We start from the raw sequence: 144179 nt of genomic DNA, 5'->3' as shown, positions 1-144179 counted from the left end.
TGAGCAACCATCCCATCTGTTTGTTTAGGTTCTGGATTACTGGGAGAAGCATGACCTGTTGGTGGTTGACCTTGAAGCCATCTTCCTCCACCAGCTCACACAGCTGGCTCCCGCACTCAGTCTCCTGCTGTTCAGGTACGTCTTGTCACATAAAGTGAGAGCTGGCCTCTCATAATATCCAAGTCAGCTGCAGCTAAGGATTTTCACCATTACATCTGAATGTGATACTGTTCACTGAACATATCTGTCCTATTTCACCAGAGATACTAGCATGTAGTGGTGGTCCGATTAATTGAAATAATCGAAGATTGGTCGCAGTGGCTAAATGAGCATACAATCGATCATGTTTTCTCATAATCGAAAACAAACAGTTTTGGAACACTTGTTTGCATTAACAATATTTTTCACAAGGTTGGTTTTGTCTGTGTCATTAAATTTATGTTTCATAAGCACTACGAGCTTGTCCCAAGTCACGATTGAATTATCTTGAAGACTCCAGGAAATTAATGTTCCTAACGTACTAGTAATCCTTTAAAGATGTGAAATTTGCAAATGTATTTTGCAAAAAAACAAACAACTTTTGTCTGTTAACAAACATAACAGGATATTTTGATAAATGATGCTAACCAATTATTTTCGATGATTGGTCAGTTGTACTAAACCAATCATCAATTATTTTGATTTTAACCACTTGCCAACACTACTAGCATGAATTAAGAGTCACCCTGTCTTAAGAAACAGGGTAATCCTCTGATCAGAGGATGGCTCGTCACGCCAAAGACCCGGGTTCGAATCCCCACATGGGCACAATGTGTGAAGCCCCGCTGTGATGTTGCTGGAATATTGCTAAAAGCGGCGTAAAACCAAACTCAGTCAGTCAGTCTAATCAGAGGTACCAGCCTGTAGAATGACCTAACTTCTGGTAAGAATTCATGTCTGATAACATGCAGTCTATAATACTGACTGACTGACTGAGTTTGGTTTTACGCCGATTTTAGCAATATTCCAGCAACATCACGCCGGGGGACACCAGAAATGGGCTTCACACATTGTACCCATGTGGGGATTCGAACCTGGGTCTTCGGCGTGACGAGCCAATGCTTTAACCACTAGGCTACCCCACCGCCCCGCAGTCTATAATAAGCAACTGTATCTTATGAGAGTCAGTCTTCTAATAACGCAAGTCTCTAATAAAATTAAACCAGGAATAAGAGCCAGTCTCTAATAAGAGTCAGCCCCTCATAAAAGCCTATATTTAATAAAATTAAGTATCTTATAAACACCAGCCAACAATCAGAGCCAATGTCTAGCATGAACTAGTTCCTAAAGAGAGAGGGTATTGAATAAGAGTCGTTTTGGAATAGTCCCAGTTTCAAATAAGAGCAAGCAAGCCTGTAATGGCCAACCTCTAATAGGATCCAGGCTCTATAGTGCGTTTGGCTCAAAAGTGGACTGATGAATTGCAATCTAACTAAAAAAACTAATAAACATATAATACTCAATGAAACGCTGATCATAATCAAAATATCAGACCAACTCTGTGATTTGTTTGCAGAAGTTATGTCCTAAAATTAAAAAAGTTGTTTAACAAACTATCAGTAAAATATTGACACAGTTCACTATTTGTTACGAGGGAGGAGTGCAGAGAAAGGGACAGCCAGCTGTTAGAGAAGCACATGCACAAGTGCCGACAAAGTTATTGATTCATTAACCTGTGCTGTGCCGTCTCCATCCTTTCTCGCACACCGTCTGTCCCTTTCTCTGCACTCCTCCCTCGTAACAAATAGTGAACTGTGTCGATATTTTAATAATAGTTATTATTTTATTATATAAGTTTTCGAGTTAGATTGCAATTCATCGGTCCGCTTTTGAGCCAAACGGACTATAGTAAGAGCTGACCCCTCAAGAAAGCATGTCTCAAGTATACGAAAGGACAAGTTCCTATAAGTGTTACTGGTAGTCTCTAAGGACTGATATTTTGAAATGGAAAGGGCCTGCCCCATCATTGAAGAAATAGAGTGGTAAGACAGACGGATGGACTGTTCACAGCATCATGAAACCCTACACAATGACAGTCATCTCATTTCTGCATATAGGTGCCTGGATAAGAGTGAAGAACCTCCTACCACACTGCTAGGACCTTCGTGCAAGTTCCTGGAGAAGTTCTCCACAGACTTCTGCCTGAAACTGCTGCACTCCGTGTTGACCAGCTCGTCCAGGAACCCCAACACGCTGCCCAAACAGTGGATGTCTCTGCTCCAGCAACACACTTCAGATGATGCTGGGACAGGAGACTCCAGCACGGACACAGTCAACGTCAAGCCTGAGCTGACAGAGAGGAAGGTTGAGATCCAGCCTTGTGATAAACTGATACCGTACGATCGTCTGTGGCAGGACATTGTACAGAACCTACAGAAACATGCAGACTCCCGTAGTTACATATCCCTCACCAGGAATGAGATGGACCATCTCGAGGTGCAGCTGGAGGACCAGACGAACAGACAGAACGATGGGAAGGACACACAGACAGGTGAGTCACTGGGTTACTGGGATACATATAGCTCTAATTATCCAATCAGCACAGGAATAAAATTCGAGACATATTTGTTGCGTCTACAAGATTGAATGTACAAGATTTTACAGCCTGAACATTTGTGTACATCCATCAACTTTCAGTCTGTAGGATTAGGTCAATTCCAGTTTAATCCAGCCGAAAACCCGGGTTTTGAATCCCCACATAGGTACAATGTGTGAAGCCCATTTCTGGTGTCCCCCACCGTGATGTTGCTGGAATATTGCTAAAAGCGGCGTAAAACCAAACTCAGTCAGTCAGTCAGTTTAATCCATAAAAGCTGTCTTTGAAACCTCCACTGTTCTCGACTTCCAGACACCACCCAGCCCATCGACCCTGACTGTGCCATATTGTTCACATGTGGCCATCACTTCACCAGGAAAACATTCACAGAAGAGGTGCTTGTCAGCTTCGACCGTGAGCTGACCGAGGGACCTAACAAACTCCCATACAGTGCGTCAGTGCTGAAACAGTATTACAGCAGGCAGGGGTTACTTCCCCTTGCTTGTCCCAAATGTGTGCTGAATGCCTTGATGACAATTTGATGAGACAATCAAATTTGAAACGTGATGTGTCAGCAGTTGTGTGTTCAAACATTTTGAGAGTGAGTCTGGAATGACTGAGTTTTGCAGGGTAATTTATATTTCATCTTTATCAAACCCAAATATTGTAATCAGCATGAGAACTGACCCAGAGATGATGATGTACAAGAAAAAACAGCGCCGAAATACAAATATTCCCCAGATCCATTCACTGCCATAGACCACCAGACTGATGTCCTGCAGGTGTGGCTAATGTGTCTCCCAGTACAAGACTGTTTTCATCACATCAGTTAGTGTACTTTTAGACCAGACCAATTGCATTTCTTGCTTTTCGGATCCACCGGCCGTATTTTTTCAAGAATAAGAAAAAAAATAACAATTAATTATCCCTGCTCAAAAACTAAAATCCTCATGTTTTTATTGGCCAAAAATGTAAACTTAAAAATAAAAATTGGGGTTTTTTTTGCCCCCATACAAACTTCATAAATTGGCCAAAATAAAATACTTTTAGTATTCAAAAGGAAAACTATTTTGACTAGTGATTATTATTTTTTTTTTAATTTTCTCTTCTGTCTTTAGGTTTTCTGAGGACAAAAATCCGTAAAACAAGAAATAAAATGGTTCTGGCCTTATCTAAGAGATTCCATTCAGCTCCACACTATAAATCTATCACATTCTCCATGATATGGGTCTCACTCGCTTAAAATTGACAAACGAAAACAAGTTAAATTTGTTTTCCAGATCATGTACTATTGAACATTCCTATTTCAAGGTTGATGAAACTATACCTTTTGTCATTTTTAAAATAATTGCTTCTGGGCAACAGTATACTGTACCTATGCACTGTTTTCTGTGAAACATATCTGTAAGAAGCACAAAAGCAACTGTCTTGGTAATTTACAAGCTACAAAAGGGGGCACTTTTAAACATTACCAACAGGGTAATCCTTTGGGTTGTCAGAAGGTGTTATTTCAACAAGGTACTTTATGTCTCAGATACAATATATTAATGCAGTTATACTTATAAAGTGTATGTCCACACCCATAGAGGCAGCCATAGAACAAAGGGGGAGTCACCAGGACTTAGTTACGTATTTCGTTGTGTATATCTACTTTTCTGCTCTCGGTTTAAGGTTGTGTTTAATTTATATTTTGCATGGTCTCTTAATGATTTGTCAACTCTTATTTTTTATTTAAAACAAAAGTGAAGAAAATCAGGCCGTTTTTTAAAGTGTGCATGGATTATTCTGAAACAGGAACCACTTTGACAGAGTTAGATTTGGTTCACAACTGATGCCAGATTGTATTGACTGATAGTCTTGTGTGAAACTAGTCATGAATTCCTGGCAGTGCCTATTGATGCCCAATTGCATGCATTAACTGGTTGAAAGCGTTCTCACTGATCTCCAACTGGATGAAGATCCATGGTCCTCATGGAAGAGAGTGTTGTCACTTATTTCAAACTGGATGGAGATGGTCCTACTGGATGGAGACCCATGATCTTGATGGTGAGATGTCCTACTGGATGAGACCCATGGTCCTGATGGTGAGATGTCCTACTGGATGGAGATCCATGAGATGTCCTACTTTTTGAGATCTATGAGATGTCCTACTGGATGGAGACCCATGGTCTTGATGGTGAGATGTCCTACTGCATGGAGATCCATGGCCCTGATTGGAGATGTCCAACTGGATGGAGATCCTTGCTCCTGGTGGTATAAACTGGGCAATAGGTGTTTGCATATATGCATTTTATTTAAGCTTTGTGTGTCATATTTGAGAATATGTGGTATTTATTTATACCTAAGTGAAAGGTGTCAAAATTTGTTACAATTGTTGAATAAAAAATTTGAAATGATTGAATATATTTTGGTAGTTTCTTGGTCTAAAATATTGCAAGAATTTGTTATCATCACTATAGGGAGTTTGTCATGATGTCACCAGACAATCTGATGTCTCGTTTCAATGCTAGATTTGTAACCATATTCTGTAAGTCAACAAAACACTCAATACCTCTGTTAGCAATGAAGATCTGGCTAAAATAGAACTGGTCTTCACTAACCCAAGCTTGCATTCGCTCATCTCACCGATGGCCAGGGTTCAGTTTCCCCCCAATTACCATTTGTTGAAGCCCATTTCTGATTTCACCCACCATGATATTGCTGGAATGTAAAAATTTACTCAATAACCAGTGTACGAAATAGTTTCCAAACTTTGCTTGCCTGAAAGTTACTAGCCGACAGAATCATTCACTTGCCCGAAATTTGAATGTAGACATGGGTTTCATCATTAAGCTGCTAATATGATGAACATTTTTATCAGGCCATAACCTTGCATGATTTGAAAGTGTATCATAACTTAACAAGTCGGAGAGAGTGATATATTAACAAAATGACCCCATGGGTATTCACTAGCCAGTTGGGCCAGTGACTGTAGAGAATTACTGGCCTGACTTGGTTTTTTACTAGCCACAGGCTAGCTATTTCGCACACTGTCACTAACTCAATCATGAAAGCTTATAGGGAAACAACACTACATGTCGCGCAGCCAGAGCAATTTTAATTATCATGCATAATCACAAGATGCATATTTGTGTCAACAGATGATGCTTACCAAACATTTTCACCTTGGTTTATGAGAATATACACAGACAAATCTTTATTTATAACAATGCCTTGCAGAACAAAAAATTAATTTATAGTTAAATCATCATGTCTAGTAATAATTTATATCAAATGTCACATTTTTATTGACTAAGTTTGTTATCTGAAGGGATAGGTTTTTACTGTGCATTTTGCGATGTTCACTGATAGTTTCATCCTTTTAAATCTTATGAGCATTACGAGGGCTGTTCAACAAGTCATGGCAGCACCATTATCATATCTATATATCAAATATAACCCCTGCACATTTAGCATCTATGGAAAGCCCAGAAGAGTTCTAATCAACTGACTAAATTTTGTGACGTCAAATCCAATATCAACAACAAACACATTACGTTTGGGTACATCTAGCTCGTTATTGTATATCTTTTGTTTTATATGCACCTAATTTTTCGATCCTATGACAGGTCTCGCAAACACAGTGAAAATAGCTCCAAACACAAGTCAAACCAGTCAAAATTGAAGTCCACAATAAGCATATTTTTCTGCTAGGAAATAGCCAGTCAATGTTTCATATTTTAAAACTTGGAGTGTTGTTTCCCTTTAACTATATTCACATGAAAAATCAAGTGTTCATACCTTCTTTTGAATTCTAATATGGGTTAGAATGTGCTTTCAGTAACCCATGCTTGTCGTAAGAGGCGACAAACAGGATTGGGTGGACAGGCTCGCTGACGTGGTTGCTATATAAGTCATCATAACCCAATTGCGTAGAATGATTCTCATGCTGTTGATCACCGGATTGTATGGTCCAGACTCGTTTATTTACAGACTACCACCATATAACTGGAATATTGCTGAGTGCGGCGTTAAACAAAAAACCCAACCAACCGAAACTGGCAGAAATGGCGCCCTCGGGTCAAACACAACAAAATACGAGGTAAACAGTTTATGTACATTTTATTGACAAGGATATTTACAGAATGTACAGTGAAGCATAGACGGAAGCCAACTTCCCCCTGAAGCCTACTGGGAAATGCTACTGCTACCACACAACTAGTTCCAGCGTTCAGCAGTCCAGCACGAAGACATATATACAGAAAACAGTGGTGCTGGGAGAGTTTCAAGAGGAGGAAGTGGAATACAAAGAATGAAACACTTTTTTCGTGACAATCTGAATATCTGAAATTAGTTTATGTGAATTTTGTAATCATGAAACGTCAATAGATACCAAATATGAAACCTCATTAAAAACAGTTCATTGTTAATATAAATGTATTCTTAAAAAATATACAATTTTTTACATAAACATAATTTCTTTATCTGAAATATACATATCATTACTGGGGCTCAAAAACGAAAGTTTGATTTAATTCAAGCGCTAGTTTTTACGACATATTTTAAAAGATAATTTATCATAAGAGTAAGTAATATTAAATGTTATATTTTGTAGTTTTTCATAAAACAAATATATTCTTTTGTGTGGTTATTTGTTCTAGAAGTTTTCTTATTGCAAAATTATTTACATGTAATTAGTTGTATTAAATTGTATATTTTTACACAACTGCCAAACAGCCATATAATGCATTATCGAAAACATATTTTGAAATGAGTTCATTGTAGTGAAAAAACAACTGACAGTTTCTAATGTTTTATCACATTGCATTAAGAATTCTTGTTTCACAGAATGGAAAGGGTTTATACAATTTCCCGGAAAACAAATCACAGAAACGCTAATGAACCGTTTTCTCTAACCTGTAGAAACCACCTACACAACAAGGTGCAAACTTAACCCACTCCATAACTCTAGCTCTGAACATATAACTAAACTGCTAGCACATATATACAGCGTTTTCATTGGCTAAAACACAGTATAGCATAAAACAATCTTGTCTATGCTGATTGGTCAAAATATGTCTGCTATTTCTTGAAGCACAAGGTCAAGTGAACTCACTTTTCCTCTAAACAGAATATTTCCCTCATAGATTTTATTACGCAATGTTTTGTTTATTTTTTTGTTAACTTGTTTCTTTATTTCATGGAAACAGTAACACAATAACAAAATATATATATGAAGATAAATACCAGCTCTAACCCTGCTCTCCAATATGGAGATATTACCAACTGTATTTTCAGTGTACATTTCATGGCATAAATTCCAAATTTGAAACTTGTTTGACATATTTCAAATTTAAGTTACCATTATGAAATGTGCAGACAATATTTTATCATGATAAATATTCAATTATAAAGATCTGCTTCTGCCTTGAACTTCAGAAATATAGCCACATTTGCTCAACCAGTAACTTAAACATTCACTGGACATGTATGAACTATACAACAGGTAGTTTACAGCACAAGGTAAAACATGACTTAGACAACAATCTAAGGCAGAGTTAAGTCAAGATCGGATGCCGATGTTACGCTAAATCAGTAAAATATCCTGAGATTGTCTCCCAGGCCCTCAGGAATGTTTGGCTGTCCTGGATTTATCTGGCTCAAGTCGGTGGTGTAATACTCATTTACATCTGTTCCATCATACCGATTAAGTGACAATATATTTCATTTCATACGTTTAAGGGGACAGTGGTGTAGCCCAGTGGCTGCTGTGTTTGTTTGTTATGCTAAAGATCTGGGTTTGGTTCCCTAATTGTTCATGTGAAGCCCTAGTTAAAATATGTAAATAATAATAAGTCTTAAAGATAGTAGCTTTTGAAATGTCCATGCACAAAGCTGCTAGATCTTTCCAATTATTTCAACGTACATGAAATAAATATACTGTCACTTGAATGATATAATCAAAAGTTGTTTACAACAAAAAATCTCAAAACAATACGACACACACACTTCGTATTTTCCACTTTCATAAATCATTTTGCAAGAAATATGTCAACCATTTATAACACATACATGCCATTCTTATCAAAATTATGTAGTCAAACAGATATGTGAATATTCCAAGCTACAGGTACTATAAGACTGCTGCAGGGACAACTGTCTACATAGAAAAACAAAATACATTGTCAATGAATGGTGAGACCAGGTGAAATCAACTGTTCAAATCAAAATGTTACGCTTTAACCATCTTCCTATTATCTTACCATGGAAACGTTAAATCTTATTGTGCGTTAATTTTCATGAATTAAAATAATGACGATTAAATGTGTTGCATAGCAAGTAGTATCTAAAGGGAAAATTAGAACAATGATGATGATAATATGTTGCATAGCAAGTTGTATTTAAGGGGAGAATTGTAAGAAAGCCGATTATATTGTGTTGCATAGCAAGTAGTATTAAAAGAGAGACTTAGAATAATGACGATTATAATGTGTTGCGTAGCAAGCAGTATCTAAAGGGAGAATTAGAAGAAAGAGGATTATAATGTGTCATATAGCAAATAGTATTTTAAGGGAGAATTAGAATAATGACAATTATAATGGGTTGCATAGGTAATATTTAAAAGGTCAGAATTAGAATAAAGATGATTATAATGTGTTGCATAACAAGTAGTATTTAAAAGGAGAATTAGACTAAAGATGATTATAATTTGTTGCATAACAAGCAGCATTTAAAGGGAGGTAATACTGCATGGATACCCTGGTCACGGTGTGATGAGGATCATGAATGAGGCAAACAAAGACAAGGTTTCTGTGTACTCAGATCAAACATCATCAAACATCAAACAAATAGTTTGACTGCCTTCAATAAAACTTTCTTTGACTGCCACCTATCTCATGCCATGTCACTGCAGCACAACATGAGAATTAGTCAGTATTATATCCATAGGTTTATCACAGATAAAATCTAAACAGCCAAATCTGAACTTTTCATGTTGTGTCTCAGTTTAATCAAGAGACAATCTAAATCATCAATCCATTGAAAGTATTTTTCATTGTACTAAGCGCTGTTTGATGCCCATTGAATTTTATCTCAAAGTTAAACAATTACAATAGTTCCATTACAAACTTAGATGGATGACAAAAAACAGCATTTTAAATCGTTATTTCATATTCTAGTCCAGTAACATTTCAAATTTGCAAATGTATTTGTGAAACAAATATTTTTCTGGTTTCATTAAAAATAATACATAGAGAATATTCTTTCCTGTAGTTCTCATGGAGCTAGTCAGAGGTATCATTACCAGGTAAAGTGCATGCGGAGACCACCATTACTATGATAGAGGATGCCAACCCCATCCTCTGAATCCCGAAAACCATTTAATTTTTAAAACTGAACATCATTGCTCACTCTTAAAACACAGAATACTTATATTTGTAACACAAATTTCTATGTAAAATATGAAATTATAAATAAATATGTAAATAAAGTATGTACAAAATGACACTAAAGTCAAATTACTGAAAACATATTTAGAAATTTACTATATAATGGACATTTATGTATACCATGTTTTTTTAAATGTTGAAGCTGCATACAAAACATAATAGTACGACACTGTCGTGGCCAGAATTCCTCGCCATAGACACTCAAATCTTGCATGCCAAAAGGGGCTGGCATCCTCTTCATAACGCTTGACAATTTTTCATTATTTCCACGAGTTATTACTGTACAATTGCATAATAACACAAGTTTAACATTGCTCTTGAAACATGTTGCATAGATATATCACAGATGTTAAATATATATCATGTATATGTTAGTTGTATACAGCACCATTGTGAATATTCCAGAATATTCCGGAAACGCTATTTCCAAAGGCACTACAGATATAGTGTATAACAAAATATATGAACATCCAATGGACATTATACATTGAAATACATAGTAATTAAGCCTTGAGATGTGTGTTTTTTCAGCAATATCACAGATATATGCCAGGATATATTACATGAACTGGCCAGGATATATATTACGTATTTCAACCAGGATATATGATATATACTGGTTGCAGAATAAACCGGTCAAAGAGACATTTAGTTCTTTTAAGGATGTCCGCTGGTCTCTTATAAGATTATTTCATTTATTCTAGATATATTTAATAGTAGCTCTAAAATATGTTTAATAAGAAAGTGTATAGATTTTATAAAATACAATGTGTACAAAAGAAAATGAACAGGGCTGTAGTGTCCTCACCTGTTGACAACTGACACATTAACACTTTCTTATAAAGGCTGATAGGGAAATTATTGTGTTGACAGTTTTCCTAATGTACAAACATTAATTTTCAACTTTTTCAAACAATTTAACCATATATGGATATAAACAGAAATTAAAAAAATAGAAATCTTTATGTTACCAGTAGTTATCACATTATTTGTAAATCGATAAAATATTGCATATTTACGTATGTGCCTTCATTTCTGACACACTGCAACAATCTACATTGGCGATCGACTGATTTAGAATAATGAGTAGAGCACTCATGATTCATGATAGAGAGTACAGTAATCACGAAAATCTTACCAGCGGACATCCTTAAAGGATTAATGGTGTATCATTAGGGTTTCCTAGCAAGGATTAGGGTGATGTAAATCTCGATCATTCCAGTACTTGTGATCGGCTTAGTCTAGTATGTAACTATGGCTAATATTAACATACTTCAATATATGATAAAGCCATATGAATAGTACATAGATGGAGCAAATATATGTTCAGGGATGACAACTACTGAACAATCTATCAGCTTAACCCTAAGAACCAGGGTGGATCTTAACACGAAAATACCTTCTTCTGACTCTGGATTTCAAGTTTCTCTGGTGAGTCATGTAAGATTGTCATCCCTGAGCCTGTAGGGATGGAGAGAAATTTTGGAAGGCTGCAATTCTTCCACTGTAATTTTCTGCAGAGAGAAGTCTGCACCTTCTTCTTTGTTTCTCCAGAGAACATACACAGATATATGGACTCTTATTCAAGTTGATGCTCTTTCAGCTCGTCAGCACTTCTTTGAGGAGGCATCACAAGATCACCATTCATGGTATCAACTGAGATCAATAAAAGGATCTACGATCACTGGCTGTTCTTATCTCGGACAAGAATGTAGCAAGGGATTAGAGTTTGACTGGAAGGAGGGAATGTGTTTGTAGAACAACTCCAGACTCTCGGCGCATTCATAGCTGTACACTATGATCCATCTTTTATTACGCATGTGGACGCTTTGCTTTTGTGGCAGCTTGTTGTGGCTGAGGCTGATGCTTGGCTTGGCCTTGAGGCTTGGCTTGACCTTGAGGCTTTGATTGACCTTGAGGCTTTGCTTGACCTTGGGGTTTGGCTTGAGTCTGAGGTTTGGCTTGACCTTGGGGTTTGGCCTGACCTTGAGGCTTGGTCTGACCTTGAGGTTTTGCTTGGCCTTGAGGTGGTTTTCCTTGTGGGACAGCTTGCTTAGGCTGTTGTTTTGGTGGTTGCGTAGGTTGTTGTTTTGGCTGTTGCTTTGGTTGTTGTGCTGGCTGTTGTTTTGGTTGTTGCTTTGGCTGTTGTTTGGGTGGTTGTTTTGCCTGTTGTTTGGGTGGTTGTGTTGGCTGTTGTTTTGAGTTTGCTTTGGCTGTTGTTTTGGTTGTTTGTCCTGAGTTTTAACATCTGGTTTCTTTTGCCCTTGTTGAGCTTGAACTGGTTTGACTGGTGCTTGTGTCTGCTGCTTCTTTTCAGGTTTAACTTCACCAGTTCCAAGACCTGACTTCTTGCCTTTACCTTGAACTTGCTGTTTGCCTTTGCCTTGCTCTTGAGCCTTGGCAGCTTTCATTTTCCTAATGGATGCCTCTCTCACTGCTTGCTGCTTGAGCCTCTCCACCTGCTGAGCTTGCTGCTTAGCACGGACAACCTGAGGAAGCTTCTTGTCTGCAGCCAGTTGCTTCATTCTGGCATTCTGAAGCACTTGCATCTGGGCCTTCTTTTTCGCCAGTTTTGCTTTAACATCTTCATCTACCTCAACATCCTTTCCAGGTTTCTTATCTTTGTCATTATTGTTATCGTCATCATTATATTTCGATTCTACTCCAAAGAATCTTTCAGACAGTAGTTCAACAATGTCATACTTCTCTTCATGGGCCTTCTGCTTGATTGGAGCATATTTCACTGCAGGTTCTTCTTTGGTTCCATCCTTGTCATCCTCTACATCAAACATGCCCATCAAGGAACTTGCCATCTGGGAGAAGAGGCTGCTCTCAGAATGACTTCCTCCTTTCTTCTTCCTCTTCAACCTTTTCTTGGGGTCAAGTTTACATCCATCCTTATCACATTGTCCCTTCTCCTCACTATCAGGGATGCCATCCCCATCATCATCATCGTCAAGTCTGTCAGGAATTCCGTCATTGTCATCATCGTCATCCAGGTAGTCGGGAATACCATCTCCATCAGTGTCAACCTCTCTGTCTGGTATGCCATCACCATCAGCATCCTCATCCAGGTAGTCAGGAATCCCATCACCATCAGCATCTTCCTTGTCATCTGGGATGCCATCATTGTCATCATCATCATCAAGATGGTCAGGGATGCCATCACCATCCTGATCCGGGAGCTTGTCAGGGATGCCATCACCATCAGCATCCAGATCCATGTAGTCAGGTATCCCATCCCCATCAAAGTCTTCTTTGTCATCAGGTATGCCGTCACCATCATCATCATTATCCAAAACATCTGGGATGCCATCATTGTCATCATCATCATCAATATAATCTGGAATACCATCTCCATCACTGTCTTTCTCCATAAAGTCAGGGATTCCATTGCCATTGGCATCAGTATCACTAACATCTGGAATTCCATCATTATCATCGTCATCATCGAAAAAATCTACAATTCCATCTCCATCTGTGTCTTGTTCAAGTTCATCAGGAATTCCATCCCCATCTTGATCCTCATCTTCATCATCAGGAATTCCATCATTATCATCATCATCGTCTAGGTAGTCTGGTATACCATCCCCATCCGTGTCCCTCTCCTGGTCATCAGGGATACCGTCGCCATCATCATCCTTGTCCAAGTGGTCTGGGATTCCATCACCATCATCATCATCATCCAAATGATCAGGAATTCCATCTCCATCTGTATCAATTTGATCTTCATCCTTGATGCCATCACCATCGTCATCGTCATCAAGATGATCAGGGATACCGTCATTATCATCGTCATCATCCAGATAGTCAGGGATGCCATCCCCATCAGTATCAATTTCCTGGTAGTCAGGAATTCCATCACCATCTGAATCTTCATCAAGAGCATCAGGGATGCCATCATTGTCATCATCGTCATCCAGATAGTCGGGGATACCATCACCATCTGTATCAAGTTCTTGAGAATCAGGGATGCCATCACCGTCATCGTCATCGTCAAGATGATCAGGAATACCGTCATTGTCATCGTCATCATCAAGATAGTCTGGGATACCATCACCATCTGTATCTAACTCTTGGTCATCAGGAATACCATTGCCATTGTCATCATTGTCAAGGTGGTCTGGGATGCCATCATTATCATCATCATCATCCAGATGATCAGGAATGCCATCTCCATCTGTGTCAACAGCTAAATGATCAGGAATTCCATCACCGTCATCATCATCATCTTCATCATCTGGAATGCCATCATTATCATCATCATCATCAAGATAATCTGGAATACCATCACCATCTGTGTCAACCTCTTGATAATCTGGAATACCATCCCCATCATCATCTTCATCCAAATGATCAGGAATTCCATCATTGTCATCGTCATCGTCCAAATAGTCAGGAATTCCATCATTGTCGGAATCTACTTCCTGATAGTCTGGAATACCATTTCCATCATCATCGTCATCGAGATAATCTGGGACACCATCTCCATCTGTGTCCTTTTCTTGCCAGTCGGGGATTCCATCACCATCATCGTCATCATCAAGATAGTCTGGAATTCCATCACCATCTGTGTCACCCTCCTCACTGTCTGGGATGCCATCATTGTCATCATCATCATCCAAGTAGTCTGGAATACCATCTCCATCTGAATCACCTTCTTGGTTATCAGGGATACCATCACCATCATCATCATCATCCTCACTATCCGGAATGCCATCACCATCGTCATCATCATCTAGGTAGTCCGGAACGCCATCACCATCGGTATCAACTTCTTGCCAGTCGGGAATTCCATCACCATCATCATCATCATCAAGTTCATCTGGTATACCATCATTGTCATCATCATCATCCAAATGATCTGGGATTCCATCACCATCAGAATCAATTTCCTGGTCATCTGGGATACCATCACCATCATCATCATTGTCCAAATGATCTGGGATGCCATCATTGTCATCATCGTCATCCAGATAGTCTGGGATGCCATCTCCATCAGTGTCTTGATCCTTGTCATCAGGAATGCCATCACCATCATCATCTTTATCCAGATGGTCTGGAATCCCATCACCATCGTCATCCAGGTCCAAGTGATCTGGAATTCCATCACCGTCCGTGTCAGTTTCTTGGTCATCAGGAATGCCATCACCATCATCGTCATTATCAAGATGGTCAGGGATGCCATCATTGTCATCGTCATCATCAAGGTAATCTGGGATACCATCACCATCTGTGTCAAGTTCTTGAGAATCAGGTATTCCGTCACCATCATCGTCATCATCCAAATAGTCTGGAATTCCATCATTGTCATCGTCATCATCAATGTCATCTGGGATGCCATCCCCATCAGTATCTAACTCTTCGCTGTCAGGAATTCCATCGCCATCATCATCATCATCAAGGTAATCAGGGATACCATCATTATCATCATCATCATCAAGATAATCTGGAATGCCGTCACCATCCGTATCCCTCTCGAAACTATCAGGAATGCCATCACCATCATCGTCATCATCCAAATGATCTGGGATACCATCATTGTCGTCGTCATCATCAAGATAGTCAGGAATTCCATCCCCATCTGTGTCAAGTTCTTGACTATCAGGAATCCCATCTCCATCATCATCGTCATCAAGATGATCCGGAATTCCATCATTGTCATCATCATCATCAAGGTAATCAGGAATTCCATCACCATCTGTGTCCACCTCCTGGCTGTCTGGTATACCATCACCATCATCGTCATCATCAAGGTAGTCAGGGATACCATCATTGTCGTCATCATCATCAAGATAGTCTGGAATACCATCACCATCTGTGTCAAGTTCTTGAGAATCAGGAATACCATCACCATCATCGTCATCGTCCAAATAATCTGGAATTCCATCATTGTCATCATCGTCATCAAGGTAGTCGGGAATTCCATCACCATCTGTGTCAACCTCCTGGCTGTCTGGGATACCATCCCCATCATCGTCATCATCTAAATGATCTGGGATGCCATCATTGTCATCATCATCGTCTAGATAATCTGGGATGCCATCACCATCTGTGTCTAGTTCTTTGTGATCTGGGATACCATCGCCATCATCATCATTGTCTAAGTGATCAGGTATCCCGTCACCATCATCATCGTCATCCAAATGATCTGGGATGCCATCACCATCAGTATCAATTTCCTCATCATCAGGGATGCCATCACCATCAGCGTCATTATCAAGATGGTCAGGGATGCCATCATTGTCATCATCATCATCTAGATAATCTGGGATGCCATCTCCATCTGTGTCCTTCTCCTGGTTGTCAGGGATACCATCACCATCATCATCATCATCCAGATGGTCAGGAATTCCATCATTATCGTCATCGTCATCCAAATAATCTGGGATGCCATCACCATCTGTGTCAATTTCTTGGTCATCAGGGATTCCATCACCGTCATCATCATTATCGAGATGGTCAGGGATGCCATCATTATCATCGTCATCATCAAGATAGTCTGGGATGCCGTCTCCATCGCTATCCTTCTCCTTGTCATCAGGTATACCATCACCATTATCATCATTGTCAAGATGGTCAGGAATTCCATCATTATCGTCATCATCATCGAGATAATCAGGGATACCGTCACCATCAGTGTCCACGTTTTTCTGGTCATCGAGGTGATCAGGGATGCCATCGTTGTCATCATCCTCATCAAGGTAGTCAGGGATACCGTCACCATCTGAATCAACCTGCTTGTCGTCAGGGATACCATTTCCATCATCATCTCCATCGAGGTGATCAGGGATGCCATCATTATCGTCATCTTTGTCAAGGTGATCAGGGATGCCATCACCATCAGAGTCCTTCATGGCATCTTCCTTCTTGAAGAGGAACATCAGCTTTCTGCTGCAGAAGGTGCATGTTTCCTGAAACACATATTTGATAGGGCTATAATGACATCAGAAAGGCATTATTTAAGAATTAGGTTGTGACAAGGATCCTTAACTTTCATGCTTAAGTTTGAACTTGTTGGGTATGGCGGTTGGTACAGTTTAGCATCAAGAGGTGATCAAAAGATGATTTTTGACTATAGGTGTGCATGTTCATGGACATATTCTAAGGAGTCCAGTTTGTGTAAAGACTTGCTCTTGTTGAAGTATTAGAAAAATGTTTAGTGACAATCTCTCAAATCTGTCTCAACTCATTTCAGTATCATCTACACGTTTACAGTTGTTATAACTCAAAAACATGCAAGTGTTGAAAAGAATCTCATTCTCTTTCATGACTGACTGACTGAGTTTGGTTTTACGCCACTCTTAGCAATATTCCAGCAACATCATGGCGGGGGACACCAGAAATGGGCTTCACACTTTGTACCCATGTGGGGATTCGAACCCGGGTCTTCGGCGTGATGAGCCAACACTTTAACCACTAGGCTACCCCACCGCCCTCTCTTTCATGAGAACACATTTGATTTCAGACTGTGACATGTCAAAGTAGGTCCTTAGCATACCCCATCCAAGGAACTGTGTCATTTTCGATCAAATGCAAGATTACTAATCCCTAATCTCCTGATTAATTTCAGGCATCAATCATTACAAAAAATATGTAAAAAATATTGTGCACTTTCAGCTTAAGGAAAATGAACTGATATTACCTGCGTTGGGATGAAGAAAAATAACAATTAAAGGGTTACCGATCATAACTTCAGTATAGTACAATGCTCATGCCAGTAAAATACACTCACATGCTGTTTTAGTCCACACACAGGGGCAACCAGTTGACAATATCCTGGAACGCACCTTGCCATATTGTCCCTATGAGAGAGCCTGTTCCATGTTACTCTCTGGTTACGAAGAGGGACATATACTGGGTGAAAACATTGGATCATGAACATTTTAGGGTTATTTCTGATTTTTTGTTGTAAGTTTTCACTACAAAAAATATCTCCCCAAATATTAATGATTTTGTTTTTTTCTTAAGCATGACAGTTCTTACTGTAGGTTTAATCTTGAAAAGTGCATACAATTTCTTCATTTAATCCGACTGGTGTGTTAAAGTGTTCCAGTCATATGACTGCATGTCAGGGCAATGTTTCAAGAAGATCTTAGATCCAGATCTTTACCAGTTGAGACCCACAAGGTCAGGTATGGTGCACACAGGGGCAACCAGATGACAAACATCTTGTAATGCACCTTGCCATATTGTCCCTATGACACCCTGTGCCATGTTACTCTCTGGTCATGAGGAGGGATGCATGCTGGTCCAAAACATTGGATCACAAAAGTTTGGGGGATATTTCTGAATGTTTGCAGTAAGTCTTCACTACCAAAAGTATCCCCCAAATATTCATGGTCCAAAATATCTTTTCCTTCAGCATAGTAATTATGACATTGGAATCTGCAGTTCTTCATGTAGGGTTCACCTTCAAAAGCACAGACAATTTCTTTAGTTAATCTGACATAAAGAAACTGTGCATTGTCAAAATATTATCCCAGTTGATAAGTACGATAACAATGTCAAAGGTACATATAAACTTTAATGGAGGGATCATGAGACCATAACAAGTCGGGAGAATTTCAATTGAAAAGTCAATCACAATGACGTCCATGAGTCCACAAGCGGGACAGGGGTCAAGCGACCATGTCACAAGCTCAATAACGGGTATGTCTACCATCGGCATTGAGAACAGCAGTGCATCGACGATGATAGAGCCTATAGTTCAAGTTCAAGTTCTCAAGTTCTGTTGCAAGGTCAAGGACGTTATCTGGCGGATGAGGAAGACGGCGTAGACGCCGATCCATTTCGTCCCAAACATGCTCTATCGGGAGAGATCCGGTGAATTTGCAGGCCAAGGCAGTAAGTCAACGTTGTGGTGTTGCAAGAAATCCATAGCAACCCTTGCTGTATGAGGGCGGGCATTGTCCTGTTGGAATGTTAACCCAGGGCCATGGCGCTGCAGAAAAGGAATTGCCACAGGTCGAAGAATCTGATCCCTGTAGCCCACACCAGTTAAGTTGCCCTGGACAATCACCAAAGGAGTTCTTTGGCGTGCTGTTATTCCACCCCAAATCATCACGGAACCACCACCAAAGCTATTCCTCTCCAAGACACAGGCCTGTGCATAACGCTTCTCCCACGCCTATAGGCACGCTTGATGTCCATCACTATGGGAAATGTTAAACCTGGACTCATCTGTAAAACAACATTTCTCCACCAAAACAAGGGTCTGCGGACATGATTTCGCACCACCTTCTGCGAGCTTGTCTATGACGCTTGTGTCAGGATAGGCCGTATGGCGGGGCCGTCGGGTCTGATCCCGTGATGACGTAAACGTTGTCGAACTGTGTTGGGGTGGATACGGCGAAGTCCTGGGATGGTTCGGGCAGTCATCACTGCAGTCTGAAACCTGTGGCAAAGATGGGTCACCCTTATCCATTTGTCCTGTCTTGGCGTTGTTACACGCGGGCCGTCCAGAGCGTGGCGATCGATGACGCCATTTGTGTTCTGGTAGCATCTCACCAGTGCAGAAATGGTGTTCGGTGGCAGTGGAAATGTGTAGCCACTTGTCGTTGAGACATTCCCCACGGACCATCCCATGTGCAGGCGTGAGCCTTGGCATGCTATGCGCTTCAATAGCCGCTTAATTTTTTGAACGATCGCAAGGGAGGGGTTGAGCTTTCCAAAGTGACAGTATTGTGTGGCATTCATTTGCTCTGTTTCTCTTTCCCGGAATGCACGTGCAACAACGTATTGCACGCCTCAAGGATCTAACCCACCCGACGCCACGGAACATGGCAATGCATGCAGATGGATACATGTCACTAATCTCTGAGTTTAAATCCTTATGTGTCTACACTGGTTTGATAAATTTAGATTTTAAATTTTTGTATGCACAGTTTCTTTATGTGCCTAGTATAGCATGCCAAAGGGAGGCAACTCTGCAGACCAGATTGCTGTATAGTACCTGATCACCTATTTCCGAACATGCAGATCACGTCTTCTCTCACTGCTCTTGTTCAACAACTTGAAACCAAGGATAGTCCTTGTCGTCCATTGGTGTTATAGTCTTGGTGACACAATATTGACAGCCATTAAGGGTGAGAGAGTAACGATTTAGACTGCTGTAAGAACTGGCCCCCGAGCTTAGTATGTTTACAATAGGTGGCTTATCAAAGCAACACAAAGAGATACATGTGTCTTCCTAGTTTGTGCAGTTTGTATGTGTGCGTGTGTATAATAAAATCATCTTAATTGATACAAGGCTGTAAGAAAAATGAGATATTTTCCTCCTGTACAATACAGTACCTCTCTGCTTCTGAGAACACCTCACTCATAAGATGGCAGAGTCTTATAAATCAGGCAATCAGTGTCAAGACTGTTTGTGGCAAACTATTTAGTCCAGCATGTTTGATTTTTCCTTCTTGAAAACGTTAAGTGTTAAGCGGTTAAAATAATATTTTACTCTGAATGCAAACAGTATAGATTGGGCACTTTTGTATGTATGCATAAATGTTGACATCTCTGAGCACCATGGTTTATTTGTTTATTGTTTGTTTAATGCCACATTCAGCAATATTGCAGCTATATGAATGACAGCAGTCTGTAAATGATTGAATCTGGACCAGACAATCCAGTGATCAAAATCATGAGCATCAATTTATGCAATTGTGATAGACCAACTCTGATGATTTGTCTCATAATTTGGGACACCTGAATAAAAATGTTGTTTAATAAACGATCATTATTTTGTTGGCACTTTTCGCTATTTCTTATGAGGGGGACCACTTGCCGGTAGAACAGCCAGGAAATTAACAAGCGTGTGCAGTGAAATTTCAATTTTACACGTTCATCTCGCACACTTGGATGTTCTACCAGCAAGTGGTCCTCCTCGCCAGAAATAGTGTTGGGAATTGGTTAAAATCTCATAATTGATGATTGGTTCATTACAACCGATCAATCATCGTAAATAATTGGTTAGCGCCATTTATGAAATGTGTTAATGCACAAAAATAAGGAAAAAAGCATGTAGTTCTTTGGATTTTTGGGCAAAATTTCCACATCTTTAAAGGATGACTAGTATGGAGGAACATAAATTTCTTAGAGTCTTTAAGATAAATTCAATCATGACTTTGAACGAGCTTGTAGTGCTTATGAAATGTAACACACAAAACCAACCTAGTGAAAATACTGTTAATGAAAACAAGTGTTCTAGAATTGTTTGTGTTCGATTATGAGACAACATGATCAATTGCTTGGTCGCTTAGTCACTGCAACCAATCTTCGATTATTTCAATTAATTGGACCAACACTAGTCAGAAATAGCTAAAGGTGACAACTAAATAATGATCGCTTTGGTTTTGGTTTTGTTGCATGTATTAGATTTTGTGTTGGTGAGTAATTCATCGGTCTCAAATGAAGTCAACCGGACTATTGCTGCCTCTTACGACAAGCATGGGTTGCTGAACACCAATTCTTACCCGGATCTCTATTTTTCTGAGCACCATGGTATCTACACCCAAAAGCAAGGTTTTCTAGTTTTCTTGGAGTAACGTTTCTAGACTGGAGGGTCAAAGTTCACCAGATTCAACCTTCTATGGAAGTATCCTCAGATTTCTATGCAGAGATGTATTGTATTTAAGATCTGATTTTGACTTGGTTGTGCCATGTACCATGTGATCAGTTTGTAATTGTAGCCTGTTACACTGCTTTTTCTCAATATAAGTAGTATACACAATGGGGTACTAGATAATTTCCAACAAAAGCCTCTGTAAAGCGAAATAAAGCTTTTGTCCGGCCCTTATCTCTCCCGCCATTGTATATACCAGTTTTGAACCCCAGTTAACTTCCTCGTCACTATTACCGCTTGAACCGACACTTTCCTGATCACGCGGCACTATTGTGATCGCCCTATGTCGTGGTTGACCTCGATGAAACAGTTTAATGTGAATCGCCTATGATCTCTTTGGTGTTCGTAATGAAGGCTTGCTGGGCTTTTCGTGACTCCCCAGTTCTATGTACTTGTTTTTCTTGTCTTCGCTGATAGCAGACTTCACGAGACTTGGACCGGATTTCTTGTTTCATCTTACGGTACTTGTCGAAGTTCAGAGAGGATTGAACGAAATTCCTCCTCTGAGATCTTACTGTCAGTGAGTGCCGTGGAAATACGCCACTTACCGTGTTCAGCTTTGCTTCAGCCAGAACCCTGATCTCGCCATGTTTCAATGCCTTACAGTGTAGTCTGCGCGATGCAAACTTAAACACCAACCCTACCACCCCTACAACCCCAGCTGTTATTTCAATGCCTAGCACTATAGGTGCGGCGCCACGATGGTGGCCAACAACCCAACACCTGTCACTCTCTAGTCCCATGCTGGTTGTCGTAAGGACAGTATCAGTCCCGTCCACGATATTGAAAGCTCTATGGTACTTCTTACATAGTGCTTTCCGGTGTGTCGCTGTCTTGTTCTAGTTGGCATTTTACATAACATAACTGTCTCAAAGCGGAACCCGCCTCACGGTTTCCAGTGTCTTCGCTGACTTCCTCTACGACTGGGTACAGCCCCATCCTGTGAGTATAATATATACTACAAGATATTTTTAATTGGGCTCTATTTAATAGTCGATCAATGTACTTGAGGCTTATAAGGCCCTACGCTCGTGTAGGTGAATAGTGGAAAGGTCAATAGGTAACTCTTGTTCTATACTAACTATATGGTTGCTTATTAAGGGGGCAGCAACCCCAGTGAGGGGTCCGAGCTCCGCTGTATGACGATACGATAATGGTTGTCCGTAGAATGAAGATGAATGTGGCCATCTTATTTCCACCCCAGGTAAAGGTGCCAGGGGACCCCACCCCTAGCCCCATCAATGTCTTCTTCATAATGTAGTAGGACAGGCGTATAATGTAAATGTTAAAGGTGCATCCTTGGTTGTATTTAACATGTAGCCCGGCTATTTGGTGTTTGGGAAACTCTTATACTCTGAAAGCCCATGGAGATGAAACCCCGAGCAAGATACCGTTGTTCTTAATTTCGAGACACCCTACCTTTGTGGAAAAGATATAAGGTGTGGTGAGGGTCATGTTGATCAACCATTTGGGCTCTCTAAAGTCGTCTGCCAGAGGCACCCGCATCGCATACATGCCGCCTATTAAGCGCAGGGCGTATGAGGTGCCGCTCACGCCGGCTGATCGAATCCCTCTATGCCTCCTAGGTCCCCTCGAGTGTGATGTTGGGTCGATGATCGGCCATTGCGCCCCGCCTATACACGCTTGTCTTTCAAGTGTAGGACGTATAAGGCGCCTTCCTCGCCCGGGCAGATCGAATCCCTCCGTGTCTCCTAGATCGATTAAAGCGTGGCGCTGGGTTCGATGACTAGTCATTGTTATATTACGATCATAAGATAGTTTCCAACTGTTTTCTTTTAATTTCTCAGGGTACACTTCACCCCATGAGGTGTGTATGTTGTTGGGTAAGAAGATCTTGGTGAGGGATATCGTGTCTTCCACGGTCACGGTGACCCCTTTGCAGACTGGTGTGGGAGTCGACACCCACCCTTGCGTAAAACAGTGCAAAACGTCATACTGGTGATGTTTCCCCACGAGGAGTTTGATCCCCTTCACGACTTCGACTTCAAGGCTGTGGTTCACCAAGGTAGACTTGGATGACCAGCGTGGAGTTCGCCGGTAGACTCTCCAGGATGTTGACCACACCTTCAATTCAGACACCACCTGCAATGCCATGTTTTGCATCCCGGGCCTGCTCGACAGCATGTGGGCTGCCATACTGGAGAGTGGGCTGATGATTACACTAAATCGCCAAGCTGCGCCGGATGTAAGCCACGAGCAGGGTTCCGTTGTTCACGACTTTGTTTAGGTAGTTGTCTTTGTTCTCCGTGAACCGTACGAGGGGAAGCCGAGACTAATGTTGAGAAACCAATCCACTTTCGAGAGGGCAACAACACTCCACTTGTCGTCGTCCAGTGAAGACGAAGCGTATATGGCTTGTTTCGGGCGACGGTCGTGCTCTCAACATCTTCTAAGTCAACAGTTTGCCTCGAGCGATGGGTATACCACCCATCTATTATCACCGATCGGACTAGGTCTAACCGAGTGTTGATGGCGCTCCTGAGGTATCTACTATATCACCTAGAGTTCTACCGATGGAGGGACTTCAACGTGTTTGTAAATGTTGTTTTTCAGTTGCAAAGCATAATTTACCATCTACTCCTGGGTCGTCGAATCCGCGTGTGTCCCCGAGGCGAGGAGATCCCCACATTGACGCATTTTTCCAACTTCATTTGGGGCCTTGTCGCTAGTCATTTTATGTGCAACGTTATGCTGAGGTATCCTATATTCACAGGATTATGCTTTATATCTAACACTGATATTACCAACTCAGGGATGGTGCCCCGAGTTAACCTCTTGTACTGCCGCGATGAAAACGACTCGGTTCTACTGTCGTTGTACTTCTCCGCTTTCACCGGTACGCTCTCAGTATCGTGGAAGGGTGACCACCTTGAATGTTGTCCGTCGTGCTCAGCTGACCGAGATGAATGCACAGCTCTCGGTATGGTACTAGGTCGGGTAACTTCGCCTGTGGCGGTAGTTGTGGGTTTTATCTCGTCCGGCGACATACCGAAAGTGTCCTCGCCAATGGTCGACCGAGCCTCAAGGGGTTTATTCCGTTGTTGGTTAACACCACTGTGCTGTTTGAGTCGTTTATCTTCAGTTCGGCTCCCAAGGGGTTTGAAGACCTCGCCGCTTAAGCGCGAGCACACGCTGTAGTAGCCGTCAGTTATCTGGTTGCAGGTTTCACTGATGAACAGCTTGTTGTTGCTGGCGTTGATGTTAGTCCATCGAGGTAGGTAGGTGATATCGCAGAGTGCGACTTCGAGTTGGTTCGACGTGTTATCGATCGCGTGCATCAGCTGAATGGACTCGCTGCTCGTTATTCCTGGAAGTGTTACATACATGTTAGAGTATATATACCCATTATATAATACTTTAAAATGTACAAATCGGGAGTGTTTACCCTAAACTGGACATAGATTTCCGCGACATGAAGAAGATCGTGGTCGACGCAGCTGGGCTGTATTTGAGCCCAGTTCATAGATGTGTTCGACCGGTATAAGCTTTTCGTGAATAACGTCCAAGGCAGTCCACGCCTGGTTCAACACCCTATGCAGTTCTGGCAGAATCAACTCAACTTCACGCGTGTGGTGCGCCACAGCGGGTGCGGCTTGACGTTGAGCGACACTCGGCGAGGTCCGCTGGGTAGGTCTGTGTTCACGTTTCCGCGTACTACCAGGTCAGGCGTATCCTCAAAGAGATCAGCTCCGCTCCCACAGGACAAAGCATGGGATGCAGTAAATAACCCGTACGATTAATGGGCCTCTGAACGCATTTGCAATGAATTCAAGCTAGACCCGAAGACGGATTGGCGTTTGCTGGGCCGAACCACCGGGTTGGGTATCCCCATCGTTCACAATATGCCCCTCTTGGAAGCCAGCGAAAAGATGAAAGAATGGGGTACAAGTCGTATCATCACATCACAACAAACGAAAGTGGGATGACCGTTACATGGCTTTTCGATGACAGCAAGGATTACAGGAGTCTGGAGGTTCGAGCAGGGGCCCGCGGATGACTGGAAAAAGTTCATGCTGGACACGTCGAGGAGGGTTCACTCATGCCGGCACCCGAGCGGCAGAACGACTTCGATTGAGCGTGCGTGTAGGGTGCGTGCTGGGCTCAGAATCAAAACGCATTCGGTATCATTGGTACGGGTACTGCTTTAGGCGTGCAGAAACAGTTCGTGTCCAACGTTGAGGATGCCGTAGCCTCCCGGTCGATCTACCGGTGCCATCCGACGATACCAAGGCGTGTTGGAATATGCCCGGTCGAAAAGTCGACTCACGTGTTCGACATGGGACTGTACATGGCTCCGGCGACATCGCGACTGAGAATCAACAAAGTGGTGGGCTACAACAACAAAATCGCTGCGTTGCCATGGCAGGCCAAAGTTGAAGCGCCAACCCGATGTCAACACCCCCATGTGCCACCATCCACGACTGGTGAGACGGGTATAGTGGCGCCACCCCAGAGCCTAGGGTTCAACCCACATCCCCACAGCCCCAACCCCCACGTGCAGGCGTCCAATCAGCAGCACATCAACTGTAAAACAGCTGGCTGGTGGTCGGGGAATCAGCGGTCGGTCTCATTTGGTTAAAAAATTCCTTAGCCGCTACATACACCAGACCCGCCACTGCGACAATGGCTGCCCACAGGTTTTGACCGAGCCACGCGTGACAGTTTTAGCCAGCGTGCTGAGCAGCCACGCGAGACGATGCTACCCAGGATGCGGGCAGGGCTTCGCGGCCTTACCAGCGAAGTTTAGCCAGGGCCTCCCGAGGGATTTCAGATGTTTTTATCCAGTCTCTAACATCACCGCCACTTGGTGGTGTGGGTGGTGGGGATTGGGGGCACCACCCCACTCAGCGATACAACCAGCGTTGATATGATGAAGCCCAATGCAGTTAAAATGCTGGCGATAGTAATCCCTTGCTCCCAGAAGAGGATTCGGATCCTGTTGGCCAACGTGGTGTCTTCATTCAGGACTCGATTGATAGTTTCCCGCGACGCTGCTGATCTGGGATCGAAGCTGTTCCCGGTTCGAGGAAGTGGATTCCAACTGAGTCCGTCTCTCATCTTGCAAGTTGTTACAATCCTTTTTCGATGATGGTTTTCAGAGACTCGTCAGCCTGACTGAGTTGTTTTTTTTTCGGCGATGTGCTCATCAATTTACGCTTCAGTTTCCCCATCTTGTTCACGAGTTCTCCGAAAATACATTTCAAGGCTTCGTCTAGGGCCGCGTACAGTTCCCTCAGGGGAAATCGAGACCCAGGAAAGGCTTGTTCCAGCGTGGGCCAATATTTTTCGAGACTGTCTGATGTTTCTTTAGCACGCTGGGGCATATCACCTTCACCGCTGAGTTTCGACCCTGGCTGCTTGCAGATCTTCGACGACCTTCGGAGGAAGCTTAGGCCGTCGCCACCGTAATCTGTGAAGCCTAGTTCATCACGGATCAGTTGACTCCCACCAGGGCTGACTGGTGAGTGTTGACAAAGCATACGGGCCTTTCAGCGTCTTTTTCATGATATCGACCCCGGGTGAGCCCCTCAATCGCGAGGCGTGCCCTTCTTATCGACGGTTAACTTCGTAAGTCTGCTATCAGTGAAGACGAGAAAAAAGTACATAGAACAGAGTGCGAAAAGCCCAGCAAGCCTTCATTCACGAACACCAAAGAGATCATGAAGGCTGATTCACATTAAACTGTTTCATCGAGGTCAACACAACATAGGGGCGATCACAATAGTGCCACGCGTGATCAGGAAAGTGTCGGTTCAAGGTCATAGTGAACAGGAAGTTAACTGGGGTTCAAAACTGGTATATACAATACGAGGGAGAGATAAGGGCCTGACAAAAGCTTTATTTTGTGAATGAAGCTTTACAGAGGCTTTGTTGGAAATTATCTAGTACCCCATTGTGTATACTACTATATAGAACAAACTTTATGGATAACAACTTCTTTTTATTCGTGAGTGCGACGTTTCGATACAGATTCTTGTACCGTTGTCAAGCATAATGGAACATGAAGAAGGGGGAAGTACATATATACTGGATGTAACAATGTAACAAAGAAAACAACATAATTAACATAATTGGCTAAGCAGAAAGCTGTTGAAAGCTGGATGTTATCCATAAAGTTTGTTCTATATTGTACTTCCCAACTTCTAAAATGCCACTCAAAGAAATGCTTTTTCTCAGTTGCTCTATTCTTGAATTCATACCATCTAAGATACACCTCAGAATCCATAGAAACATGACATCCTCCACTAATAATATCCAAGGAAACATTGCCAGCCTAAAGACTTCTAATTTGTTGTAAGACTCTCCATACTACATTTCCCCTCCCCAAAATGTCCCAATGATTTTTCTGACATGAAACATGATAAAGGTTTTGATCTCATTCCCCATGCATAAATATATCACTCACCAGTGATGTGAAATATTTTGATTTCTTTCAGACATATTTGGCATTTTTGCTTCTGATATTTCAATATTTATCAATAATCAATCGATATCTAATGATTATTGATGTCTATGATCTGTACTGATCGCCAGCTTGAGTCTGGGTAATATTATGACACAAAACAGCCGAACACGGAAGAGGACCCCTACTTACTGATTTCAAGAGAGTGTACTTGAAATATGAGTGAGTGAGTTGGGGTTTTTTTTAACGCCACACTCAGCAATATTCCAGCTATATGGCGGTGGTCTGTAAATAATCGAGTCTGGACCAGACAATCCAGTGATCAACAGCATGAGCATCGATCTGCGCAATTGGGAACCGATCCCGTTAGTCACCTCTTACGACAAGCATGGGTTACTGAAGGTTCATTCGAACCCGGACCTTCACGGGTACTTGAAATATGAGGGTCCTATAAAGTGATGAAATGATGTAGTCTGTACTGGAAGGTTTAATGACTACCAGTACAGTCTTGCCCCCGTTTATCCTAACCTCATATCTGGAAAACTTGCCTTCCGAACGAAAAAATTCATTAAAAGCGAATTCACAACGTTGTAAAACTACTCACTTAACCGAAATCCGGTTTCCGTAACCTGACGGTCATTTTCACATACCAAATGCTAAATCATATGCATTTTTCTCTCAGATATCCGGTTGGCTGAGCACCTGTCAGTATGTTTACACACGCATTTTACTGAGTGGCCTTGGCGCGCCCTAACATGAAACGAGGGTTACAAGCCGGCATTCTTTGAAGGGTGAGAGGATTAACTGCCCTTAATTAGCAAGGTGACACTGAGTTAATCTTGAAGCGTGTCAATTGGTGGGTCACTATAATTACGCTGATGAATTCTTGTCTGATCAGAAACGTTGTCTGTCAACATGGCAAGCCAACCAACAAAGCGTAAACGCCATGCCATTACACCGAGAAAAAAAGACAATCAGTGACATTTTAAAAGACAAATCAAGATGGCTAGAAATTCCCTAAAGCTCATCGGAGTTATCACCTGCTTTCGAAATGCTAAACATCAAAATATGGAAGACGCCCAGTTTATTTTTGGATTTGTGATGTGACCAGCATATTGACTTGACTACTGTATTTGACAAGATCTGATTTTATGTATGTATTTGTTATTTGTTGATCAATCAATCAATAAAGAATACGCCTGAGGCTTATTATGTTCGTTTGTTTGTCTTTTTCCATATGGGCCTCGGTTCAGATATCTTGAAAAATTCGCTTATCCTAACAATTTCAAGAAAAACATAAGTGTTCGGATAAACGGGCACGACTGTACTTTCATTACAAGAACTTTATATTTCTTGTCACAAATTTTTAACAATGAATATCATTGTGCGTCCCAGGGAACACAGTATATGTAATTTTCTGTGTTCATTCTACACATATTTGCGCATTAGACACACATTTCTGAGTGGCGTAAAACTCTGATTAACATATGCAAGCATTTAATAAGTGCCTCCCTTTGTCTTCAATCTAACTGCTTTGGGCACTTAGTACAGTGTATACAGCATAAGGCCTTTAAAGCATAGGGTCTTAAGTGAAATGATTGTGTGGTGGGGTTGCTAAAAACAATCATTTCAGGAAGTGGTCTGGCATTCAGTAGATCAACAAGCAAGCACATTCATCCGAAATCAAACCAATTTTGCAACCACCTCCATCTTTTGACGAAGGATTAAAGAAAATCAACATATGTTTAATAAAGAAATTTTATTATCTTACAACAAAATACATTAAGATGGTCTTTAAATGAGCTTTTTGTACAAGGCATAACAAGCAGTCTGCCATAATTCCCGATCGACAACGCAACAACTACAATGAATGAGTATGGCATAAATCTTAAATATATTCTTTTTCTCCCCACAAACACACGTCATATACAGGATTTGTTGTCAGTCATACGCAAACACGAAACACCAAATTTTGTAACCACGATCAGCATCCCAAGTATGTGTTGTTGGTAAGACAAGGGAAGCGAGTTCTCCAAAGGAATTCGATTTAGTCCACACTGATACACCCAAGATAAAGGCCGTCTGTCCCCGGCAGCCATGTTGACACAGATGAGAAAATGAAGATGGATGATAAATGATTGTGTAAAAGTCTATGAACTCCACTGATCAAAGCTCATCGTGTGAATCTTCAGTCTGTGGGACAAAAAATATGGGAGTTAGAAATCGGTTTCCATCTTATCTCGCCCCGGTCCTTGTTTCTGTGCCGAATGTGCCAACACGTCCATGAGTTGTCGGTATAAGTTGGAAAAAGCTATCATGACGTTAAGAATACATCCAATCATTTTAGTAATTTCGGAAGGAAATTCTTCGAAAGTTAGTTTTAACATTTACCATGCGATCATGCAAATTATCAAAATTCGATGCAGCTAAAAAAAACAAACCAAACGTTTCGTCACATCTAGAAGTGCTGGTAAATTTCAATCTCAAATTTGTATTTGGACAAGGAACCGACAACACACACGAACTGCCATTAAGTCTGATAACGTCATCATGACCAAACTAGGATATAGACCTATCATCATGGCAGTGCAATTGATGGGTGGACACACAGGCAGAAGCAAGGACGCTGGGATAAAATACTCACAGCACAAAAATTGGTTAGTTACCATTCATGCAAACAGTTTCTGGTACTTTAAGAAAATATACCCAAAATTCTCAAGAAAAAGTACCCTACATATACAAGTTTTTGTTTTCCAATTATAACAAAGCCCTTAATGGTAACTCAAATATCATATTACGTTTTACAGTTCTGTCATTTGCTTTTCAAATGATACAATATATTGCAAGCTTATGAAATTGATACTTCAGTATTTTCTTGGGGATAAACGTTGAATCTTGAACTGTTTGAAAACATTTTTCTGTGTTTAGTTTGACAAATCTAGAAGATTCATATAAGTACATGTGACATTTCTATCCATTCCTTTTGTACAAACGAGTCAAAATGCTGTGTATCCATGGTAACCATGACTGATGTGAGGTAACAGGTTGTCATGCCAGGCTGAACCTACCTTTTCTTCTGTTTTTTCTTCTGGTTTGTCATCAGCGTCAGCGTTTATTTCCTCCTCCTCTTCAGCAACCTCGGCTTCTTCCTCTGGCTCCTCATCAATCTGGAGAAGATCAAAGTTATGGTCATAGGAAATCATGGAAGATTTGGTTAAGAAAAAAAAACTAACAAAGATCTGGTCATCATTTTTCTTAAAACATTTACTTTTTTAGAACTTTTGATACAGAAATCCTTTGATAATCATATCACGATGTTTTGGGTTCAAAACCACTTTTAACAGAATTCCAGGTAGACATGGAATGACAGCGTTATGCGTGAGGAAAGCTCAAAGCAATGCAGGTCTCAGACATTTACCACTTTGGTATGTCTGTTAGAGTGAATCGGTGTGTCTGACTGAGGGAGTTTGAATGTGTCTGTATGCTTGACCGAGAGAGCTGGGGGTCTGATAAATTGTTTTCTTTTTCTTTTCTTCTCCACTATGTATAGTAATGTTTTACATGTGGTGTCTTTTAGGCCTTATGAGGTGAGGTGAAATTGTGTTTAACGTCGTGCTGGAGAATACTTCGCTTATATGACGACATGCATGCATGCGTATGTGTATGTGCGGCTGCTTGTACTAGCCCAGACTGAAGCTGGGTTTATAGTGCTAGCCCACTGAGATACCAAGCCGCAGTGAAGCATGAATACCCCACTCAGACACATTATACTGACTCCGAGCCGACCAGTCCTTGTTGTACCCATTAATGCCGAGCGCCAGGCAGGGACCAACAAGTACCATATTTTAACGTCTTTTGGTATGACGCTGTCGGGGATCGAACCCGCGACCTTCCACTCTCCGGACGGACACTCTAACCACTACACCACAGAGGCGGTCCTTAGGCCTTGTGAGGCCCGGTTGTTACATACATATATGTTACTGTTGTATATATTCTGAAACAACATGACTCAGTAATAAACTGTTCTATTATTATTATTATTTGAAGCTCATGTGCATGGTGCTGACAAACCCAGCACCACATGATTTTGGAATACTCAAGGGGTGCAACTCTGCAGAACAGACTGTTGCACATTAGACAAGTGAGTGAGTGAGTTTGGTTTTACACCACTTTAAGCAACATTCCAGCAATATCACGGCAGGGGGACAATAGAAATGGGCTTCACACATCATGTGGGGAATCGAACCCGGGTCTTGTGTGGACGCTTTAATCATTAGGCTACCACACTGCCCCCTACATTAGACAACTCGACCACCCGTCCCCTAAGATGTCAAGTCACCAGGCATCATCCGACTCAGTAAAATACTTGCACACTATTTACTCACATTAATTTGATTTGTTCCATTATTTACAAATTTTGTGGATTTAATTTTATTGAACATTGTCTTATGTGTGAACTTAAAAGGTCAGCAATATTGCTTTGATATCATGGCAGCCTCGTATGCATGCGTGAGAGTGATTGAGAAATGGGTTTCACACATTGTACCCATGTTGGGAATCGAACCCTGGTCTTCAGCGTGACGAGCGAACGCTTTAACCATTAGGCTACCCCACTGACCCTTATGCATGGGTGAGAACAACAGAACGAGCACCAAAGCAGGGGTAGAAACAATTTGTTTGAATCAATTCCAGATTAGCTGTTTATGTAAAAACATTCCTCTGAATACGACCTGTGGTCGTATCTAACCCTGAATAGTTCTTCAATGTCCATAACATTCAGATTGTTTCAGATTGGACAGTGTTACTGACCTGCCAATGATGAAGAAATCCAAACACCAAATGATTAACTGGGGATTAATTACATTGAAATTGCCTGATTGCATACTCAGTAACATGCAAATCTGAAACCAGATCAGGGGTGGAAATAACCCATTGCCCGACGTCCGAGTCGAGTGTTTTTGTCTGTCGGGCAAGCATATTTGTATTTCACACTGTACCGGTGTCCAGTTGACTTTCCAATGTTAATTATGTTGTTTATTTAAAAAATCAGCAAGAAAACGGCCGGTATAGTGGAAAAATTATCAGGGCAAGTGACTTTATATGTGCCACTGTACCGGAGTACACTATCAATTTGAAAGTTATTTCCACCCCTGCAGATTTATCTGAGCTGAAACTGAGATGAAGACCAACAGCATCATCAACTCACCGCAGCATCGAGAGGAATGTCCAGACTGAGTCGCAGCATGCGCTCCACACGCTCAGCAAACCCGGCAGAATCCAGAACAGTATATCCAGATCGGACGGTTGCTGTCTCGAACATCACAACAGCCAGGTCCTTTGCCGTCTGATCATCCTTGTTGCTCTGTGGAGACAAAAATATCAAGATGAAATCGTAACAGACCTAATCATGAAAAGAGGAAAGAGTATTAAAACAGAAGTATTCATCAGCAATGTTCCAGCTAAATCAAGTAAGTAAGGGAAGCAGTCATGGTATCCAAAACATGAATTCTCTTCTGTGAATGGAGAGTCAAACACCTGAATTTTTAATTTCTCTTCAACAAAAGACGGACAGATTTCCCCCCAGGTTATTTTGGAATAATTTGTTTTCTTAAAAAATACTGCCCTACATATTCAGAATAATAGATCTGCTACAGTGCAAGTGTAAGAATGACTCACTTCGACTCGGCGTCTGAGCTCCTTGATCAAGGGATGGCGGGGGTTGACTTCCAGAGTCTTCTTCTGCTTGGCATAGAAGCTGTAACAACAAGAAACGTTACAGTTACATCACACAGAAACGAGGCCTTGAAGAAAATATAACATATCAAATTTTATGAAATTCTCGAGTGAGTGAGTTTAGTTTTACGCCGCACTCAGCAATATTCCAGCTATATGGCGGAGGTCTGTAAATAATCGTGTCTGGACCAGACAATCCAGGGATCAACAGCATGAACATCGACCTACGCAAATCGGGATATGGTGACATGTGTCAACCAAGTCAGCGAGCCTGACCACCCAATCCCGTTAGTCACCTCCTATGACAAGCATGGGTTACTGAAGATCAATATTCTAACCCGGACCTTCATGGGTCTATAAAATTCTTGAAACCAAGACGGTTATATTGTCTTAGATGTTAATCACTTTGGTGCAACACCTGAGCATGGGTATGGTACAGGCAAACCAATGACCGTAGAGGATCTGGGATTTGAACCCATAAGCAGAGGATCCTTTGACCACAGAGAAAGTTCCTCTTCTGTCGTCATTGTCATTGAACAAATGAATCCCAAGTTATCGTGACCTTCACAATCATTGTTTGGTCTTTTACACCACACTCAGAAATATTCCAGCAACGAGACAACAGTTTGAAAATAATCAGCTTGAACCTGAAAATCCAGTGACTGACATGACAGGAGTGGAAATAACCCATTGCCCGACGTCCGAGTCGAGTGTTTTTTTTTCTGTTGGGCAAGCAAATTTGTATATCACACTGTACCGGTGTCCAGTTGACTTTCCAACGTTAATTATTTTGTTTATTTAATAAATCAACAAGAAAACGGACGGTATAGTGGAAAATTTATCAGGGCAAGTGATTTTACATGTGCCACTGTACTGGAGTACACTAGCAATTTTAAAGTTATTTCCATCCCTGAATGAGCATCCATACTTGCATCAAAGTCATGAAGTAAGACCCATAGGTTCTTCTTATGACAAGCATATGGGTTGCCAAAGACCACTTCGATTCTTCACTGGTTTTACAAGCATTGACTTCCAAGGTCTAGTTGTGTACTTACTCCTGAGTTGGGTCCTTGGCTTTGGCGTAGGCTTGGGCTCTCATGATTCTCTCCATGTTGCCAGACCAGCCGAACTGACTGGCGATCAGGGCACAGGGGGATGTGGTCAGACGCTCGGACACGGTGGCCTTCTCAATCTGAAAACAGGCAGTCAGACATGATATATTCGAACACAGACAAGCAATGCTTACACCTTTAGCTGCTTCATATAAGTGAAACAAAACAGCACCTCAGACAACTGGGCCACCCAGAGAGTTTGGTTTTACAAAGCTTTTTGCAATATTCAAGTAATATCACAGCGGGACACCAGAAATGGGATCATACATTGTACCCATGTAGGGAATTGAACCAGGGCCTTCATGTGACAAGTGAACACATTAACCTCAAGGCTACCTCATCATCCCCCCATTGGACATGAATTGGACATGACATACAATATGCCCACTTGTGTATCAATTGAAGTTTGCTTCTGTATAGTGAGTGAGGGAGTGAGTGAGCAATATTCCAGCTATATGACAGCGGTCTGTAAATAATCAAGTCTAGACCAAACAATTCAGTGATCAACAGCATGAGCATCGATCTGCGCAACTGGGCTTCTGTATAGCTCACCTTATCCTTGAGAGCATCGTCCTTCATCCAGGTGAGAAGAGGTTCGAATTCCTTCTCCAATTCTTCCTTCCTCTCCTTCGACTTCTCCGAGTCATCTAGCTTCAGGCCGTCTTTAGCCACATTCTGGAACTTCTTGCCCTCGAATTCAGGCAGAGACTGGATGCAGTACTCATCTACAGGCTCTGTCAGGTACAGAACCTCGAAACCACGCTTCAGCAGACGCTCCACAAAGGGGGACTTGGTTACCTGAAGTCATGTCAAAATTGTTTCATTATTGATAATTCAAATCATATATCATTTCATACCCATTGTTTATATGATTACAGCTTAAACTGATCAACATTCAGACAAGAGAATTAACATCATACAGATTGACAATAGACATTGTGACCATTGTGATCTTCAAGGGTGACCTGTGTTTGATTTCCACATGAACTGACCTCATCCCTGCTGGTTCCAGCGATGAAGTAGATGGCGTCCTGCTTCTCCTTCATCCGTTCTATGTACGTTGCCAGTGATGTCATCTCGGTGTCAGAGTTGGAGGAGGCGAATCTCAGCAGCTTGGCAAGACGGGTACGGTTGGAGGTGTCTTCGATCACACCCAGTTTGATGCTGAAAATGCAAAGAGGAGCTTTAGGAATACACCAAATTAAAGCAACTTCAGGCTAAAAAAAGGCACATTTGGATAATCTTTTACGAGTGTTACACTAATTTCACATTTTTTTTGTCAGGATTTGGTTCACAAAGTTACAAATACGTTGGGTTCTGTCCAATCACTTTGAAGATGAAACTCTCCATTGAAGCACATAATGTATCAGGGTTGAAAATGTTACCAAGATATTATCTACACAAAATCAGGCAAAGATACACAAAATTCATGCACTAAGTAGGGCACCATTGTTTCAAGGCCTCACTATCACACCACAAATCCTCTTTAGCTCTTGGGCGATGGAATAACAGTCTATACACACCAATGAAGTATTGACAATGAACACAAAATGGAGTCCTTGAGATCGACATTTCATGGTTTCCCCTACCAAGTCTCAGAATCACTAGTACTGGTTACTTTTGTTTGGATCGTGGTCGTGTCTGAACCCCGTGTAAGTAGGGAGACTCACTTGGTGCTGTACTCCTTCCAGAAGGCATCGTAGTCATCCTTGGTCATCTTCTTGAGCATGTCCAGGGTCTTCCTCACCAGCTTCTTCTTGATGACCTTCAGGAGCTTGTGTTGCTGCAGAGTCTCTCGGGACACGTTCAGGGGCAAGTCATCAGAGTCGACCTGGAAACAGACAGGAAACCATGGTAACAGACTATGTCTGGTTCAAGGTACATTCTCGGAGTTCAGACTTGAGGTTCAGACTCGAGGTTCAGACCTGAGGTTCAGACCTGAGGTTCAGACTCGAGATTCAGACCTGAGGTTCAGACTCGAGGTTCAGACTCGAGGTTCAGAGACTAGGTTCAGACTCGAGGTTCAGAGACTAGGTTCAGACTCGAGGTTCAGAGACTAGGTTCAGACTCGAGGTTCAGAGACTAGGTTCAGACTCGAGGTTCAGAGACTAGGTTCAGACTCGAGGTTCAGAGACTAGGTTCAGACTCTAGGAGCAGACTCAAAGTTAGACTTAAGTCAAGCATGTTTTGGTTTCCTACATGGAGAGAGAAGCTGTCCCTCGTACTGATTAGTTACCAGCCAATACCAGTTTAGTCTTGATTATCAAACTAAGAATTTACACATTAAGTATTTGTATAGACCAGCTAAAGAGACTGATATTTCGAGTTTTACACCAAATAACAGCAAAATACCTGTTAACATTGCTGACTTGCATAATGTCTTATTGACTGTTATATAAACTAATCACTAATCACTAAAATATGCACAATGTGATAATCTGATTTATGTGTATTGAAGTGTCAACAACACTCACCACTCCACGGACGAATGAGAGGTACTTGGGCATCATGTCTTCGAAGTCATCGGTGATAAACACACGTCTTACGTACATCTGAAACCAGGATTGTTTTATGGTTAAAGCATGAGCATAAGGAGACAAGCCTCTCATAAAGCAGGTAGTCTTTCATGATGCTTTTCAGGATATGTGCTTTCATGTAAACTAAGATTCACCAACATATACTGGATTCACATTTTGCTAATACTGAATATTTGCTGAATCATTTCCAAATTGGTGTGCAAATAAAAAACATTCACTTAAATCACTCCACACGCCTTCTGTCAGTGAGGTGAGGTGAAATTGGGTTTAACGTCGCGCTTGAGAATATTTCGCTCATATGACGACATGCAAGCGTGTGTATGTGTATGTGTGGCTGCTTGTATTAACCCAGACTGAAGCTGAGATACCATGCCGCAGTGAAGCATGAATACCCCACTCAGACACATTATACTGACTCCGAGCCGACCAGTCCTTGTTGTACCCATTAATGCCAAGTGCCAGGCAGGGACCAACAAGTACCATATTTTAACGTCTTTTGGTATGACGCAGTCGGGGATTGAACCCGCGACCTTCCACTCTCCGGGCGGACGCTCTAACAACTACACCACGGAGGCGGTCGCCTCCTGTCAGTAGTGATTGGAGATGAAATTACGGGATTTACAGTAAGTCCACTGAGATGCTGTTTTAACCAATATGCCACAGACACTCACTCAGACACAGCAGATTGACTCCAAGACCACCAGTGAAGGATATATCCCTTTGTTGCCTAGCCCCAGGCTGGGTAAACACAAGTAACACAATCTGGTGGTTTGTGGACAGGAATTGTGAGTGAGTATGGTTTTACACTGCTTTTAGCAATATTCCAGCAATATCCCGGCGGGGGACACCAGATATGGACTTCACACATTGTACCCATGTGGGGAATCAAACCCGGGTCTTTGGCGTGATGAGCCAACACTTTAACCATTAGGCTACCACACCACCTTTGTAGACAGGAATCAAACCACTACCTCCAGTAAACATGTCAAGTTTCAGCTGCAAGTGCTCACCTTAATGGCTTCCAGCCTCTTGCCGTAGTTCTGGAACATGTCTGATGGCGAGGCCTTGGGGACATACAAGATGGATTTGAAGGTCACCTCTCCTTCTGCTGTGAAGTGGGTCCTAGCCATGGGGTCATCGGAGTCCTTGCTGATGGACTTGTAGAACTCGTTGTATTCACTGTCCTCGATGTCACCAGTTCTGCAGGAGAGACAAACCATCGTCATGTATATACCTTCTTGTGATAGGTGGGTAATATTTGAATGTATCTGCTCTCAAATGTTGAAATAGGAATTCATATCAAAAACTGAATATTTTTTTTGCATTCTTAGTCCATCATCACATTTTCATCCTTACAATAAAATACTTTAATCACCAGGCCACCCCATCCCAGTCTATAAGAATAAAGTAGTTGATCCCTACCGACTAAACATCACTTTACATAATACAAACAATACGATATCCCCATCTCATCAGCAATACGAAGCCTTGTCAACCACGAGGAAGAGAGTGAGTGAGTATGGTTTTAAGCTCCTTTTAGCAATATTACAGCAATATCATGGCAGACGACACCAGAAATGGGCCTCACACAATGTATACATGTTGGGAATCAAACCTGGGTCTTCTGCTTAGAAGAAACGCCTTAACAACTAGTCAACCCCACCACCACGTCAATTAGTGAACCACTCACTTCCTGGTCCAGATGGGCTTAACACTGTTCATGAGTTCCCAGTCCCAGACAGTCTTGCTGACTTTCTTGGTCTTAGGCTTATCTTCATCCTTATCCTCCTCCACCTTGCCATCCTCATCCTCATCTTCCTTCTTCTCTGCATCAGCATCTTCCTTCTTCTCTTCCTCCTCCTCTACAGGCTCATCAACCTCCTCAGTCTGAAACACATATACATTCTTGTACACACTAACCCCTTGGACAGAGCAACATCCTACAGGATTATCTTAAAAATATTTGAAGTATTTGACAGACACTGGACAATTGATCAAGTGGCTTCTAGATGGACCCACCTTGCTGGTCCAGAGATGGATGTTGAAGGTGATAAACTGGCTGTACTTCCTGACAATCTCCTTCAGAGTGTACTCTTCCAGGAAGTCGTGGGCCTCTTCCTTCAGGTGAAGACTGCAACACAAACAGTGGAGAATACAGGCTGGGACCATACACAGTTCAACTTATGGTGCTATACACCAGTGCTATACAAGGGAGATGATACGACAGTGCTATACTGAGGGAATCATACGACAGTGCTATACAGGGGAGATGATACGACAGTGCTATACAGAGGTGGTGATACGAAAGTGCTATACAGGGGAGATGATAGGACAGTGCTATACTGAGGGAAGGATACGACAGTGCTATACTGAGGTGATGATACGACAGTGCTATACTGAGGTGATGATACGACAGTGTTATATTGAGGTGATGATACGACAGTTTTATACAGAGCTGATACAACAGTGCTATACTGAGGTGATGATATGACAGTGCTATACAGAGGTGATGATACGACAGTGTTATACTGAGGTGATGATATGACAGTGCTATACTGAGGGAATGATACTACAAATGGTGCCATAGTGAGGACACAATGCCAAATACACTACCACAAGTTCACATGTCAATTGGATCAAAATGAACAAAACAATCATGTTAAACTCTTTGCAAATCACATCAGAGAACAGTTCTTCCCACGCTGACATTTCATATACAGGTGAGCTATGAGCTGAATCAGATGAGATCAAAGAACAGTTTCCCCCGGTAGGGACGGAAATGTCAGGTACAGCAAGCCTCCCTATATACACCCCAGCAGCCTCTACTCACTGCTAAACACAGGTGTCTGATGAGCAGCCCTGTACAGGCAGCAATCTCACACAGGTGAACACAACTTGGTGGTGAGGTGAAACAAGGTTTAATGTCTCGTTCAATATTATTCACTTATATAGTGTTGTACATATGGCTTCTTGTGCTAATCTGGACTAAAGTCTGTTTCATATTTAGTGAGTGAGTGAGTGAGGTTTTACGCTGCTTTAAGCAATATTCCAGAAATTTCACGGCGGGGTACACCAGAAATGGGCTTCACAGATTGTACCCATGTGGGGAATCAAACCCGGTTCTTCAGCATGATGAGTGGACACTCTAACCATTAGGCTATGACACCACCCCGTTTCATAGTGCTAGCCGAATGAGATACCATGGTGCAGTTTAACATGGATACCACACTCAGACACAGTATACTGATGACAAGCACATTTACTGACTGAGCTGACCGGTCCAGGATTTATCTCCTTAATGACAACTGCCAGGCAGGGTAACAAAAAGTTTTACACAGCTTCTAGCAATATTCCAGCAATATCACGGCGGGGGTACACCAGAAATGGGCTTCACACATTGTACCCATGTGGGGAATTGAGCCTGGGTCCTCAGTGTGACAAGCGAAACGCTTAACAACTAGAATATCCTCCCTGTTGAATACCGATATGATGACAAATAGAAAGAAGGTGAGGTAAGGTGAAATTGGGTTTCTCGTGGTGCTTGAGAATATTTCGCTCATATGACGACGTGCATGTGTGTGTATGTGTATGTGCGGCTGCTTGTACTAGCCTAGACTTAAGCTGGTTTTATAGTGCTAGCCGACTGAGATACCATGCTGCAGTGAAGCATGAATACCCCAATCAGACACATTATACTGACTCCGAGCCGACCAGTCCTTGTTGTACCCATTATTGCCGACCGCCAGGCAGGGGCCAACAAGTACCATATATTAACGTCTTTTGGTATGACGCGGTCGGGGATCGAACTCGCGACCTTCCGCTCACCGGGCGGACGCTCTAACCACTACACCATGGAGGCGGTCAAGAGAAAGAAGGGGTGGAAGGGAGGGTCGAGTTTGTCTGGAAGATGTTTTATAAAGTAGTTTGGTTATTACAGACTGTCAGCTTAATGTGACAGAGGTCATAGGTATTTTACCACATATACTACCCATCCAAAGTTTAGACACACCTAAAGCACTCACTATATCTTATGTATATATATATGGTTACATCGAACATGAATTTCTCCACTAACTCCACAAACTCAAATTGTACGAGGATCATGCATCAAATTGCTGAATAGCATGTGCAAATATCGTTCATGTGATAAGCTGCATTTTGGTGTAAAGTTTTGTTAAGAATTCGCCAATTTTCACTGATTTCTATCATTTATTGAACTCATGACAATAATCTTGTCAACGTTACGAATGTTTTTACAATACATTAGTTCATGTGTAAACAGTACCTTTAAACTGAATGGAATATTTTGCAAAATCAAGTTTAAGACAGCTGACTGAAGTAAGAGGCTACATTGACACTAGTGAGTCTAAACTTTTGATGAACCCAGGAGCTAACAAGAGAATAATTCAGTGACATGTGGTGAGCAAACTCAAGGCAAACACGTGGTTGACAGCATGAGCAATCGCCCATGCTTTTGAGGCATAGACTCAGTGAGCTTGGTCAAGCATGTGAGACTGGAGACTGATAGGGCTGCAGAATCCTGATGGAATGGGGGGAAAATCGTTGAAAAAGAAACAAATGATGAAAATAAACAAATCAAATAAATAATTAAAAAAATTGAAGATATAAACAACATTAAATTTAATATGACGTTGGTAACCATAGCATGTGGACAGGTATCCAAGACTTGTTTCACAAACATTTTCCTTATGTGACAGATTGTCTTACCTAACTGTGGTTCCTCTGCCGAGGGTATTTCCACGAGGATCCTTGGCAATGCTGAATTGCTGGGCATCAGACTCCCAGATGTACTGCTCATCATCGTTGTTCTTGGACGTCACCACCACGCGGTCCGCAACTGGGGAACAAAGGTCAAGGTCAATAATAAACGGGGAACAAAGGGGAAGGTCAGCAACGTTATGTATGCCAGGTGAAAGACCCAAGCACATGTGCTTACGTCTCTGTTATACAATTTACACTACGGCTTACTGTGATATGACAATATAAACATTGTGTAAATGCTTGTAGCATATCAATGGAACAGGTAGCGATATGGAGGTTGGTCTCCCATAATGCAATGCTGCAGCCAGGATTTCTTTGGAAGTTGCGCCTACCTTTCCAAAACTTGGGCCAATAACCAAAAGTGACAAAACTGAGTATAATGGTTATCATCAAATGCTTCTAGTAGTGAGTGAGTGAGTGAGTTTAGTTTTACGCCGCACTCAGCAATATTCCAGCTATATGGCGGCGGTCTGTAAATAATAGAGTCTAGACCAGAAAATCCAGTGATCAACAGCATGAGCATCGATCTGCGCCAATTGGGACCCGATCCTGTTAGTCGCCTCTCACGACAAGCATAGTCGCCTTTTGTGCCAAGCATCGGTTGCTGAAGACCTATTCTACCCCGGATCTTCATGGGTCTGCTTCTAGTATAAATACTATAAACACAATTGTTCTACTCACATTGTTTACTAAGTTCTGTGATTCAACGACAGACAATTCAAATATGAGCTCCTTACAGCAATTCACATTACAGTTTCGTATGCAAATAGACATAGTAGCAATGTGCAGAGCTTAGAAAGCCTTGTTTTGAATTCCAGAAGTTCTAATATTTTAATTTTGATTTCCTAACGTTTGACATTGCTTCAATGAATAGTCGTATTTTAAAATTAATTACGCGTCTGATATATAAAAACGCATCATAAATTACAAATTTGTGCCATTGTTGGCACATACATTTATAATAAAGCGCGCCAAGATAGGTACAATTAGCGGGAATCCCGCAATTACGCAGTCTGGCTGCAGCACTTATAATGGATGTAGATGGTGAATGAAAGGATAGATCTGTGTTCCTATGGTTATGGTTTTGCGGAAGTACTGGAGTAAGGGATACATTTTTCAAAATTCATGAATCTGCAAGTCCTTGTGACTGCAATTCCAGGCATTACTTTAGACACACACAAAAAAAGTATTATATAACATATCTGCCTACCCAGGAAGGATGAGTAGAATCCGACACCAAACTGTCCAATCAGATCACTGCTCTCAGTTGCCGACGCATCTCCCAGTTTGGCCAAGAAGTCACTCGTTCCCGATTTGGCAATAGTTCCAGATTCTTGACCAGATCATCCTTGGTCATTCCAATACCAGTGTCTGTTATGTGGAGAACATGGTTGTCCTTGTCGGCCTACAAAGAAAAAATATCTGCCATTAGTCTGAGAATCAAGATCTCGAATTCTGATACATTTAAAGATAATTTGTTTCTTTGCTATTTGAAGCAGCACTCATCAATCCAAGCTTTAAACCCAGCACTCGGTATTACCAGCTGTAGTATGGCCATCTAAGTTTGGACAAGACTATCCAGTGTTTGAAATCATGAGGATCGATCTACACAATTTGGATATGACGACACGCATCAACCAGCCGTGAGTCTGACTACCCAATCCTGCTATGCCTCTGCAAAATTCTAACACATATTACAGATTTGAAAGACGATACTAAAAAGTGAGAGAGAAAGGTTTCAGCAATATTCCAACATCACGTATGGGGACACCAGAAATAGGCTTCCCACACTGAACCCATGGTGGGGAATCAAACCTGGGCCTTTAAACACATTAAACACTTTAACCTGTGGGCTAACTGCCTTGGTATCAAAATAGGAGAGTTTCATCACGTTTACAAACATGTTTTCTTTGAACACAAAGCTTGACTTAAAAATATATTGTAAATGATTTTGAATATCATACAGTGTTTTCATGTTACTTATCATGCTTATGTCTAGTCTTTTTATCACTTCCCTGTACAAAAGTCATTGATGAGGTGAGGCGAGGTGAAATTGGGTTTAACGTCGGGCTTGAGAATATTTCGCTCATATGACGACGTGCATGTGTGTATATGTGTATGTGCGGCTGCTTGTACTAGCCCAGACTGAAGCTGGTTTTATAGTGCTAGCCCACGGAGATACCATGCCGCAGTGAAGCATGAATACCCCACTCAGACACATTATACTGACTCCGAGCCGACCAGTCCTTGTTGTACCCATTAACGCCGAGCGCCAGGCAGCGACCAACAAGTACCATATTTTAACGTCTTTTGGTATGACGCGGTCGGGATCGAACCCGCGACCTTCCACTCTCTGGTCGGACGCTCTAACCACTACACCACGGAGGCGGTCTCACTGGGCTTGGTATAAAAAAAGGAGAGTTTTATCATGTTTACATACATGTTTTCTTTGAACACAATGCTTGGCTTAAAAATATATTGTAAATGATTTTGAATATCATACAGTGTTTTCATGTTACTTATCATGCTTATGTCTAATCTTTCTATCACTTCCATGTACAAAAGTCATTGATGAGTTTACCATGCTGCGTACACTTTTCAATTATGTAGTACCATCCTTTACCATAGAAGCACTACTTGAAATAAGCAAATGGCATTTACAACTCCACCTCAATCCCTTCCTGGGACCTCATGTAAGCATGTGTGACCACCCAATACCCAATTAAGCTTTCTAAGCCAAACAAAGGGTCATTTCAACTCCACTGCAAATCCCATCCAAGTGCCATATTTACAGAGTTCACTGACAGCAAGAGCAATATGGATGCCAGTCAGAAACCAGGAAGCATGTGTGAACTAATCGCAGCATGTGTAACTAATTACAGCTGGAGTGTGCCCCTGATTTCACGATTCACTGCAGCTGGTGCATCTTGGGATGTTCGGCTCCAGTCAGATCCACCTGGTCATATACATTGTGTATTACACAGATCATTCACGACCTTCACGTTGATTAGTAAGAAGCTATTATGGAATGTTTAAGAGGACAGGTTAATTCCAAAAGTATTACTGGTAAGGATGAGATCATCCAGGTAATTCTTCTTTCCGACACGGAAGCAACTTTAGGAGTCGCGTCCAGTGGAGTTGGTAACAGGTTTATCATTAACAGATTAATATTGGGATTAGAGTGATTCAGGTTGTTGCCACTTTGGAAAAACTCACGAGGATGGTAATGGTGCTGACAAAAAGTTCATAAGGGTAAATCTTGGATCTTGACCAAAGATTAGCAGATCCTTGTACACTAAGGGAGGCAATTCTTTACAGCGAATTACAATGTTTTAGACCACAGCCTACTACATTAGTGAAATTGACTTCTTTGACTTGACTGACTGAGTTTGGTTTTACGCCGCTTTTAGCAATATTCCAGCAACATCACGGCAGGGGGCCACCAGAAATGGGCTTCACACATTGTACCCAGGTCTTCGGCGTAACGAGCCAACGCTTTAACAACTAGGCTACCCCACAGCCCCGACTTCTTGGTGAAGGCAGGAGACTTATCAGTTGTGCATGAAGAAACAGTAAACAAATATATATCTGACATATATCATGTGCCATATATTTAACGAGAATAAATGTTGATTCAGAAATAGTGGTAGTGTTCATACTCAGCAGTCAACTGGCCACCTGATCCCCATATCTGTCTCCAGTTATAAAAAGCATGAGATACCAAGAAGGTGAGTGAGTATGTTTTTAGGCCGCTTTTAGCAATATTCTAGCAATATTACAGTGGGGGACACTGGCAATGGGCTACAGTGGGGACACTGGCAATGGGCTTCACACTTTGCACCCATGTGGGGAATCAAACCTGGGTTTTGAGCATGACGAGTGAATGCTTCAACCACTAAGCTACCCCACCTCCCTACACGAAGAGAAAACTTATCACCTCAGGTACATCATGGATGTAATAAAAGACTGAATGTTGACTAGGAAAGCAATTGGCAGACAAACCAGTGGTTAATAGCATGAGCAACAATCAGCCCGGTCACATGACTACATATTCAACCAATCCTCTTTAGTAAGGGATACTGGGACCTTCTCCAGACATACACAAAAACATGGCCATTTTAATAAATTGGTTTATGAATGAAAAGGACAGGAAACGATCAACTTAAAAAGAGGCAACTTCAAGAACACAAAAATAAATTTGTTATCTATAAACAGAACTCCCTCAGCGTGATAAAGCCTCATTTTCAACTCTAGTACAGAATCAATCTATGTCATGGCCACAGTAAGGAAATAATTAATTTCCATGTCGCCATCCTACATGGACCATATGGTGTGGTTCAATCAACAGATTATTGAAACAGTTCCAAAACAGAAGCATCATTCCACAGACAGACTTGCTTTTCTTTTTTTCTGGGCATAATATCAAACAACATACCCTTTTATCTCGAGTAATATACGTACCCACCCACAATCTAGGCAGGAAATATTTACACAGAACGCTTTATTACAAGAATCGGCAATAAACACGATAAACAATCTGCCATAAAAGACATCTGGATGATCATTATGGACAATGTGGTGTCAGTTTAGCAGAAAATTTCTTCAGCTATATAATGTATATTCCAACACTGTTTAAGTATTTTCTGGTCGTTCCATGCATAGCCAGCAGAGTGTGCCATATGTACAAAGTTAATTATAGCTAGCTGTGAGGGAGATAGCATTTTTCAAACTGGGTTCCTGTCTGCTGCATAGGGATACATTACAAGGTGAGGAGGGAGCAGTTGATGCTATCTTCAGTTAGTTTATTACCTGGCCAGACGGTTGCTACTGAAACCTATAACATGGTCACTTCTGTTATCAAAATACTGTTTTCCTAACCTTAAATATTCAGTCAAAAATATTTACAATAAAAGCATTTCGAAATGAAATATTTTGTAAACAAGTGATTTTATTAAATTCATTTTCTAAATGACAGAGCCAGTTTTTAAGGATTTGTAATTCCATATTTAAGACATACAAACTTGGTGTTTTCCAATAGTCTTGGCATATAATGGAGGGAATCCAGAAAGTAGTTGCTATGTTGAATTCTCAGATTCAGTGCTTATCATATCATATTGCTCACATCACTATTCATAACTTTTCGAACATGAACATTTTCATTTTTTTCCGTATGTGAGGTGAGGTGAAATTGGGTTTAACGTCTGGGCTTGAGAATACTTCGCTTATATGACGACGTGCATGCGGTGTATGTGTATGTGCGGCTGCTTGTACTAGCCCAGACTGAAGCTGGTTTTACAGTGCTAGCCCACTGAGATACCATGCCGCAGTGAAGCAAGAATACCCCACTCAGACACATTATACTGACTCCGAGCCGACCAGTCCTTGTTGTACCCATTATTGCCGAGCACCAGACAGGGACCAACAAGTACCAAATTTTAACGTCTTTTGGTATGATGCGGTCGGGGATCGAACCCGCGACCTTCCACTCTCCGGGCGGACGCTCTAACTACTATACCACGGAGGCGGTCTTTTCCGTATGTACATGTAGGGTGCCCATAATACCGAATGTCACAAATGAAAGCACAATTAAAATTCAAGTTGTCTGAAAGAAGGTGGTCGGAAAGAAGGGGTCGTTGACCAGTATGTATACAATTTGTTTCAGTCACAATGCTGCATTGCTGAAAAAGGTATTTTGAATTCTGTGGCCAACATGAGTAATCCAGCTTAGGTCTCTAATATCAACAACCACTGATTTAACCACTTAGATATGCCACAAATCCCTTTCCTCATGAGAACTGGCAGGATTTAATTCCAATAGTGTTTATCAACATGCCGACATTTCGGTGTAGCTTTTATTTTGAAGAAACATTTATCCACATCTAAACCTTAAAATAAAAAATTATACAGATGTACTCCAACCTGACACAGCTGCAACAACAAACTGGAATATATCTGAACTAGAATAATGACAAATTGAGCCCCGATGGAACAAGTGGCTCCCCCTCGTGACAGAATGACCGTGAAAAGGTCAGACAACTCTGTGCAACACCTGGAAAGCAGCCTATATCCATAGCACAGCATCTTTCAGCACAGGTAAGAGTACACCCAAGACCTTAGAACAAACCCTCAGCAAATGGCACAGGTGCTTTCCCTCAAAGGCAGAATGTATTAAGTGCTCCGGTAACAAGACCAAAATGTTGCTCCATCTAAACATTTGGGCTGGTTATGGAAAGAAAGATGAGGTTAACTAATAAGAAATCTAAATGTGGATTCTAATTATGCCAATAAGGCTTGAGTCATGCTTTGGCCATTTCTGTGACAAGAGCAACCTTGTCTACCATAAATCATGACATGATAACAGGCGCCAATAACATTTCATTAACCATATCATGAGCCAGTTCTGGCATCAATCAACAGACTTGGTGGTAAGTCAAGGTGACATTTATCTCCAATGCTGATAAGTCTGCACTGAAACAAATCATTCCAGATTTTACATCTATTAAGAAAATAGGCCCTTTGCACAGTAGTCTACAAAATTCCTGCATCATACCCAAATTTCACTCACTGCACATAGTGTTTACAAGAAAAACATTTACCTTCCCAATGAAGCAGCGATGATACGTATCCCAATAACATGGGTGCGATATACCTATACTGTATGCATATTTCATAAGTTATTATCTCCTTTCTGTAGTATATCAGAACCCGGAATCATTGTTTTCTTAATCTCAGACAGTGAAGATGGGATACTGTAGAGAGAAACACCAGCTCGGTGGAACTGTGAAGATTCTGCTATTTATAGCCAAACTGGAAATACTAGAGAATCTGCATAAACACCATTGTATCATGGTACGGCTCCCAGAATATATCAATTTACAATTCCTGAATGGTAACACAACAAAGCATATAGTTGTCAGGTATACTGTATAGTGGCATCAGGTAAACTGTATAGTGGCATCAGGTAAACTGTATACTGGCATCAGGTATACTGATGTAAATACATGTGAATAACAGAAATGTAATTCTTCAAAAGGCATTTAGAAGTTAGTGCAGTAATACAAGACAAATCTTATGGGTAACAACTTCTTGATTTATTTTACACAACGTGAAGAAGGGGCAAGAACTAGCCCAGAAACGTAAAAAAAATAAATCAAGAAGTTGTTATCCATAAGATTTGTCTTGTAATAACAGAAATGTTCAAGAAACAGTTTACGCAGATTCTCTAGTATTTTCTGACTTGACATAAATAGCAGAATCTGCACTGAACCCCTTAGCCGACATGCTTCTGATATTTAAGAACAAATGATTCAGCGTTGTGATTCACCTGCGAAAGGGAGATAATATAAACTCATGAAATAAAAGTACTGTTCCTAATTATAGGGATCTGCTATGTTATCATATATCTATTTCAAACGCATTGCAATGTAAGCTTTGCTAATATACTTTGTCTCCATTTCAAAAAGAATCCTAAATAAGCAACACGATCCCTGCACACACAATTAGCTGAACTAGCGTACAGTGCATACACCTACAGCAAGTACAGGCGTGGGTATTCTGGGTTGGAACACAGTGAATCAGGTCGTGGATGGTAAGGAGTCAGTGCTGCCATGATGAATACAGAACACAGTGCAACCTTTGGCTGGAGTCCTGCATGGCCGACTCAGCTGGCAATAATGGCCAAGGCCAGCTTAAGACACATTGTGATAAATGAATGAGTGAGAGTGAGTGAGTGAGTTTAGTTTTACGTTGCACTCAGCAATATTCCAGCTATATGGCGGCGGTCTGTAAATAATCGAGTCTGGACCAGACAATCCAGTGATCAACATGAGCATTGATCTGCGCAATTGGGAACCAATGACATGTGTCAACCAAGTCAGCGAGCCTGACCACCCGATCCCGTTAGTCGCCTCTTACAACAAGCATGGGTTACTGAAAGCACATTCTAACCCGGACCTTCACGGGTCAGTGATTGAGACTCTGACAAGGTTGAGTGAACTTGTTTGATGTAACAGTAAAAAATATCACAGGTAGTGTCACGTCAGCCTGCCAATAATTGACCTTGGGGTGGCAAACAAGTGGTTGATAGAGCAACAACCTACCCTATTCGGGTCACACACTAAACACTTTATTGTTCAACCTCAGAATCACAAAGACAAATAGCTTTTGCCCCTAAACATGAAGGATCTGCCACCTTCTAAAAGGTTTCCTTTGCAGAAGTAAAGGGTGTCCTTGAACTTTGCTGCTAGGATATTCAAATCTATGAATCTCCTAACTTTTATGACAAAGACTATAACTTTCACCTGTTAAGTTGCACAACACTGGTACAGAAGTGGCATATCTAATAGCAGCTTATCTATTACTCATGTCAATCTGAGCAGTGCTGCAGAAATAAGTCCTCTTCTCTTGAAGAGACTCCTAAGCAGAAACCTGCCAAGCACAAATCAACATGGCGACAGTCCTGGCCTGGCACCCATCCACATGAAGATTCAGCAGATTGCATGTTTACATCCCTCTCTCATAACATGCACCCTCCACTGTCTATAGCAACACTTAGCAGGATGGCTGGCAACCAGGCTATCCTATCTCTCAAACACATGCCTTGCAACTCTGGGCATCAAATAGCATCTTAAAATGAATATTTCCAGCTGAAGAAGCAGGTTCCCATGATTATGAGATACATATTACAAGAAAAGAGTGAGGAAATAGACTGTTTCAGAATAAAAGGAGTTCACTGAAAGTATGGACAGGCATCTGCAGTTCTGCTTACACCCTCGACTGAAGGCAGACGTGTCAGTTTCTCAACTTGCCAGGTTGGCTGTCGATCAGATATTCATATCCTGTTGCCAGATGCCTCAAACTAATTGGGTTTTAATGAGATTAATCAAAATAATAGTTTATTCAGGACTAAAATAACAATGTCTTATCTAATGTGGAAGATTTCTTATGGACAACACAAAAAAAACTATGTATAACATTCACTTAAAGTTGTAGATTTGTATTTGAACATTTAAGAATTTTTTTTTATTAATTGACATATCGTAGGTGTCCATAAGTGAGTGAGTGAGTATGGTTTTATGTCGCTTTTAGCAATATTCCAGCAATATCACAGCGTGGGACACCGGAAATAGGCTTCACACACTGTGCCCATGTGGGAATAGAACCCGGTGTGACCCAGTGTGACGAACGATCGTTTTATCCACAAGGCTACCCCACCACCCCAAGTGTCCATAAACAAATTCACCTGAAATAAATCAGTAGTCATGACAGGTGTCAAAATGTTCCCACACTTTTACGCTGCTTTTAACAATATTTCAGCAATATCATAGCGGGAGACACCAGAAATGGGTGTTTGGCGTGACGACAGAACGCTTTAACCACTCGACTACCCTACCTCCACACTCAGAATGTTGTCTATACTCAACATGAATCTTCTTTAGTACTTACTTTTATCTTTATCGACAGTTCATCTGTGGCTGATAGTGCGCTGGTGTCTGTGAGTGCCAGGAACCGTATCTTGTCCAGGGCATCAGAGGCGTTGGAGATCAACTCTCTCAAGAAAATCTGAAAACACAGGCATAGTGTTAAGAAACCGTAAAGCGTGTAGTCACGCTGACTAGTTGCCACTTACACATTTATAGCATGAAATACTTAGTCAGCAGTGAGTCAGGACAGGTTTTTATTGTTTAATAGAGCTGTGACGATATATCGTAGTATCGATAATCGTGATACTGTATCTGACGATAAATATATCGATACTATTGTTCGTATCGTGATATGAATCGTTGACAAATTGTTAAATGTTCACTAGAAATTGACGGTTTTGTAAAAATTTACACTGTTACTTGCTATCAAAATATACTTTTTTAAAGATAGCATATCGTGATATACATCGAATCGAATTGTATCATTCCAAGATATCGCGATACGTATTGTATCGTGACATTTCCGTATCGTCACACCTCTATTGTTTAACGCCTCACTCAGCAATATTACAGCCACATGGCGGCAGTCTGCAAATAATCAAGTATGGTCTAACCAACCCAGTGATCAACAGCATGAGCATCGATCTATGCAATTGGGATACGATGACATGTCAGGACTGGACAAGATTCAAATTTATCTCCTAGGTACTGTTCATGGTCTTAACCATTTCTTTTCTCAGCCTTTTTCTCAAATAAACCTTGAAAAAACTAAGAAATATTGCTGTTTGTGTAGTTAACTGTGTTTAGAATGTAATGATGTCCAAATACCTAATATTTCCTTTAGAGGTACAATTTACCGTTTTGATGATATAATAATTTGAAAGCAAAACACATTTAGACTGCATGTATAAACACCAAGGATTTGCCTCACCCACAAAATTGCTGTATCCCAAGCAACCTAAATCACCTCATAAAAATACAATTATAATTGTTACCATGGTTACTGTAAATTATGCGTAAATGACTGAAGAATGTTTATGAGCCCTCGATTTTAGAGCAAGTTTATAAGTACCTCTGCTTATATTTTAAATGTATTTAATAAACACATGATACAATAAACAAAACAATAAACGGTATTGATTAAGTGCAAAGTGTTTATCAAAGTTTACGTGATCAACTCCAGTGTTTATCAGAATGAGAAGCACGTTCCAACCATGCATGCACCTCCATACATTAATCTGACAGGTGTTCCTGTCTGCTTATCAACGTCCTCGAGGAATGTGCATGATGAAAATATGAAACTTACTTTGCCACACAAAATGTTTCATAAGAGACTGATAAAATGGTCAGGGCAAGTATATTTCGTAGAAATAAAACCTGCGTTATGTTGTACATAAAGAGTGGAATCCCAAACCATTTCCTGAATCTGTTAAATAATATAATGCTAAGTCAGCAGTTTAGTAGAAAGGAGCAATGAATAAAAGATTGGGTATCATGAAAATATGAATGGATATTTTTCTAACATTGTAGCAAAAGTCTTACAACAAAAATATCCCCTAAAATATTCATGATCCCAACTTTATTTGTTTAGTATCTTAGCCAACAGATAATGCATTAGACAACTGACTTAGCAGTTACCATGGTTTTGCTGCAATACTGTTTGTGAAAAAATTCAGCAAAAGTATCAAATGTAATGCTTGCATATACTCTCCTTGACTCTAGCTAATAATACAACTTTCTTACAAAATGTCTGGCATTCCAAAACAGAGCCTAGTAGGTAGTGAAACAGACGCGAACATCTACATTCTGATATCTGTATATACTTGATCTCATTCAAGAATTGAAGCAAATTATAGCAAGTCAAAACAGTAGCATTCAGTAATTAGGAATTCCATCATCGGAATGTGTGCTGCAGCAGACGTCATTACCAAAACAGTGTCAGAAGTCAGGACGAAGCATCTGCAAGCAGCATTGCTCTTGACTGGGCAATCAAGAACTGACCTCAAAGACAAATACTGGGTAAAGATTTTAACCTTTGCCTTAAGACAAGATGCTTCTGCTTCCAACAATTATGTTTTTTCAGAATCATCTCAGTGAGTTATCCGTCACAAGTTCAGTAATGTTTGGCAGTAAATCTGGTTGTCAAGAAAATCATTTCCTGGAAAATTTGTAGAGGTACATCAGGCAGAAAGAATTTCTATGCGGGTGTGCTCTTCTTTCATGCCTAATTATCGGCAATTGGAGTTAATTAATGCAAGCAGACGTCAATTTGTGTGATTGTTTGGACAGATATGTGTTCAGTGATCATGGACAGTCTGAAATATTCTAAATGTGAGGCTATTTTTTTATGACTCTGTATTGTTCTTGCAAACAGTGTCAAGCTTTTACAACCACAGAAAGCAGTATTTTATTGTCCTATAACTGATGCCTGGTTTCAACACTGTCATCAATAGTATTTCATGGTGCCAGGTTTATGTTGGAACAGTAGCTAAAGCAAGGAGGATGAAAGAGATATTGGGTTTTAATTTTACATCATCTTGGTAACAGTGCATGGGTGAGGTTTTGTCACTTTTAGTAATATTCCAGCAATATCACAGTGTACCCATGATGGGGGAATCGAACCTGAGTTTATGGTGTGACGAGTAAAGTTTTAACCACCAGGCTACCCCACCACCCCTCATTTTAGTAATAGCCGACCATAGCAGTTTCACATTTTAGTAATAGCACCATAGCAGTTTCACATTTTAGTAATAGCCAACCATAGCAGTTTCACATTTCATAGCATTTTAGTAATAGCCGACCATACCCATTTTAGTAATAGCCGACCATAGCAGTTTATCACCTTTCAATGTTTTGTAGAACCAGAATCAAACCCAGTGACAAGGGTTTCCCAACAGCTGAGGGCCAATGTGGGTGTGTGACCCCTTGACCAGTGGTATCAAGGGTATTTGTCCATGAGAAGTATTTTTGATTTACACCACTTTAATCTTTAAGCAGTATCACTGCAGTGCAATGCACAAGATCAGGGTCAGTTGCCAGCATCCTTTACATAGCTGCCATTGTGGGCACCCAATCCCCATGTCTACAGTGGCCCTCACGAGGACTGACATGTCTGTCTGAGGGATGCACTGAGAATTATCTTAAAGAGCACCATGAGCAACACGTTTCATAACACCCGACTCCCAAATCTGTGTCAAAGAGAAAACCATGATCCTAAGTACAAAAAACCAACTTACTTCTTTGTTTTTGTAGAGGGAGTTGATGATGAGTTTCATCATACGATCAACCTCCGCTTGGAATTCAAACTTCTCCGACTGCTCGCGCAGCTCTTTCATTTGAGCAACATTTAGTCCGTCTATCTTAATGGCTTCCTCCTCCCTGAAGAGAAACAAACACAGGTTAGCATGGCCGGTCAGATTGTTAACTTCAACATCTGAAACTCTAAAGCTTGACATGTATGGATGTTTTTGATTTAATGTCATGTTATTCCTTATTCTTGTGGAGTGAGTGAGTGAGTTTAGTTTTACACCGCACTCGGCAATATTCCAGCTATATGGCAGTGGTCTGTAGATAATCGAGTCTGAACCAGACAATCCAGTGATCAGCAGCATCTTGTTGTGGAACGACCTGTCCACTATTTGGAAAGGATAGGTCTAACCAGAGAGTGATATCATGAGCAACAATTCCATCTTTATGCCACGGGTTGCCAAGGATCAATTCCAATGGACAGACACACAAACTGTGCCATGGGACCTCACATTGCATGCGGGAAGTACAAGGTGGAAGATGAAATATGTGTTTAAGATACCAGGAATGTTTCAGCAGAAAACAAATAAACAGTGCAAAAATATTCATGGAAGAGGTATTGCCTGAGTTATTAGATTTATTTCCACTTTGAAAGTTATTTCAGGTATATTATGAAGGCATAACTTAATTGACGAGGAAAGCCACAAGTGATAACTCATAGACATTGACATTTTGGTAATAGTTACAAACAGATGAAGGATAATAGTCATGGCAATGCAGTTAGATTCCAAACTAACAACCTGCAGATCCTTGCATCAGTAGGGGGGACAACTCAACATATAAATTTTTACACCCACAAATCATGCCTCATTAAGACCAAATGTTTTTAGGATAGTCCTTGCTTACAAATCATGGGAAAGAAACTGCCCCCAGTTTGATGAACAAGACAGTCATAGTGTCAGTTTTCCTGTCTGACAAACTCGCTTACCCTCCACCAGTTGTTTCTGTGTAACCTATAGCTCCACAGACACATCAATCACTTAGTAACCAACACCAGTTCTAACCACCAGTAGCTCTCCTGTACAAGAACACACTCAGCCTTACTCTGTACTAACACCCGTCTACATACTGATGTATATCAAAACTCTCCATTGCTACTACAAATAAACTTTTCAAGCAGGTAATAAACATCCCCTTAACATTTGTAGCTATTTACTCTTCCGCGGTAGTTATTTTTGAGTTGAACTGCAGTGGATATCAGTTTTGCTGCCGAGAGTCACCCCAAGGCCCCATGCCCCTTGGTGAACATAAGAAAGATGTCCAGAGCAATGAAAATGGCCATACAACAGCATGATGGTTTATTTTGTTAGCAGACCAATATAAACACATGTATTTCTCCTGAATGACCTTAGCGCCAACAGACAGTCGTGTAATGTTGAGAATTACGTACAATGGTAACACCAGCATTGCAAGCATCTGGCAGAGTCGTAGCTATTCTGAGCGTTAAGCAGTCGATACTTTTGGAGTTCAGCTGGGAAAACCATTTTAACTCAGAGTTTGATAAGATAAAGCTTTGTAAGTAACATTATTAGGCATATCCTGTCTCAGGCTGGTGGGATTCTCTAAGTAATTGAAAGTGGCGAAAACTTTGAATCATGCAGGTCATTGTGGTGGATCATCCAAAACATCTACATCATATGTAGGACTATCGGTGATCCCCAGGTGTGGAGCTTCAGGTCTACTGTTAAACACAAAACTGTTATGTGGTTCTGACTGCCAGAAATGTCAATTGCAGACAACTACCTTTTTTGTGCTCACACATGAAAAGATACACAAGATTACAGATTTTCATCCAGAATGCCTCTCAAGTCAAGATACGAATTGTGTTAGTTGACAGTTCTTTCACAAATACATAATGAACAAGTCAATAAAATTCCTCCTGCCTTGTACTTATTTTAAATTCATAAAAAAGACATCCACTGATTGTTGTCCAACCAAAGTCTTAGGAGTCCTAATACTGAAAATGTCACAAATTAGAAATTCTTCCATGTCTGCAATTAGCTGTAATACCTAATGATCTGTAAAGCATGCTCCGATTACCAAGACAAGGGCTAATTGGTATCCCATGGATTACATGTTCCTTTCGAATCCCACAGCACCTTAGTAACATTTTTGCAAAGTCAGATACACCATATTCTAGACAGTTATGTCAACTGATCCAGCAAAATATATCTATGAAGCATCGTCCTGGTGGAAAATGTTCGGTAAATTAATTCACTACCAATTAACTCACACATCCCATAAGTATACACCGCTGAGTATAATCCCTCGCGTCAAATAAATACTCAATAGTAACCAGTAACTACAGCAACCAGTCAGTCACCATGGATACCAAATGATTTACATATATTTCCAGTTCAATACTCTATTGTAGTCAGTAGGGTTTCACATCTTTTTTTAGAAGATAGTATACAGGACGACAACAAGCGACTGAAAAAGCATATCCTCATGTGGAATAAAACAATTTTCTGCTTGACAGGCCACAACTTACCACAAAGTGACAAAGATGGTGAAGAACAAATTTGTTGTTTAACTCTTTCAACACCAGTCAACCAGAGGCATTTACTGCCATGACACCGAGTTCCCAGAGACTCTGAGGTCATAGATGAAGCCTATATTTGTGAAGGAAATTATAAGCTTGTAAAACGTTATTGCTACTACATCCCATACACCATTTAAAAGATCTAATCCTACTGTTGATAAATATGAAGTTTATTTTTATAATATTATTCAAATAATACAACTACAACTTAAATAAAATTATATTTGAATGAAAATGCAAGCTTACATTTATAATGTCCAGATAAACCACGAAAAGAAGCAAAAACTATGGCAATTTTTTCCATTTGTGACATGTCATAACATTGCCCGTGCCTTTTTCTTTTATATTTTCATTTTTACGTAATCAGAAAATTATTATAAAAGATTTCTTAAATAATATGTATGGTAGCCTTTTTCCCGATATCTGTGGCTTTCCGGCTCGGTAAAATGACATAACAACTGAAAATACCTCCGTTTGAAGCTTCTTATGAATAACATGGGAGGCTGCAAATCGTTTGATGTCGGGCATCGTTCGAAAGCTCTGAACATCAACAATATCACTGTACCCTTGCCAAGAGTATTTTCACAATTGTAAGAAGCGATTTTATTGGATAAAGATTGGTTTCTAATGACGCTTTTCGCCACAGTCTGCTATAAGGGTTGTGATTGGTCAAAATCAGACACACGGACCTAAGGCAGCCAATCATATTACGGCAATGGATACCGTCCTCGTAAACGAAAACTTTTAGATTTAGACAAAAGTTTTGGGTAAAATAATACTATTCTGAACATATTAAGCAAGAAATCGCTACCTATACGTAAATTATGGAACTTATTGGACGTATCGTGCTAGGTTATGACCTGTGACAAAAATGCTTCATGCATATATTTTCGCATTAAACATCGTGTCCGAGCTTGAAGATTGAGGCGGCGAGAGCCGAGATGTCACTTGTCAGTGACTTGACTTGCATTACATGATCGCACAAAAAGATGGAAAAAGTAATTTTATATGTAAGTTTGACAACTTTTATGAATGCTGTTGTTGATTTTATTCATTAGTTTATTCTATTTATTTAATAATTTCCTCGAAACATCGTTACTTTGCTCTTTGACAATGTTATTGTGGACCCGCTCCTCGAAGCATGTGTCCGAGAATCGTTGTTTTCAATTATATTGTGAAAAATAGTTTATAATTTTAATTCTGCTGATAATATATGATAAATTGAAATTTAATAAGTGTTTTCAGACATTGTGAAATGTGATAGATTTGATATATGAATCAAAAGTCAGGTAGGTTCCTAAAATTATGTCTCATTTTGACGTGACTACTGCCTGGCCGATTAATCGGCCTCCGGTGTCTGGGGACTCATAAAGTTGTGGCCGATTATTCGGCCTGCGGTGTTGAATGGGTTAAAGCTGCACTCAGCTAATTTTCAGCTATAGGGTGGCAGTCTGTAAATAATCGAATCTGGACCAGACAATCCAGTGATCAATAGCATGAGCATCGATCTACACAACTGGGATACAATGACGCGTGTCAACCTAGTCAGCGAGTCTGACTACCCAATCCTGTTATTAGAAAGATGGATTTGACACCACTTTATACAAGCTGATGCAGGCCTTAGACAATTTAAACTTTGTTGAACCCACTAGCACAGCATTATGTTGAGAAATATCTGGATACTGAGTCCCCTCAAAATATATAACTGTCTGGTTGCTTCTTAATTGCATGTAAATGAACTGTCAAGAGCACATCACATCTGAAAGAAAGGTAGATCAATGCTATTCTCCTACAAGATAATCATGAATCATTGAATGAGTGAGTGAGTTTAGTTTTACGCCGCTTTTAGCAATATTCCAGCAATATCACAGCAGGGGACACCAGAAATGGGCTTCACACATTGTACCCATGTGGGTAATTGAACCTTCAGTGTGACGAGCGATAATCACTAGTTGAACTATAATATCACTAGCCATGGGATAACAGGCCTCATGTATTCCAGTACTGGCTTCAAGATATAAAGCTGCAAGGAAATCTCTCATTGTCCTAAGACCTGTGCGTTTATTGTCTTCAGGTGGAATACATAACCACAAATGTTCTAACTCTGAGATCTCTGCACCAATGTATATGCCATGCTGTGACACGGTCCAGGTAATACCAGAAACACTACAGGCCATATAACCATTATCACCGTTGGAACTGGTACTATATTCCACACAACTATTACTAGTGTCAGGAATGGTACTATATATTCCACACAACCTTTAACGGGCATTACACAACACCAATATCAGTATCCAAAATACTATTATATTCTACACAAACATTTTCATTGTCGATAATGGTACTATATTCCACACAACTATTACTAGTGTCAGGAATGGTACTATATATTCCCCACAACCTTTAACGGGCATTACACAACACCATTATCATTCCACACAACTATTACTAGTGTCAGGAATGGTACTATATATTCCACACAACCTTTAACGGGCATTACACAACACCAATATCAGTATCCAAAATACTATATCCTACACAAACATTTTCATTGTCGATAATGGTATTATATTCCACACAAATGCATTATGTTATTAGAATTCTGTGAGCATGCAAATGTTGCCAGAATGACATTAAATTCTCTTGACACTGGCCATTGCTTTTCTCATGTCAATGAAGATAACTGTTCAGAGAGGTACACATATAAACCTATGGAAGTACTTAAACATATTCGAAAGATTAGAAATACCACATGTTAAGTGATGAAAATTTTCTTTCATTTCAGTTACTCTTCAAACCATATCTTTATCCTTGAACCAAACTGTAAGGAAAATGAGTTTCCTACACTGAAAAAGTGATCAATTTTATCTATGGCCTTGACATTTCAAAGGTAACTGAAATCCAGCCTTCAGTTCTCAAGAGACAAGACCAGTTCAGTAACCATATATTTTCTCTAAGCAGAAGTGAGTGATCTAAGTCCATCCTAGTATTATCACATTGGTTATTGTCTGCAGATCTTACTTGACCAAACAGAATTTTACTAGACACGGGCTCCAGACTAGTGACTAAAGACTGTAAAGTCATGGAACAGTGTACTGTACTTTATAATGTGATATCATGTTTATTACATGAACTACAATGTTTTTGAACAATGAAGTTTAATTTCATTCCCTTGGGACGTGATATTTCTTCTCCAACCATTCTATGCATTTGTGCATAGTTGACACACATATCGTGTGAAACCTTGCAACTCCAAACTTGCACAACAAAAAATGACTTAATCACCAGGTTAATTTGTTCGTCTTGTGGTGCCGTTCCAAAATGACAAACACAATAAAGAGACTGTTGTCTTATTTCTCCTCGGCACATGTGACCTTAACACACAAGAACAATACTCAGCGTTCTTGCTCAGGCCAGCATTCTACTGTGGTAATTTACACAAGCCAGGTAGCAGTGTATTTTTGGCGGAGGGAACCTCTAGTCAGAGCACTAGCACTGTTGGAAGAACAAGAAGAGTGTACAGCCGGCACTCACTGTGTGAGTGGCCAAACTTGGGCAGATATCGTGTTGCATGCCGCACGGTGATACGCAGTGTATACACTCTCTACTGAGGTACTACCCAGCTGCTTCTGCTGTAGTATCTGCAGTATTGTGCAATATATACCAGGTGTTATTAAGTACCGAGGTCACATGTTAAAGTTTGGAGTTAATATAGAACCTTGGTAGCCTACTAGCGCTAAAGTTATTATTACAGTGTTCAACAGTGAGGAAGTCTTTTAGTCCTTGACATTTGCTGATGTTGCTTTTGCATCAACCCCCCAAAAAGCCACCCCCTCATCCCTACCCTACATCCCCACCCCTTTCACATCCTCCAAACATACTAATTTTCAACATTCTGGCACAACATGGATCCCTTGATTTTAGCTAAAAAATATCCCGGAAAATTGAATGCATTATTTCACTTTAATTCACACTGAATTTGAATCTGCTAAACAGAATTCCTGAAAGTACAGGGAACTTGAGTCAGCCAGTACTTGAGAAAAAGGTGTTGTAGATACTAGAAATTCCCATTGTTCAGACAAGGAGCATCATTGTTACTTTCTTTTCAGGGTCAATGACCCAAGACTTCCAGCATGCAACTGAGGTCTGATGGGGTTCAACATGGCATGGCATAGCCTGGCATGGGGTATGTGTGTGGTGTGTGTGCAAGTACAGAGTGCTTTTTAGAGCTGTGACGATATATCGTAGTATCGATGATCGTGATACTTTATCTTGCTATTAAAATATGATTTTTTAAAGAAAATAACTAAAGAAAGCATATCATGATATGCATTGAATCGAATCGTTCCAAGATATTGCGATATGTATTGTATCTTGAAATTTCTGTATCGTCACACCTCTAGTGCTTTTCATGGTCTCAGGTCTAGTATTAATCCAGACCTTGGTTGGTTTTTCAGTACTAGCCTACATAAAGAAACCATGATGCTGTTTGACATTAATAGAAGAATGAGCATTTTCTAACCATGTCAAACTTTCCTTGTTGTATCCCCTTAGTGTCAAACAGGCAGGGCAACAAGAAGTACCACCTTTTAACACATGCTCGTGTATCATGCAATTGGACATCGAACAACAGGACTTTTGATCTCTGGGCAGACACTATATCCGCTGGTTTGAGTATGTAATCATGCTTATGGATATGACTGGTATTTTAGGCATAAATTCGTAAATTAAGTAGAAGTATGAATAAATTATAATAGAAACATTATTAGGAAAACAGATTTTACAAAATTAACCATGAATATGTTGAAGATGAAGATACACAGAAATATTTCAGACAAAAATAAACCCTGTTTATTCATGGGTTAGTGAGTTTTATTTGTAAATATTCATATCATATCACAATGACACCAAACCTTGGAAACCCATGTAATACCAATATGGACCTGAACTTGGACCTTTGACGCAAGTCAATGCACGAAAACCTCTGAATGTCTCAGAAGTTTAAACAGAACTATTTTCCTTTTTATTTGTAATTATTCCAGTCATATCACATGGATACCAAGACTGGGAATCCTACTTAATCAAAATATGGACCTGAACTTGGACCTTTGACACAAACCAACACCGGGAAAACCTCTCAATATCCCACTGCCCAGAAGCCAAAACAGAACCATTTTCCCAGCTTCCACTGGCAGCAGCCATTGCAATCCCTCCACATCAGGTGGCAGACATCAAGCGGCCATTACCCTTAACTGGTTCCTCATCAAGGATGGTCAAACATATTAGCCACTGTCTCGTGATTACAAGCCGGGGAGCAATGTTTGATAATTGTAACTGGTTTAAGGGTTATTACATCTCTAGGTAACCATTCTGGGCCCAACTCCAGATGAGCGGACACCCTAGGGTGCACAGTCAAGGTCGGGAGGGGGTAGTCATTTCATCTTCCACGGTAATAGATCAATGAGCTACCAGACACACAGGTGTAGGGATCCAGAAACAGGACATCAAGTTCTAGCCATTTGATCTTAGTTATCTGTGACAAAGAAACGTCATAATGTTTGGGAAAACAAACAGAGAATAATTCAGTACTTAAGTTCTAGGTGTGTCCATTTGATTATTGGCTTGATTTGGACATGTTGATCTGTGACAAAGAAACAAGCAGCAGAATGCAACTTAACCCTCTTTGGTAAAACAAACAGGATGTGTTAAAAACTACATCAGTACATCACGCTACTGGCATTATTCTTCATGTTTGAAAATACCATATCTAAAAAGCGTAATCTATTACCAATAGCATGACCAAGATTACACAAAACATTTGTTTCATATTCGCCTAACATTTAAAAAACTATTCATAAGTCAGAACAAATACTACAAACATCACAGCATGACTGATAAGAGCACTGATCCTGTTACCTCTCTCTCAACAAGAAAGGTTCCATAGAAATTGTAAATATTTTCAGAGCTATGTGAAAACGATTATACATATTTCCATCTGCAAGATGTGACCTATTTCAAGACTGCTAAAAACATGAAGGATAATTTATTGAAAGCTTTCAATTCCTGTTTCTTACAGGCTCCATTTGCAAATAACAGTCAGCCAAGTCTCCCTACCAAGATCAATATTACATGTGTTAAGCACGTTAAGTGCTGACTATGCAGCAAGAAATTCACATATCCAACTCTGCGCATCTGCCAAAAACTCCTGCATCGTTGTATGCACATCGACACCAACAGCACTCGTAAACTTAAAAATAACATCTATATTGATATCTGGCATGCCTGCCTTCACAGCTTCCCTGGACCAAAGTCGCCACTATTTGGGGGAAATCCCTCAAATGTCAGGAACATCCAATATTGGCAATGACTACAGTGGTATTTCCAAAAGTTGCAAGCTGCAATACTGTCAAGCTATGTTACAGATATACTGGCTCTAAGCTTTATTTGGTACCAAAGTAATCCAAAACAACCTTCTTTCTAACAACTAGGTCAATCTAATATCTTACCCATGGCAAACTGTTAGGTTTGTTTGATGTTTAACTCATGGTAAGTAACCATACCAGCAATCAAGTGATTGCCTACATGAACATCCAAGACAGTTTTGACACAATGACATGCATCAGTCGAGTCTGACCACCAAATCCCATTAGTTGCCTCTGACAACAGGGGTTGCTAAAAACAATCATCTGGATGTGGAAATGGTAAGTTCGATTCACTCAGGGATGGCAACAGGAAAATCTATTTTCAGCGAAAAACTTATTATTGTGTCATCGAATGGGGGTTTCTCAATGGATTTAGACGATTCACAATTGAACAATTTGAAATAAAATCCGCTGGAAAATTGCCATCCCTGTTCACTTAATTCTATGATAAAAGTCAGTAAGTAAATATGGTTTTACACCGCAATATTCTAGCAATATTATTGCGGGGGTACCAGAAATGGGCTTCCCACATTGTACCCATGTGTGGAATCGAACCCGAGTCTTTGGCATGACAGGCGAACACTTCAACTACTACGCTATGACCCCTTCCTCCCTTTATGATAACCATCATAAACAAATCGAAACAATATTTCACATCCAACCATTTCATCATCTATTAACTGCTTGTGATTCATAATTCGGTGTATGCATTCCAACATGCATGCTTTCAAACAAACGAAGGTATATATCCTGCTGTTACGGTTCAAAAACAAGACAAATGTAAATATCATTATCATAGCGCAGATCGGATGTTCTGACATGCTCCAGACATAAGAGGTTAATTACAGGTGAGCTTCAGAACCTGCCATGATGCTAATACCCTGACGGCCCAGGCAAACACGTGTAGCTAGTAGCCATGAAACATCAAAGTAGCCAATCGCCAGAGTTGATCATAAACACATGTTAATGGTACACTGCCAAAAACATCAACCAAAGCTGTAGGGTGAAACTTAACTGCTCTGCTGGAAATTACAACACCCAAAAAATGAAAACATTATTTCTAGAAGAATGACTCATTAACCTTGATAATGATAATACTTCACTCAAATATCACTTTTCATAACCATTACGTATTTAATTTACTTTTATTTATTTATTTATTTTATTCCTTATTATTATTTATTCTTTTTCTATGTTTCTTTCAGGGTTCAATACTGCCATCAGCATTATTTCAGCTATGAGGCGGCGATCTGAATAACTGAGTCAAGACCAGACAATCCAGTGATGGATATCATGAACACTGATCCATGGAAGTGGAATACGATGACATGCCATCCACAAAGTCATCAAGACTGACCACCTGTTCCAGTTAGTAACCTGTTTGGGAATTTCAGTATACTTTGAAAGGACAACATTACTAAACTTGAAAACTAAAATAAAGACATTGTGGATGTAAAAATGAACAGTTAGTCTTGCAGTCTGATTGACCATGCTGTACATCACATTTAGCTGTAAGTATCGTGAGTGAATGAGTGAGTTTTACTCCGCTTTTATTAGCAATATTCCAGCAATATCATGGCGGACATAAGAAGTGCTCTTCACACACTGTGCCCATGTGGGAAATCGAACCCGGTGACAATGATACTGAGAGCTATGCTCAGGTTAGAAGTCTCAAACTTTTAGAGACAAAATTCCAAAGGACATGGTGATAATTTGTCGTTTTCTTTTTAACCATAGCACTTTTTTCTGGTGAGATTCTGGGAATTGTGAATTGGTTTGAAACACGAAGCTGTGTCCAAATTGCTCCATTGTGAGACTTTGGTAGCCATATACTACCATGATCCAATGGCATGACTCAACAGTCATACTATTAGTTTGTCAGGTCCAGTCTCAAATCATTTTCACGTTGCAATGACCTACTTAGAATAATGCTCACCACAACATCAATAACATTCCCTCAAGCTCTCATTTTAGAACTTAGGATATTCGTAAAAGAATGTTTCCATGGCAACAAACAAACTTAAAGCCCTGCTTCCGCTGAGATAGCAAAGTTTCCAGAATGGACACTGTAATATGTCTGGTTCTTGTCATCAAGTGAAGTGAGAGATCAGGTTCAGGAACGTAACTTCACCGTGCACCGATCCATGTGTTTTGAAACCACTGGTCCCAATAATCAGCGAGACAGGTTTGGACAGTAGATGAACCAGACCAGACAGCCCTTAATCATTTCCTTGTGTTTAGATTGGCAAGTCACTGTACACCAATTTGTTAGTTTGTTCTGTGGGAATTCCAATTTAGAATAGGTTCCCAGTACCTGTTGTCAGAAAGGATTGTTGCTTAACGCCACACGTGGCAATAGTCTCGCCATACAGCGAGTTGTCAGAGCTGACCATAGTGGACTGTAGGTGTAACTGAGTGAGTGAGTGAGTGAGAATGGTTCTACAGCACGTTTAGCAATAGTCCAGCAATATCACGGGGGGGACACCAGAAAAGGGCTTCACACATTGTACCCGTGTGGGGAAATCTAATCCTGGCCTTCGATGTGACGAGCAAATGCTTTAACCACTACCACCCTTTTCTCGCTGTAGGCGAGTTGTCAGAGCTGACCACAGTGGATTGGTTGGCCACAATGTCTGACCAGGCTTATTGAGTACATATTCATACAATGATGACAAGAACCTGTGTTCATGGTATCAACCACCTGTTTTCCTGTTCAGGTTTTGTTATTTACAGACTGTAATGATAATTAATAAAAATGCGATCAATGCACCAACATAAAGAGAGATTATTACACTTGTGAGTGTAATAATTTCTTTATTATCCATTTTATTCATGTACATTTGTGCAGTAAAACACGGTAAGCAAGTGTGACTGCCCTGTTCATTGACGTCACGTTCAAGTTTAATGACGTGACAGACAACGAAATACAGAAACAATGGTTGCTAGGCAAAAGTGATATGTGCACATATGATATATATGACACTGGTTATGTTTCACCATATGGATAATAATATGAATGATAATACCGTGATAACATTTTAATGAACAACATTCCAGCCATATGATGGAAAATCTTGTCAACATGATATATGAACCGTCTGCTCCAGGCAAAATAGTGATTGATCAACATTCCAGAGTCACCCTCAACCAGCTAGGTGGCACAGACTATCCAATCCACTTTCCACTCATCACTGTTTCTGTGGATTTACTGCCTCGGATTCTTTGGGGCTTGTAATGTGTTGAGTGATTGAGTGAGTTTGATTTTATGCTGCTTTTAGCACTATTCAGGCAATATCATGGCGGGGGGACACCTGAAATGGGCTTCACACATTGCACTCATGTGGGGAATCGAACCTGGGCCTTCAGCATAATGAGTGAATGCTTTAACCACGAGGCTGCCCCACCACCCATGTAATGTGTTGAATCTACAGGTTGTGAAAGTTTGCATCTGATACTTGTAAGTCAGAGATATACAATCATGATAATCACCTTTGAACGGCCTCATCGTCAGTCCGGGACCCGTCTCTAGACTTGCCTAAGTCTTCACTAACCTTCTCCTCCCCTTCAGTGTCGTCTGCTGCTGATACAGCTGGAACACAAATCATACACAATTAGGAGTGGACCGATTTAATTGATTAACTCTTGATTGCAAATGTCCATATTCCAGTAAAAATTTGAAGAAACAATTATGAGCGGTTATCCATGTACATACTTATACTGGATTTACTGCATAACATATCCCCTATGAATGTAACCTTCATGACAAGGTCAGGCCTACCTAAGAAAACTTTCCCATTGTGCAGAAAAGCGCCCAGAAAAGCCCACATTAATCGTGGAAATAGCAACATTAACACATTAGCTTTTCGCTACTGAAACAGTAAAAACGACAGCGAAAAATATGAAACTGCAACATTTTTATATCAGCGAGCGTTGACCTTTATCTGCATGCGCATTACGATCCGGGCTTCTTTCCAATTTCGAATCAACCGTGAATTATAGCCTCATGTAGAAAAAGTATTAAATATGTCAAAATAATTGCTGTCAATCGTTTCATGCACAGAATGGAAAGTAAACTAAACTCCTTGTTTTATGATGCAGTGTTAGCGATTTAAAGTTGTCGTTTTACTGTTTCAGTAGTGAGGTATTATGTTTATGTTGCTATTTCCACGATTAATGTGAGCTTTTCTGCGTTTTCTGCACAGTGGGAAAGTTTTCTTTGGTAGGACTGAAGGTCTTCTTTTCAAGAATACACAGTGATTAGGACTACTTCTAGCCATTTCATAATGTGACTTAAGTTGTGCAAAATTCTTTTTGTTGTGATTACTTTAAAATGTTACGATCCAACATCTATATTCCTCTTTAAAGACTCATCATTTGCTTCTATTGTATCTGCTGTATTTGACATGGAATACAGGGATTTATCCTTGATTAAACAAAAAATGCCTGTCCTAGAAAATTGGGGATAAAATAAGTCAACTGGACAAAGCTACCACAATAGTTTTTGACTGTATAACATGAATTAAGATTGGTTGGTTGGTTGGTTAACGCCACACTCAGTAATATTCCAGCTATATGGTGCACTGATTCAGTAATATTCCAGCTATATGGTGGTGGTAATCCACTGATCAACAGCATGAGCATTAATATACACAATTGGGATACGATGACATGTGTCAACCAAGTCCGCGAGCCTGACCACCCGATCCTGTTAGTCGCCTCTTACAACAAGCATGGGTTGCTGAAGATCAGTGAATTGGGAAATTTGCAGAGTTCAATATACTGATATGATCTGACACTAACTGGAGATTAGGGACCAAATATCTGCCTATAACCACGTTTTGATAAGTCCACCACACACTGACAAGGAAGTACCAGTAATTCTGCAACTCAGGGGTCAGTGTGAGTAAGGAAGTATTGTGCCTTATCATTAACCTGTATTCATATAAAAATCAGAATTAGTTAAAATTAACAAATCTATGACAACATACAAGTAACTATATTTATGATCAGATTTTATAACTCGTATACATGTTAACATAAGTCTTGACACATTGCCTTGACTGTAACAATGTTACTTGTCAACATGAAAAATTATACAAAAACTACAAAAAAAAACCAACCAGCCAAGGACAAGCGACCACTTCTAAAACTCCACATCCTTTATTTGAATTTCAGTACACAGGATCTTTGTCATCATTTTTATTGTATCTTCATTTCCCTAGGAAAATATTTGATTTTCTAGCTGTGAATAGTTGCGAAATTGTTGAAGCATATTTACGCAACATTTACTTATTCACCCCAGTGAAACAGGACCTAGGTACTCTATCAGTCATGTTTCATATCAAGTTACTGGTGAAAAAACACTTAAATTAATCTAACCTAAAAAAATAGTTCAGTTGTAATCTATCTTCAGGTCATATGTATATTTATCTCTACAATGACTGACAAATCATACAGAAAGATCCCAACTGCTGACAACCTGTTTCACTGATCCTAAATTTTTCTTACATTTGGCGAACAACAGAGCAGAAATGATGCATAGTCACAATGGCAATCAGCCAAGCATTGGAGCATCATTATTCAGTCTGTCTTACATCACCCAGCTGGATAGTCTACACTTAGTTTGTGCTGAAGTGCTCTGAAGAGAAGGCACCGAGTCCAGTAATTAACCCTTTGTCATGCTGTGATGGTTGGAGCCCACACAATGGCACTATCAGAAATCGCTGGATAAACAGCAGATTAACGAGTAACATTGTCAATAACTCATGAAATTTTAAAAAAAGACACTATAAATTGGATATACCTACTTCTTAAAATTGATTTAAATGCTAATCTGTTTTTAGGTCAACTTCAAATTTAACCATTACTTGCAGAAAGGGTGGTCTTTGAAATATAGGGCCAAATATAACTGTTCACAATGTTGTGAAAGTTAACATAAACATACTTTCATTTTTTGAAAACTAAGACGCCAGGACCTCCAATCAGAAATGGTTCAAATATGTTCATATTTCGACCATCCTCTTTCATAGAGTAATCACAAGCCGAGAGCCGTGATAATTACCTATACAAGCTCTTTGACAGATCAGTTTAAAAGAACCATGATTAACACTCAAAACTCTGTTATACTATTTCACTAAAAATTAAATGAACAGTCAACATTAGTACTTGGGAGTTAATTTTAATATTGTGTCAAGTTCATAAACAGGTTTGTACATGAACAATGACCTGTACTCCATAATCGGTGAATTTAAAACATTCTAACAATCTTACTCATTTTAAAATTTCTTTTCACAGTGTGTAAAATGTTAATCCGACCTAATCTAAACATTTGCTCCAAAGAGCCCTTGTTTGTCTTAGACTCGAAGGATCAACGTGGAACCACATAAACCCCGCCCCTTTGTTAGGGACACATGTCTTCAGTCTTTCTTCATTAAGTTGACTGACATGCGCATTATTGTCACGCCTGTGCCTGTATATTAGTTATTTTGGGCACCATCCGACGAAAAGATCTGCAAGTACACAAAGATTCTGCTGCCAAGTCAGCACGCTACCTATGGTACCATATCTAATGCAAGAAATGTCATTCGATACGCGTTTTCGTGCATGCATGCCGGACCGGTTCAAGAAAACACGTGTCTTTCGCGGTGAATATTGAACTTACCAGCAACGAAAAGAAGGCCTATAATTCCTAAAACGAAGAGCTTTTTCATTTTTATCCAAGGAAACCAACTCCTTCGTCTCCTGGTAGGACTAGGAGAGGTTCTGTTTCGATGTTCTACGTGTAGACGACGGTGTGTCCTTGCCTCACTCGGCAGAGCAACTTTTAGGGAATTCCCTTCCGCTGTGTGATCAGCCAATGAAATATGACCACATATAGAAAAATGACCAATCAAAATGAACCAAGTACGAGTCTTCGGTACGACTTGGCCCAACTTGATTGGTTGATTGCAATATACTACGTGTAAGGCACCTAATAACAGCATGGCCTTCGACAATGCATCTTCGATTGAAAATTAATATCCTGTACTCGCTTGATGATATTATGTATCCGATTCGTCCTGCTCTTACCACTCAAACTTGTTTGGTTAATGCAGCAATGGCTATTTGTATGTATATCTGCTATTATTTGCATTTGTCGAAGTGCATTTAGCGTACCATAACAACGGATCTGATGCGTTGATAAGGCGCTGATACTGAAAACATTGATTATTTCTAACACGTGTTGCTAGAATATGATTATGATTGTATTTGTTATAAAGGCATTATGGGCACACTTGTGGTTGTATATATAACTTAATGCATATTTTTTTCACGGGTTATTTTTTCTTGTGTGTTTCACTGTTGATGTTTGTTTGCATTTGGTTTGTTTGTTTAATGCCGCACTCAGCAATATTTAAGCAATATGGTGGCGGTCTGTAAAAATCGACCGTCTAGACCAGACAATCTAGTATTTAACAGCATGAGCATCAATCTACACAACTGGGATACGATGGAATGTGGCAACGAAGTCAGCGAGTGCATTTTGTATGGGTATTGTATGTGCTCGCGTGCGTGTTGGTTCGTAAACCGAACCTCAAAACGAAACTAAAAAGAATATCAAGAATCGAAACCAACTCTTGCTTTTATTTTCTTGATCAGAACAGGTTTATGAAAAAAATCACTGTGATTCATAACTACCACCACTGCACAAGAGATAAGTGTCGTCTTTTCTATTTGAGCCCCGTTATATTTGGATAGGTGTTCCGTTTCCATAATGAATTGGATAAGCGTTTGTTTAGTTAGCGTTTAAATTTGTCTTTGTTTCTAATTATTTTCAGTATTTACAGTTTTAAAGATGTGTTGTACACAGGTATTATCAGAGCTTACGGATATTCATTTATCCATCCTCCAGCATCCCTGACATTTGTAGACCTTTTTAAAGTCAATCAATATCAGCAGCCAAAGATTTTCCTGAATAATTTACTAACAAGTCATTGTGACAGATGTAAAAGACTTGACAGAGATAAGTGTTATTGATTTTCTTTAATATTATATCTAGCACGGTACAAGCCACACCAATCCTTATATCCATTACCAAACAGTGCAACACGTACATATAGTCATACAGCTATGGAATGGGGAGTACAGTTCATGTTGGAAATATACATGGTAGATAAATGTATGGTGCTATGCTTCTTTTACTCCAAGGGGAAATGGTCGGGAGGGTTGGTTGGTTGTTTAACGCCACGCTCAGCAATATTCCTGCTATATGGCGACGGACTGTAAATAATCGAGTGAGTGAGTGAGTTAATATTTATCGTCATATCGGCAATATTTCAGCCATATCGTGACGAGAACAGTTTATAATTATATTATAGATCAATAAAGTAGGACATTAAAAACCTGTTGACGAAGAGCAGTAAAACAACTAGTGTGTCACAGATATCCATTTAAAACTAGCAATGAAATCTAAAATATTGGAACTATAAATGACAATACAATATAAAAACAGGCTATAGATTGCCGAACTGAAGGTAGATCACCATACTAGGGACCATGGGTTTGTGTGTATGTGGGTGTGTGTGGGGGTGTTGTGTGGTAGCCTAGTGGTTAAAGCGTTGGCTCGTCACACCGAAGTCCCGGGTTCGATTCCACACATGGGTACAATGTCTGTGTGAAGCCCATTTCTGGTGTCCCCCCGTCGTGACATTGTTGGAATATTGCTAAAAGCAGCGTAAAACCCAACTCACTCACTCTAGTTTGGGTTTCCCGTGTAATATATTTGAAATGATCATTCACTAAATGTAATTTGACTACGGCGTGGATTTACACCCTGCCTATCATAAAGGTTTGCTAAGATTCTAACAGTCACGGCCCAATATTGGAGTTATCTCCCTTCTTGTTTTGGACGTTGACCTTGACGTTGACGTAAGGATAAAACATGTCGGACTTCAAGCTCTAAACCAAGAATTCATTTCTTTTGAATTGAACACTGAACATCTTAAGACGTCATTGATTCACAGACACCACTGTGTCCGTGTCAGAAATGACCATGACTCGACTAAATGACACCAATATATTTAAATACACTGATAATGTTACAAATGATAGAATTCTAGGCACATAAATAACTCACGGATAACGCTTAACTTCAAATTCTCATTATGAACTTGCGGCCGTCGGGTAGCCTAGTGGTTAAAGAGTCCGCTCTTAAAAGCCAAAGGCCGTGGTTCGATTCGCCACGTGGATACAAAGTGTGAAGCCGATTTCTGGTATCCCGACTGTAATATTGCTGGCAATGTGCCAAACAGCGGCTTACATCAAACGCACTTACTCACTCACTTAATATGAACTTGAAATTTATATATTTATCCCCTTTATTTTGTATAGAAGATTACACTTCGTCTTTCCTTTACGAATTAATATAGATCTACACTATGTTCTTTCATGATGGGCGATATCTTAGCCTGAATCAAAAACTATTCTAATTCGGATGTATGTACAGCCTTGCAAGGACAGTGGGCTTAAGCGAACTAAACATTCATGAGTGGGCGGAGCTTATATGGCGTATATACTCCAGCTGTTTTTCTTACACTGGAAACAAATTTATTTTTTTGTTTATTTTTGTTTTTACGGAATGTCCTTATCGTTTCTGTAAACCTATAAACTCACGGGCGAAAGAATAGTCACCAAGATGATTTTTTTATCTTTTATCGTACACTAAGTGATTATTCATATCTGTAGTTCACAGTTTCATCATTCAGAATGTTGTAAATCCATTGATTTTCCAAAATATGATTGTTAAATTTCCAAAATCTGAGTTTGTTGTTTTGTGACATGTTAAAAAAGCAAGGTGACGTTTCTTTCGCCCGTGAGTTTATGTGTTGCAGTATGTTGATGGAAAATTGTTATTGTTTTTCTACCTACATCTATTTAGCTACCTATTTTGTCTTAACATGACCGTTTGGCTGTTACGAACAAAGTAAACAATTAGATAGAAACGCTCAACAAGATTTCTTTTCCATAAAATCAGGTTTAGTCATGACTGAAGAGATATCAAAATCGTTCAGTATTAAAAGAAACGCTGTCATTAAAAGAATATTAGTTGTCCCCATTTTGACCCAAATAATTTGATATTTTCCTGACCCTATCCTTATAGTGTTATCTTGCTGATCAAGAGAATGCTTTCAACTGTGACATATGTCGTTAGAATGACCTCGAGGTTATCGACTTCTATCAGCTGACGTGTCACCTTCAGAAGACTGCCTTGATTTTATGACTGTGTGTAAATTGTAACACCATTCAACTGGCAAAAACATCAACAACAATTACAACAAAATCTTTATGCGTCTCCTTTATAAAAACGTCGGGTTTCGAAAAGTGATGCTTATTACAATTTTACACATTTATCGACAGAAGGTTTTGTAAATGTTATATGCAGTGCTGGAACTAGTATCCTATTTATAGATCTTGACCTTGTTTCTAGCACGTTCCGTTACTCTACGTATATGCCGGTCTCGTGCCGAAGATTGCCGAAGTTAACTATCCCACAATTCCTGTTTTGACCCCGCTTCACAAATATTTCCGGGGCGTCTGCTAGTTAGTGTACACAGTGTGCATGGTGATATGAATGATCGATCAGGAATATCAACAGGTTGGAGAATCCTCAATGGCGCCTGATATGAATACGGAATATTTATGAAAGCTACAGGTATTTGACATCTCTGATGACCTGACAATATTTTTATGTCATACTTTATCAAATTTCTTTTGAGCATTAGACTTCAGATTTAGGCTGGGCCTTGTAAAGTTTTGTTGACACGGGAATGCTGTCACAGAGTTACTTTACATAGTGACATATAGTACTGTGAGTAGCGTAGCTGATTCAAACTCCGTGGACATAGAGGCACTTTGGACAGCTTTCGATTTATGCATAGACGGATCCAGACGGGTGGGGGGTGCAGGGCTGCGCACACCTACCCCCTTTTTTTTTTGTCCTGAATGTTTATTAAGCGATTATTGAAACTCTCGTGAAAAGGGGTGAACTTGAATGACGTGTGCACCCCCACTTTCTCAAAAAGTTGTATCCGACCCTGTTATGTCTAGGTGCTTGCATTTTTTATGGATTGAAGCACATGTGTTATTTAGATTAACATTTTCATAACCCACATATTGATTTAACTCTAGTCTGTCTCACAGTCCGTGAACCACTTATTGATTTAACTCTAGTCTGTCTCAGAGTCTATTGCACAACATTGTCTTCCCAACTGCCTAGGCCTCCCTGCAATGCAGCAGCCCTGAATGAGTGAGTGAGTCAGGTTAGTTTTACACCTCTTTTAGCAATATTCCAGCATTAAAATATAATGTCAGGGGACACCCGAAATGAGCTTCACATATTGTACCCATGTGGGGAATCGAACCCAGTTCTTTGGTGTGACGAGCAAATGCTTTAACCACTAGGCTACCTCACTGCTCCCCGACTAAATGAAGCAACTCTAGATTTCCTCAGATTCTGAATTCCCCATCTGACTTGGGCTCCTTTTCAGTTTAAATGAAATTAATTGTTTGTAACTATGATTATACAAATTCAGAGACTAAGCGTTAGTCTAATTTAACCCCAGTGTATTGAAGTGTACACTCATATCAATGTTTTTCATGTATTTTACTGACTAAAATAGTGAAATTGGAACCCTTTGGTATAAATTCTAACATTGGTTCCAATTAGTATATATCTATGGAAATAAGCCATTAAATATGGCTTATTAAAGTCATATCTGTGAAGCATGATGACATATTCCAATATACCATATACTGTTTTGGGAAGAGACATTGCATTGCCAAGGGAAATTTCAGATAACGACTGATCAAACTGTGCTATAGATTATGTTATGTCCTATAATAGTAATCATAGTGCTAGGCTTATAGTTATTATTTTAGATCTAAGTATGTATAGTAAACACTGCAACTGAGATAACATGATGTTGTAATATATTATTCCAGATATCAATTAAGCCTTCGAACACAACTGTTTCAAACTTCCTCGTAGATTGAAGATTCACAGATAGAGAAGAAACATGTGTCAGCTATTTCTGGCTTAGTTTTGTCTCCAGTTTCACATTAACATTTACCAAGGTTGTTTTTCCCTCGCTGTTTCTCATGAAATCACTGATGGTATACCAATACAATAACAATTTAGCAGTTGATGTATTATTCATTATATTCAGTGAAACAATAGCTAAATAAATGTTCTGACCATGTTGACAGTGTTAATTTATCATGACAATGACCAGTGACCAGATTACTGTAAATGTATGTATGAATGTTGGCTGTTTATCCTGCCTGGCTTGGATGTATTCCATTTTGCAAATCTTGCTTTGAATATTAATCAAATAATGTAACTATGTATAATATATTTTTAAACTCAGCCTTACGCTGTGTATGAATTTTGTTGAAAAATTACCATTAGTTGACATCCAAGCAGTTTTTAGAGCTCAGTATCAAGTGAGAGACAATGTCCAGAGGTGGAAATAACCCATTGCCCGATGCCCGAGTCCAGTGTCTTTTTTCTGTCGGGCAAGCAAATTTGTATATCACACTGTACCAGTGTCCAGTTGACTTTCCAATGTTAATTATGTTATTTATTTAAAAAATCAACAAGAAAACAACGGCCGGTATAGTGGAAAAATTATCAGGGCAAGTGATTTTACATGTGCCACTGTACCAGAGTACACTAGCAATTTTTTCCACCCCTGATGTCATATGTGTGTTAATGCATACATGTAATATTTCGTTTGTTTTTGGTGGTGCTTGGTCCCGTGCAAAGAAACAGGTAACAGATCTGTTGATGATCTGTTGAGTCCTTGGATGCGTGACCATCTTTCTTACCTTGACTTTTGAGAGTCCTGTTCCACAACGATGCACATGTTACACATGTGGTCTCACCTTAGGCAATTAACTTAGTTCAAATTGTCTTTGTTCACCTAGCAGTGAATGGGTACCCGGTGAGATGAAATGGTCATATAACAGTGAGTGTTAACATTCTAATGCCTCACAGGTAGGGCTGTAACGATACAACCAGATCTCGAAATCGATTTGATTTTCGATATTGGGCCATCGATTCAATCGTATTTGTTTCAATTATTCATACATGTAAAACCATCAGATCTCATGTAACTTTCAGGCTCATCTTTTGAAGCCTGAAATCCATTGTCAACTTGGTGATGTCTTATTGGATAATTTGCCCGGCATCAACCAATCATGTTTTGCCTTATTTCAGTGCTTGAAACTGACTGAGTTGGAGTCAAAATTACGTTCTGGCTGTGTGGAAATAACTTAAATAGGTATTCAAATATCGAATCAAAATAGTGATAATGGTTATTGAAAATCAAAATAAGGTGTCACATTCGATTTTCGATGAATCAAACCAAATAGTTGCAGAACTACTCTCAGGCAGCTTGTGTTGTAGTTCACACTGATTCATTTGGATAATCATGTTAGCACTTTGAGCATACACCTTGTGTATGGAAGTTTAAGCTCAATATATGTAAGTACTCACATTGTTATTATATGTAAACTGAGTTCACTTTGGTCAGAGTACTCACTGCTTCCCCTCTCTCTAAGGACTCTGGGGAATTCCAGTGTAACTAAAATACAGGCCCTCAGTAACCTATCGTCTTTAGAGATGACTGAATCAGTTGAGTGGTTAGAGTCTGTCAATGGTCTAACTGCAGGGGCGATGGGGTAGCCTAGTGGTTAAGGCGTTTGCTTGTCACACTGAAGGCCCTGGTTTGATTCCCCACATGGGTACAATGTGTGAAGCCCATTTCTGGTGTCCCCCACCGTGATATTGCTGGAATATTGCTAAAAGCGGCATAAAACCCAACCCACTGACTCACTTTAACTGTATGTTACTGTTTCACAATGACTTGTGGATCAATGGTCTTGATGCCGGTAACTGGATTCTTTTGTCCTGACTCAATTATTTACAGACTGCTGTCATATACATTTGCAGATCTGCTGGATGCGGTACTGACCAACCAATCCTCTGGCAGGCCATCGCTTTATTTGTAAACGTCCTCATGTAATTGTGTTTTTTATTTGCCAGAGAAACATTGTTGTTCACTAACAATAATTACGTCACAAAGACCCTTGAAGATCTGGGTTAAAACTGATTACAGCAACCCATGCTTGAGAGGGAACTAATGGGTACAGGTGGTCAATCTCGCTGACTTGGTTGATACATGTCATAACCAGTGTTGAAAACTCCCAACATTCCAAGCCAGACCGCTGGACTGGTAACTTTAAAAAATTACCAGTCCGGATAAAAAAAGCCAAAATAAAATCAAGTTTCTGAATACTATACTGCATGTATTGTAACGTTGAGGCTACGGTACATGGCCTGGTTTACAAACTAGAAGTCTGGCTCACCATCAACATCAGAGAAATAAATATCTACCAGACCACCGGACAGGCTACTTTTGAAATTTGACCGTCCAAGATGAAAATAGACCGTTCCGGACGGTCGGGCAGGCGGGAATTTTAAATGCTGTCATAACCCATTTGCATAGATAGATGCTCATGATGTGAATCACTAGATTGTATGGTCCAGACTTACTAACAGACCGCCATCATATTGCTGAACTATTGCAACAAGCAGACAGAAAGTAGCCTCATGTATGTTTGCTGAAGATTGTGAAACATTTGTATTTATACTCATGAAGTGTCTTAGCTATTGCCTTTGAGTATCAGACTGCTAGATGGCTTGACAAATCAGCCAATGTCATCTGTTCGGTGATTGTGAAAACCCCCAAATATTTCTTAATTTTCTCACTGGTTGCATCCTGAAAAGAGCATTGGTTTGCCTTTGTTGGTTGCATTTGACAATGTTTGGCGTATGTCATAAGTATCAACTAATTGATGATTTTCGAAATTGTGTTGAGGACAGCAAGACACGGAATTTCCAATATAAAATCATACCATCAAAATCATTTCTTTACAAAAGGATTGATAGAGGATAACCTTTGTACATTTTGCCAATCAGAAAGTGGAACACTAGAACATTTATTTTTTTCCTGTCGAAAAGTTCAAACTATGATAAATGAGTTCACATTTTGGTATGAAAGTAGAACCAAGTTAAAATTAGACTTAAATGGGAATAATTTCCTTCTTGGCGATTCAAAGTTGAGTATCCTAGAAAACCACCATTTTATAATAACCAAGCGTTATATTCAAAATTGTCATTACAATAAGACTATTCGCATATTTACCCAATTATTACCGCTTATAAAATATAATCACAACATAGAGAAATTCATTTCTGGAGACAAGACCAAATTTGCAGAAAAACGGGCCCCTTCACTAATATAGATGGACGCAAACCTATGTTTGATCATACCAGCCTTTCTCTCCTCTATTTTTCTTACTTTCCTATATCCCTATCATACCTTTTTCTTTGTACTTTATTATTACAGCCATAAATCATGTCGTCTCCCATTTATTCCGCAGCTTGAATATATGTTTTGTGTGTATGATCTAGCTGTATGAATATTGTATCACTTGCTATCATATTGACATTTAAAAATAAATAAAAAAACAAAATAATTGGTGATTGACTGGTCACAATGTCTGACCCTGCTGTATCAGAGTTTGGCACAGATGATATAGGTGGATGTTGGCACTGTCAACCACCATTTGAACTGGCCCAGTTTGGGTTGTCACCATACAGGTATAGCTGGCACATCATAGCCTGTTGCTGGGCAGTGGGGTAGCTTAGTGGTTAAAGTGTCTGCTTGTCACGCTGAAGACCCGGGTTCGATTCCCCATGTGGGTACAAGTGTGAAGCCCATTTCTGGTGTCCCCCCACCATGATATTGCTGGAATATTGTTAAAAGCAGTGTAAAACCTCACTCACTCACTCAGAGGGTGGGTATTGCAGAGAATTTTCATATTGCGATATATTGCGATGTGGAAGCATATATTGCGATATGTATTGCAATATAATTGCAAGGATTATTTTTAACAAAACTACTTATAATCGAATTAATGCTTGATTATAAAGCAAAAACACAACAAAATCACTATGATTGATTAACCTTTTATAAAAACTTTTAATCATGACAAAATAAAAATGTAAGTAACATTTGGCACTAATGAAACAGGGAAAAGAGCAATTAAAAAACGGAAATATCCGAAGATTTCGAATGTTCTGAAGTTTTCGAATGCATGTCAAAATACCGGTTTTCCATCAAGCGTATCGCAATGCGTGCTCGTTTTCATGTCTGAGGCGGTAAATACCGGTACACGGTTATATTGGGCGCAGCCTTAGCACTCACTCACTCACTCAGAGCCTGTTGCAAAAATCAAGATCACTTGCTCATTCGTCAAAACTAACTGTAGTTGACTGAACTGAATAATACCTTGAAGTTTAGTGAAAACTAGGTCAGTTTCCATAAACTATGTTTTGTCACACAAGCAGACGTCACTGGCTATTTAGATGGATTTTTTTTCCCATTTAATGCCATTAACACAAGAGTTGTCTCCCCTTTTCCAAATCCCATGGGTGAAGTGGGCAAACAGGAGCCCCATACAGCCACTAATTAGGCCAGTATCCAATGTCTACTGTGCCACGGCTGGTATTCAGTGTTTCATGAAAAGTTGTTTACATATACTTTACTTTCATAAGAGCGACACCTAATACCTTTTGATCTAGGATGAGTTGGGTAGCCATGTCCGTGTCTATTGATTATTTTAACACACTTTTATTGGAGGTGTACCGGTTGCTTGGTGGCAAAACATACTTGCAGGTATTTCAAAATTGAACATATCTCACAGGCTACAGTGTTCACGAATAGCGTCTGACCCTCTGACAAATCCAGCAGATTAAGCCAGCGGTCAGACAGAAGTCTACAACCCGCCCGCCCCAGTGTCTGACTGTATATTTCACAATGACTCTGACTGAAGTTGTTTTATGTGACATGTGACACTTGTTTGCTGTTTATAAATCTTATGTTTGTTAATAATTTCAATGTCAATCATAAGAAATATTAAATCTGAAATGTGTGTTAAATTTTATTCCATGGGTCCTGTGCATTTTCAATGGGTCAGACGGACATCTGAAACTTACAGGACCCAATGTCCTGTGACTTTGAAACACCATTCGTGAACACTGAGACTACTCTCATGTTGAAATTATTTAATGAGTGGGTAAATTTCTTTTGATATTTCTTCTCGTACTGAGAAACTGAGCTTTCTCACTACATATTGATTTGATGAAAGACATGCTATACAGTACTGTTGTTGTTTTTGGCATGCTAGAATTAGAGTTTTGAATTTTGTGGTCTAGATTTATGGTATTAAATTTATTTCTGCTTTGAACAGGCCTGAAACTTTGATAAAATGATTTGAATTTCGCAACCATTAATAAATCTGCTGTGGAATAAACATATTTCAGTTATTTTTCTGTATCACTGAGTGATTAAATCACTGGCAAGACTTCAATCCTTGATAAAACATTTTGTGACTCTAGTGTTGTAGAGTTGAACAGAAAAAGTTCTATTTGCTGCACAAGTGAAGTATAAGCATAAAACATCCACTTAAAATCTGTTAAAGGGAATACTTGCACTTCATGTTAAGGCTCACGAAAAATACCAGCGTTGCTTTGAAAAGGTGCTTTGGTCAACCACAGGGCATCAAGTTATAGACAGTACTAAGACCCATGTCAGTGACAGTATATACCTTGATGTGTTTTTTGCCTCTGTTTGTATGAACCACATGCTGTATATTAGACTAAGGCTTAGTCTCTGAATATATATAATTTTTGATAGTAACAAACAAGCCCATTTATATTGAAAAGGAGCCCTAGGAGACCAGAGATTCAGACCCCCAAAGTGAGTTAGTTTTCTTGCAGATGTTAACAGACCCTGAACCTGAGGAAATCTAGACCTGCTTTATTTAAGGCTTTAGCATTGCAGATAGGGCTTGGCAGTAGGGAAATTAATGTGGTTCAGCTAGCTGTATATGTGCTATAACTATATTTTTATTTATGCTTAAATATTTCATATTTCAAATGGAAAATTCTATTTTCAAGGATTATAAACACTCAGACAGATCGATATCAGTACTGGTTCAATTCTGATATTTGTAGGGTGGAAGTTAATATAATATGTATCATCTGCTCTGTAGATGATGCATCTGAGTCAGTAACCTCTAAATTGTCTCTTAGTAGGTTTTTCAACAAATTGTAGTGATTTTACCTGTTTGTATAGACAATTACTTGTAGACTACATCTTTAACATTATTTATATTCCAACTCTAGCAGATCAGTTTTGCAGTCTGGTGAAAATAAGAATTCATTTCTAATCCTTATGGCAGAGATACTTTTACTGATAACTTAATATTGTATGCTAGATCTGGCCCCAATTTCTCGAAACAAACTTAAGTTTTTACTAAAATTTCAAACTGAGTTTGACAATTTGAAACAGCAGCTGCATTTTTAAAATAAAAAAGCCCAAACAACTTAAGTATTCTATTCACCAAACTCAAATTGTCTACTATGTTTGAGTTTAATATCAATTTCAGTTGAACATGGGAAATACGTTCTCTCAAATTTGAGTAAAAATTCGAACTTAAGTCAAAACTCAGACTTAAGTTTGTTTCGAGAAATCGGGGCCAGGTGAAATTTTCATTGCCACTTCAGATTTTTGGCTATAAGAACCCAAACATACTTGCTTGAATCTGAAACTGAGGTTTGATGGAAACAACATATACATATAGTCTGTATTATACATGTCTGAGTATATTACTCTTCCAGCTCCAAATTGTTCCTGATTCCAAGGGATATTTTACTTTTCTTAAGCCTTTTGGACAATATCCCCAGGAAAGTGAATATTGTTTAAAGATGCAGTCAGAGATGTTATGATTGTTATCAAGGTAACCTGTAAAAAATCAACCCCTATTTGCAACAAATTTATGAAACATATTGTATATACTCTGTAGCATTTTAAACTTTGCCCAAGGTAAAAACAGAAATACTTACCAGTAATTATGCAATTACATATCTAGAACATTTACCAACAGCATAACTCTCTTATTTGTAGCCCTATTTACAAATAACTTATTACAAGATACAATTCACTTTACACTACTAATTACACAAACGCAAGGTCGTAAAACATAAATATGAATTGCAGTCATTTGACACGAATATATCCAAATAACACTAGATTATTACACAAAGAAATAGATCAATCAGGTTTGAATTTGGACTGCGGAGTTGTTAACCAGTCTCACAATATAGTAATTTCCTCAGGGCAAGGCTTTAAATCACGGAACAATGCAGTATTATTAAACCAGGTGGACTTCATGCCTGCGCTGGTCGGCATTAGAAAGTTAGATGGAAGGTGATATATGGCGGAGATTAGTAGTTGGATATTGAAACAAGATAATAGGTCGCTAGTCCAGGCGTGCGACTCTGTGAGGGATAAAGTTACTCTCGATTTTGCATGTAGTTTTATAGATTTTGTTTTGTAGTTAATAGATTTAGCAGATATGGGGGGATTTGGAGCCCGGCTTATCTGATTATTTAGATTTTGGATTTGCCAGGCTTATTGATATAGATGTATGATTAATATATTATAGTTCTTCTTCATCATCATCATCATCATCATCATCATCATCATCATCATCACTATTATTATATGCTAGAAACAATTAAAAGTGTTTACTCGCTATGTGTACAATCTCTGCCAAGAAGTCTTTATTATACTTCAATGGTTTTGGTTGATACAAACGAATTGGACAATGTCATGATTTTCTCTAGGAAAACATTAGTTTAGGCAACTATCGAAATCCTATTTAATATACCGTTATATTTTAATGCATATTACATCATGAAGGAAGTATATTATATCACGTGTACAGCAACATGCTTGCTACATTCCATATAGTCTGTCTCACAGTCCCTGAACCACGTTAATTTCCCTACTGCCAAGCCCTCTCTGCAGTGCTAAAGCCCTAAATAAAGCAAGTCTAGATTTCCTCAGGTTCTGAATCTCTGGTCCACCTAGGGCTCCTTTTCAATATAAATGGGCTTGATTGTTACTATCAAAGTTATATATATTCAGAGACTAAGCCTTAGTCTACATTCCATATTACAGCTAAGTATCTACTAACAGTAAACTATGTGACCATTATCTCCTCAAATCAAACCCAAGAAAGCAGTTTTATGATCTTGACTGTTGTTGCTTGAGGCAACAGCTGATACTTCATGGCAAGGCCACATGTTACTTTAATGACACTGAGTATTTATCCAATCTTCAGCTCCCCATGTCTTGGCCCAGGTGTTCTGCATAGTTTGTTAGTGAATGGATGCCAAAAACTGTAACAGATGTCTGCTTGAATGATTTTGTCTGTGCGTATGTGTCCTTTCTGCAGTCAGCCAATTGCTGATATAAAGAGATACAACTGAGAATCATGGTCAATAAGTATTAAAGTATTTCCCATTTTACAAAGCTATGGCATTAAGCATCAAACAAGAAGGGAATTAATTTATGATTTGTCATGCTTTGATTACGGCATCATAGGATGTCAATGGAATGTCACAGTGAGTGCCTGCTAGAAATTGTTATAAATATGTAAATTTTTAAATTTTTAACAGTTTACAAAATTTGTAAAAATAACACACTAACACACATATAACAAGTATATAGATGTGGATATTTATGTTTTGTGATGTTACTTATTAAGGTAAGAGTTATATTCATATGAGGTTAAAATATATTTCAAAATGTTAAATATTTAATGATATTTATTTTGGTTTTTGGTTTTTCTGTTAATTTAGTAAATTTAATTTTCTGATTTTCCTAGTAAAATGTCAATTTTGATCATTTGTAGACTAGTGCACAAGCAGGATAAAATCATCACAAACATTTTCTTGTTGCTGTTTGTTTTATTACTTAATGACGTGTAATTTAACAAATTTTGAATAACAGGGAAACAAATTAGAGGGAAATTTATTGGATGATAGGTAATAATGGTTATAAAAAAATTCCTGAAAGTAAAATAGGAATTTACTCTTAGCATTAATTATCAGTAATCATGATGACACTTTTTCATATTATGTTATCCAAATCCATGAGATTTTCTCTGTAATGGACCCCAGTCATTTTGGCCTATTGACCCCGTGGGAAAAGTATGTCTACCCGTAGCTACAAACGTATAATGAGATTTCATTCAATTCACTTCACATCATTCCACTGTAAGAAAAATGCAAGTATAGATTAATATGAGTCTCTATCGATCTCTGCTAAGTATAACATAATTTTTTATGAAGACATTGAATATTTGAATGAAAGCCGAGCCGGTCATGTGATATGTAGTTAAGAAGGCTGGCTATTGTTGAGAGATTTGAACAGGGGACTGTGATCAACTTTCATGTGTCAAGTCTCGTGACTTGGGCAGGTAGACTCGGATCATTGTCGGGGGCGTATTGGGAATTGTATTGGTTTGAATGGATGAGTGTTATGGGCAAAATGTCAGCAGTAACGTGGCGATAATGTTTATCTTTGTGATGGCTGATACACAAAGCTGATGTTTATTGGATAACTAAGCGACATCTGTTATTTATGAGCCGCCATATTTGTTTTGTGCCTTTCTTTTAATATAGCCTTGTGGGTGTCATTGTTGTCTGGTTTTGTTCAAACATGTACGAATTAAACTTATTTGACATTTGCATTGTGAGTGAGCTTGAGATGCCTTGGAATTTATAGCTTTGATTTGTTTTTTACTAATACATTACCATATGAAATTTGCAATGAATCAGACGCTGCAGTCTGTGACTTTAGTCGCAGGTCTGAAGCCTGTGTCTAGTAAATTCTGTTTGGTCAATTAAGACCAGCCGACAACTGTCAACGTGATGACACCAGAACTGGACTAAATTCTAAGTGGATTACCATGAGCAGTGTTAGAAAGTAACCATGGAAGCCAAGTGGTGTGCATGTTAATGTGTAGGGGGTCTTGGAATGAAATGTAGAGAAGTTCTCAGGGACCCCAGACCTTTCTAAATGTTGAAAACTAGTAATAGATGACCAGATGTTGGCTGATCAGGTGACTAAATGTGTCCTTGCATTGTAGAAACATGGATTATTACATTACCTGACGAGGGACTTCCAGATCTTGGTTTGTGTTGCCTTCTCACACACTCACTCACCTTTCATTTTACTATATCTCACTCACTCCTCACTCACTCACTCACTCACTCACTCACTCACTCACTCACTCACTCACTCACTCACTCACTCACTCACTCACTCCTCACTCACTCACTCACCTTTCATTTTACTATATCTCACTCACTCACTCACTCACTCACTCACTCACTCACTCACTCACTCACTCACTCACACACTCACCCACTCACCCACTCACCCACTCACCCACTTTTCAACTAAATCACAATTATATCACAGTCCAATTGATCACCTCTTATTTAGATACCTGATCCTGCAGTCAACTCATAAACAGGTGACAGATGTTCGACTTGTACAATTCATTATTTTAATACGATAACCATGTACAAATAGAAATACAATAGAAATATTGAAAGCAGCCTGTAAACGCTTAGTGGACAATCACACAGCGTCAAAGATAACACACGCTGTGAAGCGTTGCCCAACGCTGTTAGTTCCAATGGCGAGACTGACCTGTTCAACCACCACAATACGAGCTCCACACAGCCTCCTTAGAAACCACTCACTGTCACTCACTGAGAACTGTTCCAGGCTGTTTTTTCTCCGCTTGTTTAGTATTTGGATCAGACATAAGCAGAAAGGAGGACTTTGTCAAGGGATTCGCTTAACGCACTTCAGGTGCGACAATACTCTTGTGGGTTGGAAAGGTAACGGCTGTCTGATAAGCTTATTGGTGTAGAATGTACACGTGAAACCCACTAGGAGAATCACAATACATGTCTTAGAGATTGAGATGAGGCCTGAATATTCAGGCTAGCTTTTGGATGTTATAAGTGGAAGTGTTTCGGGTCTATGGGAATGTGTCTAAAGAGGATTTGACGTTGGTTTTGTGGATGGCATGAATCAAGGTTAGTTGGGCTTGTCTATTTGTTGGATCAGAATACATTGAATGAATGACAATGAATGAATAATTTCTTTAGTACCGGTAGATGCTTAACAGTAATCACTGTTGTAATGTTCAGATACAAGATATGATTTATTGATGTACACTACTTCCTTTATCAATATTTGACAATATTTGACAGTGTTTTAAATGAAGAAATGATGTTGAGAGACCTCAGCATGGCTAACATTTTAAATGATATAACAGAGAAAATTATCAGTGTCATTGAGATATGCTTAATTTCAAACACTGTTTTAGAAGAAAAAACCCGTTCATTTTATAATTATAGTATTTCTTTCATAATATTCATTAGGGCTGCAACGAATACACTATGTGGCTTAATATGATACGTTATCATGAATATTGGAGTAAATCTAATACGAATAATTATTCACAAATACAATATTGTAGTTAAGTGATTGATGTACAATATGGCACTTGCGCATGTTGACAGTGTTAATTTGTCACAGTAATAACCAGTGATCTCATGACACTCAAATTTGGTATGTAATAGTTATAGTCGACAGTACCATGTGTGTGGCCTTGGCAAACTAACATGACTTAGCTACTGCAAGGCTAGTACATTTTCCATTCTTGCATATCTCACTTTCCAAAAGTACACAAGGGTTCAAGTAAAACATGCTCCCTTAAAAAATCGTTCTGGTGACCACGAAAAACGAATTGAATTCATGAAGGGCTACGGTTCGATTCACCGAATATGCGAGTGAATCCTTACAGCCTTAATATTCATTCATTTTAGTTCCAACAGTGCAATGCTAGGGACCTGACATTTCTTCATGAGTCGCGAGGGTCAGAGGCTTTGGATGCATTAATGTACTGATGGTTATCATATTTTGGATGACACTCTTTGTATATCTTCTTCATGACCCCTGTTAAAAAGACAAAAGGATCAAGCATTGAATGTGTATAATTTTCTCAATTGTAAAGTTTTAACATGGCCCTCACTAAAGATGTTTATTGCTTTTTGTGACGTGCCTCTAGAGGTAGTCATAGTTTACAGCTTCCCTCCCGTGATTCCTTTTGATCCTATTATATGTGACTGTTCTCCTATAGCAGTAGAACTTTGAAACTCATAGTCCAGTGAAGGTGTCAGTTACTTGGTAATACAAAACCTAAACATTTTATTAGGGATGTCACGATACGTCGATGCATCGATACTTTTCTAAGACGAAACAATTATCGATACATTCAAAACTGTATCGATATTTAGGTTTTGAAAGTATTGGTTTACATTTTTCAATTTTATAAAATGTTTTTTGATGTTATGAGAGTTATAAATGATTCTTTTTCATGCACAAAGATGGGAAATTAGAACTTTTTAATCTCTGCAAATAAAAAATGTTGATCTTTTAATGGACAATTATATAATATGAAATGTTTATGTTCAAAATGTAACTAAATTTATGCAATAATGCCGTGGAAATAGGTATCATGATACGTATTGAATCGTGTCATTGGTGACAATTTCGAATCCCTAAAAATAAGTTTTAAGGAAGACATAAGTAAGACAAAATTAAGTAACATCTGCTTCTTCAAGTTCATGTATTATGACTAAAATGTACAGAAAATTGATAGCAAAATACAAATCTGGATACTGGATATAAGCTTATGTCATAGCATAGAACGTTACAACGTGATGTCTTTTAGACACCATCACATTAATAGGCTGAGCCATAAGTATGCAAATTAGATAAACAGAACTGGGACATTTTAATGCTAAATATCAGTGAAATAATACCAGAGATGTAATCAAATGACACAGAATTGTTGTTACCATTATTTAAGGTTCAGTTATTCTGCAAACTTTGTTCAAGTAGGGTTTTATTAGATAATCACAGGAACTTTTTTCACAGTGAAGGCATATGCCAAAGAGGAGTTAACGGGTCATTTGTTTTGGTTCACATTGCAATGGAAATATGTATCACTACACATGCATTATATACTGGTTTCAATAAGTTTCTGATGTTAATTTTGATACATTTAAAAGGGAAACATTCATGTGAAAATGATAAGTAAAAATAATCACTTGTGTGTTTTAAATATGGAAAATATCAACCTTGCCAAAGGCTTGGCAAATAATGATTAAGTAAGACTTGGTTGATATTTACCATGTAAAAAAAATGATTGATCTTTTATAATAGTACACATCTTACAAATGCCTATTCATCTTATCAACATAGTGGGTGCCTCTGCAGTATCGTTCAATTGACACGTGACATCCAGTCTACAAGGTCACCATTGTAGCAAAGAAAATTAAATTAATTTATGAAGTATCTGAAGATGTCATTTATCTAAGACATGAGTCTTTATTGAAATGTTTGGGGTGACTGGGTGTATTGTAGACAGTGGAATGGAAACTATTGATCGTCAGGGCTGTCTGGACATGGTGAACTAATATAGAGATCGTCAGTTTCACCTGCTAGTATTCCCAGCCTGGCGTCAATGCCTCTAACAGCTTGGAGCAGACTTCAGGACACAGGTAACATGTCTTATCATCCTATGTCTGACTACGGAGAATTACTTGAACTATATTTCCTCTATTACATACTCGACATCTGTTTCCTGCAAGCTGTTGACCCATCATTTATTTTTCAATCAGTGATTTACCTTGAGTCCTGTTTTTTAGGGTCCCTGGAACTATTCATACTCTTAATTTTCAGGGGTACGGACTACAAAATGGGGGTCCCAGACATTTAAATATTATTATCAATACTGTTATTGTATAGTGTATCATGATCATCACGTTAATTGTAACAGTAATTGAATTGCAAATGATACCATAACCCAGCTAGTAGCAAACTCTTTGATAACTTATTGTTACTTGATTGGAATTTTCACAAAAAGTATTTGGACTTTTTCTGCGTCCCTGTGGATGCGCTAATAAATTTTGTTGCGTCCATAGTCAATTTTTATGCGTGTTAGATGCAGGAATTCGCATCCCGTAAATCCCTGTTTTATTGTTGGTGTAGCAGGATGTGGAGTCATCCCATAGATAACATCCTTACCATGTAAGCTTGCAGAAAGGGTTAACCTCTTTGGTCAAGTGTACAAGGGGTCCAACTTCGCATAAGAAGGTCTGTATTTCAAATTCTAAGCAAGGGATTCTGCTCGGAAATTGTATGGCCGCTACATTGGCAAAGTTGCGTTACTGACAACCTTATAAATTAACAATTCAAAGGTTACAGTTTGCAGGAAACGGTCATTATTAATCCTTGACATATCATGGTATTTGATTAATAGAGGTCAAGCTTCTAACCGTTTTGCATCAGTTCGAGGCATGCATGTATTGAAGACTTTTTGTTTGATCCTGTTTACAGAGGAAAGACAGTAGATCTGAAATATCTATATATATAATCTTTTTGAGTGGCATTTTAAAATTTGGTGAGTAACAATATGGGCAAAATACTTTATAGGTGACAACTTTCCTTATTGTGTTATTAGGCTATGTTTAGGTACAGAGATGTCACATCTCGCTCTTGCTTGACAATGGTATCAGAATCTATACCGAAATATCGCATCACAACAGAATAGAGAAGTTGTCATCCATGAATCTTGCCTTCATTGTTATGAGTCACAGTATTCAAAATTGAACATGGAGGTGACCGATTTGTTCATTTTCAGGACGTTGACTGATTGTAATACAAAATGGCTTGGAGATTTATTTAAAGTTTTTGTAAAGGTAGAGAATAAAATCGTAAAAAATTACAAAACTCATGATGTATGACATTTACCTTTATTGAAACCATTCCTTGTCATATGTCTAAAGGTTAACCTAAAGATTGAGCGGGTTGAACACGCTATTTCTTTAACACAGTAGCCTTTGATAGCGAGTGATAAAAATATGTTACATGGAAGTGAACTCATTGAAAAAGAGATTTAAGAATTTTGCAGATGAAAATACATTTGGTCATATGCACAGAATTCCAGCACTATGTGAAACCCTTCGCTGATATCAGCTGCCACCTGCAATGCAGTACAAACCAGATTTTCATCTAAAAAGTAGCCAAGGGAATGTTTTCTTACTTTTGATGTGAAGCAATTTTTCTGATAGTGTAAGACAGCAAGAAATATGAGCATTCATTATTAAAGGAGAATACAAACGAAAACAAAACTTTTGATATATTGTAAAGCATATTCTAAAAGTCACCTTCCGTGATTAAAATTGAACAAAAAGTTTGTAAAAAACCCACAAAAAGCGAAATATAAACACACAAATGAGCAGAGGGGGTATCATCGTGACATGGCGTCATATGTGCCTATCAATGGCTTCCTCAATTTTACCTCACACTTAACATGGATTCTGAAGCAGTAAAAGATGTTCCTGATATCATTTCTGAAATGGATGTTAGACCGTATCAATACGATCTGATTTTACATCTTGCAAGACAATCTTCCAGTGAAGATGAAGAAGAATCAAGCGAAACAGAGGCACCGCTTGAGGTCAAAATATATTTAAAAATAGACCATATCATTTAACAAGAATACTATTTGTCAGCAAAATGTGATACAGTTCCGACAAGCAAATCCACCCCTATAAATATATCACCAGTCCCTAAATTTAAAAAAACAAATCTGATTGCAGTTCCTTTTGTATCAAATGGGTGACTGTAGAGTGTCTGGGATTTAAAAACAAAATAATTATGCTTCAGACGGGGGAAAATAGAAATTATCTGCTACAAAATTACACTGGAATTATTTTGTTGAAAAAAATTAGGATCCTAGTTCTCATTAATAACATATCAAGTCTCCATACAAGATCCCAGCCTGGTCGAGCAGAGATAATATTCACGACGCAGATAAGTTATTCCCCGAAAACTGGTGAATTATAAAATACTAGTTAGGACAATGTATGTTTCCCCAGTGTTTGGTTATGGAAATAGTTATGGTACTCGGTCATAGCCTTAGAATGACATCTTGTCAGCCAATGAGAATACAGAACAACTTTCACGGCACACACTACTGACAAATAGCGAGTATGATGCCAACGTGCGTAATTGGACAAAATGGAAAACAATGAAAGCAACAAGACTTCATGATTTGCCGTTGTATTCGGCAATGTTTCAGGTAGACTGTAGCATTTAGGGCTCCAAACCGAAAAGAACGTTATAGCTAAACATTTTCAAGCTCATGTGAAATCTCTTACTGATTTTGATAATATATATCTCATGGATACTAGCCGAACTGCCCCAGCTACAAAATGCCCCAGCAAATTTGGTAATTCATTCTAGTTTGGTCAAATTTATTTAAAATGATTAAATATATGCCGTAAATGCATAGTTTTTGTCCACTTTGATACTATGTTCTTCATATAAAAGTTATTAAGAAGTAATATTTCTGATAAATGTTTCATTAGTAAACTCATAACTATGTATATACTTTTATATGAAGAACATAATATAAAAGTTGACAAAACTATGCATTTATGGCCTATACTTAATCATTTTAAATAAATTGGGGCATTTTGACTACCCCCTGGGCAATTTGACCAAATTTGCTGGGGCAATTTGTAGCGGGGGCAATTCAACTGGCAACCGGACTTGATTTAATTTATGTTAAAAATACCACTGACAGTAAGTTGTAACAGGGAATGATGGAGTTTAAATGAATCTCGTGGGTACTTCTTCCTTCGAATCAGCCTAGCTTTGGGATTTTCATACCCCATGTGTGCATATCTCTTTCATATGCGTCCGACTGTGAATGATTGGAGCATTTCTCCTACCTAAATCTGTCTCTTTATTTGGACAAAGGAAGAAATTGTGGCTCTTTCCATTGTTCCGTGCATCCCCAGGCAACAAAATACACCATCGTACCATTTACAAAAACGATAGAAACAACACGATTTGTATTACTGTAGCGCTTGTTCTTTGGCAATATGGCTGATGCTAGTCACATATGACGTCACGAGCGGAAAGGTCACGTGAGTTCCAGCGGAATATGCATAATGGCCGAAGCTCAGATAACAGAAACTGTTTTCGCGATAAAAACATAATAAACCATATTTTTAAAATAAAAATTGGGGTACATGTTTCTGATGACTTTATCTTTCACCCAGCAAATTATTGCAATTGTCTAGTATTCTCCTTTAATCAATGTATTTTGATGAATTTTGATGTTACCATATGATTCAAATAAATAACTATCTTTTCATTTTTGTGAGGCAATGACAGTAGATAAACATGGTTCAGATCAAGGAAGATTAATGAGATTTCATTTTAAGGTTGTGAAAGATTTAGCTTTTGATAAATATCATAAATTAGACAAACATTAAAATCTCAGCAAGAGTATGGTTGTCATGATGTTGAATGCTTGATAGCAGATAGCCTTTAGTTCATAGATTTGATGGCTGACAGACAGTCGTGTGATAAACACAGATAATAATCAAGTTTACAGCCCCTGTCTGTGGCACTGTCTCCCAGTCAGATCTATGTCCTGTGTACAAACAGTGGGCTTAAGGTAGCAGCAGTGTCCCTTGATGTGGGATCAGCTGGTCAGTGAGTGGACTCTCCACTGTGACCAACACTAGCAATAGACGGCGTGTGGATACCATCCGTCATGGTATGTGTCTGTCTTCTGTAACAAGGGTACTCGATGACTGAAGTAGGCTCTCTCATTGGTTTATGCTGTTTGGGATTAGATAGTTGTACGGCTTACCGGTTTACTAGCTGATATCTGATTTCTTTTGTGTAAGAAGATTAGGGTCAGTGAGTGATCGATTGAGCAGTGATTGTGTGGGAGACGTATGGCATTTATTTCAATGATTTTTTGGTGGGATATTTTTTTATATCACAACTTGCTTCGACAAGTTATAGGACATTTTGGATGACAATCAATGGCCAGGGAAAGGACGTTTTCTGAAACAGTAAGTGAATGCAGTTATTTTGCAGAGTTAGTTCTATTCTGTCTGTATCTTGGTAGTCGGTAAATAGGCTAACCAGTGGTTGATAGTTTGAGCATAAGCCAACAGGGAAGTGGAAGGAAAACAGTTTGATATGCTGTGTAGCCAGTTGTGTCCCTTAGCTCCCAGGATCCGCTTGTTGCGGCTTGATATCACGATATCTTCTTGATATGGTTTAGTACGTGTACTGCTAAATGAACATAATGTTTCAAGAGTTTCACTTTCTTGGCCCATTTAGAAACCTGAGAATTTCAGATCTTGACTTGATCAGGTCACATCTGAACTGGTCATCATTTAAGAATATGGTTTCTTTTTCTTCTCTTTTGGGAAAACACATCTCCCTTTTCTCCAAATGCTAAGCATGCAAGCACTTTTATCATACAGAGGATCAGTGGAAAATAAGAAGCTTAACTTGCATGGCAGTTATGCCCTATTAGAGACAGTATCCTAGTCAGATCTGTGATAGGGATCATGGTGTCGTGCGGCAGTTCACTGCAGAGGAAGTGTGTGCTTTGTTCTGCTAGATGGGCAGCTATTGTCGTCACATGATCTACATGGAACCAGTCATGTAAGTCTACACCTGGGTGAAGTGTGCATGCAGTTTTGGGACTGACCTGTCGCCATGGGTGATAAGACTGGGTGACAGTGTCGGTATCTGTAGGTCTTGTCCAGACATCTTGGACAAGATATTCTGGGGTTTGGTCTTCTTTTCATTATGGGAAAAATGTGATGTGTTTTTCAGTAATTATAATAAATGTGACTCTACCTTGTAATCTTATGTCAGGTATCTGAAATTGATATCACATTTATTGACAATGGTGAATTATGATTGTTAGAGTCTAGTTCACAATGTTCGCCTCAAGTCTGAAGCATGGGTACAATTTCTATAGTCCAACGATGAGAATATTATCTACTGGTAGACTAACATCTTGTCTTTGATATTAACATTTTTTACAGTAAAAAGAACAGTTCCTAAATTATAGTAATAAAATATGATCAAAAGGAGCCCAGAGATGTTGATTCAGTCTAGAAACTGTGGAAATCTAGACTTGCCACATATTCTAGATTTGCATTGGCTTTCTCGGATGTATTTGTTTCAGGGTCTGTATGACAGACTAATCTACTGGTTACAGTTCCCAAAGAAGATTTCAGGCTGACAAACTCTAAGGCACACAATGGATTTCTATGTTTAACAGTGTTCTTGGTGTCTGCCTGACAGTCCATTGACTGATATTTTTTATCCTTCTGCCCTATTTGTGATGCAAAAGAACTGAATGAAGAACTTCTATATTTTATTTGGGTATCTACCATCTCACAGGGGCTTCATGTCAGTTTTAAGTAAGAGTTATTTGTGTCGAAATTATGTATTTTCAGAGACTGGGTGTTGGTCAAACAAGAAGTTTATCGTATGAAATGCAGCTTTACAAATTTGGAAGGAAATGTTTTTGCCATAAATGTTTTTGTATCACTGGATTTCTGGTATATGTTTTCGAACATCATATGGGGGGCATTGTTTACTCTCACTGTGATAAGTTAGGTTGCATCACAGGGACATTTTAAATACTTAGATAATGGCTTGTGTTTAAGGTAAAGTTGTCTTTATTAAACTAATGATATATTTTACAATTTTTGCGATAATCCAGAAAACAATAGATGTCCTTAAGCGTCTGAAAAGCCATAACTCAAGAATAATTCTGTGTATTTGTCTTCAACGAAGAGGAGTGATTTTGATCGTGGCACGCAACACGCAGGTATCATTTTTCCCAAGTGTTTTGACATGGTCATACACTTGTGACTAGTTGCACTCTTTAATCACTACATTGATGTAGTTAGTGGGAAAAATAGTTTCTCATTGCATGGACTTTGCAGAAATCAAAACACATGAAACATAAGTTATATTTTGGTCGCATCATGCAAAGCAATCATTTAGAGTACATGGCAATGGTGTTTCAGCTAAATGTAATCTGCCTTGATTAGTGTATTAGTTTTACCAAACACTTGGTCTCCAATGACCATGACTGAACGTCAGGTTTCAAATCTGTGGTCATATATGCAGCCATCTTTGAAATGCCCAGCTTAATGTGGTCTGAATTTGTTCATAGATAATGTTTGTGGAAATTGTAAATACATGAAAAAAAGATTCTTCAAAATTATCAAGGATGTTACCATGGTAACTGCATTGAAAAATTGTATCTAGTACCCTGACTATGTTGATTGCAGTTTTAGTAATTTGTCTTTCTTCAAAACTCACATTAATATATATAATAATATCTAATACATTTGTAGAGTGCCTAATATCCACCTCAAAGATGCTCAGCGGCGCTAAGGACAAATTGTGTGCAAAGCTCAGATATTATTACCCTCGTTAACCCAAGCTGCCTCACTCACCGTGAGGCACTAGAAGGTTAACAGTCAATGACCATCTTATACCACCGGGTACCCATTCAATGCTGGGTGAACAGAGGCAATTTTGATCAAACTCACTTGCCAAAGGTTAGACCACATATGCCACAGTTGCTTTGATGTGGAACAAGACTGAAGTCCAAGAAACTCTGTTCTATGTACTGTATTCCCATCCTAGGTGAACCTGTTCAGCCCAGACACACCCACAATGGGATTTCTACAGAAATTATCATAAATATTTACAGTACTGCACTAGAACTGGATTGTCATCACGAAACTCCATATTTATCAAGATCAGAGTTGTAAGCCTAAATAAATCAGGATTAAGATATCTGAAATGATCATTTTTAGGTCAGCCTTCCTTACTGAGGTGTGCCTGATGACTGTTTGCGTCTAAGGATTAAGCAGTTGAGATTAAAACTGGGACTGTTGTAATCCATGGCTTAGTAGTCTACCCAGGCAGATTAATTCTGATTGGGAATTTACCCCTGCCTGGAAATTAGGAGGTCAAGGAGAAAAGATGATCGATTCAACACCTGACTGAGTAGTCACAACTATCAAAATTGGGATTCTTTACATGCCAAATGTATACCTTTATATATTGTTTCTATAAGAAGGTAGTCAGTGGCTACTTGTGGATTATGATTTTAATGCTGTGACTAACAATAGCCTGTGTTAAATCATGAGTTAGGGTTATCAGCGACATTAGCATTAGTACCGATCAGGTTATAGTGAGTGAGTGAGTTTACTTTTATGCCGCACTCAGCAATATTCCAGCTATATGGCGGCGGTCTGTAAATAATCGAGTCTGGACCAGACAATCCAGTGATCAACAGCATGAGCATTGATCTGCGCAATTAGGAACCAATGACGTGTCAACCAAAAAACCCCATTTCCATAGATAATGTAGAGAATAACATAAATGTAACTTAGGGTTATATATTATCTAATCAAGTGAATTAGGTTTGTAAGTACAGAGCCTTGAGTAATTAATATGTAATTCATCATAGTTTGTAGTTTATTCTCCAAATATTTAACCCATCTGTACAGCGGAGGTATTGTGACTGATAACAGTGGTTTATGAGCTTGTGTTATGGCACTAGTGTGGACACAATAAATACTTGTCAGCCACTCCAAGGAAGTTTTTATTGTACTGGATTGTGCTGGTTGTTCTCTTGCTTTATCTAGGATTGTACTGTCGTGTATTATACTTTCCTTACAACATATCACAATATCTCACTCTCGATTGATTTATGAGGAGGTCAAGTGTACGTCCAAGTTTGCAGTTCCTGGTATGACATTGAAATAAGTGTTTGATTGTTGAAGTAGGTATGCTGAGGTACAGAATTGAATGGTACTGTGGAAAAGACTAACTCCTCCAATGTATGTTTATACATTCTGTAATGTATGTTTTCTTTCTCTTATGTTTTTTAAAACTTAAATGTTGATGAATTAGTGATGATTTTATTAAATACTGGCTTTATAATTGACTTCAAAATCAGTTGTAATGAGCTGAAGATGGAACATGTACACGAGATGGTCTTTCGTCTCCTATAAGCAAGACCGATACAGTAGGGTATATGAAGCTCTCGACCCTGATTGATTCAATCACCATGACAAGCTTACTCAATTCCGACCTAAGCAACTCTGCTTAAAGCGTCCATTAAAATCACCCAAGTGTGAGGACTTGTAATAAAGAAACTGCTCATTCTTATCAGTTTTGATTTGTTACATATCCATATTCTATTTACCTATCATACATCATGTCAATATTTGCTTGTAACAATATACATAGTTGTTTGCCCAACCATGACGTGTGGATTGTGTAATTTGAAATGATAGTCTTTTACTTTAGAATCAACGATGGGTCAGAAAATCGGAAAATATTAACAGTTTCCAATCTTGTCTCAAAACCATCCTCTTCAAATGAGCATTCGACTAAGCACACATGAGCAGGACTCTGGATATGTAGTGCTATACAAATGTCTAATTTGATTTGATTTGATTTGATCTACAAATATCCTCCATTTGCAGATACACACCAGTACCTATGACAGTAACATTTGACAGTAAACTGAGACTTCAATCATAAAAGCATAGTTACAACTTCCTATTTTTGTTACAGATGTAAGAATACTCAAGATGTGAAGGTGTCCATGGGTGGAGACTGGCAGCCATGTTTGAGGACTTTTTGGATGAGAGTCCGGATCCTAGCACAGTTCCGGGACACAGGGAAGGAACTGAAGATCCGGAAACCCATCTGTCCATACATTTGTGCAACTCCAGTTGACTTTGAGGATGAACTAAATTTCTTAGCTGAGAAGATCTACCCTCGTATTGTAGAGTTCTCATTAAAAAGAGGTGCCTATTTTAGCCCTGTTGATATTCGCTGGAAGCCTGATGATAACATCATCCAAAACGGGCAGCTTCTGCGCCTCCTCCTTGACTACATCCACAAATGCATGCCATTCCTTATCTGTCTGTTAGGCGAGTGTTACGGCCCGTATCGCCCAGACAGTTCGGCAACACTCCCAAAATGTTTCTCTGGCATCACGGAATCTTCTCCACCTCTGGACAGGAACTACATGGTGGCAGCGTCTGCAGGATACGAGTGGGTTCTGGAGGAGTCTCACCAGAACTGCAGCCTAACGGAACTGGAGATCATCCAGGCGCGTTCCTAGGGGACAGTGAACACTGCAACTTCTACTTCAGGCAGGCGGAACATTTGGACTACAAGTTTGCTGACCTGAGTGAGGATGAGAAGGAAGCTGCGTGTGGTATTTATCGGGAGGAGAGCGAGCATGCTGGACTGAAGATCGCGGACTTGAAGCAGAGGATTGTGAAGAAGGGTTTGCCAGTGCAGTACTTCAAGACCCCGGAGGAGCTGGGCAGCCTGGTGTTCAATGACTGGACAGCTGTGGTGGACATGTTGTATCCTCCTCTTGAAGACTTTGAGAGTTTCATAGGTAAGTAGATGTTGTGGGGAATTTTCAACTGTTTTTAGACTGTTTGGTGGTAATCAAGGATTTTAGGAGATTCGTACTGCTTTACAATGATGCAGTGTATCATCATTGGAGATATAGACTGAGTGAGCGAGCGAGCGAGCGAGTGAGTGAGTGAGTGAGTGAGTGAGTGAGTGAGTGAGTTTAGTTTTACGCCGCACTCAGCAATATTCCAGCTATATGGCAGCGGTCTGTAAATAATCGAGTCTGGACCAGACAATCCAGTGATCAACAACATGAGCATCGATCTGCGCAATTGGGAACTGATGACATGTGTCAACCAAGTCAGCGAGCCTGACCACCCAATCCCGTTAGTCGCCTCTTACGACAAGCATAGTCGCCTTTTGTGGCAAGCATGGGTTGCTGAAGACTTATTCTACCCCGGATCTTCATGGGTCAGATATAGACTGAAACATGTAGGATTGAAACCTCTTGTTGAGAAGTAAACATACTGATTTGAAGTTGTGGAGAATCATCATTGTTTTCTTTCTCTTCTTTCTTTCTTAAATTGTTTTGTAGTGATGTAGGTATTGAAGAGATTCATATGCTGATTTTACTACATCAAATTGACACAGTGATGTAAAATGAATACTCTGCAGAGCGATGTGAAACCTAACCCAAATTCATGAATATACTCAACTACAGCCCCTTGTTTTAAGGAAATAGATCCTATTTATTGTCAATGATATGTCTTATATTGACCTCTATATACTGCAGCAATTATTAACATGAGGTCACATTATGGTATTTTTGTTGAGACCAGATGTTGCAGTATCTTACATAACAGTTAAAACCTTTCTTTTTGTGTATCGCTCCTAATTCTTTCTTTGTTAAACCATAGCCAACTGTTTTTATCTCAACCAGATACAGAGGAGTACACTGAATGGATGTCTCAGGAGTCATTTGCGGAGAATCTTCGACACAAATTCATTGCCTCATCGACAAGTGACACTATCATGCAGCACTTGACCGACTTTGCCCTGTCAGCCCTTGATGAGGTCAATATGGAATCGGAGGTCGAGACCTTCTCCAAGTACAGAGCCTATTCCGCCAGCAGCGCCCTCAGGAAGAGGTGGGTGTCCTGCACACACTGTCATTGTTCTTTCAGCATTCAGTTAGACTAATGCTTATTCTCTGAATATATGTAATTTTCATAGAAAGAAATAATTCCTCTTAAATTGAAAAGGAGCCCCAGTGAGATGGGAAAATCTGAACCAGAGGAAATCTAGAGTTGCTTCATTTTGGGCTTTAGCGTTGCAGAAAGGGCTGGGTGGAAAATAGTGTGGTTCAGGGACTGTGAGACAGACTAAGTGCAAAGTTTGGTACAGAACTTGTATTTCTGTCAAGAATGATTATTATTAATTGTTGAACAGCTTAAGTTTGGAGGCATGGTCAGGAGTATTAGTGACGCTTGCTCTCATTTTTTTCCACATACTCTTGTAAAGTAACAAATGTCTGTTTTGGTCTGAAAGTTTGTTAGGATCAGCTGTTAATGGGTTCACTTCTGAGATAATCCCTAATTAGGATCTTTGTTCTATTTTCTCCTTAAAACCTGTATTTGAGTTCATCAAGAGGTCAATCTTCAGCATGCATTACTCCTATATAGAGCTGACATTGAAGGATATGGCTGAAACCCCCAAACTGTTCCTAAGCTTGGGGCGTGTCGTGGTTCAAGTGTTCAAGTGAGCCACATTGAATTCCACTCATTGGAACAGTGCATGAAGCCCTAATGTCTAATGTCCCCATTGTGATATTGCTGAATGCTGAAAACCGATGGGGCGGTGGGGTTGCCTAGTGGTTAAAGCGTTTGCTCGTCATGCCGAAGGCCCGGGTTCGATTCCCCACATGGGTACAACTTGTGAAGCCCATTTCTGGTGTCCCCCGCCGTGATATTGCTGGAATATTGCTATAAACGGCGTAAAACCATACTCGGTCAGTCAGCAGCTGAAAACCGAGTAAAACCATACTCCCTCACTCACTTAAAGGAGCGATTTACCCAACTGACTAGTTGACTCACATTCAGTTTTTCTGTTTGCCATTTTGTGCTAAAACTAGACCAAACCCTTAGGTTTAGCAGCTAATAATAATATGAATGACAAATGTGTGGGTTAGAGAAAGTCTTTGTAACGAAGAACAGGAAAAGAAACACTAATTTCCTCACAACTGATAAGAAAATAATCAGAAACTCCCCCTCATTTAAACAAAATTAGCTTAGCATGTCCTCGTTGCCCCAAGTTTGTTATGGATGGCATTTCTAATGCCAAATTCTAAAAAGTCATGTTATCAGAGGCAAAAAATGTTGCTTAGAATGGCAGACAACTGTACACACTGCAACCTGGCAATTGTTTATTGTCTGAGGTTGTTGGCCACAGATATAGACCTAGCCAAAGATTACTTATGTGTTCTACCTTGCTGGTGGTACCTGCAGTGGATACATGCTTATTTTAACATGAATCCACGGTCTGTTGTATTCAGTCACCTGCTCAGCAGAACATCACATGCAGGCAGATGTAGGACTAGCAAAATAAACTGTGAATTCTGTGATGTTTCTCTCAGTGTTCATCTCCTCTTCAGCTGTTTCCGTGACTCATTTGTGATACATGGCAACTCAAGGGCGGTGGGTTAGCCTAGTGGATAAAGTGTTTGGTTGTCATGTTGAAGGTCAGGGTTCGATTCCCAACAGCCCATTTCTGGTGTTCCTACCAGCATAATTCTGGAATATTGCTAAAAGCAGCATAAAACCTTACTCATTCACTCAAATTCATCGTCTTGTCTGTCAAACAGGACCGCCTCCATGGTGTAGTGGTTAGAGCGTCCGCCCAGAGAGCGGAAGGTCGTGGGTTCGATCCCCGACCGCGTCATACCAAAAGACGTTAAAATATGGTACTTGTTGGTCCCTGCCTGGCGCTCGGCATTAATGGGTACAACAAGGACTGGTCGGCTCGGAGTCAGTATACTGTGTCTGAGTGGGGTATTCATGCTTTACTGCGGCATGGTATCTCAGTGGGCTAGCACTATAAAACCAGCTTAAGTCTGGGCTAGTACAAGCAGCCGCACATACACATACACACGCATGCACGTCATCATATGAGCGAAATATTCTCAAGCACGACGTAAAACCCAATTTCACCTCACCTCACCTGTCAAACAGACCCTGAAACAAATATATCCAATACAGCCCATGCAAGTCTATAATGGTTTGCAAATCTAGATTACTGCAGTTTCTGCAATTGTGTCAGTGAATGAATGTTCTTCTCTGGAAAATATTTTCATTTCAGAGGCTAGGTGTTCTTGTACCCCGTATCTATCTGTGATGTACAGCCTGTTGATATAACACCTTACTATGTCATTACCCACATTTATCATGTTTAGTGCAAAGCTGCGATAGGGACTATTTGGCTTAAATGTTTAATTTAAACTGAATCTATTTAAAGAAATATATTTAGATGTACCCAAGGCGCGTTTAGATCACTATATTAATTCATAAGAATTGTTAAAACTGCGAAGTGTTACCTGTACATATATTTTTACAGACAAGACCCATTTGTTTCAAACATATTGTAATATTAAGGAAATTGCCTATTTACTTTTGTTTTAACTTTCAGAAAGTTATCCTGAGGAAGTTAATCTCAAATCAATGATAATTTTTTCTCATTATGCCTCCTTACTCATGGTATGTCATAAGAATAACTATCAAGCTGTGAAGCATTATTTTTGGTTTTCCGGTTTCTTATCCATAATTAAATTGGTGTAAAGGTCTGAAGATCATATTTCGAACCAACTTTGTAATTTCTAGTGTTGCTAACTGAAAACAAACATATCTTACACAACTGAAAACAATAAACCTTATCATGATCATGACACAGCAGATTGTGTAATATAGTTTGCTTTTTACCATTTCAATCAATTACACTTATACAAAAACAGTACGCAAGGTGTAAGAAAGGTCACTCTTGCATTTTAAATACATTGGCCTTACAAAGTTTACAATTTTAGAAGTTGGCGCGGCAGTTTAAGAGGGCCACAAGTGTTAATGTAATGTTTCCTCATACCTGTAAAGGCCATCACTATATTTGTAATCATCCTCATGTAATGGTTTTTTGTTTGCTGAAGAAACGTTGTTGTTCCCTAACAGCAACTACATCACAAAGACCCGTGAAGATCCGGGTTAGAATTCAAGTCTTCAGCAACCCATACTTGTTGTTAGAAGCGACTAACGGGATCAAGCTGTCAGGCTTGCTGACTTGGTTGACACTTGTCATCGTATCCGAATTATGTAGATCGATGCTCATGCTGTTGATCACTGGATTGTCTGGTCCAGACTCAATTGTTTACAGACTGCTGCGATAAAGCTGGAATATTGCTGTTAACCAACCAACAAACAAATAAAAACAAATACCATTGCTCGGTAGCCTATATTAAATAAAGTGAGTAAGTGAGTATGGTTTTATGCTGCTTTAGCAATATTCCAGCAGTTTCAAACCAGGGAACACATGCACCAGATATGGGCTTCACACATTGTACCCATGTGGGGAATCAAACCTGGGTCTTTGGCATGACAAACAAACGCAAACCTCTAAGCTACCCGACTGCCACCCAGCTAATAAAAAGCGAAGTCTTTTATAAAAAATCTTAAGTTCCCAAAAGCATTGCAAAACATTAAATATCCTGTGTCTGACTTCCTTTAAGGATAAGATGCCCCTTAAAACTTTTAGAACAACAAACAGTTTTGTTATGGCCCAAGAATTTAACAAATCTAAAAATTTGGATATCATGTAATTTGATTGTAAATGAAGCATACAACTTTATGGATGACAACTTTTTGTTTATTGCGTTTCGATGTAGATTCTTACACTGTTATCAAGCTTGATAATGGTGTCAGGCTTGATAACGGTGTAAGAATCTACATCGAAACGTCGCTCTATGCATTAAATAAGAAGTTGTCATCCATAAAGTTGTATGTTTCATTTTTAACTCACCAACTTCTAGAATGCCGATCAAACAATTGATTTGAGTGTGTAACCTGGTTGGTTGTGTGTCCTTGCATTTCAGATTGTTTTTCATGCTATCAACCTCTAGTTTGAATGATTCAGTTAGCTTTACAGATATAATTGCTTACAGGCTGAGAGGATAGGTTTTGTTAGACCTTGTTGTAAGTGTATTTTGGGGGTGACTTAAAAATGTTGGAATTGTCTGATAATTAAGAATGTTGTATAAGCAACATGTGTTTCCATGACAACAGGAAGGAGGAGACCAGTAAGAGGAAGTCATTAATGATCTTGTCGGGGGAGCGAGGGTCAGGCAAGTCTGCGCTGGTTGCAAAATGGCTGAAGGTGTTTCACGAAGACAACCCTGATATGAAAGTCATCCACCATTTTGTTGGCTGCAGCGCACACAGCACTGACATCACCATCTTCCTCGCACACTGCATCAAGCAACTACGCACACATTTCCTCTCTCAAGGTATGTAGACACTGGACATGCCAAAATAGTCGTAGACATATGATATTGAAAATGAGCATAGACACTTTTGTGGAAAGTGGATGCTGCACATGCAGAAGCATCTGTGATTATCTAGGGTAATTACATCTCCACTCTACCGGCTTAGAATTGGTCTTCAGCAACCAAAGCTTGTCGTAGGTAGTGACTAACGGGATCGGGTGGTCAGGTTCACTGACTTGGTTGACACATGTCATCGTATCTCAGTTGTGTAGATCGATGTTCATGCTGTTGATCACTGGATTGTCTGGTCCACAGACTGCCATCTTATAGCTGGAATATTGCTGAGTGCAACGTTAAACAACAAACAAACAAACTTAACACAAGCATCTCCATTCTATGTGGGTGCCATTTTAGATAGCAACCTTAGTGTCATGATTGTCGTAAGTCCATGTTATGGTATGAAAGTTTCATGGTATTCACCCATTCATTACATAGAAAGGAATGTCGGAGTATTTCTAATTCCTAAAATATAATGGAGCTGTAGTTGATTATATTTAAGGAGTTTATAATTACAATAACAATACATGTCTCTACTCTACACTTTGACAAAGCAATCGAGGAGCTGTATAATGTAAATTGTAAATATTGGCATGCAAGAGAGCACATGCAACAGTGAGAGAGAACACAATCAGTTGTTTATTTCTGAAAAATAATGGGACACTCAACAAGCCTATTTTTCATCCCAGTTCATATGGCACAATGCTAATAATAGGGGTGCTGTCAGACTGCTCTCATGAGTGATAAGTCTGTTGGAAGTTTGAAACTTGCAAAAATGACTGTTTGCTGATCAATAGAAGTGCTGTTATGATTGTTTGTTTGTTGTTTAATTCCACACTCAGCAATATTCCAGCTAAGTCATCTGTCTGTAAATAATCTGGACCAGACAATCCAGTGATCAACATCATGAGCATCGATCTACACAACTGAGATACGATGACATGTGTCAACCAAGTCAGAGTGTCTGACAACCCGATCCCTCTTATGACAAGCATGGGTTGCTGAAGACCGATTCTAACCTGGATGTTGTAAACCTTGATTGACAGACACGTGGGATGACTCCAGCAGTCCCTCTCAGCCCATAGATAGCGAAGACCAGCCAACCAGCTTCCCGGAGACATGTGAAGCATTCCTGGCCTCTGCCTCCCTCGGTCCGTGTGTCCTGGTGCTTGATGGGATAGATGAGCTGGGAACATCCCTCGGTCTCACCCCACAGGAGGTAATGTAGTGCTGAGTGGCAAGGGGTGGGTAGTGAATATGGTACAGCCTTACCCACAGCTGGTAGTGTAGGGTGTGGTAAGGGTTGGGTAATGCAGGTGTTACAGTGTAAACCACAGAAGGTAGTGTTGGGTTTGTCAAGGTATGGTTTATGTTGGTGTGACTGCCTCATCCACAGGAGGTAGTGTAGAGTCTGGCAAGGGGTGGGTTGTGAAGGTGTGGCAGCCTCACCCACAGGAGGTAGTGTAGAGTCTGGCAAGGGGTGGGTCGTGAAGGTGTGGCAGCCTCACCCACAGGAGGTAGTGTAGAGTCTAGCAAGGGGTGGGTTGTGAAGGTGTGGCAGCCTCAGCCACAGGAGGTATAGTCTGGCAAGGGGTGGGTCGTGAAGGTGTGACTGCCTCACCCACAAGAGGTAGTGTAGAGTCTGGCAAGGGGTGGGTCGTGAAGGTGTGACAGCCTCACCCACAGGAGGTAGAGAGTCTGGCAAGGGGTGGGTCGTGAAGGTGTGGCAGCCTCACCCACAGGAGGTAGTGTAGAGTCTGGCAAGGTGGGTGGTGAGAGGTGTGGCAGCCTCACCCACAGGAGGTAGTGTAGAGTCTGGCAAGGGGTGGATCGTGAAGGTGTGACTGCTTCACCCACAGGAGGTAGTGTAGAGTCTGGCAAGGGGTGGGTCTTGAAGGTGTGGCAGCCTCACCCACAGGAGGTAGTGTGTAGAGTCTGGCAAGGGGTGGGTCGTGAAGGTGTGGCAGCCTCACCCACAGGAGGTAGTGTAGAGTCTGGCAAGGGGTGGGTCATGAAGGTGTGACTGCCTCACCCACAGGAGGTAGTGTAGAGAGTCTAGCAAGGGGTGGGTCATGAAGGTGTGGCAGCCTCACCCACAGGAGGTAGTGTAGAGTCTGGCAAGGGGTGGGTCGTGAAGGTGTGGCAGCCTCACCCACAGGAGGTAGTGTAGAGTCTGGCAAGGGGTGGGTCGTGAAGGTGTGACTGCCTCACCCACAGGAGGTAGTGTAGAGTCTGGCAAGGGGTGGGTCATGAAGGTGTGACTGCCTCACCCACAGGAGGTAGTGTAGAGTCTGGCAAGGGGTGGATCGTGAAGGTGTGACTGCCTCACCCACAGGAGGTAGTGTAGAGTCTAGCAAGGGTTGGGTCGTGAAGGTGTGGCAGCCTCACCCACAGGAGGTAGTGTAGAGTCTGGCAAGGGGTGGGTCGTGTAGGTGTGGCAGCCTCACCCACAGGAGGTAGTGTAGAGTCTGGCAAGGGGTGGGTCGTGAAGGTGTGACTGCCTCACCCACAGGAGGTAGTGTAGAGTCTGGCAAGGGGTGGGTCGTGAAGGTGTGACTGCCTCACCCACAGGAGAGTGTAGAGTCTGGCAAGGGGTGGGTCGTGAAGGTGTGACTGCCTCACCCACAGGAGGTAGTGTAGAGTCTGGCAAGGGGTGGGTCGTGAAGGTGTGGCAGCCTCACCCACAGGAGGTAGTGTAGAGTCTGGCAAGGGGTGGGTCGTGAAGGTGTGACTGCCTCACCCACAGGAGGTAGTGTAGAGTCTGGCAAGGGGTGGGTCGTGAAGGTGTGGCAGCCTCACCCACAGGAGGTAGTGTAGAGTCTGGCAAGGGGTGGGTTGTGAAGGTGTGGCAGCCTCACCCACAGGAGGTAGTGTAGTGTCTGATAGGGTGGGTAATAAGGGTGTTGGAGTGGGTGATTAAGTTTAGTTTTACGCCTCACTCAGCAATATTCCAGCTATATGGCGGCGGTCAGTAAATAATCCATTCTGGACCAGACAATCCAGTGATCAACAGCATGAGCATCGATCTGCGCAATTGGGAACCGATGACATGTGTCAACCAAGCCAGCGAGCCTGACCACCCAATCCCGTTAGTCGCCTCTTACAACAAGCATGGGTTACTGAAGGTTCATTCTAACCCGGATCTTCACGGGTCTGTTAGAGTCTAAACCACTGAAGGTTTTGAAGGTGGTACAGCCTCACCCACAGGTAGTTGTGTATGGTCAGGGGGAGGAATGGGGAATTATGGCATGCTCATACTCATTACCACCCCCAAGGAAGTTGTGTATTGTCTTGGTGTAAGAAACAATCACAAAAATATTTCACTGGAAATGAAAAAAATGATGATCAATATTGCAACAATGTGCATGCTGCAAAGATCAAGATGCTCTTATGGTTTTCTATGTTACAGGTGAAGGAGTTCCTCTGGTTACCATCAACACTGCCTCAGAAGTGTCGCATCATCCTCACCACCACCAGATCAGATCTGACCTTCCGCAATCTGTCCAAACGGTCAGACGTCCAGCTTATCTCCATCCCGTCCATCACGTCAAACTCCCACAAGATGCACTTCCTCCAGGACAGCATGAAGCAGCACTACTCCCACATCTCCAAGTCCTGCCTGCAGCACATCCTGGACATCAAGATGGCCTGTCGCCCCCTATTTCTCAGTGTACTCGCTGCTGAGATGCAGTGTTTCCATGTGTACATGAAGCTGGAAGAGTTCATTGAGGACAACCTGGAGGTGTGTTCGGTGCGGGAGTTCTGGACCAAGTGTCTGCAGAGGTGGACGAGTCACTACAGCTGGCAACTGGATTCACATTCCACGGAGGAGGATGACAAGAAGGAATTTGGTGTGTAGAAATGTCAGTCAGTCAAAAGGGGTTAATTGTTTAAAAGGGAGCATGGAGGGCCAGGCATCTAAGGTGCATCAATTTCCTCTCCAGAGTTACTTCCCTTGGACTCACCAGAAATCAGTGACCATGGCCTATAGTTCCAGTTTATGCTATGCCCTGGTTATTATGTTTCTTGGTTTGTCAGCCACAGTGGCTTTGGAGAGGGTAACGCAAAATATGTGATCAAGACTACCATCTTGTGGTTGTGAGAAATTAGAAGTACATTGACCAGAATTATTTTTAAAAATGTCTTCCTATTTGCGTTAAAATACCCAGTATAAAGGACCCAAGAGAATATAATAATTTTGTATACCCAAAGAAAATTATTACTATCCAATATGAATAACTCAAAGGAAGAAATAGTTGTCTGGACATAATATCAGTCACTGGTTTGTCTGGTCCAGACCTGATTATGTTTAGGCCACTGTAATCGTGCTGCTATGTGCTCGAGCAATATAAAGGGAATCAAAACATAGGCCATTGAATAGCAAATACATTATCAGATCAATGTTTGCATAATTTGATTGGTCCAAACCTGTTTATATATAGGCTATTGTAATGGTGCTGGAATATAGGGGAATGCGGCTCAAAGCAGCATACGAAGAAACATGGGCCATCAAATGAAAGTGACATGTATCAAATGTATGTCTAAAACCTTGGACTTGAAACAACACAGTAGGTTTATCTCCTGTGATGCTGTTTCAGAATATGTCGGCTGGGTGTGTGACGCACTCTGTCTCCTGGCGCTGTCACGGAATGGCTTGTCACAGATTGAACTCATGCAGCTGCTGCGCAACATTGGCTACGTGGGCAGTCTCGAGGTGTCTCAGTATGATTGGCTGCAGTTCAGGTCGTGCCTTGGGTCATCTGTGTACGACAAGGCAGACGGACTTATTGACTTCTCACATCAACATCTGAAAGAAATCGTGGAATATGTAGTGCTACGTAAGTTCTGGTGGTGTTTTCTTTGACTCTGGGACGGTGGTGGTAGCCTAGTGGTTAAAGCATTTGCTTGTCACACCAAAGACCTGGGTTCGATTCCCGGGTGTCCCCTCCTGTGATATTGCTGGAATATTGCTATAGCAGCGTAAAGCTACACTCACTCACTCCTTGACATGGCTAATCATGTTGATACAGAAACCTGTCTTCTCTTCTAATTTCAATGTTTAGAATGTTGCAGTGTTATTTGAGAAACATTACTACATGCTTGAGATTTGTTATTCCAGAAAATATGAGGTAGGATTAAGTGTCCTTTTTTGCCGAATGTCAAATGTTAAAGTTGGGAAAGATTTTGAAATATTGGTGTGAAACTTATCAGCCAGGTGTAGATGGTTAACATCAAGGCTGTTCGCTTAGTGTAAATTCATTGGGAAATAATATTTCTGCTGATCATAAAGGGGATGCAATGCAAATACAGCCAAGAACCAGTCTATATTTGAATGAGTGAGTGAGTTTAGTTTTAATCTGCTTTTAGCAATATTAAAGCAATATCAAGGTGGGGGACACCAGAAAAGCTATATTTGAAAGCTTTATTGCAGAGATTGTCATGTATATTATGAAATGAGGTGACACTTTGAAGAATATGTAAACAGTACATATATGTGTATGTAAATAGTGTCATCTGATAAATCTATCTTTGCTCTAACTAGGCATTGTGAAATCATCATCGAGTGATGTGTGTCGGAAGTCGGAGCTCGAGACAGATTGGGCGGAAAAGAAGAGGAAACTACACAATCATCTTGCTGAGTACTTCAACGATCAGCCTCACTCACAGAGAAAACTCCAGGAGTTACCATGGCAACTGATGATGGCAGGAGATCATGAAGCGCTCCTGGGATTTGTGACACACATTGAGTAAGAACTTAAGTTACTCATTCTTAGATCAGTCCCCCTTGGGGATGCCGGGGCGGTGGGGTAGCCCAGTGGTTAAAGCGTTCGCTCGTCACGCCGAAGGCCCAGGTTCGATTCCCCACATGGGTACAACTTGTGAAGCCCATTTCTTGTGTCCCCCACCGTGATATTGCTGGAATATTGCTAAAAACGGCGTAAAACCATACTCAGCCAGTCAGCCAGTCTTGTGGATGCCAGGTTGGAATTGGTCCCTGGCACCCCATGCTGGTAGTAAAAGGTGACTGTGTGGATGAGTCTGTGATTTGGTTGATAGAGTCTTGGTACCATGAGAGTGTGGATTGTTGTTGATTATTGGGTTGTTGCTGACAGTATTGATCACTGGATTGTCTGGTCCCTATGCTGATCAGAAGATAGTGTCTTTGTACCCTGATGGTGTGGGCTGTTGTTGACAGTATGGATCACTGGATTGTCTGGTCCCTATGCTGGTCAGAAGATAGTGTCTTTGTACCCTGATGGTGTGGGCTGTTGTTGACAGTATGGATCACAGGATTGTCTGGTCCCTATGCTGGTCAGAAGATAGTGTCTTTGTACCCTGATGGTGTAGGCTGTTGTTGACAGTATGGATCACAGGATTGTCTAGTCCCTATGCTGGTCAGAAGATAGTGTCTTTGTACCCTGATGGTGTGGGCTGTTGCTGACAGTATGATCACAGGATTGTCTGGTCCCTATGCTGGTCAGAAGATAGTGTCTTTGTACCCTGATGGTGTGGGCTGTTGTTGACAGTATGGATCACAGGATTGTCTAGTCCCTATGCTGGTCAGAAGATAGTGTCTTTGTACCCTGATGGTGTGGGCTGTTGTTGACAGTATGGATCACAGGATTGTCTGGTCCCTATGCTGGTCAGAAGATAGTGTCTTTGTACCCTGATGGTGTGGGCTGTTGTTGACAGTATGGATCACAGGATTGTCTAGTCCCTATGCTGGTCAGAAGATAGTGTCTTTGTACCCTGATGGTGTGGGCTGTTGTTGACAGTATGGATCACAGGATTGTCTGGTCCCTATGCTGGTCAGAAGATAGTGTCTTTGTACCCTGATGGTGTGGGCTGTTGTTGACAGTATGGATCACAGGATTGTCTGGTCCCTATGCTGGTCAGAAGATAGTGTCTTTGTACCCTGATGGTGTGGGCTGTTGTTGACAGTATGGATCACAGGATTGTCTAGTCCCTATGCTGGTCAGAAGATAGTGTCTTTGTACCCTGATGGTGTGGGCTGTTGTTGACAGTATGGATCACAGGATTGTCTGGTCCCTATGCTGGTCAGAAGATAGTGTCTTTGTACCCTGATGGTGTGGGCTGTTGTTGACAGTATGGATCACAGGATTGTCTGGTCCCTATGCTGGTCAGAAGATAGTGTCTTTGTACCCTGATGGTGTGGGCTGTTGTTGACAGTATGGATCACAGGATTGTCTAGTCCCTATGCTGGTCAGAAGATAGTGTCTTTGTACCCTGATGGTGTGGGCTGTTGTTGACAGTATGGATCACAGGATTGTCTGTGATTGTGCTTCTCTGATGACCAGGGTTTTTCCTTGTTAGTGCTATTCCTTGTTCTTAAACAACGCTTTCAGTGACCTGTAGTGGTGTTCTGATTAATTGAAATCATCGAAGATTGGTCGCAGTGACCAAACGACCAAGCAATCGATCACATTTTCTCATAATCGAACACAAACGATTTTGGAACTACTGTTTTAGCCTTTGAAAATCTTGACAATGGAACATATCGTTGAAGTTGTCAGGGCCTGCAAACGTGTTTAATTCTTAGAAAACTCACTTCACTAACTGAAAAGCCATGACTGAATATTTCTCTAAGACTCAAGGAAGTTTATGTTCATGATATATTAGTCATCACTTCAAAGTAGCAAGTTGCATCCGATTATACATATCTGCAATAACAACCTGGATTGGAAAATCTGAAAAATCTGGCTAACCAATTTGTTTCGATGATTGTTCGTTGGTAATGAAGCAATCATCAACACTAGTGACCTGAGTGACAAGCTTATTCCTGGCTCTCCCTCAGTTTCAAGCTTGAATATTGCTTTGATGTAAAATATCTCCTTCACTGTTCTATGAAGCCTTTGGTGTTTTTTGCCCTGGTTCTATATACATGTTTGATCTCCAGCTACCTGCTGGATTTGCTGGATGAGAAGGGCAAGTTCCCAGGCAACCGACATGACCTGAAGATGTACTGGGTGTTCCTGTCCCGGGTTGGTCTGGAGGTGGACAACACGTACTGCCAGCTGCTGGTCAGGATCGGGCTTCTGGAGTCAAGTCTCAAGGTCTTGCAGGTGACAATGACATCTGGCCCTGGGGGCAACCAGACTAACACTTAGTCTCATCAAATACATAAGTCTGTACCCATGATGATTTGGGTAGAACTGGTCTTCAGCAACCCATGATTGTCGTAAAAGGCTGCTAACGGGATCGGGTGGTTAGGCTCACTGACTTGGTTGACATATCATCGTATCCCAATTGCTTAGATCGATGCTCATGATGTTGATCACTGTATTGTCATGTTCAGACTTGATTATTTACAGACCGTGGCGTTATAGCAGGAATATTGCTGAGTGCAGCATTAAATAACAAACAAAATTAATTCCTTAAGTCAACTCATTCAAAATACAGTAATATTGTCCATATAAATCTCTTTGAAATCAGGCTTGGGTCTGAAAATGTACGTATATGGGTTGGCTTAAGTTTTGGATGAACCATGTATTATCAAAATTTATATTATTTGCTCTTGTAGCCTGTGATGATGACAGAGGTACCCGATGACTCAGACTCAGAGGATGCAAGGAGTGTGGAGACCCCTGATCTCCGGAGGTCCACCGTCCTTCACACCCCGACGCTCCGATGTCAGCAGTTGTCCGTGATAGAGGAAGGGTACAGCGAGACAGAGGAGAGATTCAGCCAGCAGGTCAGGACCATGTCTTTAAACAAAGTCCGAGAAGTGTTAGTTGGAGATTGATGAACGAGTTTACTTTTACGCTGTTGTTAGCAACATTCCAGCTATATCATGGCGGGGGACACCTGAAATGGGCTTCACACATTGTATTAATGTGGGGAATGGAATCTGAGTCTTTGGCGTGACAAGGAACTGTTTTAACCTCTAGGCTACCCCACTCAGTGCAGCCCCTGGGAGATTGGTCATGCGTGCTCATTATAAATGACTCCAGTAGTCGTAATATAATATTGAACAGAAGCCCTCCAATAGTTTTCAACTAGTGTTCATCCAATAGTTTGATTACCCTGCAATAGATGATAAGTCATAAACGGAATATGATCGTCAGTAGTTGTATGTTGAAAATCATCCTTTTGAAAAAGAGACATTATGATGTACAATTTCTATTTGAGAATGTAATTTTGAATGAACTTGATCACATAGAAACACACTTTCATGACTCGTAAAGAAAAGTAAAAACAACCCTCCAGTCTATGTTCACTTGCAACATTAGTTTAGCATGTACATGTATTTTGAATGGGATTTTGTTCAAGTTGGATATGGTTAATATGGATATTTCGCAGGTGTGGCTCATTCTTGGCCTAACAGGGACTAATCATGATTTTTTGGACTGTATCCTACTCTTATATACTGTAAATCACAAAATGTTTGCGAGCGTGATATTTTTACAAAAATTGCAAATGACTTGAGCTTGCAAAAATATCATGACGCAATTTATTATTCACCAGTTCGTATAATTAACAACAGATATAGACAATACATCAATTAAGCAATGACGACAACATGGGGGAACACTAATTATTACCGTTAATAGTACTCACACATCACATGTCAAACAAGGGATACTCGAACAAAAGTTACTCAAGCAGTATGTCCGATAGTCCATACAGGCGTCAACTTCTCAACACATATTCTGTTACTTTAGAGACCGTTTGATAAGCCGACACTATCCAATGGGAGTGGATAGGCTTCATCACACTTGTCCGGAGATCAACAGCTTTGGTGATGTCATTGTCAAAAATTGGATAAAGTCATTCCAATTAATATAATCCCTTTGATCTGGCCTGTGCAGCGTGTGTACGTTGTTTATAGGAATGCACCACTCACTGCATTCACACGGAAGTACTCAACTGAGCTCAGTTCAAGATAAGCGGCAACCTTTAATATGTGATTGGATTTACATTAGGTAGAACTTTCAGTTGCAATCTATTTTTGAGATTTAGGGAAGTCGCAAAAATATCATGACGCAAAAACGTCTGTTGGTCGGTACTCGCAAAAATATCGTGATTTACAGTATGCTACTCAATCAAGCACACTCTGTAATCTCTCACACCACATAAGGAATCATATGATATCAATTATAAAAAAGTATTGTGTTTATATTTCTACCAAAATGAGATTTGATTTTGCAGGCATGTGTTGGTCATTTTCCATCCAATGACAAATGTTAATTTGTTTTTCAGTCAGAAGTTTTAAAAGAAGAAGAAAACATATGCATATCCGATAAAGGTAAGTGGCAAACCCGAGCCAAGTCATAGTATTGGTAATAAGTGTTCTTTCTATTAAATGAAAACTGATTTAGTTGAAGATTGGTCATGCACTTTCATGATGAAAACCTCCAACACTTTGAACAGATTTGAACAGAAGCCCTCCAATAGTTTGATAGTCCTGCAATAAATAGTTATGTTTATGTCAGTGTAGGACAGCCAAACAACCTTGAACCAGCCACACATGCAAAATAATTGTGATTTCTTTTTGGACCATATACCATACATAGACCAGACTCGATTGTTTAAGCAATGAAGTGTTTGCCCAGTGAGAGAAAGGACAGTGGTTCAATCCAGGGCTGTCTCATACCAAAACATGGTGAGAAGATGCTACCTGTCATTCTCCTGCCCAGTGCTCGGGATGAAAGGAATCATTTGGCTTGTAGTCCTAGATTTTCGAAGCTCTCTTAGCTCTAAGATAGTCATAAGTTAATGTTAATGTATGGCACTTATGACTATTATAGCGCTAAGAGAGCTTTGAAAATCTAGGCCCAGCATTGTATTTCAATGGTCAAGCAGTATAACCAGTATTAGTATCATGGGACCCTCTATTATCGCGGTAGTAAATGTTGTCGCCATCGGGATTATGAACAGCTACTGACATTTAGCATTTTATATATATTTTCAGTTGACTGATGTTTAATCTTCATTTCTGTCACAAATAATGTGACACATAGTTGCAACTCGTTTAATACCATTGCGGCAATTCCGATTGTCTCGTTTAACCCGGAAATTGAAGCAACTCTCTATTATCACGGTATTGCTATTTCCTTACTATGGCACGCGGTACAAGCAGATGACACTGTGAAACGTTTACTAAGACAAGTAACGAATCTAAATACTAGTAGTTTGATCATTAAAAAATATTTAGGAATTTCATTCACATTCGTAATATCGTCATGTTTTTAACCCAAACATCTGAAACTTCTATTCATTTGGATACAAGGTAACAATAACGCTACAAAATTTCCGCCTTAAAACGTACCATACAATTTGCTGCCGTGTGTAGAGTGAAGTTGCATAATACATCACTTCCTGTTATATTTTAGCACGGAAAATATGCAAATGACCTTATAGTTGTTGCAGGATTACTCTTGACGAAGTAAGTTTTGATTCATGCCAGATGTAATGGCAGTAGGGGTCATACTAGTTTCAAAATGTTCTAGAACTTACTGAAAAGATGGTTGCTTTGATATTTCTACGATTAGACATGACATTCCAATGAAATAAATGACTTTTTCAAGAGCGATGAATTTATTTTAGGTAATTTGCATATGTAAACAGCCGATGCGGGGCGTGGTGTTTCTGGTTTCCCGATGTTTCGCGTGCCGTGATAATAGAGAGCCCGCGATAATAGAGAGTCCCAGTATACTACCTAGTATAAGCAAACACACGCACACATGCACGCATGTTGCATCGTGAATAATATTGCAGCATTGAGCCTCATTTTACCATCACTTTCCAATTAGAGTTTGAATCCCCTAATGCCCAGGGTGCTGTTGTATAAAACGATATTAATGCTAAGGTCATAGTAACTCCCATAGCTTAACATAGACTAATGACAGTCTTAGCATTAAGGTCTATTGTACAACGGCACCCAGATCATTTTCTATGGTTTGCCAGCATCAGACCCTGATGCTAATAGCTAGCACGATATCGTTAAGAAAACTGATGGGGTAACTTTAGAATTATTGATGACTTGAACAAAGTGAAATTAAGATTGCGAATCCTCTTAATTTTACCTTGCCAATTGAACATTTAAATCTCAGAATTTTATTCAACCTAGGATAAAAGTTGTTTAACAAACGATCATAGTTTCAAATCGCTATTATTGGTTTGTATTACAAAGGGATATGTACATTACATGAAACACCGAGAACAAGTAGGGTTGGTCTAAGTTAACGCTCATCACGTACCACTCGTGCCTTTGTTTCATTGTTCCATCTACTGTGCTTACCCCCTTGTTCGCAATCTTAATTTCACTTTATTTGATTTACTTTGTTGTTTAAAGTGAAATTCATCGGTATGTTTTCACTGCAAACAGACTATAGTTTCTACCACTGATCACAAGAGAAATGTTATGTTTTCAGGACTGGTTACCTCCCTTGCATGGCACATCGGTCAGTTCTTGCTAGGGCTGGGACACGCTGAGACCACAGAGCAGATCCTCACAGGCCTTCTACAGTACCTCTGCAGGGTCAGTAATAGCCTCTCTTACATCTACATACTATATCTTTTAACAAAACAAACTCATCCTCTTCTTATCTCAAGCCTATTGCCATCCTCTGTTCAGATCTTTGATTGTTAGACCTTAAGATCTCAAGTCTTCCTTTATGGAAATGTTGTCATCTTAACGTTATGCCATATGATAGGCTTGGTCAGTGCAATATTCTGTTGATTCAGCTCTACCTTCACTAATAACCAAACTTTACAATGGTCAAATTTGCTAATTTGTACCAGGTATTTGCTGGGTTTACCTGAAATTGTACATTAAGTTTTAAGGCTTCATTCTTATGCTTGAAGAATGTATGCCTGGTCAAGAACAACCAGTTGATAAAACTTTTGACACAACCTTGTTATACAAAGGAATATTGACTACAGTGTACGAAATAGTTTTCAAATTTTTTCCTAGCCAGTTGGTATAGCTATGCCTTAAAGTTACTAGCCCACAAAATAATTCACTAGCCCGAAATCTGAATGTAGAAACTAAGCGAAAGATTACAAAAATAAATGATAATAAGGTATTGGGCATGACACGAGTTTCATCATTAAGAGACCGTTCACAAAACAAAAAAATCAACAAGTCGGATAAATGAAGGAACACCAAGTTCTATGGATAGTCAACTTCTTTATTGCAATGGGTGCGACGTTTCAGTGTAGGTACTTACACACCATTACCAAGCAAGTGATACATTGAGTTGTAACATAGAGAATATATACATAGCTGCATAGTGTGTATACAATTGACAAGGTTGATATACATTGGATTGCTAATTAATGATTTGAGCAGAGTAGGTTGATGTACAGAGTGATAGTGATTAAAAACAATATGCAGAATGAGTTTATACAATAGATGAGTTGATGTACCCAGAGCTGGTAATGTGAGTTGGAGAGAGTATTGTAATCACAACCAATCAATGTGTACATCAACCTACTCTCCAACTCACATTACCATGTCAGTGTTAGAGTATGGGTGTTGTGAATGTGGAACTAACATCACTTTCGGATCAAGACTATTGACTTTTATAGGCTGCACAAAGAATGCTTTATATCACTGCATCTTAAGCTGTAGTTTGGTTAATCGGACTACATTCCCTACCTCTGCTTGCATCATCTAAGCAGTAATTTAATTAAGGGGTTTTGAAACCTTATTTCTTAGTAATGTTTACAATTGGCTCCAAAACATGCAGGCTTTATGAAGACCATGGTGTTTACACAACTCTGAATAACTGAGGCTGACTTGATGAATGTGAATTTTGTCTTAATCTGTAACTATTATGATGACCTCAGTGAATATAACTTACCGAAAATGTATTGTCAGTATCTATCCAATCCTGAATAAGTTAAGTTTCAGATGTTATTATCTGGAAATTGTGAAATATTCCTACAGAAACTATGTTAATTCATGTTGCAAAGCCATGCTAAGAGACAGAAATTCAGTAACAATTTGTTATACCGGTATATGTTTACTTAAATATCATGTACATGGTAACAGCCTTGTTGCACCTGCAGCTTGATATATGATTATGTGTAATACTTAAGTTTTGGTATTGATGATTTGGAACATCATTATAACAAAATGATTCTGAGGCTGATAAAATCATTGTATTTAAAATGTCATGACATGAATGGTAATAGTCATTCAATCACTGTCAAAAATGACACTGTCACCATCAGTCACTACTCCAAGGCAGTTCCTGATCATCCTGTTTTCCTTTTGAAGTCTGTGTTCCTTGAACAGGAAACTACTATTTTCCACTGGGTGCAAGTTGGTATCAATGTGAGGTTGAATTTTTGCAGTTTCAAGTTGCACCAGTGCAAGGTCGAATTGATTAAGTCAAACCCTGATACTATTTTCTACAGTGTTTCCTCGTGTTTGGGGTTGTTATGAAGAAATACACTATACAGTTCTCTGAATGACCTTCATTTCCCTCCAATGTAGAACTACCCGTTGAGCTGCAGTGAGCTGAAGGTGATGGCGGAGTGTCATGAGATGCTTTCGGAAACATCCACCACTCCCGCGGCGACGTGCGGCACTGCGAGGGTTCTTACCGACGAGCACTCAGGATCGTTATCGACCTCATTGAGAAGAATGATGAGGACATTGACCTAACTCGACTACAGGTGCTAAAAGGTAGGTGTGTTCTTTTATTACAGTGAGTGTATGCTGAATTATGTTGCAGTCAGCAATATTACAGCTATGTCCCAGCAGCCTGTGAATAATTGAGTCTGGACTAGACTAACCAGTGACTAAAGATATAAGCCACCATCTATGCAATTGTTCATGGTTGTGAGTAAATGGGCTGTCATTGACTTGATCCACAGGTCATATCACCTTTGATGATCTGGGTAAGAATTGGTCTTCAGGAACCCATGCTTGTGTTAGATCCGTGAAAGAAGAACAACTTTGTATTGAACAACCGTGGCTATTTATTCGGTACAGGCTAACAACTTCCAAAATATGTGCGCATGCTGCAACGTCTACTAACTGACCCCTCGCAACTACCTAGATACCTAATGGTGCACCGCCTCCGTGGTGTAGTGGTTAGAGCGTCAACCCGGAGAGATGAAGGTCGCGGGTTCGATCTCCAGCCGCGTCATACCAAAAGACGTTAAAATATGGTACTTGTTGGTCCCTGCCTGGCGCTCGGCATTAATGGGTACAACAAGGACTGGTCGGCTCGGAGTCAGTATAATGTGTCTGAGTGGGGTATTCATGCTTCACTGCGGCATGGTATCTCAGTGGGCTAGCACTATAAAACCAGCTTCAGTCTGGGCTAGTACAAGCAGCCGCACATACACATACACACGCATGCACGTCGTCATATGAGTGAAATATTCTCAAGCCCGACTTTAAACCAAATTTCACCTTACCTCACCTAATGGTGCACACAACATAACAATATGTAATAATCATGGTTACATCACAAATAGAACACAATTATCTTACCTCAGCATTCGTTAGTTCCTATGAAGACCCCCATGTTGGATATGAATCTCAAACTACGAGATTTCATGAGACTAGCAACATCATACTTTCCAAACTACAATCTAACACTTGTCATAAGAGGTGATTAATGGGATCAGGTGATCAGGCTTGCTGACTTGGTGACACATGTCATTGTATTTCAATTGTGTGCATCGATGCTCATGATGTTGATCACTGGATTGTCTGGTCCAGACTTGATTATTTACAGACTGCTGACATATCTTGACTATTATTGAGTGTGGTGTTAAGCAGCAAACAAATAAACAAACACAATATTCGCCATCCAGGTACTGTGACAACCAATCAGAACGGACACAGACCCTGAAAATGTTTTCTCCATTATAATCAGCTCTTACACGCAGCAAGCACTGGGGACCTATTAATATCAAGAATGGAACAAGTTGCTCAAATGTTATAGTAGTAAGGCATTTGTATATGTTTACAATGTCCGAATTCATATGGCAGTCTCTGCTTACTGATGATATACTGAACAGCAAAAAAACGCAAGTCTGGCTTTTTGTCACTTTACCATAAACGTTCCATCAACATGAATGCTTACTTTTATGAGATTTCATTTTTTCGAAACTTGCATTTCTGTTGCTGTTCAGTTTATTTCTTGTGTCATTGAGATGGCCATGGCCATGCTGTGCTCTGAAACTTGTAAAGATTCAAGTTACTGTTTGTCTTCAGCAACCCATGCTTGTCGTGAGAGGCGACTAATGGGATCAAGTAGTCAGGCTCGCTGACTTGGTTGACACATGTTGTCATATCCCAACTGATTAGATTGGTGCTCATGATGTTGATCACTGGATTGTCTGGGCCAGACTCGATTATTTACAGACTGCCGCAATATAGCTGGAATATTTCTGAGTGCAGAGTTAAACAACAAACAAACAAAAATCGTTGACCAATTTACCAACCTGACCAACTAATCCACCACTTTTAAGCAGCAAAGCTAAGGACCAATCCCAACCTAAATACTTCATAGGTTCCCAGTTTGATTGTCCTTTAAACTAGCAATAGGATGCAATCTAACCAGGGTTCCTTAAGTATTGACTGTGTATCATTTTTAGTTCTTGGAGGTATGAATAAAACAAATGATGTGTAAACTGTATGAATCTGGATTCTTTCAAACATTTGCATATTCAATAGAAAAGGGTAGCACCAAAACAAAGTTCATGAGATTGTGTCAATAAACGAATAGAGAAGAAGAACAACAACAGTCAGACAGCATTGAACCAGATCAAATATGTCTTGAGAAGGCGGCTCTTTCACATAACATGGTCAGTAACTGTCAAATGCAAACACTGGTTCCCTGAGAACGGGTAGACACAAGTGGATGAATGTGAGCTGGAGATGAAAGCTGAAGACATGAAGTTTTTGTAATCCTGGCAAGCATGAAAAAAAGGAGAGTGAGCCTTTAGATCCTTGAAGTATTTAGGATATGTTTCATCATTCCCTCTCAGCCTAGATCATCAAAGGCTGGTTTTGACGATCTGGAATATTCATGAATGTCACCATGGTCTGTGATTATACAGATACATTGTACGCACAAAGAGAATTCTGTAGACTGTTATTGGGATTCACTGGCAGTCCGTAATAGTTAAAGTAGAGTGTGTTGGTGGTCCTTTTAATCAGAATGCTGGATTTACTGTGAAAACAACAAAAATGTGATTAATTGATATAATAAAAATAATAGTAATATATAATACATTGTAGAGCACCTAATATCCACCTCACCTGTGAAGGTCCGGGTTAGAATGAAGCTTCAGTAACTCAGGTGACTACGGGATCGGGTGGTCAGGCTCGCTGGCTTGGTTGACACATGTCATAGGTTCCCAATTGCGCAGATTGATGCTGTTGATCACTGGATTGTCTGGTCCAGACTCGATTATTTACAGATCACCATCATATAGCTTTAATACTGCTGCCATATAGCTGGAATATTGCTGAGTGCGGCGTGAAACTAATTCACTCACTCACTAATATCCACCTCAAGGCGCGAAGGACAAAGTATGTGCAAGCGCAGACAATGTTATATTACCTTCATGAAGACATGAAGTTTTTGTAGCCTAGGCAAACATAAAAAACATAGAGTGAGCCTTTAGGCCCTTAAAGTATTTAGGATATGTTTAAAGTAAAATGGTTAAAGTAGAGCACATTGGTGGTCCAGCTAATAATAATTGGTGGCGCCTAATATCCATCTCAAGGCACGAAGGATAAATTATGTGAAAACCGCAGACAATATTATATTACCTTGGTTAACCCAAGCTGCCTGTGAGGCACTAGAAGGTTAACAGTCATAAGACCATCTTATCCCACCGGGTACCCATTCACTGCTGGGTGAACAGAGGCAATTTTGAACAAACTCAATTGCTTAAGATGAAACCACGTTTCGCATGTGCTTCATTGTGGGGCAAGGACAGAAGTCCTACAAGATCTCAGGAGACAAGCTGCCAAATACGGTCACCCATCCCAGTGACCAACGTTGCTTAACTTCAACTGATTCTTGATCTGGGCTGTATGCAGACCACACACAACCATACTTGTTGTTGAATGTAGTTATGAAACAATATAATGATACTAACACCACTAGAATCTCTTTATCATGACACAGGTCACTCTATCCCGAGATAATCCAGCCCCCTCCATATGCTGTTTATTACCATTACATAGAAATCCCATAGCTGTGAATATCTGCCAACAGTCAGGAGTGCAAGATTAAGCATATTATCTATAATTCGTAATGATATGCCACTCAGCAAATGGGATTATGTGGTAATACGCAGTTTAGCCTGAAGAGATTAACTTGGCAGCATTCAAGAGAAGCATGTCACCTCTGCCTGTGACTGAAGGACAAATGAGGTTTTGGATCCTTGACAAGTTTGTCACAGAGCTCTGTCTAAATGTATATTCTATGCAGTGTGAAGTTGTTTGGTTCAGGAGGTGGATTGCTGTGGGCTTTCGTACCTTCATGGTGAATTTGTGGTATTAAGTTTGTGGTGAGTAGTCGTTGTAGTCTGTTGATGTTCCTGATGGGATCATTAGTAAAACCCCATATTAATTATGAGATACATTTTCTTTCAGTGATGTAGTTTCTGCAGTATTCAATAATTTCATCTTGTATTTTATAAGAAATCTGTACTTGAGGATAGGCATTTACCACAGCCTATATTTTTGCCTCTGTTCCTGGTAGTTCTTGACATGTTGTATATTGAGTCCTTTTCAATTCGTTCAAAAACAAATATGCATGAAAATCTATGAAAGATTGAACATAAATCCTTTTCAAATATACAAATTAGAAGAAAAGGGGGGCTATAAAATTAGAGACTTTTTAGTTAAAACTTTGTGTTTATCATATAAAAAAACTTTTGCTGATATTCATATGATTTCACTGATACCAGACAAGATGTTGAATAGGAATAAAAATAATCATCAAAAATTCAAAAGTTAATTTGTTAGATAAATGATTTAAATATGTTCTTCCTTATCAATGATAAAAACAATAAAGCACAATTTATTTTTGTTCTAAGATCTGTATTTGTTACACTAAGACAGTTCTAGATTGGAAATTATATATTTTGCCTCTGAAATAATGTGTAAGTAAAAGAGAATCATATAATTTCTAAAAATATCCTACCTCTATCAAATCATGTTTAAATCGTGATAAAAGAGAATAATACACTATAAAAGCAATTATCACTATAGTGTCTGGATGATTTGAATTTAAAATCTTAAACCTGGTTAAATCTTTTAATAGTTAACTCATTTGAACCTACAGTTCTGTATGGGTATAAATAACTACCAACATGTTGCTTTTTTCCGATTCCCTGGTTCAATTCAGTACAGTTAGTGTCCAAAACAAATGCATTAATATACACTTGGATCTTATCAACACAGATCGAATGTTGTTTAGCAAAAAAACAAGTTCTATCAAACCCTAAAGCATTGTTGTGTGTACGTACTAAATGTGTTACATTCAATACAAAACAATCCCTAATGGCCTTCTGTCAAGCGTGTCATTGTTTCCTGAAGTATATGAATATATTCTCCTGAGCGTGAAATACTTGTCCGGTGTCGGCCATTGTGTAATGTCTCCGACTCAAAGACCTCCAACATTGGTGTCAGTTACGCTCTGTGTATGTGGAGCTTGTTCATTACTCACGTTTGTTACAGTCAGATTGTTCCTGTAAACCGATTGATACACATAGACTTGTATAGTATAGTCATCAAGAGTCTGGAGGAAAATGGCAAGAGGTTGAACTGCACATTGTGAGTTACTAAACCTTGCTTCCTGTTCGTGTGGCATTTATAATGTTTCAATACACAAAGAATTCAAACGGGTCAGATGTAAAATATGTTTTACTTGGGATTACACTTTCTTGTCAATGTACAGATTCTAGTACTTTTGGGGGTTTAATCTCATCCAGATTTTGAGCCACCAAATTGGCATACACAACAAAATGAATTAGCTTTTGACTATGGTACTACCGGTTTCAGACATTTTGTGAAGGCTGTGGTGGGTTAGTGGGTTAGATTGCTGATGCTTGTGGTAGCGATTAGGTGTCTCATTCGAAGTCTCATTCAGCCAGCGAGGTTGAAGTCATCACTCGACATGGTAGCCTACATCACATACTTTGTGTACCCGCCTGTTGAGTATTAATTGGCTGAAATGGGCGAAATGCTTTGTTGCATACACAATGCCTGTTAGTTGAATATATGTTCTTACTTTTGACAATTTGTTGAAAGGTAATACTTATAGGTACATTGTTGTTATGGAGTTCTTTTCTTATCTGGCACAGTGGTTGGTGTTGTCATCATGTAGGTGATGGTTTGAATCCAAATATGTACAAAGTTATAAGGACTGAAGCCCATTGTTGTTTCGGCTGAGACATACAGCAAGTGGCTGCATCCCGAGTAACAGTTCATTACACACATCAGTTTGTTGTGTACATCAGTTCGTTATAAGCATGTTCCCTATAAAGGTAGTTTACCTGTATCTTATGTAAGATATGTCACTGTATATGGAGATAGTCAGGGTTGGTCATAAATCCTTCAGGTCAACTTTGTTAGCCTTGACAGAGACAGATTCCATCACATGTGGTGCAATGAAACTGAGAAGACCAAGAGAAGTGCAAAGATATCACAAGCTGATCTGATAAAGATCTGGGTTAGAAATGGTCAGGCTCACTGACTTGGTTGATACATGTCATCATATCCCAATTGCGTAGATCAATGTTCATGATATTGACCACAGGATTGTCTGGTCCAGACACAAATTATTTACAAATCGCCGCCATATATCTGGAATATTGCTGAGTGCTGCAACAAACAGACACACGTCAATGTCCTTTGTGTTCAGGTCGTCTACTGGGGCACCATGGCAGCCTCAGGCTAAGTGAGGGAGAGCTAGGGGAGGCCGAGGACCTGCTGAAGGAATCACTGGAGAGTATCGAGAACTGTCCAGGTCATATCACCCTGAGGGCGACCATCCTCTACCATCTTGGAATTCTAAGGTGAGACATCCTTCAGCTTTTGTGTAATATTGATCATATGAGACGAGTATATGGATGGCAACTTCTTCTTTATTGTATAACAAGACATTTCTGGGCTACTTCTTTCCCCTTCTACTCGTCTTATATATTCGCCAACTTCTAACTGCCTCTCAAAAATCTCATATTGATTAGTTTACCGATTATTTTCACAGGTTATATTCCTCCCTTGTGAAGTATTGATTATTGATTATTTGTTGTAATTTAATTTAATTGTATAAAGTGTAAGCTCTCCTGCTTAACATTGCCTTGTACTGAACTGCCAGGCAATATACAGTATACATTCATGTTTATGGTGGCTGAAAAAGAAACTTACAAATGGTTATTTGATGATGGAGTAATTGTTGGAATGAAGCATTAACCCTAGTAACGTTTCAAAATTTTGTGATTTTTCATTCAAATACATTTTTCAAGTTTGTATTTTTGTTCAAATAGTTGAATAGATGAAATCGTACACAGCATTATCAAAGGAACCTGGCTTGATTTGTTTGTGTTTAATAAGTGAACAATTAAAGATGGGTCAGGATTGTAATTATACATCTTTTTGTTACATGAAACTGGTCTCGACAGTGAGGTTGTGACACTGTACATGATCACAGACTGTAAAGCATTTCTTCTTCTTTTTCGTTGTTTAGGCCAGACCAATTTTATTTCTTGTTGTAAGGATTTTTGTCTTCAGAAAACCTAAAGGCAGGAGGGAAAAAAAATGAAAATAAAATCACCAAAGTAATATTCCTTCTAAATATTAGAAGTATTTACTTTTGGCAAACAATAAAAAAACCATTTACTTGTAAGTTTACATTTTTGCCCCATAAAAACATTAGGATTTTATTTTTTGAGCGGAGGAAAATTAATTTTAATTTTTTTCTTATTCTGGAAAAAATACGACCGGCGGATCCGTAAAACAAGAAATAGAATTGGTCTGGCTTAATGCCGTATTCACCAACATTCCAGCTATATGGCGATGGTCTGTAAGCGACCCATGCTTGTCATAAGAGGCGACTAAGACATTGACATGTCCTTGTATGTCATTTGCGTAGATTGATGCTCGTGGTGTTGGTCACTGGATGGTCTTGTCAAGACTTGATTATCTACAGACTGCCACCATATAACTGGAATATTGTCATGTGTTAAACAAACAAACAAACATTAGATCATTCACACACAATAACAGGGATTGGACATTTATTAGGATGTCCATATTTATTTGTGTTATTCCATCTGCAACCCACTCTAATTTATTTTAATTTATTTAAAGACTGTTATCAAGTGATCTAAATTTCAAAATTTCATAAAGTAAGTTTCCCACAAATGACACCATTAGTGAAAATCACTTTTTGTATTTGTATGGGTTTTTTTATTTCGCCCCAGCTCTTGTTGGGTTTAGGTTTGAGATGAGAAACAACTGAACGAATACAGACAACTTTATGGGGTGAATTGATCATTGGAGGCAATCAGTGGAGGGTTGACAAAACATATCTCTAGGAGAGTTTCATACAAAGCTAGAACACATGTATAGGAAGTGTATTGTGAAATGGACATCTATAGTAAAATATAGGTGCTTTTGCATTTTGTCTATTAGAATGGGTGTGCAAGTTTACAAGGAGTCATCCAAAAATATGACAAACGTTAGAGGAGGTTATAAATGACCAGTCCCTTGAAGAAAGATATGACCTGGTTGAAAAAGATATTGACAGTATCTTATTCTGAAATTGATAAGTAAATTGATATCTCCTGGAGTGTTGTGTATGAGATAAGACAGTCTTACTTACCTCCTGTAGAGATCTTATTGTTTGATATATCAGATGTCAGTTTATCAATAAATTCATTTACATTACACCATACCTACAGGTTACAGTTGGTGAACGTTTGAGATTTAATCAATATCTGTGTATGGACTGTGATATTTCTGGCTTGGTAGGCACAAACAACAGGACTGTCTTCGAGCCGAGTCATGTCTACGTCAGTGTCTCATCCTACGTGAACAGTGGTTTGGAAAACGTCATCCCTTGGTTGCTGATGTGCTGGTAGCGCTTGCCAGACTACTTTCTTCCACTAGTAATAACAAAGGGTATGTCTTGTACAAATGTGAACTCTTCTGCTCTGTGACAGTTGTCTTTTAAGAACATGAACAATACATATTTGCGCTCTGTTTTGTCCTACCTCTGAAAGTTTACTGCTTCTGGCATGACATGCACTCTGGGTACTGAGAAAGCTGACAAACTTTAAACCATACTCAGTTACATTTGTTTTCAGCTGCAGAGGGGCAATAGGGTAGCCTAGTGGTTAAAGCTTTTGTTTATCACACTGAAGACCTGGGTTCTACTCTCCACATGGGTACAATATGTGAAGCCAGTTTGTAGCATTGCAGGAATATTGCATAAAGCAGAATAAAACCATACTCTCTCACATACATTTCATTTCAGAAATTGACACACTTATGGGACAGAACATTTTTCAATATTTCTGGTACTTAAGAATTTAAAATTAACTTGAGGACTGGTCATTTCCTTCCTCTGGGCACATGAGAATTACTTACAGATACACAATTGGGGCATTACATTAAATCTGTTAAACCTGCTGTATGAACTATGGATTATGTGAGCATAGATCATTTATACATTCAGTTAATAAAACCATTATGCTGTTGTTGTCACAATCAATTCTTAGCCAGGAATGAGGCGGTGGGGTAGCCTAGGGGTTAAAGCGTTCGCTTGTCACGTCAAAGACCCCGGTTCAATTCCCCACATGGGTACAATGTGTGAAGCCCATATCTGATTTCCCTGCTGTGATATTGCTGGAATATTGCTAAAAGCGGTGTATTTTAAACCATACTTACTCACTCACTTAGCCGGGAATGCATTTTAACACGTAAAATTGATGCCTAATACAGAGCATAACCGAGAAATCATTTATCACGCATAACATTATTTAAGAATGGAGAAATCACACAGGGGCTCATTGATATCTACTTCTGGAATCAACGGATTCAAGAGAATTCTTCATTACATTCACACTTGAGTAACTGAATATTTTAAAGCTCTTCAGTGTCTTCAAAAGTTTAGGGAGTTAGAACCTTGAATAAATTGCATTTACGTTTTGTCTCAAATACATTTTTAAGATGATCATTGTTTTTCTGTAACACCTGTGTTTACCTGTACAGGTGTGACAAGGCACAAGCAGAACACCTGTACAGTCGGGCCATAGAGGTGCGAGAACAGTGCCTCACCTCAAACCACCTCCTCACGTCAGAGATACTCTATGAACTGGGTTTGTTTCTTTGTTTGTTTGTTTGTTTTAAGGCTGCTTTCAAGCAGTATCCCAGATATCCCAGGCTGAAGTCTGTAATTTATTGAGTTTGGACCTGAAAATAAACAGCTGTGATATGATGAGTCCACACGATTTATTAAGTTCCCTCTAACAACAAGCATATGTTGCAGGGGATATATTTAATCAAAAAATGGACTGGGTTTTAAAACCTTGTCAAGTATTGTGTTCATATCATGAAATACACAATGCCATTTTAGAAAGTGGTCAAATGTAACATATGTTATATTTGGGATTACACTTTCTCAGTACTAGAATCTGTACTTTACTGAGAAACTGTAATCCCAAATATAACATATGTTACATTTGACCACTTTCTAAATTGGCATTGTGTATTTCATAACTTCGGCCGTGGGAGCCGTGCAAATTTACACTTATCAGAGGGGTACACAAAGTCCGCAGTCTAGACTACCAGTTGTCCGACTTCCATGTTTGTGAAAGCCGCGGTGGCTGAGCGGTCTAGGCGTCTGACTTTACGTGCTGGCGATTAGGTGCCTGACTCTGAGGGTGTGGGTTCGAATCCCAGATGGGACTCAACCCCAAAAAGTACTAGAATCTGTACTTTACTGAAAAAGTGTAATCCCAAATATAACATATGTGTTCATATCAGTTGACTAACAATTTGTTGTGATTGGATGCATGAATTTATATGGTATTACCATATTTGGAACCTATTATAAGACTTCGTTTTCATTTAGTTAAGCTTGTGGATAATTCACCATGATATATAAGCAATAAAAACTGCAGACATGAGGAAATATACATGATAAACTTTATACTTGATAGAGAAATCTTGAATGTTGTCTTCAAAACGACACTGTATCAGCATTGGAACAGATGCCTTAAATGCTGAAAACAAGCCTGTTTCTTTAAAGAATTGGTCAGAAACATAGATTTAATGGATAATTCATCACATTTCTATGGAAATAGTTCACACAATGATCTGGATTGAAGTCGGTTTCTTGTTTCAGTAAAAGATGTCTTACTGGAAATATATTTTCAGTGGATCATGGCAGCTGGGATGATGAAAACCGAGCAGACAATATATACTAGTAGTATTTTTTTTAAATGTTTTATGATGTATTTTGTCCAATTTACCACACTGCAAACTTTTTTTGAAAATATGTGCCAGACAAGTTAGACAATACAAATGTTAAGGATGGTTTTGTCATTAAGTCATTAAACAGCAGTATAAAAAAACCTGTGACTTTGTCCTGAAAAGTCTTTCTCCAGTGTGTTCATGATGTTAAAATGTATGGAGCATGCTTGTCTTTATTCAGGTTGTTTGATTGGAGAGCAGCCAAGTTATTCAGCCAAAATGGAGTCCATAACATTACTGAGGAAAGCTCTGGACATTCGCACAACAAGATTAGGTAAGCTGTTTTGTGAGCGGGATTATATGGAGTGATCCTTTAGACTTTTAGACAGGTGGCCCAGTGATATAAGCATCCAAATTCCTTGTTCAGATCTGTGACCTTGGCTCAGCAGCAGCCTGTTTGAGGTGAGGTGAGGTGAAATTGGGTTTTACATGGTACTTGAGAATATTTCGCTCATATGACAACGTGCATGTGTGTGTATGTGTATGTGCGGCTGCTTGTACTAGCCCAGACTGAAGCTGGGTTTATAGTGCTAGCCCACTGAGATACCATGCCGCAGTGAAGCATGAATACCCCACTCAGACACATTATACTGACTCCGAGCCGACAGTCCTTGTTGTACCCATTAATGCCGAGCGCCAGGCAGGGACCAACAAGTACCATATTTTAACGTCTTTTGGTATGGCGCGGTCGGGGATCGAACCAGCCGACCTTCCGGCTCTAACCGACCATGGGGCGGTTGCAACCTGTTTGAAGGCCAATTTGCCCTATATGAGGCATTGAAATCAAATGGATGCTCCTGAAGAGAGATCATCCTGTAGACCTTGGGCTGTAACAGTCATCTGATTGGTATAGCATTTACAAATGGTGCTGTACGAATTCCAAGTATATTCCTATTTATTGGTAAGTGTAGGACTGTGCATTGGCAAATAAATTGTATTACAGTATATTTTGATACTGATATGAGATAATATAATAATAATATATCTAATAATGTGGCCAGTTATATAATACTGAACTCAACGTCACAGGGACATGCTCTAAGCACATACATCATAATGGACAGTATTACCCTGGGTAACCCAAGCTGTTTGTGAGGTGCTAAAAGGTTAATAGTTACATGACTTATCCCACCAGGTACCCATTTTCTGCTGGGTGAGCAGAGGCAATTTTGAACAAACTCAGGTAAAATGTTACAATAAGTACTGTTTGAAAGAGTACAGTGATAATACTATGCAGTCCTAGTTAAGTGAGTTATATTTATTCTGTTTGGGTTTCAGTGTTTTGATAATTTGTTCCTAATTACAGGAGGAGACCACCCAGACACAAAGGCCGCCCAGCAGTACCTCACAAACCAGGAGGTGATGCTTCGACTGGGGCACTATGAGTTTGGGCCTGCCAAACCAACTGACACTCGGACACCATCCAACCCCTACAGCAGTCTTTCCTTCCGAGATAAAGATCTTTCAGCTATGAAGAAGAAGTTCCGTCCATCCACTACCATTAACAGACTTAGAAATGGTGATCGTGACTGTGTGAGATCTGTCAGCAGAGAAGACCTCCTGAAGCACAATCGTCCTCTCAGCATAATGGGCAGCTCTGCTAGTGTAATGAGTGCTTCAGAGAGACTTCTGACAGACTCAGACCGACCAAAGCTGTTGAGAAGGGGCTCAATGGAGAGACGCTTTCAGCAGGCCCTAGATATGGGTAAAACTGTGCCTCTGTCCGAGACGAACGCTTCCAGTTTGACATCAGATTCTTCAATCAGGAGGCTGACTGTGGACCTCAGTTTTGCAGGGGGAGGGGACGGTGATGGGGATGATACCAAAAAACCATCAGTCACGGTCTCAGAGCCGCAGATTGACAACTATGCTAGTGAAATGGCTGCCAAGCCTCAGAAATCGCCAAAGAAGGTTCCAGTGAAAACTAAAGTGGACTCCCGACCAGTCAGTGCTCCTCTGAAGCTTTTTGCTTTGTATGGCAATGCTGGAAATGTTAGGCTCAGCATGCCCAATAGGACTCACAGTGCCAACTTTAATCGAGGAGATGGATTAGGGATCTACACTACAGGCACTTCGTCTTCCTGCCTCACCAACAGCAGCCTCCAGAGTCATCGGTCTCGCTGCAGCATCCCGGGACCGCACGCCATCAACGTGTCCAACTGCCGCTCCATCTCGGGCCCACACAGCTCCATCTACAGTCTACTGGACAAGCCCGGCATACCCCGGGATATGAAGCGAGCAGTTCATCACAAAGCAGCCTGGTATCACGTCAAAGGCAGGTATCCTACAAACGAAGAACCAGTTCCATCGAAGCGATCCCAGAGTCGACCAAACTCAGTTTCCAGTTCGTCAAGCAGAGTAAATACGAATATAAATGGTGTGAAACAAAAGGAATCTGTATCTCGTAAGCATGCTGTAGGGAAGATCATCATGGCACAGCGGTCTGAGCCTGTGCTTGTTAATCCACACCCATCACAAGATTCCCGACAAAGGGAGACAATCCGTGAGGGTATGGCATTGAATTATGCTGTCGTCTCCTTTAAACCAGAATCTGTGGTTGTTACCTAATATCTGCCCTGTCTCTTGTTTTAGGTTTTGTGTACATAGATGTAAATTTATGAATGAAGAGATGATGTATGATATTAGTCAATGCAGGGTATTCGCTTATGTAACCATTCTTCTCTGTATCTCAGTACAGGTATGTAAAAATAATTATTAAATATTTCCCTTTGCTTCATAGGAGAAAGATCTGTTTTTCACAGTTTTAATTAACAAAGTAATCATTGATCCACTTAAAATTAATCGCTTATTTTTCTCTTCAAATGTTAGAAACCAGTGTTGTATTTTTGATCAAGTCTGACATGAAATATGTAACATATTTTGCTATACTTTTAATCTCTTGCTCTAGTATCAGGAAACAATGGTTAATCTTATTCCTGAAACAGGAACAAATTATACAGCTGGTAAGAACGGTTGGGTAAACTAATGATACAGATTCCTATAATATGGGACACTTTGAGTTTGGCAATGGTGACTGCCTTACATGTTTCTGTTCAAAATACCAATGAATATGTAAATTATGCAAATTATAGAATATGATTCTATATAAATATATATATTTATTTATTCCCATATTAAGATGTGTTTCACATACAAACCAGGCCAAATATAAATATTAGTTTTCAGGTTATATTTATCTGTAGCTTGGAGATCAGGATGTTTCTGTTTCAGGAGGAACTGTGTCTCATTTATGATTTTATATCAAAATATATATGCTCATCTGAATTGTATTTACTTTTGTTATATTTGTAGTTGGAAAGAGTTATCTACCTTGTGCTTCCATGATGAATGATCTGATAAAAACTGATTTACACACAAAATTACATGTTTCTCAGAGATTGAGTTGTAGTGAGCAAAACTTGATGAAACTTATGTGGTTATATACTTGTTATGCCGTTATATTCCTCTTCCATGTTTCTGCATTCTTATGTCCCCTGCTGTGATATTGCTGGAATGTTGCTAAAAGCAGCATAAACACCCACTCACTCACACATTACTGTTTTCTGTTATTATACACAATAAAATATGCTCTGGGATGAAATATTTTGGTCACATTAAAGTGCACATTTCAACATTGTGAAGTGATTGATCTAGAATTTGGTCAAGTGGAATTTTTGGAGCAGGATATTTATTACATACTTATTATGGTAAATACGTTAATGATGATGATAAGCAAGTTTGACCACTATATGGGTTCCTAACCCATCTTGATAATAATCAGCCTAATGATTGTTTCTCCCAATGGTCAGCGACAATGGAAAGTGGGCTAAGTTGTTATTCACAACAGAGGGCTGCATAATTAAGTTGGGTAATGTTTAAGTTGTTTTGACGCAAAAAATATATTATGTGTCTCATGTATCAAGTTTGTGTACTTATGAAACTAATAATATTTGTTAATTTAACTTATTTTTGATTTATATGAGATATTGTGATATTTGTTCCAAAATAACATTTACAAGAAGGCCAGTATGATGCGTAACTTATGGGAGAAAAAATATTTCTTCCAGTTCAGTAAATATAGAACTATTATATTTTTCTTTAAGATTATTACTTTAATAATGTCATGTGAAAACTCTCAAATTGTGATGCCAGGTCGCCTGTCTCAGAACACAGTGCTTGATAATATCAAGAAAACATGAAAGAATCTCTCGTAGCGATGTTCTTATACAGACAATCAGTATTGTGTCAGATACTTTTAATGATAAAAGTCTGTATGATATGACAGTAATATATATTTTTTCAAATGTTACTGATGATAATAATTTTTTAATGTTTTTCATGTTTGTGTCATTTGTGTCAACACTACTGAATATGATTCTTACCGGTTAAACAGGTGACACCTGTTTTTAAATTTCATGTTTAATTCCATAAATTATTTCTATAGACTTCTCGCTGATACATGGATTTGTGATGATTTTACAAGTAGAATTTGCTTATATATAAATAGAGGTGTGACGATACAGAAATTTCACGATACGATGCGCATTGCAATATCTTGAAATGATACAATTCAATTTGATGTATATCACGATATGCTATCTTTATTTTCTTTTAACAATTGGAATTTACTACTAGAATAGATAGTGCCTTAGAGTAAATGTCCTGACAACCCTTTCACAATATATCTTGATGACTAAAGAGATTAATTTGATTAGCAAGTATGAAATTTCAATTTTTACTTATTTTCTGAAAATACAAACTTCAGCATGGTGATGTCAGTATCAAATAAGTGAACAGCCCCAACTCTGCACAGCATGGGGTCAGGGAGTGGGGAGGGGGGCATTTTCACAGCCTCCCTGAAATATGAAAACCTGAATGAAACTTTTAGCCAACTCATAGGCTTGTTTCTATGGAAACGCACCTCCGCTGGTCACCAGACTGATACAGGAGGAAATTCAAGTCTTGATTTTGAAAAGAGAAATATATTTTCAAAATGTATGTTTTGTAGGCTGTCTGCACACATACATTTTACAGTGAGCCTTCATAACATACTTCTTTACACTATGGCTTAATTTCATCATGAACCGGTGAGTCAGTTTTGTGATATTTCATGGACTGTACTTGAATACTGCATCACTTTACACCGAAAGACAGCTTTGACAAGCCAAGGAGGCCACACCCCATCTGTGTATAGGTTTGGACCCTGGAGTTTAAGGTCAACGATGCATATCATGATACGAAAAAAGTATCGCTATATTTATCAGTGTCACAATTATTGATACTACCATATATCGTCACAGCTCTATATATAAACTAAACAAATCCTCAGACCCAGGTGCAGGAGAAGTTTATATTTATTTAAATACAATATGTCTCAACGCTGCTGATAATACATTAAATTCATCCTTGTTGTCCAGCATGTAATCTGGTTAGTTTTCTGTGATAAAAATATTGGATTCATTCCGTACTTTTGTTCAGTACTATGATATACATAGAACTGCTCTTGGTCATTAGTGTAATTTGATTGGATGGCTTTTTTTAGCTTTACTTTATTTATGACCCAAAGAATATAGTTTAGTAAGAAATTATGAAGAATGTCTCTACAGACAATAGTTATGTTTTATAGATTGTATGGAGTATCATGGCAGGTTTGAATTCAAGATTTAAAAAAGTATTATTTTAGTTCAATTGTTTCGTTTTGTGGTTATTGATTAGACATTTGTGAGAATTACTTCAGAATTTTTTTTTTTTTATGAAGTCATTATGTTGTAGAGGAAAATGAAATTTCCACTTTCAGAAATGGAGATTGTTGTAAATGTATAATCTTAACATGATGTGTGCTTGAAAGAACATTCCAAGCACATTCATTGCAAATAAAACCACCTTTTACATCATTTTGACTTTGGGTGCATTTTTAATTTATTGACCTGACTGAAAATTAAGTAGGCTAATGGTGCCATGCTTTGTCACATTGTCTGTGTGTTTGCAGTTTTTGCATCATATCTTCGTATGATCCTGTGAAGATCTGAGTAAGATTTGATTTCAGCAACCCTTGCTTGTGGTAAGAGGCGACTAACGGTATTGGGTGATCAGGCTCGCTGACTTGGTTGACGCATGTCATTGGTTCCCAATTGCGTACACGGATGCTCATGCTGTTGATCACTGGATTGTCTGACTCAGACTTGATTATTTACAGACCGCCGTCATATACCGGTAGCTGGAATATTGCCAAGTGTGGCATTAGACCGCAAACAAACAAACCAAACCTTTTGGAGGGCCATGATAGGAATGGTAAACTTTATTTGACTCAGTGTTTTTTTTATATTGACAAATGTTATATTTGGGATTACACTGTCTCAGTAAAGAAGAGATTCCAGCACGTTTTTGATCTGGGATTAGAACATGCACTCAGAGTAGGGCACCTAACTGCCAGCACAGATATTCTGCAATTGAACAGATTAGACCAATGAGGACAAAAAGGAAGCCTGACAACTATGGCCTATGTCGATTATTGCACTGTCCTTCAAAGTGACGACAATAGTGACTAGAATGAGAACTACGAGTGGAATGGAGGACCAAGAGGAAGTGGATGTAAATGTTTTTGTGTTCAGTGACGTGTGTGATTATATGTTCATTATTTTTATTTTCAAATATCCCATTTGCCCCTTTTTGGCCTCTTTTGGTAACAGTTTTGGGCTTTCATTTGGACACATCCATACGATCAAGTACCTTTTGGCATACCCTTTTGCAGAAATTTCCAAGTTTATTTCTCTTCTAATGAGAGGACCATTCTTCCCTTTTAGCCCGATTCCTATACTTTCTTTAAGCACATGGTTGACACATGTTGAGGCAAGGAAATCGCCATGATTCCAAAGTGAGTGAGTGAGTGAGTGTAGTTGGCTCAAGAAAAGTTGGCAATAGAATGGTTTTCACACGTTTTATTTGAACACGTATCATCTGGTACATAAAGCGAGTACAGAAGGAGCACGTTACTTTCATGTCACGAATGGAAATTAGTACTGTGTGTAGCGGTATACTGGACGGAACACCAACATGATTCAAACATGCAATATTTATAGTGATGATGATGACAATGATGGCTACTACTGTTACTTTTACTGCTGTTCCTACTACAAACTACCACCACTACTACCATTACTACTACTGCTACTACCACCACTACTACTGCTACCACTACCACCTGTCAGAACAGGTCGGTCATTACAAGCAACTGCAGGTTATCACGCTCTTTGCCTTACGATTAGACGCCTTGCCTTGGCATTCAGATGAGCGGGAATATTATGTAGCAGGGTTTAAGTTTTGATTGAATCATGCACAAAATTAGCAAACTGATCACGCAAGCAGGTTAATGAGCTTAAAGTGTATTTGAAGGAATGGATAACCAGTCTCTCTTATCCAGCTTGGTCTGGGCAGAAGCACAAAGGGAGACCACTCTTGTCAGACTATTAGCGAGCGTTTATCAGCCAGATTTTACCCAGCCGAATTGCGTAGCTTATCTTCCCGCAGCAATTAGTGCAGCTACCGACAACCTATATATGTACACCACGAGCTACACACCAGCAGACAGTGCCCATATCAGATGAATGGACTTTGCCAGCAACTACTTACGTTCACCAGTTTGCCAGTTAAAACTCGGGGTCGAAACAAAGACAACATGCACTTCTTTTTATCACCGACGGAAACCATGGCAACGGCTGGCAAAGCAGGATGTGCTTCCTTATTTGTAGTCGTTTTCATGTTTGTTTACAGTTCTATGGAAACAAATGGTCCCTGTCGAGAAATCCTAACCTCTATACATTTTAAGTTGGTGCAAATGACCTTAACGTATATGTGTCCATTATAACCGGCACTGCATGTGTAGCCTATAGACTGCAACTTCTCTTTCTGAGATAAGCTTCTGTGAAATAACAGAAAAGGGAATCGGAAGACTTGGATATTTCTGACTGAAAACGAACCCTCAACTTTTCACACTGGTATTGATCTTTACAGGGCTTTAGAGAATTGACTGCGTGTTTTCAAGAACTAACAGACACGACGTGGTAGTGAACTACAGTATATCCGACGTTGGGACATATAGGCATTGATTTAAAACTCATAAATCGTCAGGTATTTGATACCATGAGAAGCAGCTATAGCTGGCTGTTTGACGTTGCCGGAAACATTCGATGACGCCTCGTTCTGACTTCGTCTCTATGTAGTTACCGTTGTCGTTGCCAACGGTCCCCTCTGTTTTAACAGAATCGCCATTGCTCTTACTACCTATCGCTCTGCATTTCGTTGACTACAGCATCGTTCCGAGTTCTGCTACTGACAAGATGTTTACAAGGCTGCATATTCAAGGTATTTAAGCAGACATTCATTGTATTTTAAAGTGTTTAAAGTGTAGATTACCATTGAAATTGGCCGTAGTTTGTCAGCAGTAACGGTGGGGATGACTGGCCGCCATTTGCAATTTTGTGAAAATTCCCCAATGTGTATGTGTTTAATGTCTTTTCTGCCCGCGATATGAGAGCTCTCGGTATTTATATACGACGGAGGGTATTGTAACAATCCTGTAGACATGTTTTACTATTTATAAGACATAGTTCGGGATTTTTTTTCTGTCCACTTTTCATTCAAATAGTTGGCCCATAATGGCTTTAGTAATAGATGGATTGTATACCAAAGCAGCGATTAAATGCCCATTATTAACCTTCTTGTGGCCTATACTTGTCCCGAAAGAGATTCCATTGGCTCCATGGTCTATATTATCGGCAATCCGCTTGTCCACTATCGTTTCGACGGCCCCTAAATCAATTTGGTTGTAGTCGCCGTAGTCTTCATGTATTTAATGTGTATTTAAATGTGTTGTTTTGGTTATTTTCAGCACGGGAAGATATGATCCGGTATCATGTCACTCCTGCTGCTAGTCTATGGCCGTCGCTGGATGAGGAATCCGACTGTGTATGCATTTTATCTACATCTTCTTTAGCTGGGACGGAATAGTTTGCTTCTTTTGTCCAAGTTTCCTAATCGTCGTATGCATAATAGAGGCATTTTATTGTATTTTCTCTGTTATGGTGTGCTGAAAATCAGTGCTCGGGTACCCTCTCCCATTTACACGTTAACTTTCTAACAATCTGTCAGCACAGCCTGTTTGTCTTGGGATACTGTATCCTAAAGTGTGTAATCTGGGACTATGCACTATGACCTTTTCTGACATTGTTTCTTATAAACAACTCCTATAAACCTCGCCCAATGACCCTCCTTTCTCCCACCCTCCCCACTCACCGATGTAGCGTCCCCTGGCTTCGTCCCCGAGCCCCTCTCCCGACCCCCTGAGTGTTTTCACCCCGTTCTGGGCCCGCCCTGACCACGGCGAGACGCTCCCTGCCCCAGTCACCATCACCTATGTCGACTATTACCCTGTCCCAAGTGACGACGACAGTGACTACTGGGTCTATGAGGATGAGGACGACGACAGTTTTGTGGAGGATATTCACCCCGTGAGGAAGGCGCTGAGGAGAGTGGCTGCCTTCTTTAGGAGAGTATTCTCGTAGATTCCTCATCCAGTGTGTGTGTGTGGTGTGGTGTGATGTGTGTGTGTGTGTGTGCGTGCTTGCGTGTGAGTTAGTGTGTGTGCATGTGGCAGTTAATATGTAGGTGTGTGAACATGTTTATGAAGTTTGATCGGATGTAGACGTGTATGTGTGCGAGAGTGCTTGATGTATGATAATGTGTGAATGTGAAAGAATGCGCTCTTTATGTTTGAAAAGAGAGAGAGAGAGAGAGAGAGAGAGAGAGAGAGAGAGAGAGAGAGAGAGAGAGAGAGAGAGAGAGAGAGAGAGAGAGAGAGAGAGAGAGAGAGAGAGAGAGAGAGAGAGAGAGAGAGAGAGAGAGAGAGAGAGAGAGCGGGTGATATTCTTCTGTATCTGTTATGTACGTGTGATTTGCATGCCTGTTCTGATGTGCATGTTTTCAGGTTGGCTGACACGTTTGGCTGCCCGTATAATCCCCTATTATCCCATTTGCCTCTCTTTGGTCTGTTTTGGCTACATTTTTGGGCTTTGTTTTGGACACACCCTTTCGATCAAGCATCTTTTGGCATACCCTTTGGCTGACATTTCTTAGTTTATTTCTCTTCTAATGAGAGGACCATTCTTCCCTTTTGGCCCCGATTCGGATACTTTCTTTAAGCACATGCCATTCTATTTCTTGATATATAATAAATATGAATGAATGGTATACACATGAGTCTGTTTTCCTTCCTTCTTTGGATCTACTAAGAACTAGGGGACAGTAACACGGCAGGAGAGGCAATTGAACCAAGCCTGTTTTATCGTTATACAACTTCAAGTTGCTATAAGAGTAAACTAATTAACAAATGAAGATATTGAGTGGTCGTTTGCTCTATCCCGCTGTGTTGCTGTCTTCTAGCCGAGTGTTTAACAAGTTCTCTGTGATGGAAATGACGGAGTCTATAGTCGTGTGCAGCTGTAGCTACAAACCTGATGTCGGAAGTCTAGATATTTTACGATGGCTTCACGTACTTTAAGTTACATGCACAAGTGAATGATCGGGAGTGGTCTCCCTTCACTCTTTGTGTCTGTTTAAGCGTCACCTTGTCTTTAGTGAGTGAGTCGGATTTTACGCCGCTTGTAGCACTATTCCAGCTGTATCACGGCGGGGACACCAGAAATGGGGAATCGAACCCGTCCCTTCCGCAGGATGAACGAACGCTTTGACCACAAGGCTACCCTACCACTCCACCTCGTCTTTAGATATTTGTACATATTCTAAGACTGAAAGAGGGGTTGTGCTCCTCGTCTAGTGGTCATTTTCAACCCAGGTAATAGACGTATACTTTCGGGTCTTGTATGATGTTGGGACATTTATGGTGCTCATTACGTTCCTGATAGATATACCCGTGAAGATCCGGGTTAGAAGTGTTCTTCAGCAACTCATTCTTGTCGTAAGGGGCGACTAACGGGATCAGGTGGTCAGGCTCGCTGACTTGGTTGACACATGTCATGGTATCCCAAATGCGTAGATCGATGCTCATGATATTGATCACTGAATTATCTGGTCCAGACTCGATTATTTATAGACCGCCGCCATATAGCTGGAATATTGCTGAGTGCGGCGTTAAACAACCAGCCAACCCTGATAGATATAGGCTACAATATTGGATGAAGAAAACATAGTGGTGTTTGAGAAACGTTAACCAAACCCACAAATACAGCCATTTTGACTAGGTCTAGACTCCCCTTGATATTTTAGACACGGAAATCGCCATGACTTCAAAGTGAGTGAGTGTAGTTGGCTCTTAGCAACAGAATGGTTTTCACACGTTTTGGTTGGACACGTATCATCTGACACATAAAGCGAGTACAGGAGCACGTTACTTTTATGTCACGAATGGAAGTTAGTACTGTGTGTAGCCGTATGTTGAACCCGTGAAGATCCGGGTTAGAAGTGTTCTTCAGCAACTCATTCTTGTCGTAAGGGGCGACTAACGGGGTCAGGTGGTCAGGCTCGCTGACTTGGTTGACACATGTCATGGTATCCCAAATGCGTAGATCGATGCTCATGATATTGATCACTGAATTATCTGGTCCAGACTCGATTATTTATAGACCGCCGCCATATAGCTGGAATATTGCTGAGTGCGGCGTTAAACAACCAGCCAACCCTGATAGATATAGGCTACAATATTGGATGAAGAAAACATAGTGGTGTTTGAGAAACGTTAACCAAACCCACAAATACAGCCATTTTGACTAGGTCTAGACTCCCCTTGATATTTTAGACACGGAAATCGCCATGACTTCAAAGTGAGTGAGTGTAGTTGGCTCTTAGCAACAGAATGGTTTTCACACGTTTTGGTTGGACACGTATCATCTGACACATAAAGCGAGTACAGGAGCACGTTACTTTTATGTCACGAATGGAAGTTAGTACTGTGTGTAGCCGTATGTTGAACTACACCGCAGGATGAACGAACGCTTTGACCACAAGGCTACCCTACCACTCCACCTCGTCTTTAGATATTTGTACATATTCTAAGACTGAAAGAGGGGTTGTGTTCCTCGTCTAGTGGTCATTTTCAACCCAGGTAATAGACGTATACTTTCGGGTCTTGTATGATGTTGGGACATTTATGGTGCTCATTACGTTCCTGATAGATATACCCGTGAAGATCCGGGTTAGAAGTGTTCTTCAGCAACTCATTCTTGTCGTAAGGGGCGACTAACGGGGTCAGGTGGTCAGGCTCGCTGACTTGGTTGACACATGTCATGGTATCCCAAATGCGTAGATCGATGCTCATGATATTGATCACTGAATTATCTGGTCCAGACTCGATTATTTATAGACCGCCGCCATATAGCTGGAATATTGCTGAGTGCGGCGTTAAACAACCAGCCAACCCTGATAGATATAGGCTACAATATTGATGAAGAAAACATAGTGGTGTTTGAGAAACGTTAACCAAACCCACAAATACAGCCATTTTGACTAGGTCTAGACTCCCCTTGATATTTTAGACACGGAAATCGCCATGACTTCAAAGTGAGTGAGTGTAGTTGGCTCTTAGCAACAGAATGGTTTTCACACGTTTTGGTTGGACACGTATCATCTGACACATAAAGCGAGTACAGAAGGAGCACGTTACTTTTATGTCACGAATGGAAATTAGTACTGTGTGTAGCCGTATGTTGAACGGAACACAAACATGATTCAAACATGCAATATTTATTGTGATGATGATGACAATGATTGCTACTACTATTACTTTTACTTTTACTGCTGCTCCTACTACAAACTACCACCACTACTACCACTACCATTACTACTACTGCTACTACCACCACTACTACTGCTACCACTACCACCTGTCAGAACAGGTCGGTCATTACAAGCAAGTGCAGGTTATCACGTTCTTTGCCTTACAATTAGACGCCTTGCCTTGGCATTCAGATGAGCGGGAACATGGATGGAACATTATGTAGCCGGGTTTAATTTCTTGATTGAATCGTGCACAAAATTAACAAACTGATCGAGCAAGCAGGTTAATGAGCTTTAAGTGTATTTGAAGGAATGGATGAACCGGTCTCTCTTATCCAGCTTGGTCGAGGCCGACGCACAAAGGGAGACAACTCTTGTCAGACTATTAGCGAGCGTTTATCAGCCCGATTTTACCCAGCCGAATTGCGTAGCTTATCTTTCCGCAGCAACTAGTGCAGCTACCGACAACCTATATATGTACACCACGAGCTACACACCAGCAGACAGTGCCAATATCAGATGAATGGACTTTGCCAGCAACTACTTACGTTCACCAGTTTGCCAGTTAAAACTCGGGGTCGAAACAAAGACAACATGCACTTCTTTTTATCATCACCGACGGAAACCATGGCAGCGGCTGGCAAAGCAGGATGTGCTTCCTTATTTGTAGTCGTTTTCATGTTTGTTTACAGTTCTATGGAAACAAATGGTCCCTGTCGAGAAATCCTAACCTCTATACATTTTAAGTTGGTGCAAATGACCTTAACGTATATGTGTCCATTATAACCGGCACTGCATGTGTAGCCTATAGACTGCAACTTCTCTTTCTGAGATAAGCTTCTGTGAAATAACAGAAAAGGGAATCGGAAGACTTGGATATTTCTGACTGAAAACGAACCCTCAACTTTTCACACTGGTATTGATCTTTACAGGGCTTTAGAGAATTGACTGCGTGTTTTCAAGAACTAACAGACACGACGTGGTAGTGAACTACAGTATATCCGACGTTGGGACATATAGGCATTGATTTAAAACTCATAAATCGTCAGGTATTTGATACCATGAGAAGCAGC

At 39.8% G+C, this 144179-nt stretch overlaps 3 protein-coding genes across 3 annotated transcripts in view; 2 read left to right on the top strand and 1 right to left on the bottom strand.

Moving 5' to 3' along the window:
• LOC124290643 overlaps nt 1-4972 on the top strand; it is a 38743-nt gene extending 33771 nt beyond the window's left edge. The window contains exons 7-9 of the mRNA XM_046727431.1: nt 29-135; nt 2097-2530; nt 2888-4972. Coding sequence (XP_046583387.1) covers nt 29-135; nt 2097-2530; nt 2888-3117 — 771 coding nt within the window. The 3' untranslated portion in view covers nt 3118-4972. The remainder of the gene's footprint in view (nt 1-28; nt 136-2096; nt 2531-2887) is intronic.
• A 6724-nt stretch (nt 4973-11696) lies between these two features.
• Nucleotides 11697-70758, bottom strand: LOC124290676. The gene is given in 19 exon segments (XM_046727476.1): nt 11697-16916; nt 31112-31210; nt 33250-33405; nt 33720-33798; nt 34832-34968; nt 35441-35686; nt 35881-36052; nt 36559-36719; nt 37363-37440; nt 38436-38625; nt 39116-39312; nt 39445-39556; nt 42154-42283; nt 43418-43537; nt 43540-43612; nt 51652-51768; nt 54866-55007; nt 67392-67491; nt 70564-70758. Coding segments are annotated over 19 exon segments (7578 nt in total). The 5' UTR covers nt 70613-70758.
• Nucleotides 70759-74505: 3747 nt separating this feature from the next.
• Nucleotides 74506-136214, top strand: LOC124290640 (tetratricopeptide repeat protein 41-like). The gene is given in 20 exon segments (XM_046727418.1): nt 74506-74592; nt 98453-98997; nt 99000-99293; nt 100194-100401; nt 104572-104792; nt 105875-106047; nt 108238-108679; nt 109427-109666; nt 110371-110575; nt 112747-112912; nt 113371-113541; nt 115050-115095; nt 117224-117330; nt 119296-119412; nt 119415-119487; nt 125705-125858; nt 127816-127965; nt 129058-129164; nt 130502-130594; nt 131627-136214. Coding segments are annotated over 19 exon segments (4704 nt in total). The 5' UTR covers nt 74506-74592; nt 98453-98522; the 3' UTR covers nt 132889-136214.
• The last annotated feature ends 7965 nt before the right edge of the window (nt 136215-144179 follow it).

The sequence above is a fragment of the Haliotis rubra genome, unplaced genomic scaffold (genome assembly GCF_003918875.1).
Source record: "Haliotis rubra isolate DU_JTF1 unplaced genomic scaffold, ASM391887v1 Scf1126, whole genome shotgun sequence".
In the NCBI taxonomy this organism is placed as follows: Eukaryota; Metazoa; Mollusca; class Gastropoda; order Lepetellida; family Haliotidae; genus Haliotis; species Haliotis rubra.
Note: the sequence above shows the minus strand (reverse complement) of the source record. Positions and strands in the feature narration are given on the sequence as shown.